The sequence below is a fragment of the Camelus dromedarius genome, chromosome 1, assembly GCF_036321535.1.
Source record: "Camelus dromedarius isolate mCamDro1 chromosome 1, mCamDro1.pat, whole genome shotgun sequence".
NCBI classification, from domain to species: domain Eukaryota; kingdom Metazoa; phylum Chordata; class Mammalia; order Artiodactyla; family Camelidae; genus Camelus; species Camelus dromedarius.
In genome coordinates, this window is record NC_087436.1 from 120493363 (window position 1) to 120632025 (window position 138663).

At 56.5% G+C, this 138663-nt stretch overlaps 3 protein-coding genes across 9 annotated transcripts in view; 2 read left to right on the plus strand and 1 right to left on the minus strand.

Annotated features, from left to right (window-relative positions):
• Positions 1-21485: 21485 nt before the first annotated feature.
• Positions 21486-64289, minus strand: ACOX3 (acyl-CoA oxidase 3, pristanoyl). Of its 4 annotated transcripts, none has more exons than XM_064488490.1 (18): positions 64035-64289; positions 54526-54683; positions 53388-53621; positions 52353-52427; positions 51450-51539; positions 50749-50892; positions 47987-48075; positions 43631-43727; positions 42576-42758; positions 40864-40986; positions 39318-39438; positions 37178-37300; positions 36849-36962; positions 32121-32236; positions 27912-28086; positions 26681-26748; positions 24651-24737; positions 21486-22115 (listed from the first exon to the last, which is right to left on the minus strand). In XM_064488490.1, exons 2-18 carry the CDS (start codon positions 54667-54669, stop codon positions 21996-21998), a joined length of 2103 nt encoding a protein of 700 aa, XP_064344560.1. In that variant the 5' UTR covers positions 54670-54683; positions 64035-64289; the 3' UTR covers positions 21486-21995. The 4 variants fall into 4 exon arrangements, with proteins under 4 accessions (XP_064344560.1, XP_031294094.2, XP_031294106.2 ...); XM_031438234.2 differs by lacking the exon at positions 64035-64289 and adding an exon at positions 60960-61144; XM_031438246.2 differs by lacking the exon at positions 64035-64289 and adding an exon at positions 60777-60916.
• Positions 64290-64324: 35 nt separating this feature from the next.
• TRMT44 (tRNA methyltransferase 44 homolog) lies at positions 64325-87793 on the plus strand. 4 transcript variants are annotated; one of them, XR_010381996.1, is made up of 11 exons: positions 64325-64989; positions 66687-66801; positions 68304-68523; positions 70488-70556; positions 71319-71426; positions 72684-72755; positions 75558-75664; positions 77162-77345; positions 79250-79628; positions 80524-81936; positions 87158-87190. XR_010381996.1 is itself a non-coding variant. In XM_031438214.2 (11 exons), the coding sequence occupies exons 1-11, from the start codon at positions 64365-64367 to the stop codon at positions 87364-87366; spliced, it is 2205 nt and encodes a 734-aa protein (XP_031294074.2). In that variant the 5' UTR covers positions 64328-64364; the 3' UTR covers positions 87367-87793. The 4 variants fall into 4 exon arrangements, 3 of the variants coding, with proteins under 3 accessions (XP_031294079.2, XP_031294074.2, XP_031294088.2); XM_031438214.2 differs by having other exon boundaries at positions 64328-64989; positions 81820-81936; positions 87158-87793; XM_031438228.2 differs by having other exon boundaries at positions 64855-64989; positions 68333-68523; positions 81820-81936; positions 87158-87793.
• A 36330-nt stretch (positions 87794-124123) lies between these two features.
• CPZ (carboxypeptidase Z) overlaps positions 124124-138663 on the plus strand; it is a 20770-nt gene continuing 6230 nt past the window's right edge. Inside the window, exons 1-7 of the mRNA XM_031438259.2 lie at positions 124124-124241; positions 129326-129358; positions 130317-130691; positions 132013-132225; positions 134241-134437; positions 134982-135143; positions 135474-135632. Coding sequence (XP_031294119.1) covers positions 124151-124241; positions 129326-129358; positions 130317-130691; positions 132013-132225; positions 134241-134437; positions 134982-135143; positions 135474-135632 — 1230 coding nt within the window. The 5' untranslated portion in view covers positions 124124-124150. The remainder of the gene's footprint in view (positions 124242-129325; positions 129359-130316; positions 130692-132012; positions 132226-134240; positions 134438-134981; positions 135144-135473; positions 135633-138663) is intronic.

Here is a 138663-nt window from a genome sequence, read left to right on the forward strand (position 1 = left end):
CAAGAAGAATCCTCTCACAAACCGTAAGAGAGAAATATTAACTTTACTGAAGGTTTCTTTGGGAACAAGGTAGGGAAGGCGCATCACAGCCTTACTGGTGGCTCGAAATTGGCCACAGGGGAAGAATTAACACATGGAAAGTGGCAGATACCACAAATCAGAGCCCCCCCCCCCAACAGTACCAGTTGTTAAACATGTCCCAGCACCACCCCTCCCCACCCCCTGGCATCCACCTCCTGTGTTGATACCAGATCCAACTGTCCTTCTTCCCGGCCACCCTGGGAAGCCAGCAGGACAAACCTATGCCCCTCCCTAAGCCTCAGTTTCCCCATCTGTGAAATGAGGCATCTGGGCTTGGACTTTTAGAGTCTAGAAAATGAAGTCTTTCTCAAACTGGGATAATTTTTCTGCCTCAGTTTTTCCTAAGTGTTGTTCTTAAATAGTTCACGTGGAGTCAAGGCCCCAGGTTACCTTCCGCCCTCTTGCCTACAGGGCCCTGGCCCTCAGGGAAGTTGGTTGTCCAGTGACAGGCCTAGGCTGACTTGCCCCTGGCCGTCGGCCACACTGGCTGTGGGTGCCGGCTCCCTGCTCCAGCTCCTGTGGAAGCCTGGCCTTGGAGCCCTGCCTCCCATCATCAGAGCCCCAGGGAGTGTCACTGATGCTTCCCAGAGGGGGGACGTGCTCAGTGCCCAGGCAGGGGTCTGCCCTCAGAGTGGCCTAAAGTCCCCTGTCTGCCTGCCGGGGGACACGGCTGGGCACATCACACAGAGGATGCACAAGTGTCTGCAGGCATGAGGTAAGGGGCCAGTGTCTCTGGGAAAGGGGGATGGAGGGTGACAACCAGAATGGAATGCCATCCTACCGTCACTGGCAGAGCTGCGGGCCCGGTGGGGAGACCGGCTGTGCTCAGACCGTGCACCACGGGCCAGTGAACTTCTTGCAGGACAGTTTGGTCCATCTGTCTACTAGAGGGTTAAATTCACATCCCTCCGACCCAGAAATCCATCCTAGAGAAATACACATTTGTGCAAAACTACAGGCACGCATGGGAGGGGCCGCTCATTCCATAGCTAATGAGACCCTCACAGGGCTGACCCTGGGAAAACTGTTATCACCTCCCTGGATCCTGCCCTAGGCAGGTCCCCTACCCAGATGCTCAGAGAGCATCTCTCGGCCAACAGGTGGTTCTCTCCAAGCCCCTCACCTGGCTGGGGGCCTGCACAGCCCTCTCCTCTCACCCAGCGATGGTGGCGCACAGCTCCTGGCCAGCTCTCCCCAACACATCCTCCCCCCGGTCTCTCAACTACATTCACCAAAAACGGCTCACAGCTAAGGTTGGTATGGCCAGGACCCCTCGATCACACCCTAGTTACCCCTGCAGACAGAGGTCTGGCTCCTTCTCTAGAAGGGGTGGGCATCTAGCCCACTTTGCTGTCAGACACGAAGTCCTGGTCAGGGACGGCCCCATCGCATGACCCGTTAGCACAGCGACACTGTGCTGACCGCTCACCACGGGGAAGGCTCTGCTCTGAGCACTTGATGTCCGGGTGGCACGGAATCCTCTGATGATTCTGTAACCGTTTGTTTCTCACTTTTTCAGACAAGGAGACGTGCTCAGAGAGGTTAAGTGGTGGGTCCAGGCCACGCAGCACGAAGGTGGCAGAGCTGGAATATGAGCCTGGGTCTATCTGATTCCAAAGTCAAGCTGTGAGCTCCCGCACATGCTCCCGGCAGAGCCAGCACCCATCGCACACCTGAGCCTGAGCCTGCCGTCTGGGGACTGAGGGACCCACTTTGACTCAGAGTCTCTGAGCCACTGCCAGCCTCTGGCAGCCTCAGGCTCAGGGCCTCACAGATACCGGGCTGCCGATAAATACCTGTTGAATGTGTGAAAGTTTGTTGCCTTCCTGGGATGGGGCCAGAGCTGGCACAGGCCCTCCTGGCTCTGTTTTCTTCATCAGACCTCCAGAGTACCTGCTCTGGTCCCGAGGAGGGAGGGGCTCAGGGAAGAAGCAGGCGGCCCCCTGGGTCCGCCGCCCAGGCTGTGCACCAAATGCCGCCCCGGGCTAGCCACGGGGGGCACAACCTCGGGGGTCCCGTGGTTGTCCCAGGACATGGAGTAGGTGTGGCGGTGCCCCATCCCCACCCCTAGGCCAGCCCACCTGCTGATGGGCTTGTCACCCCAGCCAAGGGCCGCCTCTGCTGCCTGCCCGCAGTGATCTCAGGCTGCAAGACCGGCCAGCGGGTAACGGCAGCTTCCTCATACCTCAGCGGGGCCCCTTGAGGCGTGCTCCACACAGTCTCTCAGGGACCCCCCATGGGGCAGGTCAAGTACATTAGGATTCTAGGCGAGGGCTCAAGTGCTGTGGCCCAGGAAGTCAGAGGGCTTCCTGGAGGAGGTGGCGCTAGAGAAAGGCCTTGAATGCTGAGCAGAGTTTGAGGAGCAAGCCCTTAACAGTCCTTGGGCCTTTCCGCTATGGCCTCTGGGAACTGGGGACCTAACCATGAGGAACTGCAGTTGGTTTTTTCAACAGTATCTACCCCATCATCTACTTTAAAAGCCTTTTAAAAGAAAGAACCCCAGCTGGAGAAACAATCCCTTCTCGGCCCGTGCACACTGTAGTAAAAGGCTGCCTCCCAGCTGTTCCGTCTCTGCAGATGTAAAACACAGAGAGGCCCAGACCCCAGGCCAGCCTGAGTCGGATTTCTCTGTGGGGCTGTTTCCGCATTAGAGCCCTTGGACGGGGGCTCCCAGACCCCGGGAAGGAGACATTTGACAGCTGGCCCCAGTGACGCCCCTGGGTCTGGTCCAGCTAGCCAACGCCAAAAGGCCCTGCTGCTAAACTCATCTGCCCGGCTCCTCTCTGCTCACTCTTCTTTCTTTCTGCATTTATCCCTTAAAAAATGCATGTATCTTCATTGCTCTGTTCTAGTGAAGCACGTGCTCATCGCAGAAAAATCAGAAAAGCACAAACAAAACAATTAAAATTCCTCATGATGTCAGGATGCAGTGATGATATCTGCTGACGTTGGAGTGTGTGTCTTCCAAGACTTTTACCGACATCCCCAAAATAACGGGCTGAGACTTTGACTGGGTTGCACTGAATCTATAGATGCAGTTATGAAGCTGACATCTTGACAGTCCCGAGGCTTCTCGACCACCAACATGGAGTATCTGTTTATCCCCTGATTTCGTCCTTTTTTCTGTGTCTGAATCTTGTTGCATTGAGCTCACGCTGCAGGTATTTTCAGTCCTGCTTTCCCACTTCATATACAAGGTTAAGCCTTTCTTCAAGCACAGATGGTAATTCCTGCCTAATTTTCAGATAGGTAGAGAGACTCCGTAATGCACTAATCATTCCCTGTCTTTCCAGGCTTGTTTTTAACTGTAATAAAAAGAATGAAGAAATGTTTGTCTTTTGTTCACTAAAGCTTGGAAGCCGCTCAGCAGAAGCTGCTCAGCAGAAGCCTCAGCGAACACCCTGTGTGTGTCCCCCTGGCCATACAAGCTGCACCCACCTCGTGTCATCACGGAGACCTACTGTGTGCCAGGCCCAGGGCGCTCAGAGCCCCGGAATGTCCTAAAAGGGTGGGGTCAGGACAAGAGCCCCACCCACCCCCACCCAGCCAGAGGGCACGGACCCAGCTCCTCCTGGGTGCAGATCGTTGTGTTTCCCAAGCCCCTCAGGTTCATTCCCTGGGGGCTCATGGGGACACTGCACGCTGTGGACACCCTCGAGCTCGCTGGCGATGGAGACCCTGAAACCTGACGTCATGTCCTTCAACCTGTTTTCCCGTGATTCCTTTTTTAATGAACTTTTTCCTGGCTACAATGGACGTGCAGAAAGCAGCTTTGATCATAAGGGGACAGCTGGTGAATTTTCACAAGGTGAACACGCCATGTACCCAGCCCCAGATCCGGAAGAAAATGGTACCAGAGCTGCCCGTTACCACGGTAACCTCTAGTCCAGTGGCTCTCAGCAGGGGCAGTGTAGCCCCAGGGTCACCGGGCAATGAGTGCAGACTTATATGTCGTCACAACCGAGAGCGGACTGCTGGCGTCAGAGGCCAGGGATGTGGCTCAGCATCCCATGCACAGGATGGTCCCCAGACAGAATCACCCGGCCCCAGTGTGCACAGTGCCGAGGCTGGGAAAGCCTGCTCTCGTCTGTGCTGACTTCTAACCACACAGACTGCTTCTGCCTGTCTTTTAACCCAACAGCCAAACCTGGCTCAGTCTGATCTCACCAGAGTCAGGTCACAGCTCCCATCCATTCCTTCCTATCCTCCCCAGTCACTGAGCGGATTCTCACCACACCCTGCTGGCGTGAGGGTCACGCGTCGGCAGCCCAGACTCATAGTGGTGCCTGACTCAGAGGCCGCAAGTGAGCAGATGAAGGTGTGATGCCCGCCACATCGAGATAATGCTCCCTGGGGGCCGGGCCAGGTCACCGGGGTCCAATCTCCGCCCGGGGCCCGGGAGCCATGCAGGCCCCCAAGTCGGGTTCCTAGAGGAGAAGACACAGTGCCCAGCCCCCTGGGAAGAAGAGTGACACCCCATGGGAGAGGGGAGGTGCTGCATCCTGGCAGGGTCTGTCTCATGCTGGGCACCCAGACATGGGCCCAGGGGCCCATGCCCCACGAGGCCCCCAGCGCTGAGCCCGACCAGGAAACAGTCAGGAGGGTTGCGAGACACTGACTGTGGCGGGTGGTTGGGGAGCAGCAGGGGCAAGTGGAGAGGCGGGAGGAGGGTCAGCCTGGGGGGAGGCGGAACTGGGGAGACCTGAAAGGACAGGGAGGCAGATCGCAGGCCTAAATTCTTCGTCCATGACCTCTCAGGAAAGTAAGAGGCTAGCCGATGGCCCCGGGGAAGGAGTACCAGGCCTGGGAGTGCCAGGAACAGGGCCCAGGCAGGCACAAGGGGGCTGGGTGAGGGGAGGGGGCCTGGAGCTGCCCAAGGGCAGGGGGACAGGCCCCCAGTGTTGGGTGACCCTCCATCCACACTCCTGGCAGGTTGGAGACTGCCCGGCAGCCCAGGCCAAATGACTCTGCCCTCTCTGGGCCCCAAAGCACCAGGGCCCACAGCCACCGACCCAGCATCAGGCTGCACCTGCGATGCCCAAGTCACAGCCCTGTGTCTGCGCCCCTGACCCGAGAGCAGGCGCCTCATTAGCCAGTGCCCCGGGCACCCACCTAGTCCAGCCCAGCATGAGCCACTGGGAACAGGGACCCGTTAGCGCCTCCCAAGCTCCGGCCCCAGCAGGACAGTGCCCTGCACAGAGCTGGCACACAAAGGGGCTGTGTGGTCCAGACACCTGCCAGCTGAGGGTGGGGGTGGGAGGAGAGCAGGACCAAGGCCCTGTCTCAGGCAGCCAGGGCCGGCCCGGGGTGGGCAGCGAGCCCGAGGCCGTGGCCCTTCCGGTGAGACGATGTGACTCCTCAGTCAGAAAGAAGGAAATGGCATTTAGCCAAAACTTAAATTAAGCCAAGAGTATTTTCACAGCATGGCCCTCCAGGGAGAGTTACTCCTAGAACCGGGGGGCAGACTCCTCAACGGGAGATCAGACCAACTCTGGAAGGCCGGGCCTGAGTCCTGGACGCCTCGTCCTGCCCTCACGTCCTCAGCAGGCCCGTTGCCCCGGCCACGCCCACCCCAGCCCCCCACCCCTCCACCCCCGACTCCGCAGGGACCAGATAGGGAGATCGAGGCACCGGGAGCGGCGCTGGAGGAGGTGCCTGCTCTCGGGGCTGATGCCAGAGAGGGAGCACAGCCTCCTTAAATGCTGTACCCAGTGCCTCACTCCTCACCCCAACCCTGCGCTGGGCTCGAGCCTCGACCTTGGACTTCTGGACCAGAGAATACAGCGACCTGTCCCCCTCCTCACTGCGTGAAAGGCTCCAGCAGGCTCCACGCGTGATGGCGTTTCAGAAGGTCATTGGGCCTCCTGCCATCAGAAGTGCGTTCTGACTCTTCCACCCACGGCTCTGAGACCCTGAATTAGTCAGTCTACCTCTTGGGCCTCAGTTTTTTCATCTGTCAAGTGGGTATGGGCTCTATCCCTCAGGATCACAGTGAAGAGGCTCTGAGACCACCCTCGGGCTAGAGGTCCAGCACCCCGTGCACTTCCTGCCCCTCCGCCCTCAGGTGCGCACAGCAGGCCATCGTCTAGGCCGAGTCTTGAGACCTGAACGAACCCCACTGCCTGCAGACTCAGGAATTACTGTCCTGTCTCCTAGACTGGCCAGCTGGCCGTGGCCGTGGTCCCGCAGCTGGCAGCCCCGGGCGTGTGAGGTAGTGTCTGTGCTGGGCCCGGCTCTGGTGCCCGCGAGGTGAGGGCCCAGGAGGGGGAGCTGGCAGTGCAGAATGCAGGCCTTTGGGGAGACTGGAGGTGCAGTGAGCCGGCTTCCCAGGTAGGGATCTGGGGTGAGGGCACCAGTCGGCCCTGCCCAGCCCCTTCCCGACTTGGGGCCACAGCCTCAACCTGTGCAGCAGGAGAGAAAACTGAGCTGGCCTCCTGCCAGGGGACTGAGGGAAGCGGGCAGAAAGATGAGGTCACGGGGACAGAGGGCGTCACTGTTTGCAATAAAAATCCTGCAGCTGAGACATTGCATGGAGAGTCGCACACCGGCCTGTGGACGGACAGCCCTGGGCAGAGAGGGCCAGGCAGGTGGGGCCTGGGGAGGCCTCAGCCATCAGCCAGCTGGCACATCTGCAAAAGGTCTGCACACCAAGGATTGGACACATGTCACTTGTGAGCAGCGGGCTGTCAGGGCTTCAGCCGCGTGGCCCCACAAGCCCTGTGAGGAAGCCTCCTTGCTGGGCTCCACGTGAGAGGCCCGGCGCACGGCCAGGCGACCTGCACGGGGAAGGGGCGCAGGCAGGGCGGCCCCAGGCTGCCTGGGACCCACAGACACGGAGAGCCCAGTGGCCTCAGAGGGACCCCAGGCCTCAGTTTCCCCAGGGCTCCCGGGGGACCAGATCACAGCGGCATCAACCCCGCCTGTTTTAAAGCAGGAGCCGCTAAAGCACATCAGGCAGGAGTGAGGGGTGACCTGGAATGGGTCTGGTGGCCTGGGCCCCCCTGCAGCCCTGGGAGAGGGGTGGGGGACAAGTCTAGGAGCAGAAGGGGAGGGCAGTCTGGAGGTCACCAGCAAGTGCAACCACACAGCAAAGATGACGCAGAGGAAAACCACCCTCCTCACAAAATGCACTCGTGGAGCGGGGGTGTGGGGGTGTGGAGGACCGCAGGGGGACCCTGGGAAGAGAGAAACCCAGAGACGGAGACCCGGGAGGTGTGATCTCGGAAAGGGTGCTCAGAGCACCCCAGGCAGGCCTCGGGGACACAGAGGGAGCCCTCCCCCAGCACCTGGCCAGGTACCCAGAGACCTCCTAGACATCTCCACTTGGCAGCCCCGCCTGCTCATCCATCCCAGTTACAGAAACCATTCTGGACACCGCCCGCCACCTCAACCCCGCATCCAGGACATGCGCACTGTCTGGTGGCCCCTGGGACCCTCAGGGTAAGGACTGACTTCTTTTCCCAGGGTTCCAGCCTCTGCCGGTCTCCTCCACAGGGTCCGCCTCTCTAGCCACACTCACCTGCCTGCGAGAGAGGCTTCCTACGCAAACCTCACCCACACCCGGAGGGCCCACGGCCAGCATGGCCCAGCCCAGGCTTGCTCTCGGCCCCCAAGTCCATGTGAGGCCCTTCCGTCTCCTTCCTGGAAGGTGTGGGTCCCTTGGTTTGACCCTGATGAGCTGATGGAACTCGTTGAGCCATGATGGTCCCAAGAGGACTGTGAGGAGTGACACTGCCCAACCGGGAGGGGCGGGGGATGCGGCAGGTCCTAATGAGAACCAGAAGGAGCTGGCAAAAAAGCCCTTCTTGGCAGGAGACCCTGTGTCCCAGAAGGCCGCGTTTCTGGGGCCGGGGCCGAGGGGGCTGCGGTCTGCACCAGGCTCAGGTTCCCTGGAGACAAGCCTGGGGCCTTTCGAGGCAGAGCCTCAAGGTGGGGGTCTGTGTGTCACAAGCATCTGGGCCAGCCAGGGGCCCTGGCTCCTTGGCAGCCAGTCCGACAGTGAGCATGAGGACCCACTGTGTGTCACTAAGTGCTCATCAAACCACATCTAGTTATTGATTTAATTTTCAGAATAGCTCTCTTCTCCCCATTTTACAGCTGTGGAAACTGAGGCCCAAGGGATCAAGCTGGACTATGAGAGGAGCCCTATAATTTTAACCTTCTAGCCTGTGCTCACAGCCAGGGCAATCCCACTCAGACCCAAGGTAGACAGGAGGAGGGCACAGTCGGCCTCCCTCGGAGGGTCACCTGCAACATCAGGGGCCCTGTGTGCCCCCGACTCCACCCCGAGCTGGGAGAGATGCATAGTCAGCTCTCACTCGCTGAAGGGCCCTGGAGACCGAAGAGGGGGCTGATGCGGAGGCAGTCCGGGGCCAGGTGTATGCTGTGGCTGGCAGATGGGAGGATGCCGGTGCCCCACTGGGACAGGGGCTGACAGCACTACCTGCTCAGGACCCATGGGGCGCCAGGCACTCTACGCAGCTCGTTCCACATGCACAGGCCAGCATGAGTGAGAGTCATGGCCATAAAATTCACAATAGCTGTGGCTCCACACTAGATGGAAGACACAGCCATGATTTACTCCTGAGATCACTCTAGGGTGTGAAGTCAGCTTCCACCACCATCAATAAAACTAAGACTTGCTTTTGCTCATTTGAAAGATGCAGGAGTGAGGGTCAAATGAGTCTATTCAAAAACTACTTTATTTTTAAAACTTATTTTTCTTTTTGAGTAAGTAATCCAAGCGGGAAAGATCACACATAAAGCATCAGGAATCAGGATGGCTTTGGACTTGACAATGGCTCTGTTGGCAACTGGAAGATGAGTACTTCCTGCAAAACTGGCCTCCGCCCACCTTTTTCTGTGTCTGAGGGTTGGAGGTTTAAACAAGAGGCAGAGGGTTTGGTGTTATAGTAACAATAAGCACATTAAAGGAAAAAACAGATAAAATAACACAGCGACTAATAACTGTAGGGGGAAAAATGTAAGGCAGACAGGAAAAGTAATTACAGTATATTACCTGGCTCTGCTGTGAGCTCCATTACATACTCATAGCGGATCTTACTCAAACCACACTCTTTGCGGTGCAGGGGCTGTGATGGGGAAGGAGGTGTGTGTGTTTGGGGGTGGGGGTGGGCGGAGGGCAGGGGACAGAGAAACTTACATCTCTCCTCCATAAAGGAAGTCGGTAGATATTGACTAAGCTGAAAAAACAAGAAGGATGAATACAAGAATGTTCTTTAGGAATACAGACATAAATACCAAAAGAATTAGTTTTTTGAAAGAGGAAGTGGTTGCCTCTGGGGAAGAACAACTGCGTGTGGGGGAGGGGATTGTTGTTTTTTATAACAAGCCCTGGGAACTCCTTCACTCCTTAGATTACATGCACGCACAACTTCGATTTAAAAAAGAAAAAAAAAAAGACTTAAAGAAAAAGTTTTTCTGTAAGCCATGGATAAGGAAGCAGCTTGCAGGAAGTCGCCCCGGGATGGGCACGGAGACCCTGCCTCACCTGAGAAGCAGGAGGAAGGGAGGAGGAATGAGGTTTGAGGGCCCTGGATTCCCTGGTGGAGGTGGAGGTCTTAGGGCCCAACAGGCAGTGTGGGGGTACCCGCTCTGTGGGCGTGTCCACCCCCATCACAGCTCTGGAGGAAGACCCTTGCCCGTGGGCCCCGAGGTGCATGGGGAAGAGACGTCGGCAAGGCCAGGCTGGCGTGGGCCCCCGGGCAGGACATCACTCGCACCTGGTCTTGATCTGAACTGGAGACCCTCGGGTCAGGGCCCGTGGACACGAGCCTGGGCGACCCCTGATGCTCCGAGCTGTGAGCTGGCATGGCCCCCTCACACCATGCCGGGGACTCTGTCTTCCCGCTTCCACCAGATGCAAAGCCAGTTTTTCCCATCTGAAGGACGCTCGAGCAAAGGCCAAGACTCATTTGTATTCTGGGAGAAACACGCCTGCCCCTCCGCCCCCAAGTGGGAACAAACAACCCCTTCCCCGACAGGGAGTCGGTGGGGGCAGGGGTGCAGAAGCATGTTCACTGGCCCCAGCTGTCCTCTGGGCTTTTGCTAGTTTCCTCCAAAATACTGGCAAAACCTGTGATTCCAACAACAGCTGTGAACACTTTGCTTCGTCTCTGTGAGCCCTCGGCCGCACAAAGCATTCTGTCTGACCATCCCTAACGTGCCCGCAGCCCTGGGCGTGAGCCGGTTGGTCAGGTGTGGGGTGAGGGTCCAGCTCGGGGGGCTTGCTGTGCTGAGTCCTATCACGGGCCACGTCCCTGCTGCTCAGAGTGTGACTGCATTCAGGCAGTCTGGTGTCACTGGAGAGCTTACTGACAAGGGAATCACCAGCTGCACCCCCTGATCTACCTACTTGGGACCCACATTCAAGCAGACGCCTGGGGAGGTTAAAGTTCAGGGTTCCTTGGTTTATAGGGCTTCGTTCTCACCCCAGTCATGCCAGGTGGGGTGTCACTTTCGGTTAAGAACAGTGAGGCTCAGTGAAGCTGAGAGACTGACCTCCCTCACCCAGCCGTGGCCTTGAGCTGGTCTGGACATGGCCTCTAGGGACATATAAGGGACACCAACTGTCTGGGGCTCAGTTTTCTCACCTGGGAAGTGGGGAGAATCGTATCTAGTCGTGTCCTGTGTTATGAGGCCCCACCCTGCTGTGGGCCAGGCAGACACGGCCCTGCCAGGGGAGCCATGGTGAAGACAGGCAGTGGGCAGGCAAGGACAGAGGCTGCCCCCAGATGCAAGCACCGGGTGCTGGTCTAAATCCCAACTCTGCTTCCTGCCGGCTGTGTGATGCTGAGCAGGTGTCCTGCCCTCTCTGTGCTTCAGGTGTGCTCCTCTGTGAATGGGAGACTAACTGGAGATGAAGTACGTTACTATCTGTAAGGTGTTATAGTGGAGCCTGGCATGACAAGCATTCTAGACTTGTTTTCTAAACAGATATTAAAGAAAAAGAAGGCTAGGCGAAGTTCAGCTGGGAGGCGGCGGGCAGGAGCAGGGGGTCACCTGACAGCCAGAAGGGAGGGCGTATCAGGGGAGGCTTCCCGGAGAAGGAGACCCTAGGCTGAGACCACGTGGGAAAGAAGGAGCAGGGGTGAGGGTCCGGCAGGGAGAGATGGGACCAGGGGACCCTTGGGGATGGGGTGCACCAGGGAGCATGTCTGGTCCCAGTGGGGCAGGGACAGGCTCCAGGGGCAGGTGGGGGGAGATGAGGGAAGGCAGGAGCTGCTGGACCAGCTCCTCTGAGTCTGAAATGGTGCCCAAACTTTGAGATGTCTCCAACGAGCTTCCTTTGTCTTCTAGAAAGGGCCGAATGAAGATGTTGACAGGAGTGAACACCGGGCTTGGGTTTTGGCTGCTGAGGGCTGCATCCCAGGGCTCAGGTCGCGTGAAAGATCCCAGGCCCCTGCGGACACAGGACGTTCCCCCAGCCCAGCCTCCATTTACAGAGAACCCCTCCTCAGACACCCCCAGGTGTGGCAGGTGTGGACCTGCAGACGCCCAGGTGAAGTGTCCCCAGGTCGAGGGATGCAGGATCCAGGAGGTTGTACAGAAACAAGCAGGGCAGTGGTGGCAGAGCTGGGGGACCAGAAAGACCCCTGGGAGCTCCAGGAAGGCATGCCCAGGGACAGATCAGAGGACCAGACTTCAGGGGAACTGCACCAAGACTGGATTCGTACGTGGAAGGCTTCCCACACAGCGGCCGTGCCCAGACCTGCCCAGCAGCATGTGTGTCCCCTGCACCGTCAGGATGCAGACTTGGGACTTGTCACTTGTCCCATGTCGAGAGGTTGTAGATGGCTGGGCTCAGGCCCATCTGAATCTGCCTTCCAGCCTCCTTCAGTCACCCCCGTGGGGTCTGCATCCTGGAGACTGTCACCCCTCCTTCTCCCACCATCTCAAGCATCCGAAGGCACCACCTCCAGCTGATCTACAACCTTCTTGCCACCTCTGTTGCTTGGAGCCACCATCAGCTGGTGGGGCCACAGGGAACCTCCAGCTGTCGCCCTGCCTCTGCCCTCGCCACCTGCAGCCTCGCCCCACCCCGTCTGCACTCAGCCCAGAGCGCGTGGTCGGGCATTGTGTATTTACGTGTTTATGATTTAATCTAACTCTGCCCGCACACAGGGATGTCAGCCACGCAGGAGGCGTGCTCTCTGCTCTCCCGGTGCACCCCCATCCCGAGTGGCCATTAGAGAGAGGACAGGCAGAGTGGCCAGCCCATGGCGGGTTCTGATGGAGGAAAACACGGAGCAGGGTGCTGACCTAGGGGCTCAGGAGGGCTCCCTGGAGGAGGTGTGGCTCCGTCCAGTCGGTTTGGCTGCGCAAACTCAGTGACCCACATTAGCAGGGGCTCAGTAAAGGTGCCTCGCTTCCTTGAGAAGGAGGATGCAGCTTTGAAGCAGCATCTGCAGGGGGCCCGGCCCTGGCCACTCGGCGTTGTGCCTCAGGAAACACAGGCATCCGATACATCAAGGCCTCCAGCCAGCAAAGCAAACATTAACCGGACACCTGCCACCTACGTGCGAGGCTCTAGGGACCGGGAGGGGAAGCCCAGAGCCCCCTTTCACGAGAGGAGCACGGGCAGGCCGTCGGGGGCTCAGGCACGGGGCAGCAGAGCGAAGGCCGGTCTGCGAAGACCTGCTGGGAGGCCGGTGAGGGCGGCAGCGCTGGAAGCAGAGGGAGCAGCCCGTGCAGGGGCCCCGGGCAGGGGGTCCCGGCGGCCCCTCCGTCCTCCGGGGGGCCGGCGGGGTTGTGGGAGGACAGACCTTGGCCGTCCACACAGCAGCTCCAGCCGAGAGGGCCAGGGCTGCTTCAAGCTACCGTTTTCCAGCACGGCTGTTGGTGTCGCTCACGCACCCACCAGCCGCCCAGCGAGCGCACTGCTGAAATCCACGTTGTTGTTTGAGTTTGGATTTGTGTTTTTCTTTTTAAGGAAAAACAGCTGCAAGGCCAGGAGAGAATGGAGGTTTTGGAGAAACTTCTGACACCACAGGCTCAGCTTATAAACTCAGGGCCAGGCCCAGGGCCACCCCCTCCTGCAGGCCTGGCCGCTGCGCTCCCACGCACGGGCTGGGCCACCCCGACCAGCAGGATGACGGCCCGCCCCTCCGGCCTCGGACCCAGGCCAGCTGGACATCCGCCTTCCTTCATCTGCTAAGACAGGCAGAGGGTCTCAGGGCAGCTGCTCAGTGTGTCCGCCTCGGGCTCTCGGGAGCTCTGCTCCGGCAGGGCTGAGCTGGGCCCGTGTGGCAGAGTCACAGCTGCCCCCCCCGGGGGCTGCCGCCCTGGCGCGTGCAGGGCATGGGGCTGTCCTCCGCGCCCCCAGGGCCCAGAAGGCAGCGTCCTCCCCGCTGTGACGTGCAGCCGCGGCGGGTCAGCACTGCCTGAACGTCTCCCGTGAGTCGGGCCCGTCACCCTCGAGTCCTCGCTCCAGCCCTGCCTGCCGGGCAGTGGGCGTTGCCCTATTTCACAGGTGAAGCAACGGAGGCCCCACGAGGACTGGGGGCCAAGGACACCAACACACAAGTTCTCTCCCCTCTGGGTCTCTGGGTCCAGCCTAGAAAAGGGACAGGGAAAGGCCCTGGGCCCGGAAGCCCGAGGCTGGGACTGCAGGCTCGACTCCGATGTCAGCGCAGCCAGGAGAGGCGAGGGTTGGATCTGGCAGCCCCCACCTCCCTCACCCTGCCCCTGCCGTCCCATGCCCAGCGCAGGAAAAGAGGGTTCCCAAGGGCCTCCGCGGCGAAGCAGAGCGAGGGGGTGTTACACCAGGGCCCTGGGGCGGAGGGTTGGGAAGGTCCCAGAGAGGGTCCAAGCTGAGGCTGGTGGAGGGTGAAGTCAGTGGTCTGGGGTGGCTGGGCTGCAGGGCCAGGAGGGGAACAAGGTGGGGAGCCCCGTGAAGGGCCCTGAATGACAGTCCAGGGAGCTCCCACCTGCTCCTGAGGGGTGGGGTGGCTCCCCCAGTGCTGGCTCAGAGGGAGGGGCATGACTGGGGGGTGGAGAGGAGGAGCTCCCACGGGAGGGAGCACCCAGTGCCTCGTCAGGACCAGGTACCTGGGAGCCGAGGGTGACCCACCGCTGCTCCCGTCCCTGGCTCGGGACACAGGGAGCAGAGGGCGGGCGAGATTGGGACCCAGCGCTCTCCTTGTCTGCCAGCCTCTAGATCAGACAGCCCTTCCCTCTAGTCCTGCGGGGGGACTGGACGGGACGAAGGCCAGTCCCTAGAGAGAGCGGAGAGCAAAACCTCTTTTCAGCCAGGCTCCTCTGAGCTGCCGGGGACACAGACACACATTGAAGTCACAGGGCTTCTCTCCACCTATTAAACTTACATGTTCTGAAGCAGCAGTGCCTGTGCCGGGGCGGGGGCAGGGCAGGGCAAGCTGGTGACCGCATTCCCGCGCTTTGCTGTTGACTTCATAAATCAGGAACTCACATGCACCGTTAAATGACAAACACGTGCGTGGACCTCAGCTCGGAAGTTCCCACCTGGGAGTGCATCCTGAAGATGGTTCAAGGCGCATGGAATTGGGGCGGGGGCGGTGGAAAGTTTGCACAAAGGTAGCAAGTTGTGAAACTGATAGAGCACCTGCCACGTGCCCGGCCTGGGGCGGCGCGGGGAGCACGGAGGAGGAAGGTCCCGGTGGGTTCGGGACAAGCGGGAGCTGTTCGAGCGCAGCGGGAAGGGTGTTCCAGGCAGAGGGAACAGCCCACACAGAGGCCGAACGGCCTGCAGAGGGCGGTGGGCGGCAGCGGAGGGGCCAGGGCATTGGGCTTCTGCGTGAGGGCCGGGGGCCTGGGGAGATGGGCTCAGGTCTGCGCTGGTCTAGAGACCTCGACGGTCACGGAGGGGGGGATGAGGTCTGAATGCAGGGCTGTGGCGTGTGGAGGTGCGAAGCTGGGGCAGAGGGACACTGGGTAAGAACCACGAGCAGCTGGAGTGAGAACAGAGCAAGCAGGATATGCCTGGACATCTGGTGTGAGTGGACGTACAGTCAGTTTCGCTTAGTTAAGTTTTTAAAAATTGCTTTACGAGGCCCCAACGTGCCAGCCGAGCAGGGAAACGGTGCTCCTGGCGCCCCTAGTCCTTGTTCTGCCGTGTGTGGCCCTCTGTCTGCCTCTGCCTGCGGGCTCCAGAGGGGCTGCACCTGCCAGCTCACCACCATCCTCCCTGTGCTGGGAGGAGGGGAGACCCCAGTCGCCCTGCCCTGTTCCTGGCTCGGGGCTGAGCACTTGGCGGAGAAGGGGACCCGAGACAGTGGGTCTGATGGGCCCCACAGCCGTGTCACGGGGTGAGTCTCGTGACCTCACTGAGCATACCTCACTGAAATTTGGGGGAGTAGGGTTCAACAGGTCACTCAGAGGAGGGGCTGGGCGCAGCCTCATTGTACGCGCAGAGACCGCATCACCAAGGGGCAGCCCCACCCCCACAGCTCAGCTCAGGCAACAGCTCAGTGGCACCTGAGTGGTTAACGTGCTGCCTGGAGGGAGGCAGGGAATTTGCCAAGAGTATTGTCAGAGTTTGCCAGGAGGCCTCTCTTCCAAGATGCTCGCCCGGGGGTCTGGGCTGTCTCACAAGCCCACCCTGCAGGCTCTCTGGCAGGCCTCCCAGGGTTGGGCCTGACTCACGGTCAGGCCAATAAACAGGACAGCCGTGACCTCACAGGGCAGCTCCTCGCAATGGCCAGGGCTTGGCGGTAAGGGACGGATGGAGCCCCGCATCTGGGTCAGATCAGTCGCCGTGGACAGGTCGCAGGCCTGAGAGCCAGCCTTGCCTGTGGGGATGTAACTGTGACATCCCAGAGCCCCAGGGCTGCCACAGGAGAGTTTAGCAGATGATCCTTCAGAGCTTTGGTGAGAAAAGTGCCTTCCCCGCCCCTCAGGGTGGCGTGTTCCAGGGAGGTCAGAGGCCCAAAGGGGCTGGGGAGGCCCTGGGGCAGCGGGTAGACCTGGCCCCTCACCTGAGGTGCCCGAAGTCCGGTCGAGCCCAGACCGCCTGGGCCAGGGGTCAGGCTGCCGGGGCAGCAGTGCAGGGGGGCACCGCCCATCCGAGGGGAGCCGTGCACGGAGTAGCAGCCTCCCCTGGCCGTCCAGGGCCAAGGGCTGCATCTCTGCTGGATTTGGAGACGCTGGGCCCCAGGGGTGGCAGCCGGTGGCAGTGGCAGATGTGTTCACACCCCTCCATAGCCACTGTTTGGACTTTGTCCCCACAGTCCCTGAGAGCCAGTAGGCGGAGGTGAGGACCTGCAGCAAAGAACACGTACAGCGGGGCAGTTCCAAACAGTGTTAGGCACCCCTATTTACTCACTCGCTCAGAGACCAGCATGAAGCAAATGCTTATTGGGTATTTGCTAGATGGTTGATAGTGCAAGGGTGGGGCTGGGCGGGCGGGGTAGGGGTGGGATGGGGTGGGGCTGGGTGGAGGTGAAGGGTGGGGGTGGGGCTGGGTTGGGGTGGAGGCTCGGGGCTGCTGGGGGATGCTGTGCTGGTGGACGTTGGCTGCCACAGCCCCTCTCCTGCCTCTCGGAGCACATCATCCCAGAGTTTTCAAGGTTGCTTCGGGGAAGCGTGGCACCCTTGTCCAGGGCTGAGATTTGAAACCACTGTGGTCCTGGAGCGCACAGGGAAAGGAAATCTCTCCCTGGTCGCCGGACCACGGAGGGCGCTTCTCCAGCCTGGTTGTGGGGAGACGGCAAGTAAACACAGACCAGACACCGTCTGATGCCAACAGCTGGACAGGATGCCTGCGCCTGCTTCCCTCCGTCCCCACAAAGGGCTCTTGTGTCCCCCGCCTGGGCCCCCGTCACAGCTGTCCGAGCGAAGTGTCCTCTCTGCTGCCGGTGCTCCCTGTGGGCCAGCCGGCAGGGGTGGTTCCCTAGGGATGGGGAAGCACCATCCGCAGAGCTGTCACCGCCATAGAGATGGCAGATGGGGACACTGAGGAGGCGGAGAGGTGAGGGTCCTGCAGAGGTGTGACCAGGCCTGCGGGCCTCCGGCCTCCCCGAGGGCATGCCTGGGAGCAGGGCATCCTTCCTGGAACTGCCTCTCTGGGAGGACGTTGTCCTTCCCGAGCGGCTCTCCGGAAACGTGCCCTTGGGGCGGCCGGATGCTCGCGGTTCCTGGTGGGGACTGACCGTCCCAAGCCCCTCGTGCTTTCTGCTTCTAACATGGTCACGAGTGTGACTCTGGACACCTGCCCACCCAGCATCCAGACAGAACCACCACACTGGTTCTTAGGCCTCTGCTATCTCTGCAGACCTCAGTCTCAGGAAGGTGGCTGGGAGGGACTGGAGGGGGCGGGGGAAGGAAACTTCTGGAAGGACGACTTCACACCAGACCACCCAGACAGAACACAGGCAGCCGGTTCCTCTTCCACGCCCTTTGGCGCTCAGCAGTCCCAGGGCCTCCTTTAGACTCACAGAAGGTTAGCTCCGGAGGAGCTGCAGCCCCAGCCCGGGAGCCCCTCCCCGAGGGGCTGTGGATGCACGCGGGGCTGAAGGCTGGTCACTGGAGCCCTGGAGTACCAGGGTCCCCACCGGAAACTGGGGCGACTCCCACATCTGGAATCAGATGAACGGCGTATGTTGTATGCGGCCTGTACTTCGTCCCTGGCAGGGGCCCCGTGCGCCCTGGAGCTGGGGTGGGGGGATGGGAGGGGACCCTGAGTCTGCAGCCCTGACAGTGGGTGGCCTGACCCTCAGGCCCACCGCCTGGCTCCAGCCCCCACCCCCACGCTGGGGGAAGGGAAAGGCAGAGAGCGGCCCGCCAGCTCCCAGGCCAGCCTCACACAGGTCTCCTCCTGGCTTCCCTTCCGTCGCAAGTCATCCGCATCCACACACCTGGGGTTTCCCCGGACACATACACTGTCCCTACTCCTGTGGCCTTTTCCCTCTAGGCGGTGGGAACACACTGAAATCTCATGCTGGGCGCAGCGTGCCCACCCTCCGAGGGACCCTGGGCCAGCAGCCAAAACGCTCTCTGAAATGGGTGAGCTCATCTGGGGCACATGGCAGCCTGCGCGTTAGCTTCCGTGTCCACAGCCTGGTCAGCTCAGACACAAAGGTCTCCCCCCGCATCCTGAGCCGGGCGTCTGGGCCGCGGTGCGGGCAGGGCTGCTTCCTCCCGAGGCCTCTCTCCTGGGCTTGCAGACAGCCGTCCTCTCCCTGTGTCCTCGTGTGGTCGTCCCTCTGTGTGTGTGCGGGTTCCAATCCCCATTCTTGCAGGGACACCAGTCCTATTGGATCAGGACCCACGAGTGTGACCTCATTTTACCCTAATCACCTCTTTAAACACTCATCTCCAGGAACCATCACCTTCCGAGGTGCTGGGGGTGGGCTTCTGGTGTATGGATTTGGGGGGACAGGATCCAGCCGTAACACCTCAGAAATGCACTTCCTCCCCCACACCCCGCAGTTACCGTGAGCGGAGGCGAGCAGCTCCGGAAGCACGTCTGCCCGTCAACGGGGCTGGGGAGGGGCAGGAGCAGTGGCTCTCGTTGTTGTTGCCCTGCAATGGTTTCTGAAGAATTTCAACTGCAACGGTTTTGCAAGATGAAAAGTGGACCTGTCACCGGCTGGTGAGCCCCGTCTCATCGTACTGTGCTCCAGCATTACTTTCACGGCGGGCCACACGTCCTGTCCTGCCTGCTCCACACGGGGCGCCACAGGTCCTCAGTGTGAAGGACGCAGGACCGATGGCACCCTGGCTCGTACACCAGGTGGACAAGCCAGTCTGCTGCCAGCACTCCATACACGTCCACACAGAGGCTGCGGGTCGGTCAGGGGAGTGGGGATGCCCCAGAGAAGGGTTGAGGGAGCCGGGCTCAGGTGCAGGACCCCAGCAGCTCTCCTGGGGTTGGGAAGCCACACAGGAAGCCAGAAGTGGACAGCACCAGGGACAGAGTAAACTGTCCGTGCAGCCTCAGGCCCTTGACGCCAAGTGTTGAGGGGCGCTCACAGAGACAAAGACCGCGTGACCAGGGCTCTCCCAGAGCGCAGCTCTTCTGTGCAGCCTGGGATTCGCAGAGAAGGGCCAGCCTGGGCCACATGAAGCTCCTCCTGTGGCCACACTGGTCCCTGGTCCCTGGGCAACACCCTCCGCCTAGGCGAGAGGGCTGGAGACTGGGGCAGAGCCAGTCCTGGGCACATGCAGGCAGGTGGCGGGATGGCAGCTGGTTTTCTCCTCCATCTTGGTACAGGATAACCTCTCCCCTGCCCCACTGACCGCCTACCCCCCCGCCACACTCTCCCCAGAACTCAGGCCCATAGCAGAGGCCGTGGTCCTCAGACTCAACATATCAGAACTGCCCAAGGTCCCGGAAGAGGGCAGATTCCCGGGCCCAGCCCGGAGCGTCCAGGTCCGTGGGCCCAGGACTGCATGATACACCCTCTCACTCAGCCCCTACAGCCCTGGAAGATGGCTGTTAGGACTTCCATCAAGGAGGAAAACGACCTCGGGAAGGTTAGGAGATGCGCCCCGGGCCTCACAGCAGGCACCGAGTGGGGCCTGAACCCAGGGCCACTCCAAGGCCTGTCCCCAGCTGCCAGAGAGACACTGGCCAGGGTCTTCGAGGGTGATGGCAATAGGGAGAGTCTCCTGGAAGCTTTGTTTTGCATCGCTCGGAGCGAAGGTAGCGTCAGGAATGTCTGCAAAGCTGAGTTCCTGCATCTAGGAGACACCCCAGGAGCTGCTGGGGTTTTGATTTCCTTCGGCCTTTGTAAGAGGATACAAGCATTTTCTCCCCAAGGCAGACAGTCCTCCTTGCGTGAGGGACTTCCGAAGGGACCCTGTTCAGAGCTCAGGGTCCTCCGGAGGGAGCAAGGCTTCCGGCCCTGTGACAAGTGTGTCAAGGAAACAACTGTGCTCACGTCAGTCTTCCTTCACCCCCCCAGGACCCCTATTCGCCATGGGACCAAGAACCTCCCTCCTCTGGGTGTCACAGAGCAAGATGGGCCACCGCCTGCACGGCCTGGCAGGTGGGGCACCAGCTGAGGTTGGTCGGGGGTCATCCCTGGGAGCCGCGGGAACCCTGGATCCTCACGGAGCCTCACTGAGCGGAATGAGAAAGCAAAAAGCAAATCAGAGGCTGCCGCAGGTCAGCAGGCAGCACCAAGCAGCCAGGAGTCCCCAAACCAGAGACAGACGCTCCCTGTCCCCCTGGAGGGTGGACCTCCCGCACATCCACCCAGGAGCCAGGCGCTGGGCTCTGTGGGTGGGGTCTGCTGGCCCAGCTCACCTGCGGCTCACACGCCTGGAGGCCAGGGCCTCTGCCACCCCCATGGGCTGGCTCTGGCCTCGGGCTCACGTGGCAGCAAAGGTCATCAGCAGGCAGCACGCTGCCCAGAGAAAGCGAGAGACCCCTCCGTCCCAGCACCCAAGTCAGTCCCAGGCTCAGCCCGACAGGCCCCTTGGGCTGAGCCAGCGACTGGGGCAAAGGGTGAGGGGGGGCCAAGGAGCCTGGGCCAGAACTAGCCCAGTCCTGGAGCTGACATGGGACAGAGCTGGGGTTCCATTGGGAGGAGGATGGGGCTCCTGGGGACAGGAAACCCACAGGTCCACCCCATGAAGGGGGACAGGGACCACCAGGGTCAGACCTGAAAACCTGGTCCAGCTCTGCCACTTCCTGGCCGTCTGGCCCCTGGCAGTGGTTTTAGCCCATCAGGGTCAGTTTTCTCCTCTGTAAAATGGGCACGACACATCTCACATCACATAGTCTAACGGTCCCGCGACAGCCAGCAGAAAGGTCCATCAAACACTATGTGCTCCTGAACCGCAGCCCCTGCTGCCCATCCAGATGCGCTGCGGTGGGGGAGGGTGTGCACCCCTTTTCCAGGCGTTAAAACTGAGGCTTGGGAAGCCAAGGAACCACCCACAGAATTAAATTCAGTCTTTAAAAACTGATTCCTGCCCAGGCCCTTCATGTGCTCAGAGGTTCTCTGGGCTATTTTGGAAAACAAGCAGCGGTGCTCCGTGGGGGCCAAGACAGGGTGGGGAGGGCCCCGGGGGCTGCGAGGGCAGAGGCCCCAACCCTCCTGGACCAGTCAGAGGCTGCGGGGAATGGAGAGGGGCCAAGAGTGAGAAGCCCCCACCATCCTGGCCGGGGGCACACAAGTGATGCGCGGAGACACCCACACCCCCTCCACCCCCCAGCTGCCCCCAGGAGCAGCCTGGGCCTACGTCCGGGAGAGTGTGGAGGAGACGCCCCGGGGCACGGGCGGCACTGGGGGATCCACCTCTGGCGAGAGCAACCTGACTCCCAGCGCAGCGCGCACATGGCCGGCAGGCCCGGCCTGAGGGCTGACTGGACACCCAGACCATTACGGCCCTTCCCCCCTTGGAAGCATCTCCTTGATGGAAGCTTCCAGATCCACGCAAGAAAGCAATACAGCTGATTTCCTTTTCCTTAAAAATCTTCAATTATGTCATTTGGATGGTCTGTGGTGCAAACTAGCGAGGTTACAGGTTCCGACACCATTGAATTACACGAGAAAGTCAAACCAGAGTGAACAAAGAATCAGTGTGGCACCCTTTAGGGCCCAGTGAAGCAGAGCCTTGTGAAAAAATCTCAGAGGAACGCAAAACACCACCTGGCCAGCAACTCCCGTTACCTGCCACCGCCTTTACATTCAGCGTGTGAAAACAGAACGCGCAAAGCTCTCATCATCAGAAAGTGCAGAGTCCATCAGAAAGACATGACTGAGCAGCAGATTAGGACGGATCCCCCCAGTCAGTCCTGGTGTGACTCTGGGGGTGCCCAGCTTCGGACTGGCCGTCCCGCCGTGGGCTCAACAGGGGTGAGCGCCACGGTGCGGGTTCAGAGGGGACAGCCGCCTCCGGGACCTTCAGAACTCGAACATGAGGTCCGTGGCCTTATTAGCTTCGTCGGAACCTGGCCAGTGTGACTACAGCTTTGATTTCAAACTTCCTACGACGGGCTTGTTGGCAGAGAATTCCGGCCACCACGACGCTCTCTCCAGCACCCTGCTTCCCTGAAGGACTGCGGTCCAGAGGTTTTTATAGAGCTGCAAAACACACACAACACAGTCACACGGAATGAGATTCCTCCCACGGTCGAGGATGCCAACACAGCCGCCCTCGGAAGTTGCTTTAAAAACACAGGAAGTCCTCCCATCACTTCTCAGAAACCTTTTCAGATGATGTAACTTTAGTTCACACACTTCTTCGTCAGCAGGAAACAGCCGTGAAATGCAGTTATAAGGCACCGTGAAGCACATTTACGACGAAATATCCTGCGTGGCCTTTTCTCTGGAAATTCTCATGGGAAGTGGGTCCTGCAAGTCTGTGTTTGCCGTTGGCTCTGAAATCTGCCCTCCCACCCCTACGTGGCTGCTGGCCGGCAGGTGGCGGTGCAGCCAAGCAGCAGGATGGCCGTCCTGTCTCCGGGCCACCGGGCCTGAGCATACACCGGCCCTCTCTGCCCGCCCTGAAAGACCCCACTGGGCCGGCCGCCTCCCTGGGGCCTCCGGACTGAGCTGCTTTCTGCCTGTTGCTCGACCTGGCATCTTAAAGGAAGGGCATGGGTGTGGCGGGCAGCCGGCGGTGGCTTGCTCCCGGCTCCCAGCACAGCCAGCGTCAAGGCTGAGGTCCTTGGAGACAGGGTGGGTCCTATTTTGTGTCTGGCTGATGTGGACAGACGTTACTGTTAAGAAGCTGTCCGCCCTGCGCCTGCTGAAGGCACTTAGCAACTCCTCCTGCCTTCTGCTCTTCCTGGCTCCCAGAGCCACAGGGCCAGGCTGTCTCCCCACAGGTCACAAGTCAGGGGTTACATTTCACACTGTGGAACACCATGCATCGTGTAATGATGGTGGTACAATAGTGGCACCTGGTTCAAACCTCAGCCCTCGACACTGGGAGAAACGTGCACTCTGTAGACCACCCTGTCCAGCGAGGCCTCGGGCTGGCTCTGGCCTCAGTGTGGGATCTGGGGCCCCCAACTTGGGACAGTACAGGATGACCCTACTTCTCAGTCCCTCGCCCCCACCGTGCGTCAGAGGTGCCTTCTGCAGATCCATTCCAGCTCCTCCTGGATGGAGCTCCCATGTGCTCAGGGGTCCTCAGACAGTGCCACATCCAGGCAGGCCCCCGTGATGGCATTGCTGGCTGCCTGGTGAGCCCTCATCCCAGGGGCTGGCCCCTCTCCCGGGGACTCATGGCACATTTTCCTCATGCTCCCACCAGGGCCCTGGCCACCCCAACGGACTGACTTTCGCTCTCCTGTCTTCCCTCCAAACAGTCCATCTCTACCCAAATCCTGGCCCTGCTGCCTCCTGGCTGGGCAACCAAGGGTAACCCGCCCAGCATCTCGGGATGCTGCTCAACACCCAGCTCTGCAGCCAGAGGACAGCACGCCCCCCTCAGGTGTACTGTTCCTGCCCTCCTGATCCTATGGGCGGCTCTTCTATCCTGCCCACCCCAGTGCCTGCTCCACCTGTCCCAACCCCAGTGTGGCTTGGGCCGGGCAGAAGTCTAGGCTCCTGTTCCCCTGCGCTGACTGCAGTGTCCCCTGTGGACAGATGGGGGAGTCAGCTCCATTTATGCAGAGCCTGGGTCAGCCTGGGTGTCTCAGCAGAAAGAAATGACAGCCGTGAGACCTCAGACACGTGACTTCACTGAAACGTCACATTCCATGGAAACACAGGGACAACCCACAGGTAGTGCGGTGCTGAGAGGCACCGCGCAGACCTGTGGGCATCGTCCAGCATGAGCATCTCCATGTGGCAGAGGACGCACGTGGGCTTGATGACACAGCAGAACAAAGTGGGGGTGGCACTTCAGCTGGAGCCAGGGAAGAGCCCTCTGAAGAAGCAGCATTCTGCTTACAACGAACAAGAGTCCTCCCTGCAGCAAGAACAGCAGGTGCAAAGGCCCTGGGGTGAGGATGAGCCCAATACAAGAAACAGGACAGGGAAGCTGGAGTCCAGAGGGCAGGAGGAACGTGGTGTGAAGTGACCTTGGAGAAGCAGGCAGAGGTCAGGCCGTTAGGGTATGGGGCACAGGAAGGAATCTGGATGTAAGTTCCAGGTATGCGGGACGCAGAGAGGGGGCTCAGAGGAGCTGCTTGACGAGATTGGCTTTTAAAAAAATCACTCTGGAGCACGGGCGACAGGGTGGGTAGGGGAGGAGATCGGGGAGCTGCGTCGGGGGGTGCCAGGGGAGCTCAAGTCGGGGGCTGAGTGGCCCCACTGACGGAGGGGTCAGGACCCTGCACTGTGACATGGTCAGGAGACCTGGGACTGGAATGGCCCCCAGGGGAGGTGAAAAGAGGGAGACACTGCAGGGCCCCCAGCTCCACGCAGGCCCGTGCTAACCTTGGCATCATGGCCCAAGTGGGCAGTAACAACTCCCCATCTCTGGGAGGAAGGCAGGCTGGGTGCTGGCTAACCCGCCCACAATCACCCACCCCAACTTCTCCCAGCCACTCCCTCCCCTGCTGCCCACATGTGAGGAGCGGCACCCCCGCAGCCCCAGAGCAGCCCCTGGCTCATGCTCCGGCACATGGCGTCCCCCTGTAGCCCCGGGAGGGAGGCTGCTTTCACCTCGCCGTCGGCTCTGCCAATCGGGGAGTCCAGGATGAAGTCCGGAGGGGCGATCACGTCCACCAGGGCAACAGCATCATCTTTCAGCTGTTAAGAAACAAAGTCCGTACACTTGGCAACTCCCAGCATCTCCATGGCGACCACCTCGTAACAGAGCCTCCACCCCGCCAGCAGCGGTCGCCCTGGCAGGCCCTCGGCTGGTTGCTAAAGTATCATCCTCTCACTGGCCTGGGGCACAGAGTCCCCCTGCGCGGGTCTGAATGTTTTCACCATGTCGCTATTCACTCAAGACCTCCAATGTGTCATTTTTTTTCAACCAGGTAGGGACTGCTCATGAAAGTGACGTCTCTGCGGCTCATTAATTGGCAACTGTCTTCAGAGATTTGTCTCTAAACCCTGACTTCTCTGGGCAGCTAGTGTTCCAATACAGGAAAGTACGTCCAGAAAAAGAATGTAGTAAGAGAGAAGGCATTTATGAGCACCTGAAAGTCCATCATTCAGATGCGCGTTGGTTCTCAGTAGTTCAATTGCTCTGCTATCCCACCACCCGGATTCTTCTTCAACGTGACAAGTGGAATCTGTATGACAAGACTCCCAAGAATCTTCTTGAAATGCAAGAAAAAATTCTTTTTCTTAAAGTAACTGTGAAATGCCACGGCTGTGCTGAACACAGCTGGAATGGGGACGACTGTAATGGTGTGGATTAAATCAACTGAGCGCAGGGTCACAAAACCACTAAAACAGTGGAAACGCACCCAGCTGCGTGGCTCAGAGCCCCGCACGCATTGGCACCATGGTCAGGGCCGGTGGGCTGAGGGGCACAAGCCTGCCCCACTTCAGGGGGACCCCATCAGCAGAGTAAGGTCCTGGTCTGGACCAGGGGTCTGCCACGGTTTCATGTAAGGGGCCCACAGGACACAGCCAGGCTTTGCAGGCCACGGGGTCTCCGTCTCATGCTGACCTCCGCCGAGACAGCGCGAACACCCCCACAGACGACGCACGAGGGGCCGGCTGGACTGGGCCGGGCGTGCCGCCCTCCACCTGGCCGACCCCGGGCCCCGCACCAGAAGAAGGACCAGGATCTGCCAGGCGGTGTGGGCTGCATTACTGTACAGGGTCCCTGCCACCTTGGCCACAGCCACCAGCTGTGCTGTGAGCCCTGCGTTTGAGAACAAGGGGAAAAGCTGCTGCACGGTTTAGAAAGGCAGCTGAGCACCACGCGGAGCGCGGGGAGGGAACCCCTCCCGCCACTGGCTGTGAAAGTAAGCGTGGCTGGCTGTACACGGTCGCAGATCCACCCCGACCCGGAGCCCGGGTGGAGAGAGATGGGCACGTAGGGAATGAGCCCGGAGGCAGGCTGAGCGCCAGCACAGAGCATCACCTGGAACCACACCAACTTCACGAGCCCTGAGCAGGGAGAAATGAAGTGGCCTGTCACCTGTCACTTGAGACATTTGATAAAATGCTAGGAAGCTTTGGTTCATATCGCAATGCCTCCGTCACCTGCACCGCCCAACACAGTGGCCGCTGCACACGTGGCTGTTTGATGACAATGAAAGAAAACTAAAAATCCTCAGTCACACTCGCTACTCTTCTACCCAGGGGGCTGGTGGTGACCGAACGGGGCAGTGCGGCCCCAGAGCACGTCCACTCCTGCAGGAAGTTCCCGTGGACAGGGCACCACTAAAACATAACATGCGACCAGAGCCAGCTGACACTCCTGGGTGACGGAGGTAAAAGAATGCAATAAAGAAATAAAATACCATGAAATGAAATTGGAGACTAATGTGAAATGCTCGCGAATCACTGATGTCACTGTAAAGATACGAGAGTGAACTGAACGTGTGCAGAGTCTAAGATGGTCCCGAAAAGCTACTCTCCTTGCAATTTCTGACACGAGCACATCCTTCTGTAATTTTCCCGTCGCTGCTCACCATTTTGTGCACACGAGGCCAAGGTCAGTGAATGTTACTATTCAGGTGACCGTGTAATACGTAATCATGCAATAGTGGCAGGTGACGGCAGCTTACCTGGGCGCACAGGGCCAGGATGGTGTTCTCTATCACTTTACCTGCTTGCTCACCAGAAAAGTAGCCACCTGTAAGCAGAGGGTCGGTTACCCTGGGGTCTGGACCCAGATCACCCACAAATAGCAAGCTTCCTTTCCCAAATAGCCCATTTTGTAGGAAAACCTCTCGCTACCACTGCCCGAACCCCGTTGTGACCTCTCTGCAGGATGGCATTGGCTGGGGCCAGGTTCCCGTGTCCCCCTTCCCACTGGTTCACTGAGCACATGCTGGGAGGTCATGGCTGGGAGCTGGGGACACAGAAGCCCAGGGCCTGGGCGAGAGGCTCAGGGAGGCCGGCAGGGCAGGGCCGGTGGGCTGGGCAGGCAGAGCACAGCACTGGTGGTGACTGGGACGCCCGGACGGAGCCTGGGCTGGGGGCCGGCAGGGGCTGCAGGCACAGAGCTGTGCCTGGGGGCACGCGGGCCATCTGGAGCCACCAGGGGATGGGCACGAGCCGCCCCTGCTCTGTCTCGCCTCCCACACTGCGGCGGGCTGTGCTGTGCCGGCCAGCAGGCCCAAGGAAGCGGCCCCACGCGCTGGAGAATGCATGTGCTGCAGGACTGGCTGCTGTCGGATTTTTCCGTGGTGAACTCCACCCACTCACCCAGAGCTGTCATTCCTCAGGGTGCGTGGGCTCTGGTCCCTGCACCCCACTGCTCCCTCTGCCTGGGAGGCCCTGTGCACTGCCTCCAAGGGGCAACTCCCACCTCAAGGGGGAAAACGTGGGTTCTTGGCAAGGGGGAGGGGAAAAAACGTACTCCTGGTGCAGGCCAGACACACACACAGGACACGAACAGCTACACAGAACACATCATGGGGGCGATTAGGAAAAAATATCTGAAGAGGTTTCTTAGGGGGAGAATAATGAAAAAAAAGACTGAGAAACTCAGGTTTACTCTCTTTCCACCCATCTTCCAGGAATCAGCCCATTCATCACCTCCTCCAGGAAGCCCTCCAGGTCCCCAGAGTGGGCACTCCCGGGACTGCCGCCCCAGCAGCTCGGCTCGGCTCTCAAGGCCGTCCTGATGCTGCTCTGCCCCTCGTGCTTTTCTCCCCACGGGCTCCGGGCTCCTTATCTGCCGAAGGCTCACTCAGCATGGGATGAGTGTTCAGTAACCCACAGGGGAGCTAAGTCTCCCAGGCACAGCGGAGGGTGAGGTGGGGGCAGCAGGTGCCCGCGCAGGGGGCTCACCTCGGTAGAGCAGGGCTGTGTGCTGGCTCAGGGACCACAGGGTGTAGAGGGCGCTCATCCGCCAGAGCACGGCCCGCAGCGGAGGCGGCACGTGGGGCTGGTGCGTGTGCTCGTGGAACCTCCGCGCCACCGTGAACTCCAGGAAGGCCAGGGCCAAGGAGCGGCAGTGGTACACCTGCAACGAAGCCCGGCACGGGCGCCAGCCGCCGGTGAGCAGGCGGCCAGCCAGGCACCGTGGGAGGTCTGCGAGCCAGTAGCACCAGGCGCTCCGGGGACAGACGGGGCGGGCGCAGGCGGCCCCCTCGGGAAAGCCCCACGCAGAGGCCTGCATTGTCCCCAGGAGGTGGGCTCCCCGAGGGCACGAGGTCAATTCTCTTTCCCACCTGGGGCCACAGAGAAGGTGCTTGGCACCTGAAAGTGATGTCAGCTTCCCCCTGGCCTTGCCACGCTGCTGGCCTCCCAGACTTGGAAAGAAACAGTCCCTCTCCCACTCTGCCCTCAAGTCAGGTCCAGAAACAAGGGGGACGGCTGAGCGGGGCCAAGTGTTCCTTGCATGTGAGTTCTGACTCTGGCTTTGTTTGTGGAAGCAGGAAGTCACTGCAGATCTTTCGGTCCCAACTTCTTTTTTTAACCGACATCCAAAACATCTGCTGCTAATCATTAGCTTTGCTTGTTAGCTTTTCTTCTCCAGTCTCCAATTTATTCTTTTAACCAGTTTTTACAATCAGGACAATCATACGTGCATTCCTGATTTGTTATGATAAGCACGTGCTGCTTTGGAAATTAAAAAAATAACCTAGCACGGCAGTGCCCGGAGCGGGGCGGGGAGAAGACACCTACTCAGGCTTGCATGACTGACCCAGGCCGTCAGCCAGCATCCCTGGGGAAGGGGTGGGGGAGAGTGGGCTCCGGGAAGCGGGAGGCAGGAGCACCGAGGGGGGTGGGCTCTGACGTAAAGCCTGCTGTAAACTTTCAGAGCAAACACTGGGTTGTCAATTCCAAGGCCAAGCTTCCCCCGGGGCCTGCTGGAGACAGTGAGCTGTCAGGAGAAAATTCCGGGGCAGGGTGCTTCCCCACCTCCTGCCCATCTGGCTGGTCCTGTCCCAAGACCCCACTGGGCCTCTGCATCCCCAGAGGGTACACGTCCTGCTACCCCATTGTCCCTTCTGGAGGGCCAGCCTGGGGCCTCAGAGTGGCTTTAACCCCTTCCCTCTTGCACACACTGTGGTGTGTGTGCTCTTGGCTTTGGAAGGTGAGGGCCGGGGAGGTGGGGTCTCTGCTGGATGCAGGGTGGGGGGCCTCACAGGAGGGGAGATGACAATGACAATGAAGGTGGGCAGGACCGCTCCCCAGGCCAGGCCCTAAGCTGAGCCCCCCCACCCCCCACCCCGCACCAAGGTCACACAGTTGGCAAGGGGCGGAGACACACTTGAACCTAGGCAGGCTGACCCCAGTAACCACCCCTTAACTACTTCACCAGGGCATGTTAGTACATTAAACCCCCCAAACGTGCTCACAGGCTGTGGGTGCCTCTCCGCGTGGGTGCCCCTTTGTGAATCCCAGAGGCCAGGCTCGAACTGAGTCCAAACTCACATGGATTTTCTAGTCTTAGGTCACGTTCTTCTCATCTTATTTTTCTGTAAAGCGGCACACTTTAGTTTCAGCTACGGCATTGGCTGGTGCTGGCCTGGAAAGGTGGCCCCACCTCTGACCATGACACCGTGCGGATGCATCTGAGTCCGGCCGGGCTCTGACTCACCGACACAGTAGCTAAGGGCCTGGGCCTCAGCGTCCAAACCCGCTTGGCTTTTACGAGTGTGCAGTGCGGGCAAGCGGCTTCCGCCCCAAGCCCGAGCTTCTTGGTCTGCGCAGTGGGCATGTGACAGCGCCAGGCTCCGAGCGCTGCCACCAGGAGGGTCAGCCAGAGCCCACGTGCCCCGGAAAGGAATTCGGGGTCAGATATTGCTCTTGGGTACACCCTAAGCTCTGAGCATATCTGCACTTTAACAAGTAACGGAAGCTTTTGGCAAAAAAACAAAATCTGAACTGTTTGAGCTACATTTGGACATCAGCTGTGCAGCCCAGGGGAAGAGTCGGGCTCTGGGGTCAGCAGGCTTGGGGTCAGTGCCGGCTCTCCAGAGTCAAGCCAGTGCCCTGGGCCGTTTCTCTTGGCCTCGACATCCTTACCCATCAGAGACGATGGAGTGGAACGACACACGGAGGGAGAAACAGCACCTCATCCTGCTTCCTGTAAAGACATCGCTGCAGGGAGTCCGGGGGGGGGGCTTCCCCCCCACCTTCTTATATCTTCTCACTTGGAACGTGTGAAGGTGCTGCCCAGCCAAAAAATACAACAAACACGCCTTTGTTTTCTTCTTTTAAGACCCTGCTGTGTGCGCCCAGCCAGCTGTAGGTGAACAGTTGACAGCAGTTTGTTGCCGGCAGGAGTAGAGAAAAGCTAATCAGCTCCGGCGCTGAGTCAAAAGGAGAGCGCATCTTATCTTTCCACAAAACTGCAAGTAACCTCCCCGAAAAGGACAGGGTGTGGAGTGGCCGCTGTCCACCGGACACGGTCCTTCCACCTGCGCGTCCTGGGCCCTGGTCCGCGGGCAGCTGCTGCTGCGGTGGCCACCTCGGGCGGGGGGCAGGTCCCGGGCAAGGCTGACCCTCCGTCTGCAGGAACTCTTTCCTGCAGCCGGTGGTGTTCTGTGCTTCCCCAGCCTGGGATCTGTCTTCTGACGTTGCTTACATCATCTTCTACTATTCAGAATAGTCAGAAAGGGTGAATGTGAATGCAGTCAGAGCCGACAGTGTCTTTCACAGCTTCCGAGTTTTCGTCCTACCAAGGCTGCGCAAACACCGCCTGGACTTTTCTTCTCATGCTTCCTCCTGCCGCTGCCATCACGCTATGGGAAGGGACCGCATCGCCACAGGACCCTGGACATCCAGCCCAGGGCTCTGAGAACGCTCTCTGCTGTAAGGATGACCCCATGCTCCCTCTTAACATGCTCCGTGATGCAGACCAGGTCTGGAAGATGCAGACTCCCTCTGGGGTCACCTCTCCCTCCAGGCCTCGGTGAATTCTTTCTCAACCGACAGCGCCACACCCCGGGCCATCGTGAGACCGGGAGTGCAGGTGTGAGCGGACGGCTCAGACGGCTGCGGTGGCCCTCTGGATGCTCTGTGGGGTTTGGACATGGCGGGAATGGGCGTCCTCTGTGTCCTCCATCGCTCCAGGGTCTTGGGGGGCATCTCCACTTCCATCTCCAGGTCGACACCCCGACATGCAGAGAACGGAGCGACGCGGGACAAGCTGACCCACAGCCGCCCGTGTCCGAGTGACTGAGCCTGTGTGGCCCAGCCCACCTGGAAGGGCGGTGCTCACACCCCCTACTCTGGGTCCCTAGACTGAACTGGAGGCTCACTGCCCTTGCTGTCTGCTAGTTCACTCCTTTGACGACACAGGTGTGGTCTTGGTTTAGGTGCCCTCCGAAGGGGCCTTTCTAATCCAGACCCCTCCTTGTCTGCTCCTCCCTCCCCGGGGCAGGCGCGCCCAGCAAGTCCCTGGGTGCCTGCTCTGCATCTTCTGCTGAGGGGCCCAGGAGCCGGGGCCTTCAGAGGCCACGGGCGGATGTGGCCCCAGGCTCTCCGGGACAGCTCCATCACAGTGTGACCCGGAGCAGATACCAACAAGAGAGGGTACCGCATTTAGAAGCTTCCCGGGCTACGTTCACCTCCGGCCTCCCAGAAAACACCTGTCACTGCAGATGCACCGGGCTATAGACCACAGCAGAACCAGGTGCCACCTAACGAGGGCCGGGACCCCGGACACGAGAGGCAGCCCTGTCCCAGTGTGAGAACCAGCGCGGCCCTTGGACCGATTCCACTCAGGCATCTGGGGGAGGGGGATGACGACTTTGAGAAACCAAATGCGGAGCACTGGCGTGCCCTCACGTGAGTCGACGAGCCACCGCCCTGCTGGTGGGAGGGATCTTGGCTCCCGTCCCAGCTCCACCGTGTGCCTCAGGCCTCCACAGCCCATGGACACTGTCGGGCACCTTAGTATGATGCCCACAGTCTCTTCCATGTCTGGCAAGGGAGGTGCAAAGAGGTCAGGCCAGGTGCCCGAGGTGCATCTCACTGAGGACACAACAGTACAAGAATTAGGAACAAATCACAGAAAGAGCAACTTGTAACACAAACGAATACCTGACAGTTGTTTCTTGCTTCAAAGTCGCTGCTCCCAGACTGCTTCTCTCGATTTAACTTCTGGTAACTCTCCTGGAGCAGATAGCAAACCAGCCACTCGTACGCTGCCAGGGCGGCTTCAAACGAGAAACAGGGAAGAGTGACCGCGGGGCCCCGACCTTTCCAAGTACTTAGTCCTCGTGGAAGCGAGCAGGGTGGGGCCCATTTACAGACGGGGAGGCTGAGGCCCAGGGAGGGCAGCTGCGCTCGGCCGCAGCGGGCGGTGGCCGGGCCGGGACCAGCACGGCTGAGGGTGTTTCCTGGCTCTGCCATGAGGCCGGCCCGAGTTCTACACGGTTCTAGCAACCATGGAGTCCGAGGCGTGATGACCGCCTCATTTATATAAGATGGCTATGCGGTCTGGATGAAACGCGGAGTCGCACGGATGGCAGGACAACTTCCCAGCAGATGGTGGGCAGGTGGTGAGAGGAAGGCGCACTCCAGCCACCTGACCGGGGACCTCACCGCTGCGGTGGGCGGCTCTCCCAAGACCTTGCCACTCGCCCGTCCCTCCCGGGGCTCTGCTGAGCAGAGGAGGGAGGCTGCGGAGCAGGGTGCGCCGTGACAGGGATGCAGGGGGGACGGGCTGGAAAGGGCTGGATGGAGACCCCCGTCCTCCTCTCCTGGCCACGGTGCTGTGCCTGCATCTGTGGGGCCCTGCTCCTTGTCCCGTCACCGCCGGAGACCCTGCCCAGCAGTGTGGTCACCACCCCTTCCGTTGAGCACATGGGGCACAGGGAGGCGCCCGGGCCCATGGTGAGCCAGCAAGGGTCTGACCTGCCTGTGTGGCCCGAGGTCCACACTTTCACTGCTGACCCAGGCAGAGGGCGCAGTGCTGGGGCGTCCAGGCCCCAGGGGACCTGGGAGTTCCTTCAAGTCACTCAGCCCGTTCCCTGGGAAGAAGGTGCATGGTATTTGCTGGGTCCTGCTGCAGACCCCTGCCCGTTTCACACTTTGTATTTGCAAATCCTCACAGCGCAGCTGAGAATCCCATTAAAGAGCACATGAACCACCTCTCAGGGCTGAGGAAACGCAGGCTCAGAGGCAGCAAACAGCCTGCCCAGGCTCACACAGCTGTTCTGAGGGAGCCCCATGCGGCAGGTGGGGAGGCGAGCTGGGATGCGGTCCCCCTCTCAGAGGTCTGCCAGGTGTGCTGGCTTGAATGTGGCCCCCCCCGAAAGACACATCCACGTGTCTCCCCGCACCTGCAAACGTGCCTTTACGTAGGAAAAGGGTCTTCGCAGATGGAATGACATTACAACGTGAGGTCACCCTGGACCATGGTGGCCCTAAATCCAGTGAGTGTCCTTGTACGAGACAGAAGAGAAGATGGAGACACAGAAGGGAGGCCATGCGAAGGCGGAGGCAGAGACCGGGTGATGTGGCCACGAGACCAGGAACGCCCGCGGCCACCAGGGGCTCCACAGACGAGGAAGGACCCTCCCTGGAGCCCCTGGAGGGAGTGCAGCCGGGGGCTCACTTCGCCTGCGGGCTTCTGTCCACAACGTGACTCAGTTCCTGCTGTTCTCGGCACCCAGTTTGTGCACAGGGCGCAGACGCCGCGGCAGCCCCGGGGCACTCCAGAGCCGCCCTTCAGGACGTCCCTGCAAACGCAGGCAGACACTGGGGCCAGCACTGGTGCTGGGGGGCCCATTTTGACACCTGCGTACCCGGGGCAGAGGCCCGACCACCCTACGACGCACCAACCATGCTGTCCGGGCCACACCCAAACGCTGCCCTGGCAGGTGACGGCCTGTAGCGTCACCCACTGTGCCTGGCGTCGGTGACCAGCTCACAGTCTGTGCTCCAAGAGAGAAGCCAGCTTCACGCCTTGGTTGTTTGAACATTTTTCTTTGGAAACTCCACTTTCAGCTCTCAAGTTTTTACTAAGTGCGTCACTCTGCTCCGACGTGTTCACACGGCAGGGCTGAGCCCCTAGCGAACACACGAAGGTACCAGCGGGGCTGGTGTGTGGACCACTTGGAGAAGTCACCTGGACGTGAGGGGTCCGCGGGGACAGAACCGAGTGGGGGAGGCCAGGGGAGCCGGCACAGCCGGGCAGGAACGCTCTCGCTTGGGGGGTGGCGAACGGCCCAGGACAAACACTGCTTCAACTTCAGTCCTCAAGTCCCTCCCAGCTCCTGGGTCAGAAGTGGCCTCTGAGGTGCTGCACCACGGGGTCCCTTGGGGCTCCCCCGGTGCCCCTCTGCACCCCTTAATGGCCGATCAGCATCTGGCCCAGGGCCCACAGCTGACCCACAGCCTGGGCGTGCCACCCACACCACGGGCCCCTCTGAACACAGGGTGCTACGCAACCCCACTGCCCTGCATCTTTCCTTTGGCCAGAGAAGCAAAAGCTCCAATTGTTTAGTATTTTCGAGAGTGAGCTAACTCAAGGAAAGAGAAAGGCCTTATGATATTAAGTGACACGCAGGTCCCCGGTGTTCGGGGCCACTTGTTAAACCCATCCTCAGTGCACACACATCCTCAGTGCGAGGATCAGAGGAGCCGAGGACCCGTGCCTGCCCCTCCCTCCCCAGATACACATCTGAATCCCCAGAGGAAAACCTCCTGACGTCCAAACAGGCCGCGTCCAGTGCTGGGAAGGGCCTGAGTCTCCCATCCTCCAGAGCCCGAGTGTCGTACGTCATCTAGGTCATTTTTGCCCCAGACCCAGCTGAGACAGGCCAGCCCGAGGTCTGGGATTTGATGATCACGTGCCTGGGGCCGAGGGGCTGGCCACGTGCCGCGGGCTCCCTCCTCCGCGTGGGGAGTAACAGCCGTGTTTGATGCCAGGCCCCTGGTGCCAAATGAGTTTTACTTGCGTCCTCTCCTCCAGAAAATGTTTTCGCTTTGTTGGCTCTTGCAAAATTAGAGCGCTCACAGGAAAAACAGATGACGCTGTCCTGGCGTTCTTCCTGACGCCGGCCCACAGTGCAGCTGCGGCTCTAATCGTGTCGGGGAGAGGGCGGGGGCCAGGCAGGGGCCAGGCGGGGGCCAGGCAGGGGCCGGGCGGGCACGGCGGCCTTGTCACAGCGCTGGCAGACCACTTGTTTACTGTCTCATTTTACAACGGGTGATGGTTTTAGGGGAGAAAATCCCGGTTGGGTTGACGTTAGGATGGTTGCGTCACTCCCTGGTGCTTCCTGCACGACACTTAGGGGGCTGTGTGACCAGCAGGAAGGGACCTCCAAGCGGTCCCTGCTTCCTCTTAGCACTTTAAGAAGTGAGATAAAAAAGGCTGCTGATTGTCAGAATTGTCACACAGTGCGGGGAGGGAAATGGAGCTGTTACTAGCAGGTATGCTGCTGGCTGGGGCTGCAGATGGAGGACGGCGGGGAGGCCGGCCCAGCCTGGGTTCTGTGCTCACTCCGGCCGCTGACATGGATTCAGGGGGATGGAGGGGGACTGGACCACGGCCTCCCTTCTGGAAGCTGTGAGCAGCAGTGCAGCCCTGCAGGGCCACCGGGAGATATGTGCCCAGCGCCCGCAGCTTCTCGGATGTGTCATGTGCTCTCTGTCCTCCGAGTAAGGGAGGGGGCGGCTCCTTCACCCACAGGATCTAGGCCCCCCAGGCCCCCAGGGGACACGCACACTTGGGTCTCCTGACAGCAAAGCCAGGTGGTCTCTGATAACGGCGTTCAGGGGGATGTACAGCTATTGACAGTAATTTCTGTGATGAAAACTGTAACTTGGGCCATGTTGTAAATGTCAAGGGCCGTTCCTGAGCCCTCGCATGGTGCCAAGTGCCAACCTGAGTGCACTGCGTCCCTCGCTGGTCCCCACAGACACTGCAGAGGTACAGCTGTCATCACCCCGCAGTGCAGACGGGAGCCCGGCGCAGTAGGGTGGGGGCCCTGCCCTATGTCCCAGGTGCACTCGGTCTCCTGGCAGGGGGGCTGCCTTTCCAGCTCCTTGGGTGACCTGCCAGAGGGTCCGCCTCTGCCCGCCTGCTGGGGGCACACGCCTAGGGGTCAGCCCCGGACCACAGAGGAGCCCTGGGTGGCAGAGGGAGGTGTGCTCATGAAACACGCCCACCGGAGTGACGACCTGGCCACAGTCTGCTGCTATTTCTGATAAGGGATCTGACCGGAAAGCGAGTGGGATCTTGTAGGAGGAAAGCTCATCCTTCAGAAGCCTGGGGGGGGGGGGGTCACCAACCCTGTTCTTCCTGTGACGTCTCCCTCGACCACCCATTACCAAGCGTCTGGGGGCCGTAACAGGAGATCCTGAGCTTTGGATGCAGCAGGCTCAGGTCCAGATCTGAGGTGTGCAGAGAACTGAGGAGGAAGCTGGTCAGGGGGGCAGACAGAAGGGAGGCCAGGACCAGAATGAAAAGCCTGGCATGTGCAAAGGCCCAGAGACAGTGTATGGCATGGACCACGAGCGGGACACCCAACCTCCTGTGATGAGAACCCAGGCACAGGAGTGGCGGGTGGGACCAAGGCTGCCTGGCAAGGCGGATCTGGGACCCGGAGGCCTCTTGCTATACCCTGGAGGGGGGTGGACTCCCTTCACTCCAACCCTGGAGTCAGCACTGACTCAGCGCTGGGCACAGGAGCTGCTCCATGGATGAATTATTGAACAAACAAGGGAATAAATCAGTAGATTGCTTCCAGGGCCCTAGTCGGGCACCATGCACCCGGAGGGGCGGAGTGGGGGCAGAGAGACAGGCAGGCGTGTACTTACCTGAGGAGTCCCAGCAGTCCTCAGGGCTGGGGCCTGTGAACCTCCGGCCAAGGATGTCGGGATAGGATTCCAGAAAGTCCACAGTCTTCAGAGGGCTCTCAACGCGAGGGCCACCTAGGAGCACAGCCAGTGACTCTGGGGAGAGCCAGGACCCCTCCCCCAGCCATCACGCGGGGGCTGGCCCCTCCCCATCTGACCACACGTCTCCTTCCTGTAAACACAGGGGCCATCCTGACTGCAGGGCTGACGGGGCGGCCGGGGCCGTGGGGCGGGCTGTGTGTGGCTGGGGCCGCCCGCCCGCTGCGCCGCCCCCCAGCAGCCGGCCTCACCTGGGCCGCGGCGCTCTAGCAGGCTGAGCAGGTAGTTGCTGGTCTGCTGCAGCAGCACGTTGTTGTCTCCCTCGTATGTGCAGTTGGGGTCGTTGTCGTTCCTGAGCTCGCCCAGACGGTTCACTGCAAGGAGCCGCCGCGCCCTTGTCACTGCCAGGGCACGTGGCCCCGCCCCGCCCCCCACCGGCGGGGCGCCCGCTCATCGTCTCAGCCCAGGTGCTCCCCCTGTAGGGCGTACCCGTGACCACGTGGCACGGTCGCCGCTGGGAAGGGAAGGGGGCGGCTCCCAGGGCCGCGCTCAGCGACACCACCGTCCTCACTGCTGCCACGGCCTCACAGGCTGCCCGGCAGAGCTCCCCGAGTGGGGCCCTGCCAGACCCGGACCGTTTCAGAGGTGCTGACTCCCTGCGAGGGGGACGGCCTTCTTTCTCCCACGATTAAAGGAAACCTTTTTACACAAGAGATTTCAAATACCTGAAGACAAGTCTCATTGTTCTTTTGTTTTCTCTCCTGCCCCTTGAATAACCCAGTTCCTCTTCAGACTTTATAAGCCATGCTACCCAGACCCCCACGTCCTGGGTCTTCACCCTCTAATGGAGAATGTTCTCCAAAAGTGGTGGGGAAGCCAGCAGGGAATCGGATGGGACCCTCACTTCCCACACTCACATACTGCTGTGAGCAGAGCCCGAGGGGGTGTAAGACATTCTGCAGAGACACAAGGCTGTGGTCACCTGTGACACCCTGATCGCTTTCCCCTGACTCGCTGCCGCATCCCCATTCAGTAGGCCACTGAGAGCAACCTCTGGGAAATAACTTTCGATTGATGTTTAAACCTAGATAAAGGGCTTTACATTCATCCCTGCTGAGCTCGGCCTCAATGGCTAAGCCGAGCGTCTGTAAGTGTGATGACACTTGCTTTAGTCATTCGTGTTGTCTGCCGGGCTGCATGATTCAAGTGCCTCATTCTGAACTATTTATAGCATCTCTGTGAGCCCTAACAACAAACAAAACCTACTAAGAGCACTGCGCAGAGGACGAAACACATAAATGAATAAGTGACTTCTGCCGCGCTGCGGTTACCCGCCCGTGAGTAACAGAGAGAGGCGGGGCGTGGAGGAGCCGAGAGGCCACCCTGTCCGCCGCCCCCACGCGAGGGGTGACTGGGACACATCCTCGCCAGAAGCGCAAGATTATCTACAGAGCTGCATCGGAACGCTCAAACGCAGCAAGCGCCTAAAAGGCTTCTGTGGAAACTGTCAATAAGGTTCCTGCCAATTCTGTGACTTGGAAGGTGTGCGTGGCCTTCTTTGAGTAACCAGACTTTACCAACCAGTTATTTAAGATGAGCACGCAGGAAGTCTGGCGGGAAGGCTGCAAATAATGATGACATTAATAATAACACTAACAGTAATAATAAAAGTAACGGGGCACATGCTACGTGCTCGACACTGCTAACACCTGGTGTGCATTAATTCACTCACTCACTGCAGGCACCTGTGCTGTGCACACCCCCCCGTCACAGATAGGGCTGAGGCACAGAGAGGCTGGCAGCTGCCCCGGGGTCACACAGCTAGTGAGCAGCAGGGCCAGGATCTGGTCCCGGGGGGGCGGCTGCCCAATCTCTTAACCACCTACCAGCTGCCCACACGCTGCCAAGGCCAATAAAAGCTCTCTTTTTCTAAGTTTAAGAATTTTTCATCAGAACAAAACTCGATGCCAGGTTACTGCCAAGTCGTTAAACTAAAAGTTTCAGTTCAAATGAACAGATGGGCTCCTTTCTGTTCCGGTTTTCAGCGGCCCCTTTGCACAGCTTCTCCAAGCCCAGTCACGGTCTGCGGATTCTGACCGAGGAGCATCAGGCATCAGAGTGGAGAGACCTGATGAAGGCAGGGGTCGGCTCACTTGTTCGGAAAGGGCCAGACAGTAAACGTGGGAGGCTCTGTCTCAACCACTCAACTCTGTGTCGGAGTGGGAACACCGCCAGGGGAAATGTGTACGCACTGGGCATGGCCAAGGTGCCAATAAAACCTTATGCACAAAACGGGCTCTGGCCCACAGCCTGTAGTCTGCTGACCCCGGGTCATGAGTCCCATGGCAAGGGTAAGGAGAGAAAGCTGCCCCACGTGTCTCCAAAACCTACCGGCCAGATAGCCGTGTCCGCCACACGCCTCCCGGCATTCCTGAATTCCCCGCTGGGCAGTCCACGAGGCCAGGGACTTGCCAGCCGATGCCAAGGCATGGATCTCACGTCCGAGCTCTGCCTTGGGGGAGGGAAGCCAACAGAACAGTGAAAAGAGGCCCCGACACCAGAGGTCGGGGTCAGGTCCACCCAAGCATCAGAGGCCTTCGTCCCCTCCAGGCTAATCCGAGACACTCGGCAACGACAAAAGAAAGAAACCCAATTTTAGCTTAAAAGAAATAGGATTCATCTAAGAATGGACACACGTAATTTCACAGCAATGAAATTAAAGGACCAAGCTCGGCCCGGCAGGCGTGCCCCGGGGGGTAAGGCTGGTCATAGAAGAACCTGTTCTGACTCAGCTCACAGTGTGACCCCAAGTGCCGGGCGTCTTTGCTGAGACCAGGAAGGAACGCGGCGGTTGGGGGGCGGTGCCGGGACGCTGGCCCCCGAGGACCGCAGTCCAGGTCACCCACTGCCCTATCTGCAGGGGGCCTGCCCAGACTCCCCTCCTGACACGTCTGGTAAATATTCTTTTGCTTTGACTCGATGTTTAATAAAAAGGGTTACGAGAGAAACGCACACGTGCCTGCTAACACGATCCACCTCAGCAGTGTTTACAGCTTCCAACGAGGGCTCCTTTAACCTGTGCCTGGGTTAAACCTCTGAGCTTCAGAAAGAACAGGGCACGGTTAACTACACTTCACAACATTACTAACAGAAGGATTCCAATGTCAGCTGGCCAAAGCTTCAATGACTCGCGCTCGGGGAACACGCATAGCCGTGTTCCTGATGGAAAGGTCCTCGCGGACCAGCAAGCCGGCCTGACTTGCTCCGCAGCGCACCCTGCTGGCCTCCCAGCGCCCCCCCCCCCCCACCTCCCGACGCCTGCATGTTTATGCTGAGTTTTCCAAGATGCGCTGATCTGACACAGGCTTTTCAGGGTGCGGCACACCCTCATCTGCAGCATTTCTCATCAGTTTTCAAACGCGTTTATTGTGATTCACACTTCACTTCTGCCCAGGAGGCAGCACGAGGCGGCCGCGGAAAATCAAAACGTGAACCGTCCACACAGAAATGAGCCAAGGACTCCTTTTCACGTCGGGGCTGATCCCAGGGGATTTGCACGCTCATCTCTGGCACAAAGCCTCGCCTGTCAACTCAAATCTAGTCAGCTGGAGCCCAACCTTTGTAGGGTTGTTTACAAAAGGATCAGAACCATGAAATCTACTGAGGGGCCAGCAATGTGGATTGTGCAAAACCATCAAGTTCTCAAGAGGGGAGCAGCAGCTGAACTCACAGACAGGAACTGGGAGTCGCGTCAGCACATCCTTGAGGAACGGGGATGCGGACACGTGCCCAGCGCGTCCAGATGACGGCCAGGACTCTGAGGGTCTGCGTGGGTGCACACAACGGAAGGAATGCGTCCCTGCGAAGCCACACTGTGGACCCCGGCGACATTTAAACGACGATCAGCACTGTGGAGAAGAGCGGGCGCGGCTCTCACCTGCGTGGCACTCTGGTCGTTCCCCAGGAGGCCGTGCTGAAGCTTCTCCATGTCCAGGAAGAGCGACTTGGAAAAGTGGTCCAAGGCGTAGGTGGCCGCCAGGTACGGGAGTAAGCGCCATTGCTGAAATGAACAAAACCGCTGTCGGCACACCGGCAAAGCCTCCTGAGAACCCGTGCCTCCCGGGGTGGCCGTGCAGGACGGGCGCGCCAGGAGCCCCCGTCCACTGTCCCAGGCAAATGCAGAAGGTCCTGCACATCTCTGGCACCCACCGCCATGAAGCCTGGACCCCAAGGCTCTTCCAACCCAGCCAGTGCTCCCCCCTCACCCCAACGACCCCACTCAAGGCACACCTGTGCCACGTTCAACGCCCTGCTCACCCCCCCACCGCTATGTCACCAATGTGGCCACTGGGCCGGACTAAATGCAGCCTACACGGGACCAAGGAAGCCAGGCTGCTGCACCAAGTGTGAGGCCCACCAGGCAATCCCTGTGCTTCCTGAGCGCCCGAGGACTGAAGCAATCGCCCCAGGCCCGACGGGGGAGCTGAGGCTCATGGAGAGCCGGAGGGAGCACGTCTCTTTCACCAGCGCACACCCACTGCTGTGCGGATGGAGGCTAGGGAGCCGGGAAGGACCCGGGCAACCACCACCGCTGCCGGCACCACCATCCTCTACCGTCTGCTGGACGCGGACATGGCGTCAGCTGCTCCTCACGCACTAACGTATCCAACCCTCACAACCACCCATGAAGAGGTACTACAGCCAGTCCCAATTCACAAATGAGGAAAGTGCAGCACAGAGAGGTTCAGTGCCTTGCCTGAGGGCACACAGCAGGGAGAGGGTGGACCTGGGGCTGGGAGCCCAAGCACGTGGCTCTCAGGGGCTCTCGTAACCCCGGGCCTATGCCTGGTGCCCAGCAGTCAGGTGCGCTGTGACCTCACAAAGGCCACGGGTCAGTGGGATGGTGGGTCCTGGGTGTCGCCCAGGTATGAACCAGGGCTTTTCCTTACTTACTTGTATTAAAAGAAGTGTGAAAAGGACCAAATGCGATTCAGTTAAAGTTCCTGAAGTTTCACTTGAATACACCTTGGCCCAAGACCTGGGCCTGATTTAGCTGCTAATTCTTGACAGGGGTCATCAGGGTGGTCACTCCAAACAGCCTGCTGTGAGGACCAGGTGTGCGGGCGGTGTGTGTGGAAGGGCTGGGGACGCAGAGGCATCACTGTGATAAAATGCATCCCCAACCCCATCCAGGCACCTGGGTGATGCTCAGCCGGGGCTGCAGCTCTGCCATCAAAGGACTAGTGTCCCCTCTGCTAAGGATGTCACCATGAACTGGGCGGGACCCTTGGCGGCTGTGACCTGGGGCTGCGTCTCAGGGATGGGGTGAGGGCATGGGAGCGTGGCCTGGATGTGCAGGGTCTTCCCTGTAAGCGGGGAGAGCGTGCACGCCCATCTCCCGCAGTCTTGCCGGGCGCCAACCCAGGTCCCTGACCGAGGCTGCCTGCACACACCCCTTGTTAACTGAAGACCGTGAATGAAGACCACTGGCACCCCAGATGCTCCACTCCTTCCCCGCAGCTGCCTGCGCTCACCCTGCTAACGGCCTGAGTCAGCTCAGCTCCCGGTAACCGAGCTGCAGCTCCCACAGGAGCAGGTCTCTGCTTGCAGGACAGAAGGAAAGGGAAGCCACACTTGTGAAACCCACACCTGCATCTGATACTCCAGCACCGGTACCTCCTCCTCGCCTGTCGGTCCAAACTGGCGCCTGGTGGCTGAGAACCGCAGTGCTATGGACATGGCCAGCTTTAAGTTGGTGACGGCCATACCCACAATGGAGACCCGGCCTGCGGACAGGCTGCCCAGAGATGCTCCGAAGCGCTGCCTGACGTCCTGCGGGGGAATGCAGATTAATGTTGGATCATCAACGGTCACCTGGGGGACAGGCACGGGGACGGGGGGAGCACTCCTTTACTGGTTCAATACTGCCGGCCCCGCACTGGGCACCCAGACACAGACCCCCGGGCCCAGGCGGGCCGAGCCGCAAGGAGGGCTGGTGTCCTGTGAACTGTTCTGGGATGGTGTGGGTGGCACGGGGGACACACAGTGGCATGGGGACCTGCAGGCTGCCACCTGGGGGTCCTGAAGCCCTGCTCTTTGACCCCACCGAGAACCAGACACAGCTCAGGCTGCAGGCAAGGCGGGGACCAGGGACAGAGTGCCCAGCTGCACCCACGTTTGTTTATGAAATGGGCTCCGTTCCCCACCCCCCTGGAACTCCTCTCTCCCCTCAAACAACCACTCTAAGGGGTGTGATAACCATCTGCTGTTCTCTGTGGTCTTTTAAAATGGGTAATTGCCCAGGTGCACCTATTTTTAATGTGTTATAAATCTCAACATGCTTACTGCACGCCGGGGTGCGGTCAGCCCCAGACACCAGAGACTGCTGTTTGTCACTGTGGCTGTGCACGGCCCAGCAGGCGACCCTTCACCTCAAAGCCCCCGGTGGGAAACAGCACTGGTGGGGGCAGCCTCCCTAACCGTGACCCTGGGGGGCTGGCGGAGGCGTGTGAGGGATTGTCACTGTGCCTGGGGCCCTGGGGGCGGCCGACCCCGATCTGCACCTGCATCTGGACAGGCTCGCAAGGGCCGCCAGCGGCTCCCGTGGCCCGTCCCCTTCTCTGAGCACAGGGGGCCGGGGTCTGGTGGGCGTGGTGGGGACGGCTTCGTCACCCACAAACTGCCCTGCCTGGAAGCACCGCTACCTTAAAGGAGGAGACGTAGGCACCCTCAGGGGTGACGTCGCCCGTGCGGTTCAGCAGGTCCTGGCGAGGAATTCTCACCTTGTGGAACAGGGCAAACCTGTGAGGAGAGACAGCGCTTCCGGTTAAACTGGCCCCTGGGTCGATCTCTCGCTCCTGAAAGCCAGTCAGATAAAAGCCCAGGACGGCTCAGAAGGTAGCAGAACCCACAGAAGCCAAAACCAAACCCAACTGGGACAGAAGACACCGGAAATCAGGACATTGCAAGACACCATTCTACCCAAGAGCGCGCGTTTAACAAGAGAGTGTGTGTGAGTGTGTGTGTGTGTGTGTGTGTGAGTGTGAGTGTGTGTGTGTGTATAACACGGTGTGGCAAAATCAGGTCAAACTGAGGTTTTAAATATCTCCCTCACAAAAGCCTAGGGGACAAGGTTATGCCAGGTAACCGGAGGGGCATAGCTTGTGCCAAAAACCCAAACCACCTCAAAACATCAACAGCCCCCGCAGCACCTTATCTGACCACTAAGCATTGTCAGTGTCACACAGAACATTCTTTCACGACCCACAGGAATAGCTTTGGGAAAATGGCAGCGCCCTGCAGAGAAGGGGGGCAGCTCTCCAGCCCCCTCCCTCCCACGCTGCTCCCACTCTGCTCCAAGCCTGTGCCCGGCACCCGAGTCACCATCCAGAGTCACCGCCTGTCCTGCACGGGGGAGCAGAGGCGTCTCTAAACTTCAGCTTGGAATGTCACGTCCAGCATGAGATCGTTGGACCCCTAGGACCTGTAGGATCTAAACCCAGAGTGATGCGGAGAGCCCTCTGACGGGACCCCTGCCTGCTGCCCCATCAACACCTCACTCCTCGCAGCCCGCGGCTGGGTCAATCTGCTCGTGACCTTCAAGCCGGCCAGGCCCTCTCCTGACCTCCAGGCAGGCAGCCCTCAGAGTGCGGCTACCGCCTCCAGGAAGCCCGCCGTGATTCTCCTCCGCGCCCTGCAGTGAGTACCAGGTGGTCTCACTCTGCAGCGACTGCCCGTCGTCCACGCTGCTCGCTGAGCCACCTGCTTGTTGGTGACAGTTCCCAGGGGTCTTCTCACCCTGTCATAATGGGGCCACATGCCTGGAACCTACTGGACACTTCAGAAGGGTCATGGAATGAAGCAACTGCGGGTGAGACATCATCCTTGGGGCACTGGGGTCACCTCCACCAAACCCCGAGTCCTGGGACAGCCTTGGAGGGTGACAGAGCAGCACCTTCCAGCGCAAGAGTGGAAGGGCAGAGCCCTGGGCTGGACGCAGCCGGTCGGGGGGCCCCTCCCACGTTCCTTCACAAGCGACTAGGATTTCTGCACGAGGCCACTAGGCCCCAGCCGGTGTCCAGGTGAGGAGCCAACGTCTGTGGGTTTCCCTCCTACGTGTGAAATGCAGGCCAGCCACACTCCAGCTCCCAGCAGGCCCCGTCGAGACCCTGAAGGCACTGCCTGGGGTGAGCCGCTGCATCACAGCCTTTCTGGGGCCACTCTGACCGGCCCGGAAGGCCCGTGTTCTGAGGCCCACTTTCCAAGGACGCCTGGCCCCGGCGCCGATGCCCCTGGCGGGGTCCAGCTTGCTACTTGCAAGCCAAGGGACGCTCTTCCAAGTGTGAGCCTGAGAACTCAGAGTGCTCTCTTCGCCCTCCTCTGCCCCCCAGAGGTGACACAAGTCAGTGTGTTTATACTTCAGAGAGGATTTGCTTCAGTTTAACTGAAATCAAGACTTCACATGTTCTGTTTTGAGCACTTCTATGTGGCAGGAGCTGCTCCAGAGACAGTCAAATGGTGGCCAGACTGTGGGCCAGCCTGCAAGCCAGACTCCCAGTGTCCCCAGAAAACATGGGGGTGTGTGCATGTGACGTGGAGAGTGAGCGACACGGTGGGGCTGGTGGGGCTCCCAGACCTCATGCCTGGGCCCCCACCCCACGTCCTCCTTGCTCCTCGAGACCCCGCTGTGGTCGCACCCCACCTGGGGCCCAGGGGGCACTGGACATGCTCCCGCCTCCTGGAAGCTGTGGCTCACTGGCTCTCCTGAGGGGTCCCCACCGTTCTGAAGCTAGAGTTATTTGGTAAAAGTCACCCAAGCAATTTGTCTGCCTCTGATTTCCCACCTCCTTGGGAATTTTCGTCAAGTGACTAAAGCTAACCAACAGATCGTTACCACTTTTTTCAAAATAAACGATCTCGGACAACAGTCACTAAATCACAACACTGCCCCTCGAGCAGCAGGCAGAGTGAGCCCCAGGGTCTCCTGTGTCCCTGAAGCCCCCTGCTGGACATGCACACCAAGGCCGGCGGGGACGAGGGGCCAGGCGGGCAACTCGGGCAACATGGGACCTTCAGAGGCTCAGGGATGGAGCATGGCTGCTTCGACACCCTGTCTGCCCCGTAGGTTGGGTGACCTTGGGTTTGGGGAGCCTTTCTTAGATGGCCTGGGCAGGGGGAGGTGGTCCCCATGCCGCCCCCTGGTGGCACCAAGCTGGCACTTCAGAGTTTCCGAGCCCTGTTCACCACGACGTGCAATGCATGTGTTTAGGGGAGTCTTGGCTACGCTGGTGTGACTGTGGGTGGCTCTGCTCAGCGCTCCTCGGGACCATTGGGTAAGACACAAGCATTCAGTCTCGAGGGACAGAAGCTGAGCTGAGGGAACTAAGTGGGGAGCTTTTCACTGATGTCCCAGGACCGTGTTCAAGAATCTAACTTGTCAAACCAAATACGCAGGGACTGGAGATCTGTGACTGCACCCGACGCCGTCCACTGGACAGCAGTGACCTGTCCACCGATGGAATCACCGTACACGTATTTCTGACCCTGGGACGCAGCTCTAACAGACACCAGTTGTCAGAGTCCAGTGTGAGGCAGGGCGTCCCCCAACCTGCACACGGCCGGGACGCCTCCTCAAAACACCGAGTTGGGCGGCTGCCTTGCTCGGAGGGCTCCGGAGCGTCTCCTGCCCTGAGGACCAAAGGCCACCTGGCCCGCCCCCACAGTGATGGAAGGGAATTGACGGCGGGCTCCAGCCTTCACTCACAGGCTCTTCTCACAAGTCAGCGAGAGAGGCGCTCAGAATCCTAAGACGGGCACCTGTGGGCAGGCTCTGCGTGTGTGTGTTTGGTTTTGCTTTTTAACAACACCCTTCCGCTCTCTCCTCCAGCTACACAGAGTGAAAACTGATGGTTCCCAGCCCTCTCTGGCACAGGCTAGGGCGCGCCTGTTCTAAGGGTCCAAGCAGAGATTTGAGACACTCTCTGGGCCCCCAGCGCCCGGACTCCTTGCAGGGGTGGGGGTAGCAGCTGAGAGGTTTCTCCGCGCTCAGGGTGGCGGAGGACCCCCGGCCCAGCTTCAGCTTCAGAGATCACCTGCCCCCGATTCACCCTCTGAAGACCAGATGAGCAGAGGCTCACTACGTGAGGCAGGACCCTCTGGTCGCTGCTGTGCATGAAGAAGTAGGTACGTAAAAAATCCTGGGACAGTGTGAGCTACATGACTAAGGAACCCCCGGCTTTGCTTTCCCCCTGTTAGTAAGCATCTCGGGGGAGCAGGGAGCCCTCTTGGCCAGGCTTCCCAGGAGACGGAGTGTGAGTCCCACTGCACGGGTGAGGAAGCACCGACAGGCAGCAAACGGCCGGGAAGACCACGTCCTTGGTCCCCAGCCGGGAACCACACAAGGGCCCGGCACAGGGCCTACGGTTCTCCTCACAGACAAGGGGACAGGCCGGGTGAACACAAAGAGTCAGAGGTGGACCAAGGATTTGAATCCAAATCTGGCTGATTCCAAAACTCATGCCATTAATAATCCCAGGAATCTGCAGTGAGACCACAGGTTCTCCATGACGCGGTCCCTGCCCTCCTCCCAACACGCTGCAGGGCCTCACAGCGCCCCCATCCCAGAGTCTCATCTCAGACCACACTGCCACCTCTGCCCAGAACACTGCTCTGCCCTCAAAATCACCATGGAACTGCGCTGGATGCCCAAGCTCCGGGGGAGGGAGGCAAAGCCCCAGGCCATGGGCTGAAGCCCCAGGGCCACTAGTGTCTGGCCTGGGCCTGGGTTGAGGGCTGGAGAGGCCGCCTGCCGGGGAGAAAACTGCTTGTCTCGCGCTCGGGGCCATTCACACCTCCTGCAGTTGCGGTTCAAGTGGCCATGGCCCTCCATGGCACGGAGGTGAGGCATGTCCCCACCGTGTTCTGCTTGCCTCCGCGGGGGTCCAGGAAGGCAAGAGGCAGCATGGAGGGACCGGTGAGGTGACAGGTAGAAATACACCGAACACACATCCTCAAGGAACGCCCCCCGAGGACGGACCACCAAGTCCAAGGTGCACACTCACCCGTTGTCCAGACCGTTCTGCCCGAGCTTCTTCCCAATGTTGCCAACCATCACCCCTGGCATGGGAAGAAGGGTCTTTGGGTCTCGAATCTGTACAAACCACAGAAACAGCGACTGTCACGACCACACAAAAATCAGAATGAACACGCTCAAAAACCCCAGTGACTGAGACACAGGCTCCCTCTGCGTAGCTGCAGTGGGTTCAAGTGTCCTCCGGAAACGCGACCTTATTAGGAGGAGGCTCCACCGCAGAGGGAATGAAGGATCTGGAGACGAGCTCGCCCTGGACCACCCAGGTGGGCCCCAGACCCATGGACCAGTGTCCTCTAAAAGGAGGCGATGACATGAAGAGAGGGAGGCCACCTGAAGACGGGGACAGAGATGGGAGAGAGGCAGCCACAGCCCAGGAACAGCTGGTGCCCCCCCTGAAGCCGGAGGAGGCTGGGAGGACCGTCCCCTGGAGCCTCCAGGGAGAGCGTGGCCTTTCTCACGTCTTGATCTAGCCTCTCGGCTCCAGTCTGTGAGACGCTCAGTCTCTGTTGTTCTGGGCCCCTAGTTCGCAGTGCTATTTGGTCATGGTGGCCCCAGGACACTGATGTAGAGGCTGAGCAGTACATGCTGCCTGGAGGACGCTAGGCGTTTCATATTTATGTTCTAGATACGGGACTCTCTGCTGGATTTTAATGAAAAGACAAGATGGCTGTGCACATACGTGCTGTGGGGGAAACAGTGTAAGATTATTTTTGTAAATCTCTGCTCCCCAAAATGAGTTTCCAACAAATATACACACCTAAAAGACACAGAGAGGGGAAGGGCACAGCTCAGCGGTAGAGCGCGTGCTTAGCATGCGCGAGGTCCTGGGTTCAGTCCCCAGTGCCTCCATTTGAAAAAGAAAAAAGAAAATGCAAATCAAAACCACAACCAGATAACTTCTTCACACACACTAGGGCGGTTATGGAAAAAAGGAAAAAAGAAAAATAACACGGGTCGGTGGGGATGTGACGGAACTGGAGCCCTCAGCATCGCTGGTGGGGAGGTAACACGGTGGGAACTATATAGGGCTCTAAACAAGCCCAACACAGAGTCGCCATCATGACCCTGCAACCTCGGTCCTGGGTTCGTGCCCCAGAGAACTGAAAACAGGTGTCCAAGCAGACCCCGCTCTTGAACGTTCACAGCGACGACATTCCCAGGAGCCAAAAGATGAGAAACCACCCAGCGTCCATCAAAGGACAAACGGGTACACACACCGCGGTCCCTCCACGCAGCAGATCGACCGTTCAGCCTTAGAAAGGAAGGGGGTCCTGGCACAGGCTGCAACGGGGATGAACCTCAAAGACGTGTGAAGGGTAAAGCAGCTATGGTATATTTACACAATGGAACACTACTCAGCCAGAAAAGAATGAAATAATGCCACCTGCAACAACACGGATGGACCAGGAGATCATCACACTAAGTGAAGTCAGTCAGAAAGAGAAAGAAAAATACCATACGATGTCACATACGTGGAATCTTAAAAAAGGACACAAACGAACTTATTTACAAAACAGAAACAGACTCACAGACACAGAAAACAAACTTGTGGTTACCAGAGCAGGAAGGAGGGGAGAGGGATAAACTGGGAGTTCAGGATTTGCAGATACTAACTCTATGTACAACACAGATACACAGCAAGGTCCTACTGTACAGCACGGGGGACTCTATTCAAAAGCTTGTAATAACCTATAATGAAAAAGAACATAAAAAGGAACGTACATACAAGTACAACTGAATCACTGTGCTGTACATCAGAAGTAAACACAGCACTGCAAACCAACTATACTTCAATAAAAACAAAACAAAACAAAAAAAGCAGGTGGAGGGAAAGAAGCCGGACACCAAAGCTCACAGAACACGTGATCCTTTTTAGACAAAGCGTCCCAGAGAGGCAGATCCACAGAGGAGACCAGGGGCTGCCAGGGCTGGGGTGGGGGGCGGGGGAGGGGAGTTGGTGCTGAGTCGGGGGGGCGAGCGTCTTCTAGAGATGAAACACTTTGAAGGGGCTGGCTGCACAACACCATGAATGCACTGAAAGCCACTCCATTGTTCCTTTAAAATGGTTAACTGTACGTTACATGAATTTCACCTCAATTTAAAAAAAATGATGGATTTTCTTCTCTCCTGAGAGCTCCCTCTCCCATCCAAAAAGTCCTGGAGACTAAGGATGTTGGAATGAGTCTGGGGGTGGGGGAAGTGGTTCCCTTCAGCACCCAGCCCGCCCAGAGAAAGGGTCCTGGATGAGCTTCTGCAGCTCCGGGCCCGGAGAGGCCGCAACAGCCTCAGGCAGGCAGGAGATGGGCTGGCCGCCCGCCCCAGGCCCCTCTGCTGGCCAAAACTCCACTTGTGACCTAGGAAGAGCCCCAAGTCAACTTCACATCAGAACTCCTGGAGCCCCTCGGGCCTGCTGCCAGAGCCCGGGGTGAGCAGGGGTGGGTGGTGGGCTGGGAGCTGGGGTCTGTGCCGGGTGTCCGTGCGATGCCAGCGTGACCTCTAGGAGGACGGAGAGTCTCTCCCAGATGATCCTCGGCCAGCGCTTCAGAGGTTCTCAACGGTGGCAGCCCTGACATTTGGGGCTGATAATTTTTCCAGGGTGTGTGGGGGGCCGTCCTGGGCACTATGGGGCGTTTAACCGTATCCCTGGTCTGTATCCCTAGAAGCCAGAAGCAGCACTGCCCCGAGCTGCGATGAAAATGTCTCCAGACTTGGGGTACACCCAGCCCCTACCTGCACGACAAAGGGGTGCAGCCCGTGGCACTGGCCCCCCGGTGTGTACAGCTGAGCGAAGAGCACAGTGTGCGTAGCGGTCTTGCCCATGTTGCCGACCCAGAACTTGGCAGCTTCGAAATCAGGGGAGTGTAGGATGAACTCCTGCACAAGGGAAAGAAGTTACAGTTACAGTTAGAGACTGGAGCACACACGGAACGTCTCTACCTCTTTGATACACTCGATTTTCTCTGCTCAAAACCTCTGAGGCAAGAGTAAGGACGGACTGAATATTGTGTCCTGGGTGGCCCAGGCCGTGGCGGGCAGGGAAAAGAAGGCGGGCAGCTGGCCCAGAGAGCCTGGCCGCAGGCAGGGGACGCAGACAGGCAGCTAGAAAGGGAACCTTCTCTAGTCTGTTCATTTTATAAAGCATGAGCAACTGGAACTGTTTACAAACCCAAGGCCAACAGGCTGCCTGGTAAACCAAGAAACAAATGTTACAAAATGATACATAGTGTCTTCACACAAATCCAAACCAGGAGAGATTTCCAGGTGGGAGTGGCTTCTGCCCTTTCTCTGCTGAGCTCCGGGTGACACATCCCTGTGTGCACCTCACAGGGATACACGCGAATAGACGAGCTCTTCACTCCTGACAATGCTGTGTTTCATACGCTTGAGGCCTTGAGGCCCCAAGACCGGATGGATGGGAGGGGACCACCTACCTCAGTAGTAGGGTCGTAGTGAGCAGTCGTCCGGATGGCCTTGGTGTTACTCCCGTGACTCAATTCGGTCAGAGCAAAACAGCCGAAAATCTAACGTGGAAGCACAAAATGCCATGAGGCGAGAAAGGCTCCTTCTGCACCTTCCTGGGGGGATCTGCCACCATCCTTCCTCTGCCGCCGACACCGCAGCTCAAAGGCCCCGATCTCACTGAGCCACTCTGCCGCACTGGGCGCCGCGCCTCCCAGCTGTGAGAGCGGCAGGCTGGACACGCGGACAGCGGCCCCGCCGAGTCAGCACCGCGGCAAGGACAGCTCCCAGGCAGCAGAAGGAAACCGCAGATCTAAGTTTTGATAAGAAAAAGCGAAGGGCAGCAAGGGAGCCATATTCAATATCTTGTAGTAACATGGTGAAAAAGAATATGAAAACGAACACGTGAATGTTCACGTACGACTGAAGTATCGTGCTGTACGCCAGAAACTGACGCAATGTTGTAAACTGATCATACTTCAATAAAAATATGTATTTTAAAAAAAAGACAAAAAAAAAAAAGGAAAAAGTGAGGGGCGCAGCGGGATGGGGGAGGGCACAACTCAGTGGTAGAGCGCGTGCTCAGTATGCACAAGGTCTTGGGTTCAGTCCCCAGCACCTCCATTAAAAAAAAGAAAAACAGAAAAAAAAATAAATGCCCATTTGAAAAAAAAATTAAGAAAAAGATAAATTTCTACCCCACTGGGAATTTGGCATACCCTGGTTGAGTAAAGGACAGCTCTGGCTATCTGGCGAGAACCCTCAGAACACAAAATACCCAGAGCATCTCTCTTGGGGCCCCTCTTCTGCAAACTGCCCTTTCCACGCATCTCTAAGGAGGTGACCGAACAGGAAGCCATGACTCACCAGCTTACCTCCAAACTGAAGATCTTTGGGATATATTTGAAATGCCTTTCAGAACCAGAGCTGTAAATCGTGGATCCAAAAGTCTGGAAATAAAATGCCACCACGAAAACAGGCGGAAGTCAGTAAGTGCTGTCCTGTGACTCCCCGCAGCTGTGCGCTCCACGCCCGCCCCGCGGTGGCTCCTCAGCGTCGTTGCCCCACACGGGCGAGGAACTCGGATTCCGAGGGGCTACCTAAGAGCGCTGGTGCCCAAGGCCCGGCGTCTCCTGAGACACGGCCGCCTGGCCTGGAGCTTACGGAGTGGCAAGACCTGGGTCCTCGTCCCAAGCAGTTTATGTGAGTTAAACAGAACCGAGTGGATCCGTGAACAGCAAGGAGATGGGGGTGGGGTTGGGGGTGAGGTGCAGGAAGGGCAGAGAGCCCACCTCTCCCTCAGACGGCACCAGGACAAGGCTGTCCCCCTGTGTGTCAGAGGGCGGGAACACAGGCCTCACCTTGGCCCTAATTTCCTTTTCTTTTTTTTTTTTTGTCTTTATTTTTTTACTTTTATTTTTTAAAATTTTGTAGGGGGGAGGTAATTAAGTTTATTCATTGATTTATTTTTAGAGGAGGTCCTGGGGATTGAACCCAGGACCTTGTGCATGCTCAGCAAGTGCTCTGCCACTTAAGCTATACCCAGCCCCCACCTCGCTTTCTTTTCTGGGGCATAAGGACTTACGTGTGCGAATGTGCATCCAGAGCTGGGAAGACCTGGACTTCCACTAAGAGTCACAAGGTCTGCCCACTCGGCCTTACCTCTGCTTTTGTTTCCTATAGTTTTTTAGAAATCTCTTTAAACAAACATCACCCAAATGTGTAAATCTCCCAAAACTTTAGAAGCATGGAAATGCTGACAACATCCCAACCACAGAGGAAACCGTCTGCATCTCACAGGCTGAGTGTGTTTGGTATCCTGGTTGTTCTGGTCCCTGGACAGACACTGTCTCGGCCTCGTGGCTCGGGGACAGTGAGGGCCCACACTTCTCTCCCAGGCGCTGACTCACCAGGAGGTGCAGGAAGAATTTGGTGGCCAGGGACCAGTCGTACATGCCGAGGCACTCAACCAGCACCCGGATCCTCCAGGGGCTTCCCAGCACGTCCTCCATGGGGAGGAAGTCATATTCGAAGATCCGCTTGCAGCGCAGGAAGTTCAGCTCCTGGTACTTCTCCACTGAGAGATCACTTCCACGGGGATGCGCGAAGAGGGGGTCGCTCTCCAGAGCCGAGAAGACAGCGTTCTGGGAATGCAGGAGGCGGGGAAGGGCTAATTTGGAGGCAAAGGATGGGCTCTCACTACGCTCTTGCTTACACAGTTTTCTCAAGGCCACCGGCTACCTTGGACACACAGTCTAATGCAGAGATACAGGGACAGAGATGAAAGTCCATCCCAGAGAGGGAGGCAGGGAACCAGGGAATTGAAACCTGGACCTACTATTCAGAGACTCCTGTAAAGTTTAAAAGTAACTTCTAACTGACCTCAGAGAGCAAATGAATAATGGGAGCAGCCCCACTGGAGGAGCAGAAAGCCCTGACCTGACCTAGTCTCTGTGACCACATTGTTCCAGGGTCTTGCCGGCTCACCTAACCTGGGTCCTCATTACCTGATCTTGTTTTTGCGGAGTGTTTGTTCCACAGAGCAGAACAAACTGGAAAGCAAGTAGGAAAAGAGGAGCCGATGGAGGGAGACAAACAGCCAGAGAAGACGGATAAATGGACCCAGCGGGACCCTGAGAGCGGGAGTGCTTATACCCAGCTGCCTGGGCTGACAGCTCCCCGACTTAAGTGTCTTTTCCTCTTCTGAGCAATAAAGCAGCCTTCCACTTTGCTCCTTGGCCTCTGCTGAGAATTCTTTCTCAACCAGCAGGGAAGGGCCCACACTCTCTGTGGGGTTTCTAATCTGGGCTTCTCTCTATCCGCTAACACAGTAGAGAGCAGAGGGCCCTGAGGCGTGGGAGGTCTAATCCATCCGTGTTCATCCATCCAGAGCTCCCAACAATTCCCCGGCACCGTCCAGAGGCTGAAAAGGAGAAAGGCCTGGGCAGGCCTAGGACTCACCCCACCTTTTTGTAGATCCACAAGACGCCCCCCCAGACCCCACCCGCAGAGGTCCCCATGGGCAGCACTGCCCAGTCCCGGCCTCACCTTAAAGCGCAGCACATCCTCGCCCTCCAAGAACAGCGCCAGCTCCTTCCAGCAGAAGGAGGCGCGGGCACGGGCCGCGTGCAGGGGTCCCCGGGGCGGGTCTGGCAGCACCAGGACATCGCTCCCTTCCTCGGGGGGCGCCATCGCTCCACGTCCACCTGCAGAGACACGCTCTGAGTCTGTGTGTGCCGCCCAGTCACACCCTCTGGGGCCACGGCAGAAGCGCAGCGTGGTGCAAAGAAGAGACCAAGAAACCGATAGGCTCTGACTGCGAAGGGACAGTCGGAGGGAATTACCACCCAAGAGCTACCGTCCCCCTTCCCAGGATGGGACGGTGGGGCGAGCGTGCATGTTTTCACTCCTGAACAGAGGTGCCCAGGGCCTGGGCGAGAGCACAGGGCAGTCACGCAGCCGGTGCTGGGAAGCTCCAAGGAACACAGGCCGCAGTGAGCCCGGGCCACTGGGGAAGAGTCCAGGGCTCTGTGTGCTCCAGCCTGGCCTGAGGACACGCTCCTCTTCACTTGGGGCCAGCCAGGCCCACTGCCCAGGGAGCCTCACCCAAGAGTCTGCTCACCGGTCTGCTCTGGCCCCCCCAGAGTCCCCTTGAGCAGGTCTGGATGGGGGATGTCGGCCACAGACCCCATGTGTGACTCCACTTGGTGTAGGGGCATCTGGCTTCCCACTAAAGAGCAACCCAGCTCTCTTGCCCAAAGGATCATTCTGGGATTTTCTGAGCAGACTGGCTCTTTTGTACAGTGCCTGGGCCAGTGGAGGCGTGGACGGGAGAGGCTCGAGAATGCAGACCTGGAGGGACACCAGGAGAGCAGAGTCCTGGGCATGGCCCCAGCTGAACCCTTTAAGGCCCACAGAACCTTTAAATCCTTCTAGTTGATTGTTAGAACAGGATGCCAGGCTCTGAGTACAATGGGTCAGGGCTGCTGACACACCATGGAGAAGTGGTCTCTTTCATGGTGAAGCATTTTTGTGTTCTGTGTGAGAGGGCACGACCGGGCGTCAGCTTATGTGTCAGGGGCCATGCCCTCGACAGACTGCAGTTTATTTCAGCCCCCGAATCGTGAGCCAAGTACTGCCATCCCTCCTGAAAGATGCGAGAGCCCAAGCTCAGAGAGGCTCGCTGTCTTCCTAGAGCGCCCACCACCGAGGAGTGGCAGAGAAGAGACCTGAACCCAGCAGTGTCTGACCTCAGGGCAAGCTCCTCAAAGCACCACTTCAAAGACACTAAGAAAGAAGCACGGACTAAACCAAGAGCCAAGCAGAAGGAAGAAGCTAAAAGGTCAGAGCAAAAAGCATGGAGCAGAAAAGAGACAATCAACAAAAACCAAAGTTGGCTCTTTGAAAAAGACTGACAAAATTGGGAACTTTTAGCTAGATTGACCCAGTTATAAAAAAAAAAAAGAGGGAAAAGGCAAATTACTAACATCAAGAACCAAAAAGGGACTATTACTACCGACCTTAAAGAAATAACAAGGATTCTAAGGGAATATTATCAACCACGGCACACCAGCAAATCAGGAAATCTCCATGAAACGGACAAATGCCTGGAAAGAAACAAGCTACCAAAACTGACTCATGAAGAAACAGAAGATGTGAAGAGATCTACAGTGAGTAATGACATTGAGATCAGTCAGCTACCCACAAAGGAAAGCAGGCGGCTTCAGCTGTGAATTCTACCAAATATTTAAAGACATCAGTAATCTACAAACTCTTCCAAGAAAAACAAGAGGAAGGAACACATCCATAAAGGTTTCCATTAAGCCAGTTTTACCTTGAAATCAAAACCAAAGACATCACAAGAAAACTACAGACCAACATCTCTTGTGAACACATACAGAAAATTCTCAGCAAATCTTGCTGAGTGAATCCAGCAACGTACAAGAAAGATTCTATGCCAGGACCAACTGAGATTTATCCTAGGAATGTAAGGTTGATTCAACATTTGAAAATCAATTCACAGAATAAAGGACAAAAAAGCACATGATCATACCAACAGATGCAGAAAAGCATTTGTCAAAATCAAACACCCTTTCATGATAAAAACTCAACAAACGAGAAATAGTTTAATAAAACTGACCCAATAAAAGGCATCTACAAAAACTCCATAGTTATCATTGTACTTAAGTACGAAAGACTGAATGCCGTGCCCCTGAGATCAGGAACAAGACAAGGATGTCTGTCTCTTCTCTTCAACACTGCTGGAGGTCCCAGCCAGTCAGCTGGGAAAGAAATTAAATAAAAGTTATTCTGATCGGCATCCTATCTCTATTCACAGATACTATGATTTTGCATATAGAAATTCTGAGTAAGTCCACTAAAAAACTGGTAGAATTAATAAATCAGTTCAGCCAGTTTGTGGGGTACAAGATCAGTATGCAAAACTCAACTGACTGCTCTACATCACCCATGAACAACTCAAAAGTGAAATTAAGAAAACAATTCCATTGGCAACAGCATCAAAAATAATAAATTACTTAGAAATAAATTCGACAAAAGAAGTGGAAAACTTATACTCTGACAACTATACAACATTTTTGAAAGAAAGCTAAGACCTAAATAAATGGAAAGACAATCCTTTGTTCATGGCTTGGGAGACGCAGTATTGTTAAAATGCCAGTATTTCCCAACACATCTACAGACCCCATGTTATCCCAGTCAAGGTTCCAGCTGGATTTTTTTTTTTTTGAGGGAATTAAAAAGCTGACCCTAAAAGTCATACAGAAATTCAAGAAACTCAGAATAGACAAAACCACTTAGAAAAAGAACAAAGTTGGAGGATTCAGACTTCTCTATTTCAAAACTTGCTACAAAATGACAGCAATGAAGACACAGTGGTATTGGCATAAAGACAGACATACTTAGATCAGTGGAATAGGATTGAGAGTCCAGCAACCAGCCATCACGTGTAGGGTCAAAGCTTTCTGAGAGGGGTGCCAAGATAATCCGTGGGAGAAAAACAGTCCTTTCTGTTGGTGCCGGCGCAACTGAATACCCATGTGCAGAGGAATGCAGGTGAACTCTTTCCACACACATTCACAAAAATTAACTCAGAATGAATTGCAGATCTAAACGTAAGAGCTACAACTATAAAACTCCTAGAAGAAAATAAGGGAAAAATCTTTAAAATCTTACGCTAGGCAAAGCCTTCTTAGAGATGATCTCAAAAGCAAAAGCAACAGAAGAAAAATAATCAGTACACTGGACTTCATCAAAATTAAAAAAATTTTCAGCAAAGAACACCATCAAGACAGTGAAAAAACCCAGAGGGTGAGGGAAGATATCTGCAAATCATATATTGATAAGGGCCTTGTGCCCAAACTGCATGAAGAATCTTAACACCCAACAATAAAGCCAAATAACCTGATTTAAAAGGTTCAAATAGACATTTCTCCAAAGATATACAAGGGCCAATAAGCACCCAAAAAGATTCTCAACATCATTAGCCATCAGGGAAATGCAAATCAAAACCAGAGTAAGATACGACTTCCCATCCACTAGGATGGCCATGATTGTGAAGATAATTAATAACAAGCTTTGATAAGGATGTGGGGCAACTGGAACCCTTATACGTTACTGGTGGGAATGTAAAATGGTGCAGTGACTTTGGAAAAGTCTGGTAATTCTTCAAAAGCGTAAATACAGTTACCACATGACCCAGCAATTCTGCTCCTAGGTATAAATCCAAGAGAAATGAAAAAAAATATCTGCACAAAAGTTTGTATAAGGATGTTCACAGTAGCATTATTTACAACCCGAAGTAGAAACCGCCCGTACGTCCATCAGCAAAATGTAGTCTCTCCACACAGGGAAATATGATTGGCCACAGAAAGGAATAAACTACTGGCTTGTGCTACACTGTAGAGGAACCTTGCAAACACCATGCCGAGTGAAAGAAGTCAGACTTTTTGGTCACATGGTACATGATCCCGTTTAAGTGAAATGATCAGAAAGGGTAAATAGAGATAGAAAGTAGATTAGCAGCTGCCAGGAGCTGGGTTTGCGGGGTGATGAGAAGTGACTCCTAATGGGTCTAAGCTTCCTCCTGGACTGATGAAAATGCCCTGGGGTTAAGCAGCGGTATTACTGCACAACTCTGTGAGTATCTGAAAACCACTGAACCATACACTTCAGATGGGTAAACTGTGTGATGAGTTATATTTCAATAAAGCAGTTAAATTTTTAAAAAACTTTTAAGTAAGGCACAGCTCTGAGCAGAGACCAAGTGCCCCCAAATGCAAGCTATGAAGTCCAAGGGAAACTGTCTCTTTCTGGACTTCCTGCACGTGGCCCCATCCCTGTTCCTCTCCTGCCCCCTCCCTCTGCTGCTCCTCCTGCGTCCCCCTCAGCCACTCTCGCTCTGCATCATCACGTCCCTTTAAATTGTCTCAGTGCACAGAGGGCTCCCAAATCCATGCTTCCAGACCCATGTGTTCATTGGCAGTTTCCTGAACACCCCTCCCCTCTCACATTCTGGAGGTCCTCAGACTCTGAAAGTTCAGCACTGCTCCCCCTGCCCATACTGTCATCCTGCAGGTCTAGTTCAATGCCACCAGTGACCCAAGGTTAGTCACGCTATAAACCCAAGTGTCACCCTGGAACTCTCTCCTCCCTGGTGCCCCACAACCCAGTTAGTTACCAACACCCCTCACCACTGCACCTCTTTAATGTCGACTGAATCCCTTCATTTCTCGTTGCGCCTATTAAATCTATCCTAATAATCTCCAATCGTTGACCAAACAGTCATTGCGTGTGGTGAATATGTTAATCTCACACATGGCTAATCGAGATCAAGCAACTGACTCATCAGCATGGCAGCCTCAAGCAGCCTCATCTTCCAGGCGAGGAAATGGAGCTTGCCAGTCAAGTAAACTGCCGCCCAAGGTCAAACGGCGGTTATCAGGCACGCCCCGCCCCAAATCCCAGTCCCCAAGCAGTCAAACGCCACCGGAGGTCACCAGCATCCCTGCATGACAGTCCAGCTGTTAAAACAAGGGCTTGAAGGCAGGCACCTGGTGTTGGATCCCAGTTTTAGAGCTAACCTGTTGGGCAAGCGCAGCAAAGTCACTTCACCAATCGGTGCCTCAGGGGAGATGACAACACGGTAATGCTGGTCAGGTATCTAGTTACCAGGCTGTGGCCATTAATTAACAGGGCCGTGCGGAGCAGGTCCCAGCATGGAACGTCCATATCATTACTGTGGTAATTGCCGCTTTCAGACAATTGTAGACGCGGTCCTAACACGCAGAGCCAACGGTTCTCCCTTTAGGTGACAGCTGTCTGGTGATCTCAGGGTGAGACAGGAAGGGGGCAGGGCATAGCCATTCAAGGACTGCCACAGCAATTAACATCAAAATGGTGAAGGATTCAACCCCCAGGAGGCCTTGAGGCTCAGGATGAAGAGATTTAACTTCTAGCAGATCTTGAGCTTCATTATACGCCCCCTGTAATGTAAGCATGGTGAATAGCATGCCCACAGGCGCCAAGGCAGTCCCAGGGCTAGCCATGTGAAGGAAAAACCGGGCTGGTCTGACAAGATAACTCATAAGTCTAGGAATGTGAAGGAGAGGCTGGGCTAGGCTAACAAGTCTAAGTATTGGAGTACTGATCTGAGTTCTGCTGGACTAACTTGTAAATCTAGGTTAATTAGTGTTGGTTTGCTGTTCATGTTTTTTTGCTAGCCAGCTGGATTTTCAAAGATACATATCTGGCTTTGGAATGTTGGTTTGCTGCCTCCCCGCCTCCACTTTTGTGATGCTGCTGCTGCTAAAGCTGTTCCATGCCTATTGGCTGAATACCCCAAGCTTGTACTTTACCCTATAAAACCTCATGTGCACGTCTTGGAGGCGCTCAGAGCTTTGGAGCAGAAGCCCCTCTGAGCCCGCCGGCATAATACATCTGAGTACTCCAACCCTCCGAGTGGTGCTTGTTTCTTGACTGGCCTGTCGTTTCCGTAACAGCCACAGAGGGTCAGAGTGGGAAATGGACAACTTCTTGGGAATCCCAGCCCCTTCCCCAGGCTACTTACACTGGTCCTTCCACTTACTGGCATATGAAGCCACCGAGCCCATAAAAACCGGCAATATGGTGCCTCGAGGGCCACTGCCCCCTCTTTCTCCCTCTTCGGAGACGGCCCACACTGTCTATGGAGTGTGTACTTACTTTTAATCTGAGCACCCAACCCCCACACCTCGTGGCTTTTGTCTTGCCTTTCAATGTATCCCTCTGAATAAACCCACCTTTACTCAACTGTGGCTCGCTCTTGAATTCTTTCCGGCACGAAGCCAAGGACCCACACTTGGCGGAGCACGTCCCAGGGGCTCAACCAAAGCCTGGGACACGGCCCTCCTCATGCCCCACATCCGTTTTTCCTGCATCAAGGGGACAATGTCCAAAGTCCTCAAAAAGTCTCACACATTTACCTGCCCGGCAGCCGGCCCTCCCAGCCTCTGCGCCAGACACGAGTGTGCCCCGGGACCTTTGCACGAGCCGCCCCTGCGCCCCGAGGCAAACGCAGCTGGACCTTCGGACCTCGCAGTGTCGCCCCAGTGCCCAGCACACACAGCAAGTGCTCTACGGAGCTGGTCGGAGCAGCCAAGGCCCCGGGAAGAGGAACGCGCAGGCGCGGACAGGCCGGGTTATCTGCCCCGTCCCACCTCACCGCTGACGTCATCGAGGCGCGCCGCCCGCCACCCCCCCCCCACTCCCCCACACCCCGTCGCCTGGGAAACGCAGGAAGCCTCTGCGCTCAAAGGCCACAGGAGCCTGCGAGCGGGTGGCGGGCAGTGGAGACACGGAACATTCCCACCCTCACGGGAAGTTCTACAGGATAGCACTATCCTGAGACCACTCCCAACCCCAAGCCACGGTTTGGGACCTCAACCTAAGCCTGGATCTTGCCAGCTTTCGCCCAGCAGCGTCTGCTCAGGGCCCTGCTTCTCCCGGGGACAGTCCTGACAGCCCTGCTATCCGCACAGCTCTCTGACACGCTGCCTTCGCCTGGAGACCTGTCCACTCAGAAATTATCATTGGGTGTCTCCTATGTGCCAAATACTAAGCTAGGGCTATGGACATAAACAAGCCAGACAGGGGTCCCGAACTTAGGACATTTATGTTCTAGAGGAAGGAGATAACACACAATGAAGTTTGGATAATTAGAAGAAAGCAAAACAGGGTAATAAGAGATGAAATGTCTGGGGGCTACTTGATTGGGGGGTCGGGAAGTCCTGTCTGAGGAGAGGACATTTAATCTGATTTCTTATTGGAAGAAGATAGGGAATGAGCATTCCAGGCAGAGGAACAGGGCGGGAATGAGAGGAGTGACCTTCCCAGTTCCAAAAACAAGAAGCGCCCTATGGCAGGGGCTTAGTGGGTAAGGGGAAGGAGAATGACCTTGGAAAGGAAGGCATAAACTAGGTTGCGTGGGACACTGGAGGCAGGAGTCAAGAGATTAACTGTGTTCTTAATTTGGTGTGTGAGTTTCTGGCAAGAACTGGCATGATCTTATGCAAGGATACCAGCCCACATTGAACTGGAATTTCCACCTCCCCCCTTAACACTGGCTTCTGAATTTATGATCTCTTACTCCAAAGACCTTGGCCTCTAGAGTTCTGCCCAGTGATCACTCTCCGCTCTGTCCATGTGACATGCAGCAGAGCTGCAGGGACCAAATCAGTCAGGACCAGGACAGGGGAAAATGTCATGGCCCAGAAACAAAAAGGCCCAGAAGTATAAGGGCACAAAGTCTGAGAAGCTAGAGGCTTTTGAGGAATTGAGCTCATAATTAAATAAAACAGCACTCTTTCTATACATGAGAAACCGAGTGGATGGGTAACTTGCCTTGTTGCTGTTTTGATTACAGACATTACAGAACAAGCTGAATGAAAAAACAAAAGTACTTTGCACCCTGAGTTCAATGAAAATAAGCAAGAATGCCCAGTCTAACACCAGCCCACTAAGTCAGTGCCCAGTCCAATACCAACCCCCTAACGCTTTCCTATATTTTGCAATATAGGAATTTTGCTTTCCTATAAATTGCAAACTCCCTAATGAAAAACATTGCTCTTGGCTTTGGTAATACCAAAGATTGTAGCTATGTGATGACCTTTGTAGAGATGAGAATCATGGTGGGGGGGGGGGATTTTCTTCCCCTACAGTGAACAAACTATACCCTTTGAACTATACTATTAGTCCTTTTTTTTTTTTTTTTTTTTTCAATGGAGGTGCTGGGGATTGATCCCAGGACCTCAGTGCATCCTAAGCATGTGCTCCACCACTGAGATATACCCACCACCTGGAACTTTTCTGTTTTGTTCTGTGCTCTTTATTTGGACAGCCAGTTCTTCTGTAGTCAGGACTTCCTTGCAGAATTGTTTTTAGTACGTTGGTTCTTTTAAACTCGGTTGTCACTGTGTCCTTTCCTTCAACACCTTTCCTTCAAGATAGGAGCCATGGAGGGGAAAACTTCCAACCTTCTGCAACCTCTGCACCCCGTATATCTTGACGCTTGTACTTTTCATACTCCATGGTCATTGTCTTACCTGTCTGGCTCTGCCATTGGCCTCAAGGTTTCTCAAGGGCAGGATCTTATTTAGCCCTGCATCCTCAGTGCTTAGCCCAGGTCCTTCCACACATTAGCAACTAGTAACGTTTGAAATTATTCATCTTTTGGCTGCCCCAACCAAGCTAAATATCTTTGGACCATGCTGGGAGTTGAATTAGGCCCCCGACACAAGACATGTCAAAGTCCTAACCCACTGTACCTGTGATCTTATCTGAAAATAGGATCTTTGTGGGAGTAGAGACAAAGAGAAACAAGAATGCCATGTGACCATGGAGGCAGAGGTTAGAGTTATGTGGCCACAAGCCCAGAACACTAAAACTGCTGGCGCCCACCAGAGGCTGAGAGCAAGGCACAAAACAGATTCTCTTAGAGCCTGAAGATCTGTGAGAGAATTAGTTTCTGTTGTTTTACGCTACCTAGTTTATAATAATTTGTTCTGGCGGCCACAGGAAACTAATACAGCGGCATGAAAATCAACTGCATGATCAAAGACTATGAGGTTTATCACTCATCTTTTATTTAATTCCACAGACATTTGGTCTTTGCTCTTCTCGCCGATAAATCACAAGGTTTGAGTTAGTTTCCACTCGTTGATTCTGATTAGGGAATGGCAAAATCCCAACTGAGGGACCAATGTACAAAAAGAATAAAGAATCTTCGAGGTACTTGGAATTCTGGAACTAGATTCCGCAGACTGTGCTGGTGATAATTGGCCTAAACTGGCAGTACCCAGCCTTCCCTGTTCCTCGTGGGGACACGCAGGTGACAGCTGACGTTCGCCTGTCATAAGAAACACCCCAGGGCAGCGCTCAGACGTATTAAGGTACCGGCTATAGCTCTCACCAGAAAGCACACCAGAATGCAAACGGGGAAGCGCGATCTTTCACAAAAGGACTAATCCTGAACATTCACAAACGCGGGCTCCCCGACTTACCAGTAATCAATACTGGAGACAATCAGGTGGATGCAGGGATGATCTTTATGATTCCATAAATACAGCACCTCCAGAAGTCTCCAAACGCAGCTCGGGTCACGTTACTATCCGGCACCGACACCTCTGGATGGATCCCTGGAGAATAAAGTTAAATTCTTCAGCCGAGATCTCCCCGGGAGAACGCTGTCAGGGAAACGAAAGCAGGTAGAGCAGAGGGTCCATCTTCACCTCCTTCGTTTCCGGCCCCAGCGCCCCGCCCCATGACGCAAATACGCCGCTCTGCAGCCTACGTCATCGCGGTGCGCCGCCGGGCGCTGGGTGCAGCAGGCCATGGCTGAGCTGGGTCGGGTTGTCGTGCGCGACCCGGCCTCCCTGCTCCCGGGGGGCTTCTGGGCGGGGGTGGCCGTGTGGCTGGAGAGGCCACAGGTGGCGAACAAGCGGCTGTGTGGCGTCCGCCTGGAGGCCCGGCGGAGCGCCACCCTACCCCGAGCCGAGGCCCGCGGCCCCGGGCCGAACGCAGGCCCCGAGCAGGAGGAGCAGGCCGGGGCGGGATGCCGACCGGAGGAGGGCCCGGGACCCGGCCAGCGTTTCCCCGAGGAGGGGCCGGGCCCCAGGCCGAGCGCAGGGCCCGCGGAGTCCCAGGGCCGGCGGCAGCAAGGGGAGGCCCAGAGGAAAGCAGCCGCAGCGCCTCTGCTCTCAGGGGCCCCTGAGCAGCGCGGCAAGGCTGGAGCCGGGGAGGGCGACTTCGCCGCCTTGCATCTGGATTCTCTCTGGGACGATTTCTCCCAAAGTCTCGCCGGCGGCAACCGAGAGTTGCTAACCTTCCTCTCCGGCTCTGGGGCCGAATCGCAGCCAGAGGCTCAGCACGAGCTCGACGTGGTTCTCAGAACCGTCATCCCGAAAACGAGCCCCCACTGCCCGCTTGGTGGCCCGAGGAAAGAAATAGTCGTGCAAGGTAAGTGTTTCTGATAGTGGCGGGGTCAAAGATAAACAGCCGGAAGCCAGTTAAAGTGGCGAGGGTAGATTTCTATTAGTAATATACTAACAATAGGGAGAGGACCCCAGCGTGAACTGAATTCCACTTGGATTTGTGCAGAGGTGACTGGGCCTTTTAAAGGGAGAAAGAAGGTGTGGGGAGGGGTGGGTGTCTCAGTAGAGGCAAGAAGGTGAAAAATTGACCCAAAAAAGCAGGAAAGGTGCAGGGTTGGGGGGGTTGCTTCATGTAACACTCATCTGGGTTTGCTAACTGGTGCTTATGGAAGTCAGATCCTCCCCTCCCACATAGGCTGCGACACTGGGGCCGGTCTTCAGGTGTGGGCTGGAGCAGTCAGTTCTTCTGTCAACCTTGAGTTTTCTCATGTAGGCACTTTAAGGGGCCCAAGGTCATCTTAGGGATATGGCCTTGAGCTGTTAGGAACTGGACTAGTGTTTGTTCAGGTCTCTGTAGGCCAAAGTTGAAACCTAGTTGAGACCCGGCTCAGAGGAGCCTGGCTAGAGTTTGGTCAAGAGGAGGATCTTTGGTAGAAGATGCCGTTAGATTAAAAAGCAGGCAGTCAGTGAAAAGGTGCTTGAGGCACCAACTATACCAGTTCCCTTGCAATGCCCTGGGGAGGTTGTAGGTTTTTGATTATTTTTGGAGGAGGCACGTAGAAACGTAGAGGATGGAGTCGTTGATGGGGCGGTACCTGGAAGGCCCGAGGGAGAAGGTGAAGGAGTGCTGGACATTAGGTGATAGAGGAGTTAGCAGGTAAAGGCATAAGTGGAAAGGCTGGCTCCTGGGACGCTTGTAGGGGCCTCCCTTTATCTCAGCGGGCAGCCGTGCTGATCCTTCTCCCACTTGGAACCTCATTGACTTCTGCTGCTGCTGCACCTCTCCCGCCTCTAGTTGGAGACAGCTCTCAGCTTTTCCGGGCTCATGTGACTAGATGGAGCCCATCCACGTAACCCAGAGTACATCCTCTTCTGAGGTCTGTAACCCTTACCACGTCTGTAGAGTCCCTTTTTGCCACGTGGCACAGCGTAGTCACCGGTTCTGGGTATTCGGGCGTGGGCATCTTTTGAGGCTCTTCTGTCCACCACAAGCAGCACTGAATTGCTGGTAGGTGTGTACTCTCCGCCCTATTCGTATTGTCTGCTTCTGTGTCCTCACAAGACTATTCCCAGTTGTCCTCTTCTCCGGGAGGCCCTCTCTGACCCTAGTGCCCAGACTAGTTTAGGAGCCCTTCCATCTTTTATCACCTTCTCCATTTCATCCCTACTGGATGGAGGGGTTAGTGCATCAGGGCCCACAAGGCCTTCAGACGTGGACTTCTGTGATCTCACGTTGGCTTCACTGAAGAGGAGAGGCCTGCTAAACCTTTCTCTTGGTGAGGCAGGGCTCCTCCCAACAAGGAGTGCCTCTCCAGGATTGCTTTCTACACTTGTCTCCCACTGAGCATGGCTGCCATGAGCCACGCGGAGCAGGGGTGCAGAGGTGCACGCCTGGGAGGCAGCAATGACTGAGACGATCACTGTTGTAGTTGTAAACTGGGCGGGGAGAAGCCCTGGGGCTGAAAGCAGGATAATGGGTTCATCACTGTTTCTAAGACCACTCCTGATGAGACCCTGAGCTGAGCGCTTTTCATTTATCATCCTTATCCTTCTTCCCCTCAGATGTCCTCAATGGAACAGTAACGTTTTTGCCTCTGGAAGAAGGTGACGAAGGCAACCTGAAGGTTAAGATGAGCAATGTGTATCAAATTCAGCTCAGCCAGAACGAAGGAGAGTGGTAAGGACTAGAAAACTGATTCCTTTCTCTCAGTGTTTCGTGGTTTCAGTTGATTGTTTGCTCGGGCAGCTGTGAGATGCCAGGTCGCTGAGGAGAGACCGGACTCTCTCAGGCATTTTGGCTATGTGCTTTCTAGTTGGTGTTTCCTGGCCTGGGCTTTGTTCCTGCTGGTGGTGCCTGGATGGCCATGGCCTGGCTGGAATCTTCTGCTGTGTGTAGCCTTGATAGTTAGTAGCACTCAGTTCCAGCAGCAAGTTCAAGTAAACTCTATCCCTTTGTTACTTCAGTGTTTCTTACAACTTGTTAATTAAGGGTAAGTGTAAGCTTCCTTTTTTATTTCCTGCTGAGGCTCACGCGGTTTTAGACATGGTAGGAGTTCAGTGATGTGCGTTGTAAAAGTAACAGTGTAATACGTTCCGGAGTTCCACGTGGTGTTTGGGCCTGTCCAGAAAGTGTGAAATTTGGTTTACTTCGATTAGGTATTTTTTCAGTGAAAAAGTCAAAAGGGTAAATTCACTCTTATCTCTGCGGTTGATGCTTTCCAGAGAGCCACATGGGCCTGTGCTTTCAAGAACAGCTGTCAGGATCATGTTTGCTTAACCCACATGGGCGTTGCACACAGTTTCATAAAAAGCCGAGGGGTCCAGTGGGAGAGCTTGCTTTGGGAGTCACACAGGACCTGGGTTCCCCCCCAGCAGTGTGGCCTTGAGTATGTCGTCTCTTTGGCCCTCGGTCTTCTCACCTATGAAATGGGTTTAATAATTTTTGAGCCCCCTGGGTTGGGCTTCATAGGGACCTGTTACAGGCTTGGAAGCTTGATGGGAAAGTCAGCACCTACAGGGTGAAGCTTCTTGACAGTTGACTAAGGTTGCCCAACGACCTTCCCCCGAGGCCTTTGCATCCCACTGCTCTTGTTGGAAAGTGTGGAGTAAGGGCAGACCCTGTGAGAAAGCCGTGTTTGCCTGGGGCAGTCACTGATGGGCGCTGATGCCGGAGCTGGGGGGTGAGCACTGGAGCTGCTGTCCGCTGGGCTGTTAAGGAGGCCCAGCATGGGGCCCGGCCACAGCAGGTGCTCAGTGCATTTGGTGTGGAGTAGTCACGTTCCATTCTACCTGGTGAACCAGCATTCGACATCTGAGTTGCACATGTGAAATGTATAAAACATTGAAAAGTTAGGAAAATCCTTAGACATTTTAGAATCTGGCTAGTTAGTGCGTGGAGCAGAAGGTGAGAAGAATTGTTTGTCCATCCCTCTGTTGGGCTTTGTGAGATGTGTAAATGCATTTTTAACGTTTGCAAGAGAAAAGGAATTTTTCCTGCTTTTTAAATATGTTTTTCTCTAGTAGATGAAAATTCTGCAACTAATTCCAGATGTTTTCTGTTTTGGGTAAAATATTTTATAATTGTAGCTGTCTTCTTTCTTTTTGGTAAATATAAATGTATAATTTAAAAATAAGAAATGAAACCAGCCCTGCTTATTCGTATTTCTCTTATTTTTAAAGGTTCATATCTGTTTTAATTTTCTGTCCAGAAAGATGGCATTCAGATGGAATTGTTTATCCCAAACCCACCTGGCTTGGAGAAGAGCTGCTGGCCAAGCTGGCCAGGTGGTGTGTGGAGGGCAGGCAGAGTGGATTCAAAAGCACCCTGTCCCTCATCTCCATCATGAAGTACAGCAAGGCTTACCAGGAGCTTAAAGAGAAGTATAAAGGCATGGTCAAGGTAACTCTGGAGAAGGATGCCTGTGGCCCCACCCCCATTTAAGTTAGGTGAGGGAGGGGAGGTACCAGACTGCTCCAGGCAACATGTTTTTCCTGTGTTCCTTCTAGCTTCATACTGATGCAGATATAAGTCAAAATACACCCAGCTAAGGTCCCCCGCTGCAGCCTGTACTTTGACGAACTTAGGGATTCAAACCACAAAAGTGCTGGCGGTTGTGTTATGGAAAAGGACTTTTCCCTTCTTTGTCTTGGTCTTTTTTTTTTTCAAGTTACTAATTTTTTTTCAAGAAAACAAAAGAGAAATGTTTAATTTAAAACAACTGAACATTAATTACTAAATTACCATGATTTTTAGAATAAGCTTAAAGATATTTTAATATATGAAAAATTAAAGTACAGAAAATATACTTCCAAAAAGGAGATCTGTTTTGTAAGATGTAAAAAGAAAGTGACGGCAAACACCTGTGTGCCCACACCGGCTCAGAGATGAAGTGCTGCAAGCCTACCTTGCTTTGTTGTCCATTGCAAATACTGCAGTTTTTACAAATTGGAAGTTTGTGACAACCCTGGCTAGCTAGTCTTTTGGCCCCATTGTCCAACAGAATTTTTCTCACTTCATGTCTCTGAGTCACATTTGGTAATTTGCACTCTAGGTCAAACTTTTCCATCATTATTGTGTTTGTTATGGTGATCTGTGATCAGTGACATTTGAACTAACTCCTACAACTCACTGAAGATGAGTGATAGTTAGCATTTTTTAGCAATAAAATATTTTTAAATTGAAGTATGTATTCTTTTTTTTAGATGTAGTGCTATTGCACACTTGGTAGACCACAGTATAGTGTAAACATAAGTCTCATGTGGACTGGGAAACCAGGAGATCTGGGTGACTCGCTTTACCGTGAAATTCACTTTGTTGGGGGTATTCTGGACCCAACCCCGCAGTCCCTCCAAGATTCCTGTGCTAATGTAGTTGGCCCTCATTTCTACTCTTCCTGGTCCATACCTCGCTCCCTTCTCCCAGAATTAGAGATTCATCATCTCCATGTACTTTTTAAATCAGTCCCCTGTGGCTGTTAGCAAAGCATCCCCAAAATCTTAGGCTTGAAACGATCACCACTCATTCCTGCTGGAGTTGGTGTGGGTCCTGGGCTGGCTGGCTGAAGCCGGGCTCCCCTTCTCTCCTGGGTCCTGGCCTAGGTGCTTCATTATCTTACTAACTATTCAGCACCTTCCAGAAGGGACTTCTGTGTTCGTCCACCTGTGTAAGTTGTTCTTGGTGATGTGAGAACTCTTGTCTGAACTGTCTAATCTGCTGTGACAGCAGACAGGGAGCTGAGCATCTAACACTGGCCCTTGGTTTTCCTCTCCTACCAAATACCTGTCCTGCACTTACGGATTTTAATAATGGGCCTCACACTTGCCCAGCCCACGTTGTACAGTCAAAGTACCTGAGGTCATCCTGCATGCTCATTGGTCATGGGCTCTGTCCTGTTTCGCAGACGAGGGGTGGGGACAGAAGAGCTGAGTGACACTCCCCACGAGTGACGGCAAGTCACTGATAGATCAGGGGGTGGAGCGCTGACCTCCCGACCCCTGTCCCTGTGCCGTCCTCGACAGCCCCGCCCCCGCCCGGTGTCCCTGTTCATTATCCTCATCTAGATAAGCGGTGAGGGTGGCCTAGCCAGGCACTCTCCTCTGATGTGCCAATGTCTCACGTACTTTATCGCAGCACCTACTCTGGGTTCCGATGCTCTCGGTGTGTCCTGTTACATACGGATACACTCAAGGCTTTGTGTCTTCATGCAGACCCCTAATTGTAAGGGATTTCTGCCTTAGGAACGGCCTTATTTTATTTTATTGCATGATTAGTCCAGTTTGACTTCTGCCTTATGGGGACACTTTAATGTTATGACATGGTGGGGGCGGGAGAGCAAGTCACATCTGCTCTTGAACGTGTTTTAGGTGTGGCCCGAAGTAACTGATCCTGAGAAGTTTGTATATGAGGATGTGGCGATTGCTGCCTACCTGCTGGTAAGAACGTGTGTGATCTAAGCCTCAGTGGGTGGGAGGCAGCTCCTGGGAGGCGGCAGTGGGCAGCCGTTTATCACGTCCATAGCTTAGGGGTTTGTAGTTCTTTTTGCCCAGGTTGGCTGCACATGTGATTTTTTTTATTCTAACGTTTCGTGGTGCATAGGCGTAGGACAAGTTTGAGTTGTGAAGCTTCACTGCAGGGATTCGAGCTGAACCGGTGCCTTCACGACTCACAGCCGACATGGAACGTGGAGGTGCCGGCTGACGTATCTGTGCCCCGCCCCCCAGTCCTAGCGTTCGGCGTTTCTGGTTCCAGACCTTCCTCTTCCTAGGCAGCTTGCTCACCACCTAGATTTGGGCATGCCCTTTAACTTCATAGTCTTCATTCTCTTATCTATGAAATGTTTAGATAATTTCCGACTTTCTTTCAACTGCAAATATCTGTAGCTTCTTGGAAATGAGATAGTTTGTTTTGTTTATCAAAGTGTCACTTGAAGAGTGTAGAGAAAGCCTGAAGAAGCTAACGGTAAATCTGAAGGGCTCTCGCCCAGAGATGCCCACAGGAGCGTGGGCTCCGGATGGAGGAAGGCGGCTTGGGTGCCCAGGTGGCATCGGACGAGAACAGTGGGCTGGTCCCCACCGCCCTCTGCTCCCCTGCGTGTAGCCTGTTCTGGGAGAGCGATTTGTAGTCCCACCTGGGCTTGAGTCTGAGCTCCTGTGGACTAGAGTGAATCACAAGCTGACTGTTTTTTCTCTTCTTAGATTCTATGGGAAGAAGAGAGAGCTGAGCGCGGACTGACAGCTAAGCAGTCCTTTGTCGACCTCGGCTGCGGGAACGGCCTCCTGGTCCACATCCTGAGCAGTGAGGGGGTAAAGCAGGCTCGTTGCCGTTTCTTGTCCCTTTGCTAGAGTGTCTTCAGGTCCAGCACAAGATCTTTCTCTGCTGGTACGATCTGGCTGTCGGAACAGTGACGGCTAGACTGTGTCATTGGAGAACAGGTGGCTTGTAAAATGGGAGGGCAGAGACGGCAACCTCACTAGACTAGGAGAGGGTTCTTGGGGACACGTGGCCTGTGCCTGTGAAACGGCACGCTTTCAACAGCCGTATGTTTTTGTTGTCAGTGTTTTCCTGGAAAACCCACCATTTCAAGGCATGGGGAGAGGAATAAAGGATAAGGTGGGTTCTGTCTTTGCGAAAATAAACTCTGGCTCAGGACAGTCATATACACATACATGTGAAACTGTCATACTCAGTCTTGCACCCGTCTTTGCATAGGGAAGCGCAGGCAGTGAAGGCTTAGAGCAGCCGCGGCAGGGGAGCCACTCAGGCAGCCTGGCCATCAGCGCCTGTGCCCCCAGCTCTCCGGCGCCGCCGCCCCTATGTCTGGCGGAGTGAGCTGCTGATCAGCAGCTTCACGCTGGAGGGCAACGGCTGGGATTGAAGCCCACTCGTGCTGACCCGGAGGCTGATTTTCTTCCAACCACAGCATCTGTCCTGTGGATGGACAGTCTGTCCTCAGCTGTGGGGCTTTGGAACAGATTTTTTTTTTTCTTTTTTTTAATGGTACTGGGGATTGAACCCAGGACCCTGTGCGTGCTAAGCATGTGCTCTATCATTTGAGCTATATCCTCCCCCGGAACAGGTTACTTTTTGAAGTGTTTTGTAAAAGGATGAGTTTGTGATACCTAAACAGGTTGTCCGTGGGATGCCAGCACATCGGGCGGTGACCTGAGAGTGGTGCGGTGGGGGGGGGGGGCCCTGAGAGCTGAGTGTGATCACAGTGGGGGGATGAGACCCACCCAAGAGGACGGGTCTTGTTTCTGTTGCCCAAAGCAGCAGGTGCGCCTGAGATCTGAACTTAACTGAGAGCAGGTGAGCCGTTCCCTCTCCAGGTATGTTTCCCGGGGCTGGAGGTGCTCCCACCGGCCCGGCTCCTTGTCTCCTTCATGGAGACTCAGTGGTGAGGGCTCTTCTCTGTGCCCTGAGGGCGCGAGTGTCTGCAGGAGCTGAGACGCGCGGGGCCTCTCTCATGTCATACAGGTGGCGACACCTACAGAGCCTGACGCGTTCTCGCTGATCTGTTACAATGCACTGACCTTAACCTTTGATTTCTGAAATTGTTTCAGCACCCAGGCAGAGGGATTGATGTCCGCAGAAGAAACATCTGGGACATGTACGGACCCCAGACACACTTGGAGGTACAGGCTCTGTTGGGTCACGTGCCCGCACACAGTTGTCCCCGCTGGCAGTTGTTTCAAGGAGCGTATGTCTGCGTGTGGGTCAATCAGAACTACTAACTGTAACAGCGCACCTTCATCTCAGTGTGCTGAAGCTTCAAAGGAGGGTGGGCCTTTTGCCTTTCCAAAGCCTGGGGGTTAAACTGAAGAGAAGATGCTGCCCTCTGGAGCCGCAGGTGCTGTGTCCGCCCAGGTCTGGTCCACACCTTGTGTCTCCCGCGGGCGCTCACGTGCTGTCTTTGGGGCAGAGGACAACCCCTCAGCCTTCTCACACGTTCTCTGGGGCCTGAGACGGGCCACGTGTTCCGACACTCACTTGCAGTTGGGTGCCCACCCTGCCGGGACCGGGCCAGGGTAGGGGCGCCAGGGGGGGCCTTTGAGGAGCACACAGGGGGCACACTGCTGAGCCTCAGGTGCAGTGCCGTGGGCCACAGACTCCCTGTGACACGGATGGCACGTTTGCCCTGAGCCCTCCGGTAGCCTGATCTCAGCTGTGACCGCCGGGCTGGAGTGAACCCAGCTGCCCCAGCTGTGGTCGGGAGCAGCTCCGGCGGATCAGAGAGGGGTCTCCCTGGGGAGAAGGTGGGTGGGCATCTCCTTGGCAGCACCCCCCTCAGCAGGTCTGGGGTCAGATGTCCACCCCTGTGGGTCTCTGGCCCAGGTCTTTGAGCCAGCCGGGGGCGCCCAGCCATGGGGGCCACGTCCTTAGCTCTGGGGCACCTGGGGGCCGCCACCCCTCCCGACACAGGGCTTCTGCCACTCAGCTGCCAGCATTGCCTCAAGACCTTTGTCCCTGAGCTAAAATGCGTGCCTGTCACTAGGACGCAGATTCTTGTCTGCCAGAGGGCAGAGTACTGTGTTCTTACACAGCTGATCAATTCAGGCTCCAAGTGCTGGCAAGAGGCCGATCAAAACTAAAGCAGGCGCACAGCTGACCGCAGGCCCCCTGTGCCCCGGGCAGAAAAGCAAAGTAAGTTCTTTGGGTAAAAAGTTCAAACAGCAGTTGAATTGGGTCTCTGTTTGAATCATGGCCCCAGGGAAGAGCTGGCCGGCGTGGTGTGCCCTTGGAGAACAGGCAGAAGAGTCTAGCTCTTTATTTGAGTTTCCCCAGCAGCCTGCTCCAGACTCTCCCACGGGGTCCGGAAAGTCGCTCGGCAAGGCCGGCTGGGAGAGTGCCGTGCCCTCGCCCCGTGCGTCTTGTCCTGCTGCCCCTGGACTCCAGTCGTAGTGCTAGAAGAGTCCGGCGTGTTCCGGGGTCAGGTGAGAGGCTGGACGCCAGCCACACCTCTGGCACGCTTCTGCGTGGCCCGAAACGCGGGGGCCTTTGTTGGCGAGTGCCTGGTGTTCACAGGCTTCTTAGTGAGTGAGTGACCCCTGTGAACAGGCACAGTCTGGACGTTCAGAAGGCCAGGCATGGGGGACGGCTTGTTGTCTTTCAAAACCGTGTTTGATTGTAAGCAAGAGACTGATAAGAAAAACATGTGCTTTTAATAACAGCATGTGGTGATCGCCCTGCCTTAGTTTCGTTAGTGGAGCTATACATGAAATAGAAATACTGCAATTTGCTACATTCAAAATTTCAATTAAAACTTTTTCTAAAATAGGTGGGGCTTTGTTGTCCAGCATACTGTTGGAAGGATAACTGTAAATGTGGTTATTGTAATTACTAAGTGTAATTGTGTTTTTATAAATGTAGGCCATTTAAAGAGATAGGCAAATTTAGATCTAGAATGGGTGGGAATAAAGAATAAACAGTATCAAAAAGTTTGGTTTTCCTGCTTTTAAATTATATATAGACCATTTTCAGTATTTTACTGAAATTATTATTTTTAGCACTTTAATGTATATGCAAACAGAGGCACACATGCTTATTTAAGAGCCAAAAGAAGAATTTAAATTCTATTTTTGTATCCATCAGGTCTGCAAAAGTCTCTTGTGTTGTAGTTTTATTGTTAGAAAGAATGGCTTTGAAAGTGTTAATGTAACGTCTTCCCTGTTTGTTCTGATCGAGGAATAACACATCTACTTACTTCCAGTTTTTACTGGCAGATTCCCTGTTGAGATTTGATTTAAAAATTAATGATGGTCTGCTAATTAGCAGAAAGGATGGGGTGTTCATTTAAAGTTTTTAAATCATAAAGCAAGCTGTTTCTAGGTTAACTGCAGAAATTGTCACAGTGGGTCACATGCTACTCAGTGGGTAAAAACTTGCCGTCTTAGAGTTTACAGAAAGTAACAGTCTAATGGGGAAGATATACACCTGCTTATGTGCATAGATGCTTCCTGTATGGTGTTGAGGTGGTGTCAGTGGGTCATGGGGTGCACTCAGATTATCCCCAGGCCTGGCTGCTCTCCAGGCCCCCACCCTTCAGGCCGTTTCTGGCTTCCATTTTCTGCCACAAGTAGAGTGGTTCACAGGTCCCATATTCCTCTCACTCCCTCTTCTGTTTATGTGAAAAGGATATTTTTAATTATCAGGAGATGAGCACTCAGACGAGTGATGTTGGCTCCTCGGTAATGGTGCTAAAAGCTGCGGAATTCCGTACCCTCGGGCTGGCCTGCACCAGGAGCACTCGCTCTCACGCCTAGTCCAGCCTTGGCCTTTTGCACTTGAAGACCCGGCAGCCCAGAGGGGCTGAGCCGGGGCGGGAGCAGCTGTGGTTCCGCAGAGGGGCTCCAGCCTTCATCCCCTCTGAGTCATGCTGTCTCAGTAGCTCTGCTTTTATTCACTAGATGTTCGGACGTTTTGTGTCTTTCTTTTAGGAAGGTGCAGTCACACCGAATGATAACACCCTTTTTCCTGAAGCTGATTGGTTAATCGGAAACCATTCCGACGAACTGACACCCTGGATACCTGTCATTGCAGCCAGGTGGGTAGGTGGAGATGCTGGCACGGTGGGTGGCTGGGGGTCTTCTGTTGATTGAGCCCACTGACCATGACAGTAGCCACGGGATGCCTGTGGCTGTTGAGCACTTGGAGTGTCGCTTGTTCAGATTGTTTAATGATAATATATTGGAATGTTGGGTTACGTTTAAAATAAACTCCTCCTGTTTTATTTCACTATTTACAATGTAGGTACCAGGAAATATAAAATGATGCATGCGGGTCGCATTCTATTTCTGCTGTGCACTGTGGTTAATTCTGCAGTGTTTTTATCCAGTGTTGAAAGGTGTCTTTTCTGGGAAGTTTTTCTGGTAACAGGAGGATTTGCCTGTTGGTATGAAGACTCTCTGCTGAAATATTTGTCTCTTCAAAGTGGGGGCGCTCTGCATTGGTCAGAGATGGCTCCTGCTTCAGTGTTGGGGAGACTTCATTGAGATGGGGGCACCCTGCTTCCCCTTCATATTTCATTGCCAGGTCTCATCCAAGGTTCTCTTCGACTGACTTAGTGATTGATTTTCCTTAAATTGGGGTCAGGTGATTTACAGTATTACATTAGTTTCATGTGTACAATGTGATTCAAAATTATAGATAATACTCCATTTATAATTACTATAAAATAGTGTCTCTGCTCCCCATGCTGTGCGGTGTTTCCTTGCAGCTCGTTTTACGCAGAGTAGTTTGTGCCTCTTACTGCCCCTCACCCTGTCTCTTCCCCTCCCTCCTGTCCCCCCACTGCTCGCCACGACGTCAGTCTCTATGTCTGAGTCTCTTTTTAGAACCTTCGTCCGTTTTATTTATTTATTTAATGGGGAGGGTGATTAGGTTTACTTGTTTGTTTATTGATTGCCACATTGTGATTGTACTTCAATTAAAAAACAAATCACTCTCCGGTGTACAGGATGGAGGTCCTGGGCACTGCCCCAGGACCTCGCGCACGCTGACTCGCACGCTACCCCTGAGCTGCGCCCTCCTCCCTCGTCTTACTTTTAGATACAACACGTAAGCAACAGCATGCAGCCTTTGTCTTCATCCGAGTTACCTCACCAAACATGACGCCCTCTCGGCCCGTTCTTTTGCACTGGTTTAGAACAACAGGTCAAGGGGCAAGTCTGAATCGTTCTGTGCCTACTTCCGAAATTTTTTATCCACAGCTGAAATCTCAGAGTAGTTCAGGGGGTTTTAGATAGCAGTTGCTGATATACACAATAGAAAATGTAATACAGTTGATGGTGAGTGCAGTAGGAAAACGTTTTTATAAGAGTAATTAGATTCATTTCTGATTGGGAAGATACCATGCTATGTTGTTTCTAGAAATTAAGTCGGGGAAGGCTGTAATTCATTTTTACACCAGCTAACAGAATTAGCCAGCAGCGCGTCAGTGGCGTTCTGTCCTGGTGCACTGCTGCTGAGGCTTTCAGCTGAATTTTCTTTAATGAGTTTATTCAAGACTTTTGGCTTCTGTGGTTGCTGGTTGTCTTTGAAGGTCTTCCTACCACTGCCGTTTCTTTGTCCTTCCCTGCTGCTTCTTTGACTTCATTGGAAAATACCAGCGGCGGCAGAGCACGAAGACCCAGTACCGAGGATACCTGGATTTCCTCACGGAGGTGGGGTCGGCCTGTGGATTTCGCGTAGAGGAGGACTGCCTTAGAATTCCTTCTACCAAAAGGGTACGTCCTGATCGCCTTGGCTGTTCTGGGAGGGTGAGGTGCTGGTGTTTAGATGGGAAACTTGGAGCCTTGCCACAGAACCAGTGACGACACTGTGGTGTTTGGAAGTAAATGTCCCAAAGGTGCCTGTGCTGGTTCCAGCGCCTCCAGCAGGCTGGTCTGGGTCTGTGGGCCCCTCCTTTTCAGGCCTTCGGGCACTTCCTCCCCAGGCCCGTAGCAGCTGTGTGAGAACCCTCACCTCGTCTTCACGGCCTCTCTAGAAGCTGTGAATGGCCGTAGGGGACCTTCCCAGAGAAGCTGTCAGCTTACCTCTTGTACAAATTTCTGGCCTCAGTGTCTGAGGCTGAATGTTCTAACTTCTGATTCGGATTCCCAGATAATTGGCTGAAATTGAAGTTTGCTTCAGAAATACAAAATGATTTTCGAATTTCTCATTAAAAGCCTCACTAATTCAGATTTACCTGAAACGTAATTTTTCCAGGTAGAAATTGACCTTTGCACTGTCTACGACCCTGCTGGGCAGTGAGGGCAAACTTTTTTTTTGAAAAACAAAACACAAAAGCCAGTCATTCAGATCTCAGCTTGGTGGCTTGACAGCGGTGAAAAGGATCGGAGACTTGAGCTTAACTCTTGGCCCTGCCACCCACTTTCTAGCAGTGCCCCCGTGGGCGCATTATGAACGCTCCGTGCCCAAGTCCTCCCCTGGCGCCGGGCCTTCCCCGCAGGCGCTCGCCCGCTGGCAGTGGTTGGGGCCCTCGGTTGGCTTCAGGCACGTCATTGCTGTCACTGCTCAGAGTCATTTTGGAAATTCCCTTTGGGACTCATCTTCAGAGCCTTCATGACTGTCTCCTAAATGTCCTCTGTTTTGGCAAGTCACAGTCTCCTGAGGTTGGAGTTGAATTTTGAAGCTGCGCGAGTTAGGGTCATGCCAGTGGGCACGAGGACCTGCAGTTTTGATGTTTGCCTTTGTTGTTCTGTTACTAGTTGCTGGAGACCATGGACTCAGGCTTAATCTCCTGAGCCTCAGTGTTCATGTAATTGGATGGCTTGGGGGTCAGATGCAAGCGTGGGTGTCCACAACAGCAGTTAACGGAGGACTGGTTACATGCCAGGCACTGTCATTCCCACACAGGAAGTTGTCGCCTGCCCAGGACTGCACAGTCGGCAGGTGCAGAGCTGGAGAGCAGTAAGGGGTGGCTCTGGTGTAATCAGATTCTCTCCCCTCCATCGCCTGTCACCTGGCTTTCTGGTTTGTGCCCAAGGAGGACGTCCTGAGAGCCTGTGTTTGTGGCAGCCTCGCTGGACGGGGTCTCTCTCCCAGGGGCTCCTGAGGACGACCTCCGTCTGGACACACGAAGAGGGAAGAGAACAGTGTGAATTGGGCGTCTACACCCTGCCAAACGCTCTGTTAGGTTCACACACTCTTCCCCGCGCTCTGGCCAGGTTGACAGAGAGACTTCTCATTATTTCACAGCCCCCTCGAGAGCTCCTGACCCCAGCAGGGTCCGCCTGTGGGCTGGGGCAGGGTGCAGGGAGGACTGACACAGGGACTTGTTTAAGATGGGGCACAGCTGACGAGCCCCGTAGATGTGCCCTTGGCCCATGCGTGCACGTCAGGCCCCCGCGGGGTCCGCGCAAGGAGGTGTCGCCTGGGCTCGAGCCGTTGGGCCCGTGCGTGCGCGTCAGGCCCCGCGGGGTCTGCATGAGGAGGTGTTGCCCAGGCTCGAGCCGGCAGTTGTTTCTTCTTTGAATCACTGATTCTGGATTAGTTTCTAGAAGAAGGACTCCTTTCATGGTAGGTGTCTAACCTTCCAAGGGATTTGTGCTCCAGAGCGAGGGGACCCCGTGGAGCACGTCGACGTGCTCCTGGAGCTAAGGCCTAGCTCTGCCCGTTTCTCCTGCAGGTCTGTCTCATCGGGAAATCCAGAACATACCCAGCTGCTGCAGAAGCTTCCATGGATGAGCAGAGGACGCGGTACATTAGTAGCAGGCGGGGCTGCCCCGTGAGCCCACCTGGCGAGGGTCTCGGAGCCCTGGAAGCCGCGGCCGGACATGCTCCGGGGGCGCAGGCCAGCCAGCGAGGGACGGAGGCCCGGCCCGAAGGACTCTGGCTGTCTGGGTTTCACCCTAGAGAAAAGGCCGAGCGCGTGAGGAACTGTGCCACCCTCCCTCGAGACTTTATTGACCAGGTGGTTCTGCGCGTGGCACGTCTGCTCCTGGGCGGGCAGCGGTCAGACGCTGGAAGTGCCCCCCGTGGGGGAGTGGAGGCCTGGAATCGAGGAGGTAACGCCCACCCTGGCTCCTTGCTGGGCTTCAGGCAGCGACTCTGTTCACTTTTCAGAACCAGCTAAGAAGTGTGGTGGTTTTTAATTAAGTATATTTTAAAGAAGCTGTGAGGCCACTGATAAGCGCACTTGGGGGAGGGTACAGGTCAGCGGTAGAGCACGTGCTCAGCATGCACGGGGTCCTGGCTTCAAGCCCCAGCACCTCCATTAAAGCAGGTGTTTCTTCGTAGTTCCTTTTAACATACAGGACTTTGGGTGCCTCAGTGGTGAAGTCTGGGCCCTTTGTTAACCTTTACAGAAATGCCCAAGTTTTAGGGTCCAGGGTTACTCGTTTTCAACCCATAGAAATTATCCAAACAGAAGCAGGTTACTGAAGGCCAGAAAAGTGCACTGGCCACTTGAATATACATAAGAGTTTGGAGATACTATGAAATGGTCATTTAATTCTCTTTGAAATCTTCAAAATGCAGAAGTCAGACAGGAAAGGTAGATGCTTGTGTCTGATTGTTCTCATGGGACAAGCCACGTGCTGAAGCTCAGGCTCTCAGGAGAGCCAGGAATCAAACAGTCTTGATTATTTTCAAAAGTTGTTATGAGCATTTAGAGTCCCCAGGGCTGCTGGAAGGAACTGCTTCTTTCTTGCCTCTGGAGGGCACTGTGGGGCTGCCTGTGCAGCCCAGCCTTGGCCTCTGAGTTTTGGGGTCACTGGGGGAGATTGGGGCCCCACCCTCCACCTGTCAGGGGCCCTGTGGGTGGGACGGGCCAGAGAGGGCTCCGCAGGGGGTCCTTCTCCCCACAGTCTGGTCTTCCGTGGGCATCAGTGGTGTGCTGAGTCTGTCTCTGTCACCCCACCTGTCCCATCTCTGTGTCCTTGTGACGTCCCCCTCCTCCAGGAACCATCTGACTGAGCATCTGATTCGGAGGCTCTCTGGGCGAAAGCCCTGGCCGGCGCCACCCTGGTCCAGGTGGCTGACCACTTGGGTAACTGCTGACAAGGCCGAGGTGCCATGGGGTGTTCTGTGGGTCGGCACCCTGCTTCCTAGGTGCCCCTTCTGAGGCGGGCCAGGTGGAAAGGGAGGCCGGCATGCAGCCCACGGTGAGACCCGCAGGTGAATCTGAAAGTACGGACTTTGACTTTTAATTCCCAGGAGAGCCCTGTTGTCCACAAGATCTTGGGAACAGTGGAGCAGGGGAGGTGCTGGCCTCCTGGAGCGCCTTGTTAGAGGGCACAGACTGGGCTTCTCCCAGGCCCAGGGGAGGTGGCAGTGGCTCTGACTGTTGGGGCTCAGGCCTCCCGCCCCCAGGAGACCTCAGGTGACCGGGTGCCGTCCTCCCCAGGTGGGTACCTGTAAGTCTGGGGATGGTCCAAGATGCTCCCGCTGCCCCACAAGGCGTGAGCGGCCTGCCCCCTGGCGCGGACATGTGCCTTTAGCCTCTGAGCTGCAGGTCTCACCCGCGGTGGTCTTCCCTCCCGCGGTCACTGGAATTAGTGACTCTTCCCCAGCCTGCCCCCAGACTTGGGACCACCAGTGTTTCTCTGCCCTGCCCAACGTATGAGTGAGTCCATCCCTGGGACTCCCTAATCCCAGGCCTGGTATCTCCCCTCTGCAAGGCATGGCTGCCGGGACTCGGGTGGGAGGAGGTGGTCCCTGCCCTCTTGCTGGGGTCAGTATACACATGAGTCAAAGGGAGCAGCGGGCAGTGCAGGGCTGCCAGCTCGAGTCCGCACCATGGAGTTCATGAGGGGCAGGACCCAGGAGGGTGGGGAAGCCTTTCTGGGCCGATCTTTTGTTTTCCCTTAGGTGGCCTGCCTCCTCTCAGAAGGGGTTCAAGGCGGCTGAGAGGTGGGCTCGGTAGATGAGTTACAGCACCTGCCCCAGAGCAGCAGCCTGTGCTGGGGTCTGAGGGCTGGCCCGATGCAGTGCTGACCCTCCGTGTCTGGGAGGTTCCCCTGCGGGTGTGGCCTGCGCGGCCCGGCAGGTGGGAAGCCCTTGGCCCTCAGGTGTGATGACTCTGTGCCCACTTCCACCTGTTGTGAGCTGTGACCTGGGTCTAACAAGATCGTCATGATCCTTCTTGTGCATGAGGATTTAACTTCATAGAACTCGGATTCAGGGCCCCGTTGTTTCTGCCTATGTAACAGGTTTGTAATAGACTTTTTGTTGTTGGGGGATCCCCGTTTTCAACAGGGAGCCTTTCCTTGGCAGAAGTGGCCAGCGAGCTGGACAGGGAGACTCTGCAGAGACTGAAGCGCGAGTGCGGGGGCCTGCAGACGCTGCTGCGGAACAGCCACCAGGTGTTCCAAGGTAGGGGCCGGCCTGTCCCACGCTCATGTCTCACTGCGGGAGGTTGCTCGCCTTCCCTAAGGCTGTGAGGAGTACCCCCTGCAGGCCTCCTTCCCTCTCCCCCTTTCTTATGAAATGAACTTTATTTTCATGGAGTTTTAGAGCTGGAATATAGCCCCCCCTGCGTGCACCTCACGTGGGGGCAGAATGTGGCTCACGCCCCTGCGGCTTTGATTCTCCCAGCCTCTCCCCCGGGCTGGCCCCCCCCAGGGTGTGCTGCCTCCTCACGCAGGAGGAGGAGCCTGCTTGCTGGGGGCCTCCTGTCTCCCAGGGAGCTTTTCTGGGTGGAGCTTCGTTTCTTGCCTTCCTTTGGCCTCTGGCTGCAAATTGGGAGCACGCTGAGCTCCCAGCGAGGCCCTGGGCCCTTAGAGGAGGGAGGCCCCAGTTCCTGCCGGCCCCCCGCTGCGCACCTGCTCTCCCTTCCTCCTGCACCCCAGTCCCCCAGGGCCACGGGAGGGAGAAGGGCCCAGGCGCCTGTGTGTTTTTTCACCACCGCCCCTGCCCTCCCAGAGTGTGTGGTCTGACGGGGAGGGGGTGTCACACATGTTTACATGGGCACCTGGGGTTCAAAAGAAGTTCTGTTAAAGTTACCAGCGTACACACAGCAGGCCGTGTACACGTCAGCCAGACGGTCCGTAACTTGTGTTTGCTTCTTAAAGTTTTTCCCCCACTTTCCTTCATGGAAGTCTGTGAAAGCACATCCCAGCTAGCTTGCTGGTCACCCCTGAGCACTGCAGCGTGTGGCTTGAAAAGTAGTGGGCATCTTCTTGTGTCACCTGAATGTCGTGGGTGACGTTCCCACCCAGGGAGGCCTGGCCTAGTCCCGGGGAGACGTCAGGAAGGCTTCACTTAGGAAGTGACAGCTGAGCTGGGACTGGGTAAAGGGGACGGGAAGAGCGTGTCTGGCAGAGGGAACAGCATGTGTGAAGGGTCTGAGTTGGAGAGGGACCGGGTAGGTAGGGCAAGCAGGCTGCAGGCCCCGAGGCCGCGAGGAGGGTTGGGCCCCTGTGGCTAGTGGGGCATGATGACTCCGTGGGACTGTGGGTCTGGCTGCAGCGTCACTGCCTGTGCCCCCACAAAGGGCCCTGAGCCCGGCAGTCACCGGGCCACCTGCTCTCTGCCTTGCTGGGCACCGCAAGGGCCAGGTGCAGCCCCCACGCCCAGCGCCTGGCCCTGTGCTGCATCAGAGGTGGAAGCAGCTTTGATGCTGTTTCTGTCAGGAAACAGCACATGGAGGCTGGGTGGGGGCTGGTGCCGTTAACCTCGAGCTCGCTCTTCTTTCCAGGAGGCAAGTGGGGGCAGGCACATGGAAGACGCGCAGAATGGTGGGTCTGGGACGGTGGGGTGTGACAGTGTGCTGAGAACATGGGCTCGTAGCCGACCAGGCCGGCCCAGGGCTGTCCTCTCGACCTGGCCCCCCTTGACCTCTGGGCTCCCATGAGGACGCACGCTGCCCGCTGCCTTCCTTTCCCCAGCTCGGCCCGCCCCCACCTGCTTTGCCAGTGGCCTGTGGGCTGGTGTGTCTGTGGGCCCTTGACTCCTGACGTGCTGCTGTTCTGTCCCCGAGGCTCCCTGCTTGCTCCCTGCCCCGCCTGGTGCCTGGCTTTCTCTGATAGTAGGGCCGGAGTGCCGTCTCCTCCACGAAGCCTTCTTCCAGGCAGCTTCCCTCTGCCTCCACCCAGTCCTGCCTCCTCTGGGACCCTGTTCCACACATGCTTCTGTCACACATCCTTCTGCAGAGGTTACATCACTGCCCCAGCTCGGCTGTGAGCTCCCTGCAGGCGGGGCCAGGTCTAGCTCTGCAGCCTGAGAGGCAGCCCAGAGCCCCTTGCATGGGCACTCACCGTTTGCCCAAGGATGGAGGAGTGAGGGTCCCTGTGAGGAGGGTACATCCGCCCGACCCCTCTTCATGGAGGGGCCGACCTCTGTGGGCAGGGCCTCCATGTGCAGCTGTGTGCCGGCAGTTGCTCCCTGAGATGACACCTCCCTGTCCCCAGGACCTGGTGGGGAGGAAGGCACACCAAGCGGAGGCCCAGAGCCTTGGGACAAGTGGCCTAGTTGGGTCTGCGTGGGGAGGAGGCTGCTGGCCAGCTGTGCCCAGGCTCTTGCAGAGGTGAGGGGAGCCATCGTGGCAACACAGAATTGAAGTCTGACCTGGCGCACTGGGGCTGACCCGAGGGCCGTGGGCACGTGCTGGGCCCAGAGGCCTTGTCTGAGCCCCAGGGTGTGGGCTGATCCCCCACCCTGAGCTCTGTGCTCCTTCCAGGCTGGGTGGTTGGACAGTGACTTGGGGGAGCACACCTGTCCACTCCCGCGGCCCGGAGACCTCCTGGGGGGCTGAGTGCCGCCTTCCCTTCCCGGCGGCGCCTTCGGTCGGCTGGTCGGTCGGCTGGTTGTCCTTTCAGAGCCGCGCTGCTCTCACCTCAGCTCAGCTTCACTTGGGTAAAGTCTCCTGCTACGGGGCAGGGAGCCCCACAAATGCAACGGGCGTCTCCGGGCTGGAGGTTGCAGGGGGCAGGCCCCTCGGGGAGCGGAGGGGCAGGGGCAGGGCCGAGCCCTGCTGCGCAGAGCTGTATTCAGCTCAGCGCTCATCACAGCCCAGAGCGGCTGCTCCTTCTGCTGTCCCCAGCACAGGTTTGGTTTGATTTCGTAAAATAGTGTGTTTTTCCATCATAAATATGCGTGTTGGGAATGCTTTTCTCTGCAGTTCACATGGAGGGCACATTTATTTTTGGAAACACTTCTGAGTAGGAGGCTTGGGGACTGAGCTCCAGTAAACATTCGGCTCCCAGTCATGCAAAACCTATGCACTGGAGCTGCGCCTTATCTCCGTGTCAGGTTTTTTTTAAACCAACATGGTTGGTTTCTAGTAATGTTTACACGAATGAGGGGGTAAAACCATTTCAGATGCCTTCAGTTCAGCCTGCACTGAGCACCTGGTGGGCCGGGCGCCCCAGGGCCACCCAGCACAGATGGTCACCGTGCTCATGGCCTTAGGATGTGGACGCAGGTCGGCTAGGTCGGTGACTTGCCCAGGGTCTCCTGTGATCGGAGGGCCTGGGCTGGTGACCCAGGTCCAGATGGACTCCAGAACCCGTGCTGCTGAGCACACTGCACTGTCCTGGTAAATTGTAGTGACATTCTGGAAGAATCTTCAGCTGGTTCCTCGGGACACTTTGGTTAAGGTCACGTCTGTTGTCAGAAATGGCGGAGAATCCGGAACAGGAGGTTCAGCAAGTCCAAGGGAATTCGCACTTAAGGGAGGAAGTGGGTTCAGAACCGTCGGGTGAGACGTGAACTTTGTAGAGCATATTTTGTGCCTGTAGTTCATTTAAAATCAGGAGCACATTTCTACACAGGGAGAGTCCGCTGTCCGGCCTGTGAGCTGGCTGGAGCGCGCCCGCGGAGGCACAGGCCTGCCGGGCTGGAGGCTGGGGGTGTGGGGAGTGTGTGCGTCAGCCGGCCTGGCCACCTCAGGACTCCCTGGCCTCTGCCATCGGCAGGGCCACCTCTTGGCACTAGTGCCCACTCCCCAGGCCCTACAAATACTGCCTGGGCCCCTTCTCCTCAACTCTGCAGGTACTGCTCCAAAAACACGGCTAGGTTTCGTCTTAAACCTCCAGAGCAGGGCCTGCTGCGAGCCAGCCTGTCCTGACGGGAGGGGACCGGGCCCGGCGTCTGGAGGGTGGGGATTGTACCCAGCTTCAGCCCCAGCAAACCGCTCTCCCCCAGATTTCTCCTGACCCCATTCAGGCCATCAGGGGTGCCTTGTCTTTCTGGGGAGCACACTTGAGGAGTCCGGCTCCCTGCCCCTGGCTGGGACGTGTCATTCCCAGCTGTGCCAGGAGGTGCTGCTGTGGGAACATCCAGCTGCAGGTGGTGGCGTCTCCCGACCCCCGCTTTCAGGCTGGCACTCAGCGTCTGCTGTGTAGGGAGAGAAGCCCTGGAGCAGGCCTGTGGAGGGAGGGAGGCAGGACCCCGCCTGGCCCTCAGCAGGCGCTCCTTGGCTGCCCCGGGGGATGAATCCCTGCATTGTGTCCCTCCACGCTGAGCGGCGCCTCTGCGGCTCCTTTTCTGGTTTCAGGGGAAAGTATTTAGTAAATACCAGTCTGCAAAGATGGACAGGCTCATTACTGCGTGGCACGAGGCCATTTGAAAGCGAAATTCAAGCCTTAATCCACAGGTCCAAGGTCTCCTTAGAAGCTGGAGAGCCAGGCGTGTTCAATAAGCCTCCTTTATTTCTCCCAAGTCTTGGCGTCTCCAGGTGGTTTGCAGCTTCCAGGGAAAACCAGCTTGGGTTTGGTTGATTTGGCCACATTTCACGAGGAGATGTTGACTTCTCAAGATGAAACGGCCAAGTGGAAACTCCTGGGGGGCTGTCAGCCAAGTGGGGGTGACCAGCTCAGGAGGCAGTTCTGCAGGGGGTCAGCTGATGGGCCACTGCCCCTGCCCTGACCTTCCCCTGCTCAGCTTCATGGTCACCCTGCCCACACGGGTCTCTCCCGCCACATCTCTCAGGGCGTCTGCTCAGGGCAGGCGTCTGAATCCCTGCACGTGGAGGCCTGCTGCCCCACCCTGCTAACAGGGCCACGTGCCCCCTACCCCTGCTTGCTGTTTACTCTTAGGGGGCTCCCACAGCCTGCCCCTCGTCTTCACCAGCCTGAACCTCTCCCGTCTCACTCCGTTTTCTCTCTGTGTTGCGGAGATGTGTTCTCGAGGACCAATGCCACTGTGCAGACGTCCCGACATTTTTCCTGATTGGGGGGAGGCCATGCATGTGGTCTCCCAGGTCCTTAGTCTTGTTCTACAAGTCAGTCCCCCTTGCTGTCCCAGCCACCCGCTGGGCCCCACCTAGATCTCATCACCACCAGAACTTCAGACGCAGGGCTCCTCCCCCTTCGCCTGGTGTCCAGTAGCTCCTCCCGACACCTCCATCCTGTCCTCGCTCCCTCATCCCCTCCCTCATGCTCCACTTTAGGTGGGGACCAGGAGCCTCAGGGGTGGGTAGGGGGCTGGGGTCCCTGGTCGGGACCCCATTGCGTTGTTTCTCTCCCACTACCAAGGGCACTGGGGACTCTGTCTCATGTCTGTGTCCCCGGCCCTGGCAGCTGCCATCACAGACCCTGGGGAATTGAATTGACAGTTAACTCCTTGGCTGTGTCTTTTCTCTTCCCAACCCCAGTCGTGAACGGGCAAGTTCGCATCCGCGACTGGAGAGAAGAGAAGCTATGGGAGGAGAAGGAACTGGAAGCCCGCAAAACCCGCATCTGTTGGTTCTTCACTCATCACCCTGACGGCTGTGTTCTGCCCTCGGACTGCTGCCCGTTCGCCCACGGGCCCGGGGAGCTGCGGCCGGCCCCAGCCACCAGGAAGAAAAGGCAGCTTCTGTGAGCTCCTTTTCCCCTGCGTGCAGAGGCCAAGCCCCGAGAAACCCGCCGGGCTCCCCGGGCCGCAGCTGTCCCCCGTGCTGTTCCAGGTTGGGTTCCTCAGGGTTCTCGCGGAGCGTAACCCCGCCCACCCCGCAGACACCCCCAGAGCGCGGGGTTGGTTTTCGACACGGTTACTCTTAAACGTGTTCGGCATCTTTATGTCAGAAAGGGAGTGTGACTGTTCTTGTGGCTCAGAAGACGCAGGGGGTGCTTGAACCGTCCCTTCTAGGGGCATGGGTTCAGTGTGTGAGGACATGGGGCGGCCGTCCCCGCCAGCCACTCGCCGCTCCGCGGCCGTTCCCCTCTGCTGCCCTTCTGCCCTGCCTCTTCCCCCCACGGGAACTGGTCCTTCTTTTGATTCCAGAAAAAGAAATCCTCATGTGCTTCCATTTACAGTTGTTTGCAGTTTTACCCAACAGGTCGTGTCGGTGATGCTGTCCTGCCCCGTTTTCTGTGGGGCGTGTCCTGCCGGCCTTGCCCTCGTGTGCTCTCCCCCGTGCGGGGCTCTCGTGGCGGGAACGAGGCCACTCTGAGAGGCGCCTCTGCCCGGTGCAGCAAGGCAGGGCTGTGGCTGCCGCAGGGCACGGGCCCTTCCCTCAGGATGCCGCCTTTGCTGCTCAGAGTGTGGCCTGACGGACAGCGTTCACCCCGTGTGGGGGTCTGTCCTGGGGCCCACCCCAACTGCTGGTCAGGACCCCTGAGGTGGGCCCAGCTGGCGGCTGTGGCTCTCAGAACCGCAGAGGGGCTGCTGCAGTGCACTTGGCACCTGGGAGCCTTTCATGCGCTGCTCCCTCTGGGTGGAAAACACTTCCCCATCTTTCCTGCTTGGCAAGTGCCCGTCCTTCAAAACCCAGACAAACCCAGCCCTCTGGGAAGCCTCTCTCCCCCGGCTCCGTTACTGAGCCTTAGGATGGGCCAGTCCCCATCACACGGTCACCATCCTTCTTTTGGGGGTCCGACCCCAGGAGATTCTCGGGGGTGTGGGGTACCCCTGGGTCCTCTCCTTGACTCCAGGTCCTGACTGGAGTCAGGTCCGTTTCAGGTGCTCAGAACTGTCTGTTGAGCGAAGCTCAGGTGTCTGCCAGCGTGTCAGCCGTTTGCTGCCTTCGGATCGCTTTCTGCCGACACCTGAGTACTGTGCTCTGTAGTGAGTGTTTTAGTCTTTGGAAATCCACATGGCAGTCAGTAGAGTTTAATTCTTGAATGAATTTCAAGAGCTAAGTATTTTCTCACAAGTGTAGATTTTTTTTTTAACAGAAAAAGTCAAGAAATGCAAAACTTCCTGTGAATGATTCAAGAATACCTAAGGCACAAGCCTGTTGAATTCCTCTTAAAAGTGGGGCTCAGGCAGGACCCAGGCGGGCGGGCAGGGCCTGGGCGGTCCCCGTAGGCCCTGACGCCCAGACTCAGATGTGCCTTCTTCCTGCCTTGCAGATGCCCTTCCTGAGAGCTGCTAGGCCTGAGCCCAGGTCGGGGGTCAGGGGTCAGGGCTTGGAATGTGGCCGCTTCAGATCACAGCCTCACAGGTGCTCCAGCCCACGTGCTGCCCCCAGCCCCAGGCTTTCATGAGTCCCATGGGCCTTTGGCCCTCTTACTCAGGGTTCAGGGCCCATTGCAAGGCCCCACCCTCATTCCTGGAACTCAAGCCCAGTGCGCTCAATCCCCGGGCCACACTGGACAGCCACAGCCGATGCACCATCCAGGCAGAGGGACACTGGGGGCAGGGCACGAGGAGACAGCCAGCAGGTGTTGAGAAAAAACAAAACCGGCCCAAACAGACTGGCTTTGAATGTGGCCTCAGCCTCTTGGCTGTGTGACCTTGGGCAGGTTAGGGAGCCTCAGTTTCCCCATCTGTAAAGTGGGAATTCCCACACCTCCCGCGTGAAGCAGAGAGACGCACATGGTCATTCCAGCGCACGTAGGCGGGCAGGCCCCGCCTCCGTCCACCTGGGTCTGTGTTCTCCGTGGTGGAGATGTATTTGATGTATTTCCTGTCATAAATCACAATATCACACCTACCCACCCAGAACCCCTGGAAGGGTGGCCACCAGCACCTAGCCCTGGCCACCACTGATGGGATGAGGCCTGAGGATCTGACCCTAGGGAACCAGCCCAAAGCCAGACTCACTCAGGTGGGAATCTGACCCAAGAGGTGCTGAGCGTGTGGTTAGGTGGAGGGTCCTGAGCAGGAAGGATGGCAGCGCCATGTCCCCATAGGCAGGGTCCGGGAACTGTCTCCTTCCCTGTAGCTTGTAGATCCTGGCAGACATCCTGGGAAATTGGTTGGCGGCTCCTGCAGCCTCGGCTTCTCCACCTGTAAGACTTAAGGGGATGGAGGCCCCCGTGGCCGCCTCTGCGGCCCTGGAGGCGGCAGGGCGCGCGGGCCGAGGCCGAGGGCTGAGATGGAGCTGGCTCAGGAGACCAGCAGGGAGCGCGCCTGCCCTGGCTGCTCATCCTCAACCCAGAGAAGCTGGTTCCCGTCCACACTCTCTATCCCAATGTGAAATCAGACAGAGAGGTTGAGACTGTTGCCTAAGGCCACACGGAAAGTGGCAGCACCAGAGCTGGAACCCAGGGCTGCCTGGCTCTAGTGGGCCTGGGATGCGGGAGGAGAAGGGGCTCTCCCTGCCCCTGTGGGTGCTTCACAAGAAGACACATGCCCTGAGGGACAGCTAGGGGCTTCTCGTGACCCGGAGCCCCGGGGGAGGGGGAGGTCACAGCTCCGGATGGGCCGTGCCCTGACGGCACTGCTGAGAGGACTCTGTGCAGAAGTACTTTCCACAGCAAGGGGTGAAGCAGAAAGAATTTATCTTAAACCCTTGGTGCCACAGAACAGAACTTGGTTGGAATTCCCTATTTCTTACACAGTCCGTTTAATCCTGGGGACCTGACTACTGAAAACAAAGTGGAGCCCTCACCCGACCGCCCGGGCCACGTGGGAGTCACGACCATCCTTCAGAGCCAGCTGAGCCCTGCCCAGCTCCACCCACGATGCTCAGTGCCGACTTCGCCTGACTTAACCTCAGGTCTACACGCTCTGCGCGACCCGGACGGGTCCCTCCCTCCGGGCCCCTCCCTCGGCCGGGGGTCCCTCTGCCCTGGGGATGCAGGCCAAGGGCTGCGTGTACTCCTCCCCCGCGGAGGCACCCGCCTGCCCAGAGGCTCCAGCAGAGGCCCAGCGGTGTTGGGAGCCATTCCTTGGCACAAGTGAAAACCACAACTCAAGCTCCCCCTCCTGCTCCAAATGAAAACCGCTTGGTTAGCCAGGCAGCCCGCCCTCTGTCGGCTCACGGAGGGCCTGGCTGCAGCCGGGGAGCTGGGGGCCTCAGCAGCAGAGCCCCCAAGACCGCCTGCTGGCTTCTCATTGGGCCGACCGAAGGCACTGCCCCATTGGAGCCCACCTGGCACCAGTCATGGGGTCAGCATGTGGCCTGGTAGGTCTGGAGAGCCTGTGACCTCTCCAATTTCCCCAGCCTGGCCTGGGCCACCGAACCCCTCACGACACCCTCCCCACTCCCAGCACTGAACCCTCCCTCCCATCCCCCACAGCTGCAAGGGCGAGCATTTTGGGCTGTGAGAGGCAGGGCGGTGACATTCCAGGCAGTCACCCCAGATGCTAGCCTGCTGCCAGGGGCCGTGAGGGCGGGTGGTGCTGGCGCCCCTGTGGCCGTATACTGCCCATCAGGAGCCCTGGCACCCCCTCCCCAGCCAGAGATGAGGCCTCTGACTCACCTGAAGGCCACTCCGAGTCACCCGTGTGCAGGCAGGCGCTCGGAGGCCCCAGTGGGACTGGATGGAAGGGAAGCCTGTCCCGCGTCCCATCATGGCTGTGGGGTCCATCTGCCCCAACCATGGTCATGCAGTTTCGACCACGTAAACAGTGGCTGTACCGTGAAATGCTGGCTGTGTTCTTTGGACGACATACCCACGTGTGCCAACGGGTCCTGAGGCTGGGTTTTCAAGGTTGGGGTAAGTCCCGTCCCCTTCCCAAGCCTCAGTTTGCCCACCTGTAAGGTGAGCAGATAGCTGCCCCACTCCAAGCCAGTAACTTCATCTGAGTCCTGGGGCTGACTGGCACCTTTGGGGACCCTTCCCTTCCCGGCCGAGGCCTGCCCAGCCTCACACCCCATCCCTGAACGGCCGGCAGCTGGCCAGTCACTCCCCTCCTGAGAAGATGGCAGATAACATTTGGGGTTTCCATGGGAACTAGAAAGCTGAGTACAGGTAAGTCTGAGATTTTGTAATCACAAGTCTAGAGTAACCAAAGCAGCACAATGAAGTCAAATTTCACTCCAGCCCTTAGGAGTTGGGATTTCTCCACGGTCCTGAGGGCCCATACCTCTCATGGAAGGGGAGCCCAGGGTGGCAGGGAGAGAGGTGGGCACCTGCAGTCTGAGCCTGTGCACCTCCACAGATGCCCCCAGGCATTTCCCGACGGGCAAGAGGGCTGAGGGCTGAGGGCCACAGCTGCTAAGCGCTGGACCACCCTGGACAAGTGACACGTGGGAAACACCGGACGGGCTTTGGTTATCTGGGACATCGTACCCAGCCTGTGCGAAGCAGGGGGCCAGCCTGTGGAAGCAGAGTCTGAGATAGGGCTTCTGGTTGTTCAGGACCGGGCAGGGGAAGGAATTATGCCAGAAAGTGGTCTTGGCTGAAGTCCCCCTCGGGACGCTGGGGCAGACCCAGCCAGGGCCCTTTCCTACCTCCATGGGCTCTAGGCTGGGCAGGGGAGCCATCCCCAGCGGAGGCCCTGACCTGTGAGTCACCCTCTGCTGGGGAGGGTGCAGCGGCCAGTGACGGAGCTCTGGTCAGGACACCATTGGCTCTGCGGCGATGGCACATCTGTTCCCATTTCACAGACGAAGACACCACACGGGATAGAGGCAGAGCCCGGGCCTGCTCTGCCCACACCACTGCTCTCATAAGCAGGAGGCTGTGGTACCTGAGGCCACGTGACAGTGTGGAACCTGCAGCCAGGGCCGCTGGGCCCCATGAGGGTCTAACCAGTGAACCAGAGCCTCGGGGTTTGAGACATTCCCCCTACATCAAAGGCCACCCTGGGCAGCTTCCCCCTGGTGTTTGACTCGGGGCTTGCCAGTGGCGTTAAAACACAGTGAAGAGGAAAGCACCCCGAATGCACTGTGCTTTGGCCATAGCGAGTTACAGAGAGGTGCGTCTGTCCTTGGAAACCACACACTCAGAGAAAGCCCGCGAGGGAGCCGGGAAAACATCAAGAGCAGTTAGTCCCCGGGGGGCCGATTACTTCCTCCTGGGTGATGGTCTGTGTTGCAGCTTCACTGACTGTGGCAGTCAGGTGACAGCCCCCCGGAGGTGTCCCCGCTGTGTGGACCCAGAGCCGGCTGCCCTCCCAGCCCACCTCTTGGTGGCTCAGCAGTGCTGAGTACCAGTTTGCTGAGGCAGCCTGAGCCTCTCCTAGCTCATTTTAAACACTGAGCAAAGGACTGGTGTGCGGATGGAGCCTCCTCTTGGTTGCCCTGTCACCATTCATTACTGCCGGGGACGGGAACAAGCATGAAAGGAACAGCAGTGGCCCAGGACTGTCATTACCAGGCAGCCTTCGGGGCGGCTCCAACTGGCTGGGTGGCCCAGAGTTGTAGCAGGGACAGCGTTTGTTCCGAATTAACCAGTGAGTGATTTCCGGAGACTGCAGGAAGCCGTCTGACGGGTGAGACAGGCACAGGCAGTTTTCGAGGTTTCCTGGCACAGTGATTCATCCAGAGATTTATTTTGAAATTCATTTCTATCCGGTGGTGCTCACGGGCCTGGAGAAGTTCTGTCCCCTCCCCCAGTGCCGGGGAAGGAGAGGGAGGGGAGGGAGGGGGCTGAGGAAAGGGCTGGCCACTCAGAAGGGAGGTGCGGGGTCCCAACCCAGTCTCCAGCCTGCCTGGGAATTCCCACCCTCTCTGGGCCTCCGAGTCCCCATCAGAATGTCACACAGGCTGGGTGGCTTTCGGGTCTTTGCAGCTCAGGTGTCCCTGACATTTGTCCTGGGTTCATGCTCCCTCATGGAGTCTGTTTTCAGCCCCAGGAGGCCATGGCCCGGAGGGCACAGGCTCTGCGTCAGACATACCTGGGCTTGCCAAGCATTCTGAGTAGCTTGGGTCAGACTCTCCTGCCCTTACCTGCAGAGGATGGGTGGCCAGGGCTTTGCAGAGAAGGAGGGAGGGTACCATAGGGGTTTCTGGGGGCGGGGCTGGGATGGAGACCCTGCAGGCTCCGTGCACCCCTGGGGCCGAATAGCAGAGGGGGTCCTGTCCACTCCATCTGTCTTCAGCCCCTTTGCCCAGAAAGCCCGCCATAGGCACCCCTGCTAGAAGGCAGTTTGGCTGCCTCCCTCCCCCATGGGCTCCTTGGTTCTCCTGGTGGTGGCCAGGCGCAAGGCCACGTCAGCAGCAGGCCCATGTCAGGGAGGCCACCCCATCCTCTCAGGGTTTTCACGAGGCACAAATTTCTGGCAGGACGTGAGAGGGCGGGTGCCTGGGGAGCAGAGAAGGAAAAAGTGACTTCCAAGAACTGAGTTGCATTCAGGAATCTCTGCCTTGAAAGTACCCTTTCCTTGCACGGGTCCTCACGGGTTTGTCTCTGCCCATCTAGGCTCCAGTTGGGTGTTAAGACAGAAGGGGGTAGGAAGCCCATTGAAGTCCTCCTGACCTGGGAGGGGACAGCAAGGCACTGCATGGTGGGGGGTGGGGGGTGCTCTGGGCAGGGACAGGGAGCATGGGGGCTCGAGTGCCTCCGGGGAGCTAACTTAGGCTCTCCTCTGCGCAATGGAAAAGGGCCTTCCCCTTGCAGGGTGGCTGGGAGAGCTTTGGTGTGGGCTCAGAGCCAGGCTCTGACTCAGGTGGCCTCATCGGCCAGACCCCATGCTTCTGGGACCCTCAGGCTGCCCACCTGTGAATGGGGCAGGGCAGGAGATTGGGGGCAGCTGTAGGATTATCTAATTCTTTTTCCAGTTCTTTTCCAATCCGATCTGAGTGTCGGGTAGGATCGTGCCCATGCCCTGGGGTCATTTGCCCATTTCTGTCCCCACGGTCTCTTAGTTGAGGGGCGGGCAGGGTCAGCAGGGCCCTCCCTCTGGGAGATGGGAGGGGAGTGAGCACATCCCAAAGCACTGTTCTACGAAGACAAAGGGACCCTTTGACGGAGCCCCATGCTCGGCACCACGTCTGGACTGTGCTGGGGGCAGAGTGAACAAGGAGCATGGATGAGGAGGACCATGGCCCCGATTCTGCAGGGCTCTGGGGTGCTTGGTACCCTTGCTGCGAGATGACTCACTGGGTGGTCCTGGATCTTCCAATCAATCTCTTGGAATGTCATCCTCAGAGAACCAGACAGAGGATGCCAGCTGGAGCTCTGGGTGGGAGTAGTGAGGGGGCGAGGTCACCTTGCAGGGTCACCAACATTGAGAGACTCTGATGAGCCCCTTTCCTTGGGGCCTGAGTCTTCCCACCTGTAGAGTGATGAGGAATGAGGACCATCCTCTGAGCCTCTGATGGGAAGGAGATGGGTGCAGAATTCTGGTGTGGAGTTATGCTGGGGAAGAAGTGGGCTTGGTGGGACCCCAAGACCCAGGCCGAAGGGAGGAGCAGGTGAGGTTGGAGCTGCAGGCTTGGCCAGTGAGGTGAAGGTGGAAGCACCCAAGTTGGACTTTAGGAACATTCCTTAAAGGGGGACAGATGGCAAGTGCTTAACCTCTTTAACTCCTGTTCTTCCCTTCTTTTTTGGCTGGGATGCAGATGTGATGGTTGGAGCTGTAGCAGCCAGGTTTTGACCATGAAGATAGCCCTCACACACTGAGTATGTTGAAGCAGAAAAAGAGAAAGCTCTGTGGTCTCACCTCCCGATATCATGAAAGTAAACTGCTGATCCATTTAAGCCATTTCATTCTGCTTCCATTGTATGCAGCTACGCCTGTCCTGCCTTGCTTGGCCACCCTAGGAGCTCGCAGGACCAGATGGTACAAGCAGGAGGGACGGAGGAGGAGAAACGTTAGGGATTCCAGGAAGAATGTGAAGTAGCTACTGGAAAAGCCTGTTCAGCATGTCTGGTCGGAAGGCTTTACAATATTTTGTAGGAGATGCTGTTTGGGCAAAGCCTACCAATGTTACCAACGTCAGGAAGGAGGGAGATGACGTCACTAAAGATTCCACAGATGCTAAAAGGAAAACAGGGAATAGTATGGACAACCTTGTGTCAGTGGACTCAAACTCGGTTATGATGGGCAAATTCCTTGAAAGATGTAAAATACCAAAGCTCATTCAAGAAGAAAAACATTATTTTCAGATTATAGCCCTATATCTACTAGAGAAATTGAATTAGTAGTTGAAACATCCCCATAAAGAAAATTCAGGCTCAGGTGGTTTCCTTGGAAAATTCTACCAAAAATCTAAGAAAGAAATAACACCAACTGTGCCCAGACTTTTCTGGAAAATGGGAGAGGGAGGAGTGTTTCCCCACTCACCCTGTGAAGCCAGCATTATTCTGATACCAAAACCAGAACCAGGCTTACAGAAAGAAAGCTACAAACTAATCTCTCTTAGGAGCATAAGTGAAAAAATTTTAAACAAAATTTTAGAAAATTGAATCCCATCACATATAAATAGAATAATGTTTTATGGCAAAGGCAGATTTATCCCAGGAATGCAAGGTTGGTTTAATATTTAAACAGCAATCAATTTAATTTACCACAACAATAAGCTAAAAATGAAAAACCACATGATCATCTCAATAGAGGCAAAACTTCTTTGATAAAACCCAAAATATATTTTTGATAAAAGCCCTCAACACAGGAGGAATAGGAGGGAGCTTCTATTCCCAGCCTAAGGGCACCTATGAAATGCCTCTCCCCGTTCACGTGCTTAGTGGAGGAAGACAGGCCGCCTCTGAGAACGGGGGCAGGACTACGGTACGTGCTGCCCCGCTTCTGGTCAGCGTTGTGCCGAGGGTTGGCCAACGCAAGGAGGCAACAAAAAGAAATAAAAGGCACGTATAGTGGAAATTAAGAAATTAAACTGTCATTATTCACATACAGCATGGCTGTCTATGTGGAAAATCTGATGGAAACTGATGGAATCTACAAAATAGCTACTGGAATGAATGAGTTTAGCAAGGTGGCAGGATACAACTTCAATATATAAAATCATTTTTAATACACTAGTAAAGAACAACTGGAGATCGAAATTTAACACAACCATTTACAATAACATCAAAAAGCATGAAATACTTATGAATAAATCTGACATAAGAGGTGCAGGACTGGGCACTGAAAACCACCGAGCGTTGCCGAAGGACAGTCAAGCCCTGAGGACGTAGCAAAAGACGTTAAGGTGCCTCTTCTCCTCGGAGCTACCTATAGACTTGACGTAACCCCAGGCAAGCTCTCAGCAGGCTTTTTCGTGGAAGTTGACAGCTGATTCTAAAATTCACATGAAGGAACCTGGTGCTGAACCGTTTGTAGACGACGTGCTTCTGGGTTGGATTTCATACACAGCAGAGCACGTCCCTCACTGCGATCTGTTGAAAGGCAGCCCTTGACACGAGGGTTTGTTTAAAAAGAATTTGTTTTAAAGAAAAAAAGAAATTAATAAAATAACAACAACAAAACAAGAAAACAAACAGAAAGAGCTAAAACAAAGAAAAAAGACAACAAAATAAAAAAGTAAGAATTTTTAAAAGTAAAAATAAGTTTTAAAGAATAAATAAAATTCACATGAAACTGCAAAGGACCCAAAATATCCAAAATACGCTGAAAAGAACGAAGCGGAAGCACCCACTCCTTGAGGAGGAGGCACCGCAGCAGGCGGTCTCGTGGCTTCCTCCCAGTGAGCCCAAGGGGAAGCTGAGGTGTCGGGGGGTGGCCGCCTGGCCCGCATCCCACAGCCGGTGAGGGCCGGTGGGGGCGCGGATGGCAGGACAGCGCTCTGCCCGCTGCCGCAGCCTCAGCCTTTAGCCCCTGCCCGGCACACCGCGGGGGGTGGCAAATAATAGTCAGAATCGTCACAGCCAGTGGTCGCTGTGCACCTTCCCACGCCTGGCGCTGTGCACGCACTTTATGTAAACGTCAGCTGGGTCGAGCAGGGGTGGCAGGAGCATTTTCCCTCACCTAGTGTCCTTTAAGAGGGGTTTTGCTGAACACTCCCGGAAGACGGGGTGCTTCCCTGCTGGGGGAGCAGGCTGTGTGTCCCCTCCAAGCGCACAGTGGGGCCGGTTCCCAGGCAGCCGTGCAGGGAGGCCTGCCAGGCTCGCTCACTGCTGCCTGTGGCCCAGTAGTGGCCTAACCCCGGTGGCCAGCATTAGGAAGTCACCTTTGCTGCACATCCAATCTGGATTCTTCGGAATCTAGCCTTTTTGTTGGTTTTAAATAATGAAGCTGGTATTTTACTCCCAGTCCCATCTTCCTGATTTCTTTGTCCCCAGTCAGCTCCCACCCTGGACAGGCGGAGGACTGTGAGCAGTGAAGGCTGCTCCACTCCCAAAGGGAGTCCACGCGACACCCTGCGATGAGGTGGGCGCTGTCACTACCTTTATTTTGCAGATGAAGAAATGGAAGCACAAAGGGATGAGTGGGTGAACGAATGAGTGTATGCATGAGCGAAAGGACAATTTGCCACCAAAGCCCCGCATTGGCCACGAACTCCCTGCCTTTGGCGTGAAAAGCTGTGTTTGGCAGGAGGAAGCGGGGTGGGGGGGGGCACCTGGCCGGGTTCTGGACATGCTGAGTGGTGCGGACAGACCCTCTGTGGGCTGGACGGGGGCTGCCCTGTGCCCATCGCTGTGACTGGCTGGGCACGGCCCCCAGGGCCCGTCAGCTCCTCTCTCAGCAGTGGGGGTCTCGGCCCAGGGTTTGAGGGGCAGGGGCCGGACCCCGTTCTCTCCTGGCCCTGCTTCTATCACAGGCTGGACACAGAAAGGGCATGGAAGTCTTGTTGAAAGACTGGTGGGTTTTAAACATTTCAACTTTCCCGTTTCAGTTTTAACTTTCAGCGCAGGAGGGGAAGTCGAAGGCCTGGGTCCCCAAGCCGACCCTGCTTGGCTGGGCGCTCCTGGGGTAGGAACTGGGTCTGCCCCATGGGGGTGTTTGCCGAACGAGCTGGGGACAGGAGAGGATGTGACTTCTTCGGCCATCATAAGGGGAGGAGAGTTGTTAAAAGGAGGAGCAGCCTGGGCTTGGCCGGAGACCAGGGCCCTGGTGGGGCGACAGGTGTGGGTGGGAGGCAAGGTGGCAATGAGCAACCCCCCTCTGGGCTGGGCTCAGGGCTGCCCGTGGGCTGGGGAGCCTTCTCAGCGGGAATGCAGCCGGGCCGCTCAGGGCCGCCTGGAGAAGTCCTCCCCAGGGCCAGCCCGGACTGGTGCCTCCCGCGTGTAGGTGGCCAGGGCTCATTTTGCACTGTAACGACGTCTCTGCAAGGGGTGTGGTGGCCGCATGGCCTGGAGCCCTGGTCCCCGGCCAAGCCCAGGCTGCTCTTCCTTTTAACAACTCTCCTCCCCTTACGATGGCCGAAGAAGTCACATCCTCTCCTGTCCCCAGCTCGTTCGGCAAACACCCCCATGGGGCAGACCCAGTTCCTACCCTGGGAGCACTCCATCTACTCGGGAAACGGCCCAGGAAAGAGGTAGGTGTAACACCCACAGTCAGCACGGACAGTAATGATCACGTACGGAGCCCTTCTGAGAGTCCAGGGATCTCAGAAGGGTTACCTTATGCAATGCTTGCAGCAAACTTTAAGGCATATATTGTTACTCTTGTTTTATACCCAAGGAAACTGAACTAAGAGAAGTTAAGGAACTTGTCCGAGGTCACACAGTTACAAAAGGAGCAAGATTTCAACCTTTTATGAATGACCCCCATTTGTCAAACTGGGTTTCTGTGTGTTTTCCGCTGAGGCAGAGGGGAGCAGAGAGACAGTGGAACCCAGAGGAGGCACCAAAACCAGGCCTGGCATCAGAGAAGTCTGCCTGGGAGTAGTGAGCACACAGCTGGGCACTGAGGGATGAATAGGAGTTGGCTAGGGAGAGGAGGTGAGGAAGGACCTTCTAGGTCCCCAGTCAGAGAGCTGGCCTGAGCTTCCCTCTGGCATTCAAGGTAGAAAGGGCAGGCGATTTGACAATTGCGGCTGGAATGATTGCTCCTCTGTGCAGACAATGAAGACATAGAGCCCTATTTTAAACCCCATACAAAACAAACTCTGGGCAGATTAAAGACCTACGCGTGAAATGCAAAACTCCAAAACATCAAGAACATCCCAGGAGAACATTCATATAATCTTGGGTCAGAGAATGATTTCTTAATCAGGACAGGAAAGTCCAAGCCACAAAGGAGAACGGTGACATTCACCCTGTGATGCGGGTGCAGATGGCGCGGTGGGGGGTGTTTGCGCTACACGTGGCCGTGAAGGTCGGGCTCCCGGCGCTCACGGAGCACTTCTGGGAGCAGAGCCCCTCCCTCCTCTTTGTCACTCGCTCCTCCTACTCATTCTTGACCCACGTCCACTCATTTGTTCCTTCCACGTGGCTGTTGCCGAGAGGCCTCCAGCTGGGACGTGGTGCCCATGCTCCCTCAGGGCCTCTCCCTGGGATCCGGACACATGGCAGCTGAGAGGATGCAGCGATTCTGCACAGCCCACACCCTGGGGCTGCCACAAATGCTTGACCTTGGCCCTCGAGAAGTGTTGAGAGACCCCATGGCGGTGCCCTGCAGGTGCTACAAACCCGCCAGTTCACGTGGGGAGCCCCTGCGGCAGGGGCCGCACGCTCACACACAGCGGGACCACTTCGGCCTGGGATGGACTGGTTCCTCCCCACAGACAGCTTGCCCAGGTGCTGTGCCCAGGGTGAGGTGGGGGCGGGAGGGCTTCCTGAGGGAGGTGTTTCCCAAGGTGACACAGGTTCAGAATCCATCTCCCAGCCCCTGGGACCCGTGGAGGTTGAAAATTCACAGCCTCTCATAAAGCCTCCTCCCTGAAACCTCGCTCAAAAGGATGCAGGCCTTCCTGTGAGCCAAGAAATTTCTGGGCCACGGGAGAGGCCAAGGGCGCAGAGAAAGCAGGACAGAAGGAAAACGCATTTCAAAGGAGGCTCAAGAATTTGCTGCTCAGGAAATGGCTCTGGAAAAGTTCAACGGGGCGTTCGGTGGAATCCCAAATATTCCCAGTCAAGAGGAAGGAAGGTTTGTGTTCCCGGGATGAGAGGGCCTGGGGCCTCTGGAGCTCAGCCCGTCCTGGGAGGCGGCTGGCCCGGGGAGGGCTGAGGTCAGCAGTGGAGGAGGCGGGGCGGGCAAGGCCAGTACGCGAGGAAGGCCCAGGGCCGGCGGCTGAGATCAAAGCAGCAGACACTTGGGCAGCTCTGTCTGCCCCTCACTCACCCTCACTCCGATGCGGAACTGCATCGTCCACGTCCCTGGGGCAGGGCTTTATTCCTCAGTGAACCCCCGGCCCGCACAGTGGGTGACACCCTGCAGGCCAGCTGCCGGTGTCCGTCAGCTGCAGGAATAAAGGCTACATCCCACGGACTCCTAGACACAGACCACTGCAAGATGCTCCCTTGCTGACCCGCTATTGAGATAGAAAAGCCGTTGCCAAGGAAATTAGACACAGCACTTCATCTCAGCCCCCAACACTGCCTTGCTGAAGACACGTTTGGTGGCAGTGAACCGAGACTCACATGCTGAGCTGGATCTGGGCCCGCCCGGCCGAGGTCGAGGCGGGTGGGGTTGCCACGGCAAAGTGGGGACCAGCAGTGAGAGTGATGGTCTTATTCCCCAGGCGCTGGGGCCTTGACGCCTTCTGTTTCTGTTTCTTCCTGTGGCTTCTGGGGGAGTCGGGGCTGGCTGCTCTGTGCACCCCAGTCCCTCCTGGACACGGCGTGGTGCCCACATGTCAGTGCCAGGACTCTCCCCTCTAAGGAGCTGGTGTTTGCTCTCCTTCGTGACCCAGATCCACCCGTGATCTCCCCCAGCAGCCAGAGACCTGCTCTCCAGCACCACAGTTGTGTCTTTTCCAGGATGCCTAATGAATGGAGTAACCCCACTGGGGTTATCTGGCAAACGAACACGAAAGAGACCCCAGTCTCGGCTCCCTTCCCCAGCGTGACGCCCTTGGGGCCAGCCCAGGAGTTGCCTGCGTCCGCGGGCCAGTCCTCCTGGCTCTGGGTGGCGGTTCATTGGGTGGATGTAGCCTGGGGCATTCATCTGTTCACCCGCTGGAGGACATTTGCGTTTTAAAGTTTGTGTCTTTTGCCAAATTTGGGAAGTTTTCAGCCATTATTTCTTCAGATGTTTTGTTTCCGCGCCGTCCCTTCCCTCTCTCCTTCTGGGACTCGACGACACAACATTAGACCTTACGTTATTTCCTCACGGGCCTGTGAAGCTTTGTGCATTTTTTTTCTCTTTTTTTAATTGTATTTTTTAATTAGCTAGAATTCACATGACATAAAAGTCACCATTTTAACCATTTTAAAGTGGACAAGTCAGTGGTCTTTACCACATCTACAATGTCGTGCAACCATCATCACCGTGCAATCCTGGAGTGCTTCTGTCATCCCCAGAAGACACCCAGACCTGTTAGCGGTCACCCCCAGTTCCCCCCACCCCTCACCCTGACAGCCCCTACCCTGCTTTCTGTCTCTCTAGATGGGCCTGTTAAGGACATTTATACATGAAATTACGTAATTGTGGCCTTTTGTGTCTGACTCCTTTGTTGAAACATTGACACAGTGTTTTCAAAGACTCATCCATGCGGCCCCCTGTGTCAGCGCGCCATTCCTTTAACGGCTGGATAGTCTTCCGCTGTGCGGAGCCCGCATTAAAAATCTGTCTGCTGACAGACATCGGGGTTGTGTTCCCTTTCTGGCTATCGCGAACAACGCCGTGACGAACAACTTCTGCACCAGTTTTCATGTGGCCCTGTGTTTTTATTTCTCTTGCTCTCTTTTCACTTTTCTTACACCCTGAGGCACAGAGTCTCCGGGTCACACGGGGGTTCCATGTTTCCCTTGTGGGGGCACTAACACACTGGTTTCCACAGTTCGCACCGTCTGACCTTCCCACCGCCCGTGTGCAAGGGCACCAAGGCCGCCACGTCCTCCCCAGCCCTCACTGTTTCTGGTTTGGATGACAGCCGTCCCCGTGGGTGTGCCGTTGTGTCTCCTTGTGGTTTTGATTTGCGTCCCCTGACGACTAACGATGGCGAGCATCTCTCCCTGTGCCTGTTGGCTGTTTGTGCATCTTCTCTGGAGAAACGCCCATTCAGATCCTTTGCTCATTTTTAAGTGGGATTATTTGCTTTTTTATTGTTGTATTCTACCAGTTACCAGATGTATGGTTTGCCAGCATTTCGTCCCATTCTGTGCGTTGTCTTTTTGCCTTCTCGAGAATGTCTTATGCAGCACAATTTTTTCATTTTGATGGAGTCCAGTGTATGTATCTTTTCTTTTATTGATTATGTGTTTCATCTCACATCTAAGAAACTGTTGCCAATTCTGAGGCCACAAAATCTTATACTTATGTTCCCTTCTAAGAGTTTTGTAGTTTTAGCTCTTACATTGAGGTCTTTTAGTTAATTTTTAGTTAGTTTTTGTATATGGTGTGAGGTAAGGGTCCAAATTCATTATCTTTTGTTTGTGGCTATCCAACCATTCCTCCACTGTTTGTTAAAAAGACTATTCTTTCCCCATTGAACGGTCTTGGTATCCTTTTAGAAAGTCAGTTGGCCATCATGTCTGGGTGATTTCTGGGCTCTCAGTTCTGTTCCATCGATTTCTTTGTTCGTCCCCAATCCTGTACCCTGTCTCGACGATGAGCTTGGTAGTAAGTGTTGAAGTCGGGAAGGGTGCATCCTCCAACTTTGCTGTTCTGTTTCAAGGTTGTTTTGGCTATTTGGGCTCGCTTTCGATGAGTTTTAGGATCAAATGTATCCACTTCGGGAAAGCAGGCAGTTGGCATTTTGACGGGGTTCCATTACATCTGTAGACCGTTTGCGGAGCATCGTCTAAAGTATTAAAGCTTCCAGTCCGTGAACACAGACGGCGTCCCATTTACTTAGGTCTTTCATTTCTTTCAGCTCTAATTTGTAGTTTGGTTAAATTTATTCCCAAGTATTTTTGTTCTTTCTGATACTATTGCTGGACTTACATCCTTGGATTGCCCGTGGCTAGTGTGTAAGAATTACAACTCATTTTTGCATGTTGAGCTCATATCCTACAACCTGGCTCAGCTTTTTAATTCACTGTAACAGATGTTTTTGTGGATTCTTAGGGTTTTATATGTGTAAGATTATGTCATATGCGAATCGAGACAGTTTTAGCTCTTTTACAATCTGAGGCCTCTCATCTTTTGCTTGCCTATGGCCCACCTGGAACCTCTGGGGCGGCGCTCCGCGGAGGCGACGCTCTTGCCTTGTTGCTGCCCTTTGGGGAAAGCAGCCAGCCTCCGCCGCTGAGCATGAGGGGGGCTGTGCTTGCTTCACACATGCCCGTGGTCAGGCTGACGAAGTTCCCTTCTGTTCTAGTCTTTTTTCGCCCCTAATTTAAAAAGTTGAAGTACAGTTTCTTTGCAATGCTGCATTAGTTTCCGGTGTACGGCATAGTGATGCAGCTGTATACGTACATGCGTGTTCATGCTCTTTTTCATTACAGGTTACTACAAGCCGCTGAATATAGTTGCCTGTTCTGTAGCGTAGGGCCTTGTTGTTTATCTACTCTGTACATAGTATATGCATCTGCCAACCCCAAACTCCCAGTCTATCTCTCCCTCCCCCTTTACTGCCCTGGTAACCATAAGTTTGTTTTCTTTTAAAAGAATTTTTTTTTGTATTTATTTTTCTTTTTTAAGGAGGGGTAATTCAGTTTTTATGTACTTTTTAAATGGAGGTACTGGGGATTGAACCAGGACCTGTGCATGCTAAGCACACACTCTACCCACCCCCAATACATTTGTTTTCTATTCTGAGGGTCACTTTCTGTTTTGTAAATAAATTCACTTGTGTCATTTTGTATATTCCACATATAAGTGATATCATACGGTATTCGTCTTTCTCTGTCTGGCCTACTTCACTTAATATGATCATCTCCAGGTCCAGCCGTGTTGCTGCCAATGACATTATTTCATTCCTTTTTATTGCTGTGTAGTATTCCATTATATACATATATATCTCACATTTTCTTTATTCAGTCACCTGTTGATGGACATTTAGGTGGCTTCCATGTCTTGGCTGTTGTAAATAGTGCTGCTGTGAACATTGGGGTGCATGTATCTTTTTGAATTATAGCTTTCTTCTGATATATGCCCAGGAGTGGGACTGCAGGATTGTGTATAAGTCTATTTTTAGCTTTTTTAAGGAACCTCCATACTGTTCTCCATAGTGGCTGCACCAATCTACATTCCCACCAGCATTGTAAGAGGGTTCCTTTTTCTCCACACCCTCTCCAGCATTTATTATTTGTAGACCTTTTGATGATGGCCGTTCTGATCGCTGAGAGGTGACACCTCATTGTAGTTTTGTAGCATTTCTCAAATAATTAGTGATGTCGAGCATCTTTTCATGGGCCTGTTGGCCATCTGCATGTCTTCTTTGGAGAAATGTCTATTTAGATCTGCCCAGTTTTTAATTGGGTTGTTTGTTTTTTTGATATTGAGCTGTGTGAGCTGCTTGTATATTTTGGAAATTAAGACTTTGTTGGTCACATTGTTTGCAAATATTTTCTCCCATCCTGTAGGTTGTCTTTTCGTTTTGTTTATGGTTTCCTTTGCTGTGCAAAAGCTTTTAAATTAATTACGTCCCATTTGTTTATCTGTTCTAGTTTTTTTTGGTGTTTTCATCATGAAACGGTGTTGGATTTTGTGATCATTTTTTAACCTCTTTTTTCTCTTTTGTCCTTACTGGGTATTTTTTATTGCTCTGTCTTCAAGTTCACTAACTTATTCTCCCATCATGTCCATTCTGCTACTGAGCCCATACAATGAGTTTTTATTTTAATAATTATACTTTTCAGTTCTAACATTTTCATTTAATTCTTCTTTATATCTTCTACTTCTTAGCCTAGACTTTCAATCTTTTGTTTCAGTCGTGTTCACCTTTCTTCTTGGATTGTTTTCACAATACTTGCACTAAGGTTTTCATCAGACAAGTCTGACAGCTGAATTGCTGTGGCACTGGAACCTGTCAGTGGTCTTTTCCCAGGCAAGTTGAAGTTTTCCTGGTTCTTCGTATGCCAAGTAATTCTGGATTGTATCTTGGACATCTAGAATATTATATGATGAGACTCTGGGTCTTAAATCCTTAAATCATGGAGAATGTTGATATTTTTGTTGTAGCAAGCAATGGATCCAGCCGGGTGCAGCTCACAAGGATCCACCAGCCTTCTGTGGGTCGTGATTTTAACATCCAGTTCTATTTTCAGTCTTTGCAGTGATTTAGCCTGTGTGTGCGCCACCCAGTGGCCAGTCCGGGACCTTCCCCCCACCTGGAAAAGGGCTATTTCTCGCTTTCCCAATGGTTGGTTGCTACTACTACTAACTCCCTCTGTGGCAGAGGGGGACTGTCCTCATTTCCCTCCCCTGCCCACCCTCCCCCCAAGCTACAGCACAGTTTTGGTTAAATCAGTTCTTAGCATCTGTATTGTGATGACCAAACAAATGCTGATGGCTGATGGACACACAGTGCACCATAATTACCTTGTCCTTCTGGTCCAGCTTTTTCTTTTGCCTGGAGTTGATACTTGCCTTGTGTTTTCATTTGCTTAGTTTTTTATATACTTATCACTAACTTGTCCCCTAACTTCCCTTGTGTGGCTGGGTGCATCAGGTCACCTGTAGGTCCTTCTGTAAACCTTGACCCTGGGGTCTCCCACCTACAGCTCCAGCTTGGCTGGGGTGGTTGCCCCCCAGGTCTGCTGCCCTGAAGGCTCCTCTCCTGGGCTGGCTCTGTTTCTCCCCGGTTCCTGTGGCTCCCTTCTCCATGAGAGGCAATGAGGGATAGTAGTTAAGGCACAGGCTTTGGGGCCCGACTGCCTGGGTCGAAGTCCTAGCTTTTCTGGCTCACTCAGTCTTGCCAGCCACTCGCCCCTGGTCCCACCCTCCCCAAGGTGCTGACTGAGACAGCACGATCTCAGGGGTGGACTGAATTTAAAAGGTCCAGACAGAGAAGGTGTTGAGGTGAGAACAGGAAGGGTGTGTCTGGCACAGGATGCACAGGGAGTGTGTGCAGTCAGGTGTATGGAGAGGCGCCTGGCAATGAGGCTTGAGTGTCCAGGTGGGGACAGAACCTGGAGGGCCTGGAGTCCCAGGCTCAGGGGTAGAATCCAATCTGTGGGCAGTGGGGAGCCATTGGAAGTTTGTAAGCTAGAGAGTTACCTGAAACTTGAGATCCAGAAAGGACCTTAGTCCTCTGGGGTCCATCGGGTTCTTCATTTAGAAGCAATGGGATGTCACTCTGGACAACTTCAGCCAAAGAAGAATGTGCTGGAAGCATCTGGATCCATTTACAGAAGCCAAGGAGAGGCTAAGGATTCTGAACATACTATTCCCGCGTCGATTCCTCCTTCTGCAATGAAGCCTTAGCCTCTGTCTTTTTATCTGGTTTCAGAGTTTGTGCGTGCATTTCTGTGTCCCAAGACAAGGAAAAAAAACATGGAAAGTCATGACCAGTTACTGACCGCCAGGAAGAGCGCTCAGTGCCTCCCATGCTTTGTCTCACGCTGTCCCTTCAGCAGCCTTAGGAGAGAGGGTTGTTATTAACCCCATTTCACAGAGGAGGGATATGAGGCACAGAGAGGTTCAGAAAGTTGCCCGCCCCGGCTGGCCCCGCCCGGGGGGCCCAGGCCATTCATCCACGCCACAGACCCCATCTGAAGTTAGCAAACTTGAGCTGAGGTCATCCTGGATTAGGACATGTCTTTTTTTTTTTTTTAATATTTTTTATTGATTTATAATCATTTTACAATGTTGTGTCAAATTCCAGTGCAGAGCACAATTTTTCAGTTATACATGAACATATATATATTCATTGCCACATTTTTCCTCTGTGAGCCACCACAAGATCTTGTGTATATTTCCCTGTGCTGCACAGTACAACCTTGTTCATCTGGTCTAAGGACATGGCTTAGATCCAATGACAAGTATCCCCATGAGAGAAGAAAAGGGGCGAGGTACACAGAGGGGGAGGCCGTGTGATGATGGAGGGAGTGACTAGAGGGGGGTGGCCACAAGCCAGGGGTTACTGGCAGCTACCAGAAGTTCAAAGAGGCAGGAAGGACCCTGCCCCGGATGCAGAGGGAACCAGCCCTGCCGACGCCTTGAATTCAGACTTCCAGCCTCTTAAACTGTGACAGAATAAGTATCTGTTCTTTGAAGCTGCTTTTCTGTGGTTTGTTACTGTGGCCACGGGAAATCCCTGCAGATGCTACCAAGTATGGACTTCTGGACTGCTGTTACTTAGGGACTGGTGTGTGCAAGGACCCAAGGCTAGGAGGAAGAAGTCCTGGAACATTAGAGTAAGGGGCTGAGCTACTTTACAAGTAGTGAGTTCCCCATTCCTGGAGGCAAACAAGTGGAGGCTGATGTCCAAGGAGATTGACAGGACCCGCAACTGGATTGAGGATCAGGAGAAGGGAGTGGGAGGAGTCACAGGTACTCTGAGGATTTAGGCGGGGGTGGGAGGATGGTGATGCCATGGCAGGGAGAGAACCCAGGAGAGCCTGAGGGCTGGGGGGATCTCAGTGGTGGCGGCTGGGAAGGAGCCATGCAGAGGGAGGAGGGAGGCTGGGGGTCAGTGCTCAGCTGGGAAGGGCCACCGATCAGAGTCCTGCCTCTGGCAGGGTCCAAGGCAGCGAGGGTGTGAGAAGTGTCTCTGCTCCCCAAGGAGAGCTGGTCTCCAGGAGTCTCCCAGGATGCAGTCTCCCAGGATGCAGTCTGTCTGGCCTACAGGCAGTAAGGTCTGTCAGGCTGAGGTGCCCTTCACCCTCCCACCCCAGTGGCAGGTGCAGAGAGGCCTCCAAGTGGCCAGTGAAGTCTTGTGCTGCTTGTGGACAAAGCTGCTGCTGGTGGAGGGGCTGGCCCTGACCCTGCAGCCCCTCCCAGCTGTATTGGCATCACTGCCCGAGGTCAGCGAGCACCGTGCATCTGCTCTGTGCCCCCAGCCCAGCCAGGGCCGGCCCAGAGTCAGTGCCTGGGACACGTTTGTTGAATGAATGCAAGTGACACCCATACACTCATCTAGTAACTCACTCGCGGCCTCGGCACTTCACTTCGCCAGCAGAGGCTCTGCTCTCTGGTATTTGAAAGAGGATGAGGCGCCTTTGCTTCCAGGGTGGTTGTGAGGCCTGAATGAGAAACGCACGTAAGTAAGAGACCCTCAGGGCCCCATTTCCCACCCATAAAACAAGTGATGGGACCCGCCAAGTGAAGGGCATGCAGTGGCATCCCAGGACTGAGAGCTGGGGCCTGGCCTAGGTTCCGGGGCTGCAGGCGAGGCTTGAGCCCCACCGCCCGGGGCCAGGCCAGTCTGCCACCTCAGCACCATGCCCAGCGTGGCTGAGCTTCCAGACCAGCTGTTTCCCCCATTAGCTGCCCCTCCCTCCCAGGAGGGCCTCCAGCTCCAGAAAAATGGGAAAGGAGGGCCCCCGGGAACTTTCCAGGCAGCCGGTGTGGTCTCGGGGGTGCAGGTGGCCTGCAGTGAGGGTCCTGGGCCGTGTCCTCCTTGGCTAGGCCTCAGGTGCTAGGTTCGCTGCAAGTGTACCCCTTTCTGACCCTGGGGCCCTGGCCTCCCGGCCCACAGGCTCTGGCAGGCCTGGCTGGGCCAGCTGGGCGCTGGCGGCAGCCGTGTGGAGGCAGGACCGCGGCCAATGCTGCAGGGCTAGGCTGGGCCAGACGAGCCCTGAGACCAGACTGCAGCCTGCTAATCAGGCCTAAAAACTCGGGCAGGCTTCTGCAAGGGCTGTGCCCAGGGCCAGTGCACTTATCCCTGCTAAGTGCTCAGGGTGAGGGATGAGGCCACGTGAGTGGGTGGCATGGAGGGCAGAATTCTGAGATGGCCCCAAGACCCCGCCCCCTGGTATGCACAACTGCATCATTGGCTCCCCTGGAAGAGGGGGTGGACCCGCTGCTCTGATGGGATTTCACTCCTGACTTTAAGAAAGCGGGAGTATCCTGGTGGGCCAGACCTAATCAGGACTCGTCACGGAAAGAGGGCTTTATGTGAGGGGTGTTCTTTGTTGCGAGCTCTGGAGGTGAGAAGCTGCACGGCCAGGGCCTGAGAACAAACCTTAGCCCACACCCTGTGAGCTTGGAAGAGGACCCGGTGCTACAGAGGGACCACAGTCTGCCTGCCTGAAACCGAGACCAGGCCCAGCTGAGCCCTGCATGGACTTCTCGCCTGCTGAAGTGGTGGATGCTGGATGGATGATGGTTGGCTTAAGTGGATAATTTGTTAGGCAGCATAGACAATGGACGTGCAACTAAACTCAGACGACATCAAAAGCTGGCCCTCACCGGGCCCCAAAGCCCCTCGTTTCACCCTGTGAAGTCCCACTCAGCCGTCATCCCAGGAGCCACCCAAGGGCCCATCCCAGGCTCTGCCTTGAGGGTATCCCACAGTGTGGGTTGAATTAAAGAATTTTCAATAGCTCCTCAGAAGTGCCCCAGTTCCTGGAGTCCTCCAAGGGCCGGCCTGCCCCCAGGGGAGCTGCTGGGAGCGGTGTCCCTTGGCAGGGGAGGGGCGCCAGCCTGCCACGGGTGCTCTGGTTCCGCCACGCAGGCCACAGAAGAAGCGATCTCAAGCTGTTCTCCAAGAGCGGAAATCACAGAGCCCGTGTATGTTTCCCCCATGGCTTCTCTGCGGGGGGTTAGTGAGAGAATTGTTCTGAAAAGAGCATTTTTGCTTTTTTATCTGTATCATTAAGAAATCAAAAGAAATACACAGGAGATGAGGAAGAATTTTAAAAAATCAGATCAAGTCCTGTTTCCAGAGAAATCAATGTTGAACCTTTTGGTGAACCTCATGTCAGTTTTTCTGGGTGCACACAAACCTGCCCCCCACATGCACGCATGCTCACTGCACACACACATGTATGCATGCGCAGTCACCTGCACACCCACCTCCACACACATGCACAGGTTCACAGTGACACCCTACTACGTGATGCGTGATTGCGTGTGTTCTGTGTTAACTCAGTGATAATCCTGGACGGATTCCCCAGGCCTATAAACGTAGACGTAAACCACACTCCCCCCCGGCTCCTGGCCTCTCCTCGTGTGGAAGGAATTGTCTGCAGGTCTGTCTGATGAACGGCCCTGGGCCTCTGTGTGTCCACACTTTGCAGCCACAGCAGTGTTTCCTGGTGTTAAAAGCCTGGATTTCTCTGCCGAGGAAGAAACCTCTTTTAATGTCTCGCCAAACAGACAGCACATGCTTCGTCTGTGTTCCCACCCTCCTGGAAGGTGATTTTCCCAACTAAGAGTGAGGAACCTGTCTTTCCTTTCTCTCAGTGTGACTTTGATCATGAGGAAGTTGGAACATTTCGTATAGTTTTGTTACCAGCATTTCTGTATTTGTATCTCTCTTTTTTGCTCTCTCAATCCGGTTCCTTTACTGACAGTTTTTTCTGAGTAATTTTTTTTAATTGAAGAACAGCCAGTTACAATGTGTGCAGCACAATGTCCCAGTCATGTGTATACATACATCTATTCATTTCCATATTTTTTCATTAAAGGTTATTACAAGATATTAAACATAGTTCCCTGTGCAATACAGAAGAAACTTCTTTATTTTTTAATCTATTTTTATATATAACAGCTAACATTTGTAAATCTCAAACTCCCAAATTTATTCCTTCCTACCCCCTTTCCCTGGTAAACATAAGATTGTTCACAGACTGATATATGTCTGTGAGTCTGTTTCTGTTTTGTAGATAAGTTCATAGTGTCTTTTTTTTTTTTTTTTTTAGATTCCACATATGAGTGATATCATATGGTATTTTTCTTTCTATTTCTGGCTTACTTCACTTAGAATGACGATCTCTAGGTCCATCCATGTTGCTGCAAATGGCATTATTTTATTCTTTTTATGGCTGAGTAGTATTCCATTGTCTAAATATACCACAACTTCTTTATCTAGTCCTCTGTTGATGAGCAGTTTGGTTGCTTCCATGCTATTGTAAATAGCACTGCTGTGAACATTGGGGTACATGCATCTTTTCAAATTAGAGTTCCCTCCTTTTTTGTGCCCAGGAGTGGAATTGCTGGGTCATATGGTAGGTTTATTTTTAGTTTTTGAGGAATCTCCATACTGTTTTCCATAATGGCTGCACCAAACTACATTCCCACCAACATTTATCGTTCATGGACTGTTGAATGATGGCCATTCTGACTGGTGTGAGGTGATATCTCATTGTAGTTTTGATTTGTTTTCTGAGTATTTTTCATCCCTTTAAAAACTTCTGAGAGTTCCTCCCTGCTACGCTGGGCATGAGGGTCGGAAGGCAGGACTATGTGAGAAAGGAAGGATGGGCGCTCCCCGCCCCATGTTCTTTCTCATAATTCTACCAACCACAGGTGACTACTACATTTCCACCCAGTCCTTTCCAGATGTTGCTCAGAGTTGAGATCACAGTGTATTTTCAGTGTTTTTTTCAAAATAATACTCCATAAGCATTGTCCTTGGCACACCAGCCTTTCAATGGGGGATGCAATTCTGTATTTGCCACCTTCCTGTTGTTGGGTATGCAGTTCGCTTCTCTTTCAGCCCTCCTGCCTTCCCTCTTCTGCAAGTTTCAGGTTGTTCTTTTGGGATGCTTGTCTGGAAGGAAGCTCACTGGAGTGCGAGGCTGGGGCGTGTTGCTTGATCAGGAGACGTGCCTTTCGCTCTCCCTGAAGCCCCCAGCGATCCTGGTCTCAGATCACAGTAGCCAGGCTGCCCTTCCCACTCTGGGCTGTAGGTGGCGGTTTCAAACCCTGTGGATTTCTCAGAATAATACCATTCAATCTTCTTACCCTCCAATCTCGTTCCTGATGAAACCTTTAACTCCCTTGCAGGGTGACATACAGAGTCTAACCCATGTATCTTTCAACCTCAGAAAAAACTTTATTACAATGTTAAATATTTTCACCCCAACTTAAAATCGGCACTCTAATAAGTTGGAGCCTGCCCGCACTACGCAGTCTTGCCCATTCTTGCTGGGATACACATCTCCATGACAAAGCTCAGCGCAGCCTCCCGAAATCCTCCTCTGCTCAGCGAGAATTAATGGGTCCACATTGCCTGAGACATTCCTTAGTGCCCCTCGGAGCCCTCCAGGATCTGCTGGCTACTTTTGCCGCCGTGACCTCTCACACACACACACCTGTTTTGCCACATCTTCCAGTGCACACTCCGACTTCATCGACAGCATTGCCTTGCCCTGGAGAGCCCTCCCTGCATTCTCCTCCTAAGCCTCTCCCCAGCTGCTGGCTGGGAGAGCCCCAGCTCCTCTGTGTGCCTGCTGACACTTCTCTTTCAGCCCAAATAGAAGACCTGGACTGGAATGATGATGCTTCTGTGACTTAATCAAAGGCTAACTGCTCCAAATTGTTTTCTCATCTGAAAAACTGGGGCAGGAATGCGCATCCCCTAGGGCTGAGGTGAGAATTAAATGAGCTTAATAATAAAATATGCTTAAAATTGAGCAAAATCTCAAAGCCTCGGTTAATGCTTGTTCTTTCTCCTCTTTACTCATTACTTTTCCTTCCCAGTTGCACAAAACAAGCTCTCAGTGCACGTTCCTGGAAATGAGCCGGCTCACAAATGACACACTTCCACTTGACGCAACTGACACAACTCACTTGCCTTAAAAAACAAGATCACTATTTCCCATAGGACGTGGGTGGTTTTGTTTATCAGATCTTATTTTGTCTACATCATCTCTTTGCTCATCGAGGTGTGAGAAGCAAATCTTGTTTAATTTCCTCAGTCCACGTAGTGTCCACAAGGCCCCTTACACATGCTGGGTGCCAATAAATCCTTGTGGAGGAGCGGATGGCTTGTTTTTACATAATACTGATGGTCAGAGCCCTTCTTCCTCATGCTTCATCTTTCCCAAGGGACCTCCCTGGAGTCCGTCTCTCCCTGGAGACACTTAGAGGGCACGGTAGTTACTCTAAGCGGCTGGACCAAAGCTTCCCTGTAAAGCCACCTGACACCTCCACTGATCCACGGAGGCTTCGTGGTCACTCAGGAGCCTTGAAGGGGCTAGGGGAGCCCCCACCTTTGTGCCATCTTGGCTGCCTCCACTGTTCCAGCTGTTCCCTTGTGCCCACAACTGGCGCAGGGGCTGCAGAGCTGCCTGCAGCTTCCTGGGAAAATCCTCGAGGCTCTGACATTGCTGTTCTGGTTTCAGGTGGGGTCTAATCTGGTGACAATTCCTCTTGGATTCAAAAGCCAGTTGACAGGAGGGAAAGGGCAAGAAGAAGTGGCTGTATTTAAAGAATGGAAGCTGGGCTTGGAGCTGTTTGATGGCCTCTCTGTGTGGAGGGATGACAAGAGCATTGGGGTTGGAGCGAGTTTGATTCCCAGAATCCCTGGTTTATAACTGTGTGGCCTTGGGAAAGACATGTAACTCACCTGAGTCTTCCTTTCCCTGACTAGGAAATCAGCAAACTATGGGTACCAAAGGGGAAGTGGGGGAGGATAAATAGCGAGTTTGAGATTAACAGATACATATTACTATATATAACATAGATAAACAACAAGGACCTACTACACAGCACAGGGAACTATATTAAATTTCTTGTAATAAGCTATAATGGAAAAGAATCTGAAAATATATGTGTGTATATATGTATAATTGAATCACTTTGCTGTACAATTGAAAGTAACATTGTAAATCAACTACAATTTAATAAAAAAAATTTTTAAAAGCAGCTAGTTTAGCTCACAACTCAAGTGGGTGCTATTCCTCAAGACAACTACTGTCCTCTGTGCAGAAGCACTTTATGACTACTTCTTATTTCATGTACTCAAGGACTGAGTTTTAACAGAACTAATCATTTGTATTACTTCATCATCAAAAACAAAAGCAAAAACAAAAACAACAGGTGGGAATCATAATAGAGGCAGGCATTGCTCTGAGTGCTCACTGTGGCATCTGGGCATCGTTCTAAGCCCTGGGCCCATATTTGTTAGTTTAATCCTAACAGCAGCCACACAGGGCAGATGCAGTTACTAGCTATTAATGTCCCTGTTATACAGATGAGAAAGGGAGGCCTGGGAGGCTAAGTGACTTACTTGAGGCCACGTGTCAGGGCGATGGGGCCAGTCTGCTCTGTTGCTTCCTCCAGTCACCTGCCTTCTCTCCAGGCCTTACAGCACAGGCACCAGGGAGACTCCCACGAGGGTGAGCCCCCTTCCCACTAGCCACTTTGTCCTTCAGAAAGGGCTAGGCTGGCAGAGCCTTCAGGTGAGGGTAGGTAGGTGGGGATGGGTAGGTAGGGGTGGGGAAAGTTGGGGTGAAAGTCTGTCTTCTGGTTCCTTCTATGTTGGCGTTGCCACTGCAGAGATGCCAAGAAGGTTCCCGGAACAAGCAGTCTCCAAGTGCCTTCTCCTCATTCTTGTCCTGCCAACTGGCCATTGAAAGGATTGGAAGATTCCCACAGGGTGACTAGGTTCAGAAGCTGAGAGGGGTCAGGGGAGGTGGGGAGAGAGACAGCCCCCCTCAGGGGCTCCAGGAGCCACAGAGAGCAGAGAGTCCTATCTCCAAAGGTGTTTCCAGATTGCAGGACGCTGGAAGCCAACCCTCCTTTCTCTTTCTGTCTGCTTTTCTATACCTATTCACCACACCCATCCCCTGACATTCTCGTCTCTTCTTTACTGTTCCTTCCTCATCTCCTTCCTTCTCTCATCCCTCCTCCAACCCTGTTTCCACTTCTTGCCACTCTTCCTGGTTCAACAAGAATGGATCCTGGCCCTGGCCCTGGCCCTGAGCTGGGAGTTGGAGCTGGGAGCTCGACCCAGCCAACGCATGCTTCCTCTCTCTAGATCCCTCCTTGTAACTCCCCCTGCCCACCCTGCACAGCTCCCTCTGCCCCCTCAGTCTCCTGTCTCCAATTCCCCCACAAACCACGGGGACTCCAGTTTGGTGCCAGCCCAGAGGAGGGCAGCGCGCGCGGTGAGGGGCATTGGAGAAGGCTGGCTAGCATTTCAACTGCGCATGAGTCACCCCAGAGCCTCCGGTGGAGGCTTGACCACTGCCAGGACCAACCTGGTCCCGAGCAGAGGGGCCTGAAGCCCCCTCCCTCCAGTCTACGAGAAGGGAAGGAAAGGCAAGACAACAGCAAAGAGACCTCCGTGCGCCCTGCCTCCCGTCCCTTCCCGCCTAGCTTCAGCCACGGGACGGTGCCGAGGGCAGCTCAGGGCTGGGCGCGGGGCGGCGATTGCATTCAGCACCCTGGACAGCGCCGCGGGCGGTGGCCGGTGAGGCTGCGTCCGCTTTCCGCCCGCCCCGGCCGCGCCCAGCTGCGCAGCGCAGCGCGCTTGGCCAGAGCACCGGAACCCTGCGCTTGCCGCCGCCCTGAGTGCCGCTCCGAAACTGCCCGCAGGCTCGGGATCTGCGGATTCCGCGTGCGCACCGGCTCCACGCCGGGCTTTCTTCCGCCCGCGCCCAGTCGGCCCCCCGCTACTGTTGTCCCTCAGGGCGCCGGGCGAACCGCTAGCGCCAAGGGCTGGGGAGAGCGCTGCCGGCGGGGCCGCTCGCTCTGGTGTTGGCCGCGTCGCTGCTGTCCAATGCGCTGGTGCTGCCCTGCGCTTACACAGCCAAGCTGCGCGCGCGCTTCGGGCATCTTCCACCGGTGAACCTGTCCCTGGGCCACTTGCTGCTGGCGGCGACTTGTCCTTCACGTTGCTCGGCGCACTGCCGGGGCGGTCGCCATCGGGGCCTGGAGCGTGTCAGGACATCGGCTTTCTGGACACTTTCTTGGCGTCCAATGTGGCGTCACGCTGAAAGTGGCGGCAATGAGCGCGGACCAGCGGCCTGCGGTCTGTTTCCCGGTGCGCTATGCAGGGCGCCTGCGACCACGCCACGCCCACCTGCTGCCGGCCTACTCAAGAGGGCAGTTGTTGGCCTTCGGGTTCGCGGCGCTCGCCTGCTCCTGGCTCGGCTACCTCGGGGCCTTTGCGTCGGGCTCACTGTGCTTGCTGTCTGAGAGAAGCGCCGGAGCTCCACCACCTTGGCTTCCGCGCTCCACGCAGGCGGCTTCGCCTGTGGCTGGCGGTGCTCAGCCTCGCTAGCTCAAGGTGCTGGGGGTGGCGCGTGACCACTCTTGACACAACGACTTCATCACCATTCAGGTAGTTGGCTCGTGCACCCCCGCCCAGCCCCGAAGGCTGCACCCGGGCTCCTGTATTCCCCTGGTAGCTGGCTCAGAGGCGCTTGCTGGCACCAACAACTTCCCCTGCACGCAGCTCACAAGTTTCCACTTTGGCTTGTTTGTAACTTCTCTGTGCTTCTGCTGCTTCTCAGCGTTGGCATTAGCCCTGTGGGATAGGTGCGGCAGTGGACAGGAGCTTTGGGGCCAAGCTTGGGAGGTCTGAGCTTCTGGGAAGGGTTGCCCCCACCCTGCAGTGTGTGTGGGGGTCAGCCGTGCCCTGGTCTTCCTGACCTCTGCCCTGCTGACCCAGTGGCTTTATCTGACCTGAGACCCAGGTTCTGTCTGCTCACTGCGTGGCATGCACTTGCCCATTGAGTCTCCAGCTGGGGTCATGGCTGGGTTTGCCTCCTCTGACCTGCGCACCGAGCCCCTGCAGCTCTCTTGCTCCAGGCCACGCTCCTTCCCATGCCAGGCAGGTCCAGGTGGCTCTTCTCTCACTGAGGGTCCATCCTGCTCTTCCCTCAGGGATCTTAGTTCCCTACCCACAGAGCGGAAGCGGGGAACTTAGAGAAGGAAAGGGGGGAAAGATTGTCCCCTCCATCCTGCCCTCTGTGCCTCCACTTCTTTCACTTTTACAGAGGAAACCCACGTCTTTCTGTGGCTCTCTCTCTTGTCCTGTCCCTCTGTATTCCTTGGATTATCCAGCAGGACCATCCCTCAAGAACCTGCCTGGGCTCGCCTCTGTCCCCTGACCCCCCAGGCACCCTGTCTGCTGAACTCTCCTCTCCCTGCAGCGTCCAGCAGGGCTGCCTCAGTGAGCAGAAGCTGTGCTTCGGAAAGATCAGCCTCTTCAGTGGGTCCTTCATCATCCACTTTGCCCCGAATGTTGTGACTAGGTGGGTGGGTCCTGACTCTTAGGCCCCTCTCCTGGGAGCTGCTGGGGAGTGGACTCCGGCTCAGTGCAGACCACTGAGATCTTCCAGCCCTGGACCTGAAGGGAAGCTGACATCCACAGGCCCCCTCCACCACACCTGAGCCACCAGAAGGCTCACTGTGGTCAAAGGTCCTGGAGCTGAGATGTCACCAGCTCCTCTTCCTGCGCTTTAAATGAAGAGACTGCCCGGTCCATGGAGACCGACCCAGGCACAGGCAGGGCAGGCTCTGTCTGAGCAAACAGCTGGCTCCTTCTCATCCCGCAAAGATTTCAAAATCAGTTGGGCAAACTGGGAGCAATCCAGGCCTGAGACTCAGCGTCCCCTGGGCATGGGTGGAGGGGATCCTGGGTGGAAGGCCAGGCTGGGGCCTCAGGACTGTCACAGCTGCTCCTCCCACTGTCTGTTTCCCTGGAGACCCTGGCCTGGAGCTTGCAGGAGACTGGGGAGGAGCCTGTGTAAAGGGCCTGCCGGCACCACTGTCACAGTCCTGTGATGAGGGCGGTGTGTGTCTGTGTTCCTGCCTACAGGGTTCTTGAGGTTCTCATTCTGTGGCCAGGCCCCTGCAGTGGTCAGGCTCCCTGGATGATCCTTACTGCCCCCTAGGAGGTGCTGATGGTCCTCAACGTCACGGGGCTGGGTCGCCTATGGCCCAGGCCACCACCCCAGGGGAGGGAGCAGGCCTGGGGCACAGGTCCAGCCTCCTGGCTCTGCTCGTGCGAGGATGTCCTAGGATGCCCTAGGATGCCCTGTGAGGTCACCCTGTCTGCTCAGGTTGTCTGTCTCAGGTCATTCGGCTTGTAGGGTGTCGCAGGGAGAGGATATACATCCCCCACAGGCTAAGGCTAGGGGAGAGGGGCTCCTGAGCGCCCGTGCCGGGGGAGGGGCGGAGGGGGCTCTCTCCTCCCTGTCAGGCTCCCGCTGAGAACCAGAGCGCAGGATGCATCACGTGGTTTGGCCACCAGTCCTGCCCGGCTCAGGGATGTGGAGGGGTCTTCCCCTGAGTCACAGCACGAGCTGGGCCACGCTTTCCGGACACTAACCCACCGCACTGCTCCCAGACTCAGTCTCTCAAGGCCCCTCACTGGAGACCTGTGGCTCAGAGGCTCGGAGAGCCTGCCCAGAGCCACTTGGCAAGTAAGCGTCGGGGCTGCCATTTGTGCTCATCTGTGGTTCTAGAACTTTCCAAACCTCTGGAGCACGGGTGTGTGTGCATGAGCTGGTCACTGCTGTGGAACCACCTGCCCACCTACTCAGCAGGCTGGTGGAGCCTGAGCCTTTTGTCGCCGTCAGGACTTTTGGGGTGTGGGTTGGAGATCGTTTCTGCTCCAGGCTCAGCCTCACGGCTGCAGGGTGGCCCTGGGACAGTGGCTTGCTCTCTCTGAGCCTCAGTTTCCCCTCCTCCATTCTGGAGTTTTTGTGATGCTTCAAGGTGGTGGGTCGGCAGGCACCCTGTGTAGTGCCTGGTGCCCAATGGGTCTCCTGTGGGTAACAGCTGTCATTATGGGTAAGGTGACCATGCATGCTTGGGGACAGGTTAACACATGTTGTTCCAGACTTATTATTAATATTGTCAGAATCATCCAGGTTGAAAGCTAAATTCTGTGGAGAGTCTGGTTTATGTCTCCCAGACCTCACAGCTGACAATCTGTGCTCAGAGTGAGACACCCCAGTGCAGGCGGGCAGAGGGTCCCATCTCTGAGAAACCTTGCAGTCAGCTCCCTCTGCTCCACTTTAAAAAAATAAAGATGTTTAATTTTTTTAATGTTTCTTTTATAATTTATTTTTTAGAAGGGGGAGGTAATTAGGTTTTTTTTTTATGGAGGTGCTGGGGATTGAACCTAGGACCTCGTGATGCTAAGCATGCCCTCTACCACTGAACTATACCCTCCCCCCACCACTTTTGTTCATCTTGATGCTCAGGGTCTGGGCTCACTGGTCGCACCTGCATCCTGTCTGCCTTTATTCGGTCCATGTACTAGGAAGGGTCAGAATCTCGACTGTGGAAGGACGTACAGAATTCCTGTGTCACAGCCTTTTGTGATGACGACGTCAGAGCACGTGGAGCCTGTTCCCATCTCCCACAGCCACCATCGGGCCTCTTGATGCCCATCATGAGACAGTCAAGAAAGGAAGAGCAGCAGGTAGAGCCCAGGTGTCCAGGGGTGCAGCAGCCGGGGGGCATGGGCCTCCCTCCCCAGCTGCAGCCACTCTGCCCTGCCCTGGAGCCCGGGGAGGGTGTGGCACCCCTTGAGTGGTGGCACTGTCTTCAGTCTAGTGGCCAAGGGGGCCACCTGCTGTCATTGTTCCCAAATGGACCGTGGCTTGCATGCACACCTGTCGCGTTTCACAGCTCAAAGAAAGAATGGCGCCCAGCATAGCAGTCGGCCCTCCGCAGAGAGGTGTGAGTGGGGGAGTGAATGAATAAGCAGACATTACTCCCTCATCAACCCTGTTCATCACTCTCCCCTTCCTCCTGGCCCCAGGCCACACCCTGCAGAATGAGGGGTGAGTGGCGTGACTGGGGGGCCACGTCGTAAGATAAGGCCTCACCGCAGGGATCCTGCAAAGCCGTAGCATTGGCCTCCACCCAGGTCCGGGGAGAGACTGGTCCTGAGTTCCTTCCCTCCAGACACATGTGGCAGTCAGCTCTTCTGTCCTCTCGAGGTGTTAGTAACAGCTTACAGCCTGGTAGAGCCGGCCTTACAAATTCTTTTCCAACTAACTGGGTGTCGCTGGCTGCTTTTGCTGGTTCTCCAGCGCCTCCCTCAGCAGTGCATATTTAAGTGCTTATAAATTACAAGGTGCGAGTCAAATAAAACAAATTATTTGGGCAAATAATAACTATAGATCGGTGATCAGGAAGCAGTTAAAAGCATAAACCACCCAGAGAGTTCAGTGAAAGCCATCCTTCCAGCCCTGGATGGTGGGCGGCAGGTGAGAGGCTCACAGGCCTAGAGCCCCCAGGCCCCCCGGGTGCCCCCAGTGCTTGTCTGTAACTCCAGAGCCAGGCCGTGAACACGCAGGAGGAACCCTCTCCCTCCCTGGGAACTTCTCCGGGGTGGCAGGAGCCTGCACACTAGCTGGGCTGCACCCCATGTTACCCCGGGTGCAGATTTGCTGCGTTAAAATCCACACATAAAGCCGTCAGTCCATTTGAGGACATGTGTGTATCCTGACCTGTGGGCAACGCCATGGTGGGAAAGAGACGACACTTACTAGAGGTGGTGGCTGTTCCTCCCCCTGTGCCGCCTTCTCTGAAGCCCCAGCGGAGTCTTCTGGAAGACGTGCTCAGGCCCCTCCCGAGGGGTGCTGTTCGTTGTATCCAAGCCAAGCATTCTAGAACATTCTCTCTGTCAGCTGATGTGGCTCACTCATTGTGCTGTCTTTCACCTCGGACTTGTGGTCTTTTTTTTTTTTAATTTTAAAGATACGTTTCATGTGCACTTAAATGTATTGCAAAATGGTGTTGTGTCCCCAAGAACCTGGTGAACACCTTATTCAAAGGGTCTCTCATTTCTCTGGAAAGGAGTGAATGCTGCCTTTGCGTTAGCCCAGAGCCAATTGTCCGTTACCCCCAAAGTGGATCCCTCGCTGGGCTTCCAGGATCACCTGGCTGAGACCCTGCACCACGTGTGTGGGGGCGGGGGAGGGGTGCTCAACCCTGCAAACCTCGTGCTTTCCCAGTGCACGAACCAGCAGCACCCAGCACAGCACGTGCTCTTCTCTGGAGGGTCCTTGGCTCCTATGTGATGCTCGGAGAACCTGAGACCCACGGGGCGGGGACCACTTGCCTCTGCACACGGGGTGGCTGCCAGCTTCCTTGGCAACTCCAAGCAAAGGCTGTGTGAGATGAGGACCTCTCTCCAGTGCCCAGCAGGGGGATACTGAACCTGTGGGTGGACAGCCCTCACGGTTGAATTAAACATGCTAAGTTTACTGAATCAAGCGCTGTCGCAGAGGAAGCATGGGAGGGGGTTTCCGCTGGGGTAAGGGCATGGGAGTGGCCCCCGGAAATCTGGATGCTTCAGCCCGGCACCGAAGGAGGGGCGCACAGGAAACCATCTACAGGCCGGCGGAGGGGACTTCCAGCCCTCTTTGGGCTCCCGGCTGCCGAACCACCCCCACACAGTCATTGAGAGCCCCTGGCTGAGGCCAGGGTCTGGCCGAGGGTCCTTCGACTGTTGAAGTGATGGGTAGGGGACGGCAGTGCCTCTGCTCTCTCTGAGATACTGTGTGGCTTCTCGCTTAGTATTCTTATTCCATGAGCAGCTACCGCGGGCTGGTCCACCGGCCCTGGCATTTGAGTTCTTGCAGACTCAGACTCCAGCTGCGTCTGCTGCTCCACCTGGCCCCTAATGTGCAGGTCTGGCTGCATGCTGTCCCCGCCCCTCCTGGCCCATTATTTGGTGGACTGGCTTGACTGGCTGGGATGCAGTGAATGGGGAGGGTTTGGCCCTTGCAAAGGGTTAACCTTGCCTGTGACTTGCCCCTGACAATTTGGTGGGTCATGTTCTCTTGACTAAAAAGCTTTGTGCAAGAGGTTGTTTCTTCCAACTTCACTGGGGAGAAAGGAGGGTGGCCGTGGAGGGGATTACCAAATTCCCCCTGAGTCTTTAAACACAGCAGTGAACGCTGACCTTTCTGTCCGATCAAAAGTGCTGCTCGTTTCAAGCTCTGTCGTTATTTTAGGCACCGCTCAGAAAGAAAACCTAACCTGACGAGTGGGCTGCAGTCGGAGGCACAGGCCTGGCCACCGAAGGGCCACAGGCTCAGAATGGAGCCCACCCCAGGAGAGGACAGCACGAGGGTCACCTGCGCTCACGCTGGCACACCACGGTGGTGGAGGGGAAGTGAAGATGCCTCCCCAAGAACGTGTACCACCAGCTGGCACTCGGGAAGCCTGGGACCTGCACTCACCCTCCCAGCGTGAGCAGAAACCTCAGAGGGGAAGTCAAAGGAGAGTGCCTGGGAGACGGGCTGGAGCAAGGGGCTTCTGGAAGGACGAAGCCGCAGTCCAGGTGGACAGAGGGCAGCGTGGAGCACCAGCGCCCCAGACTCAGAGGTTCTGCGGTGGCTGGAGTGAGTGGCTCCTTCTCTGAGCCAGGGATGGATTGAAGCCTTCTTCCTATGTGTCCACATAGGAGGTACTGTCACTGTCACCCCACCCTCTGGGCTAAGTGGCTCATCCCAAGTCTTAGGGCTGAGTGGCATCTGGCTCCAGGATCTGGCCTCCCCGCTGCCCAGCACAGCTGGTGAAGGAAATCCATAAAGGCACCTGGCTCTACAGAGCGGCTGGGCCAACAGCCCAGTGTTGGAGGGGCCTGGCCCAGGTGACAATGCTGGGCTGTGGACCCCATGTCTGGCCCGCATTGTCCCCAGTGCTCAGGGCATGAGCATACCAGTGTTCACGCTGGCTGGACTGCAGCTGGGGGACTGTGAGAAGTGGCTGGCAGGCAGATGTGTGCACATCTGGATGGCAGAGTGAGCCCCTGTTCAGCTCTGGGGCAGGGGGAGCTTCAAAGGCGCTGGCTAAACACCAAAGCAGTCCTGATCCTGGGCGGAGAGAAGGGCTCTGGGCAGAGAGCAAGGTCCACCTTTCTCTCACCTTGGGTCTGAGGGTCCTGGGCCTCCCTCCTCCCAGGCCCTTCAGGCCACCTGCCCAGATGGCTCCAGGTGATGCAGGTGGGACATGGGGGAGGGGAGGGAAGTGAGGGGGCTCTCTCACTCCCACAGGTGCAGATAGTGGAGCTGGGGTGTCTGCACTGGGCTCTCTGGCCCCTCCACATTGCTTTTGCCTCTCATTTGGTGTGGGGGGAGAAGGGAAGAGGCACCCCAGGGAGCTTTTATGCCAACCCCAGGATGGTCTGTGCTGAGTCAGTGGACTGACACCCTTAGTTTCCAGGCTTTCTGAGAGCACAGCAGGGAGCTTCTCCCTGGGGTGTAGGCTCAAAGGTGAGCAGTCGCTCAAGGCAACAGAGCTCCTCGCCCTTTCTGGTACCTAAACACCCCCTAGAGACCCTCCAGGTGCTTCCATGGCGGAGGACAGGGTGGGGAGGTGGGGACACTCCCTCACGCCTCTCATGGGACCTGGGCCCAGAGCTGAGGGGTGTTTGGCCTGGCTCACAGCCAGTTGGGTCCAGTGCTGGGCGAGGACCCCGCCTCGCCCCCGAGCCGGCCCCGTCCAGGAATCAGGGTTTGTAGGCAGGGTCAGCAGAGGATCCAGAGGTCAGGTGGGAGGTGGAAGCCGAGCCCCAAGGGGGGCGCTCACCCTGGGGGCGGAGCACCGGCCCGGAAGCGGGCTGGGCGCTGCCCTGTCCCTCCCGCCGCATCGCTCTGCGCGGTTCCTGGCGCCTCGCTGTAACCCGACTCCGCGCTCGCTCGTGGGGGGCGGGAGCCCGAGCGGCGCTGCGCCCCGGCCCGAGTGCCACATCACTCGCCCGCCGCCCTGCCCGCCGCCCACCATGCTGCCCCCGCCGCCACCGCTGCTGCTTCTCGCGGTGCTGGTCGCCGCCGCCGCCCGGCCGGGGTGCGAGCCCACCAGGGGCCCCGCGGGTAAGGCCGGACAGCCCGCGCCCTGGGGTGGAACGCGGCGCCCCGGAACCGGGAACTTTCCCCCTCGTGACCCATGGCCCTGGAGAACGTCCCCAAGTGGGCGCCCTATGCCCTGGGACCTGGGGGTCTGCCCAGGAGGGTAACCCGCCTCTCTGAGCACATCAGGGCTGGGACCCCTCCCACCCACCGCCAGCAGAGCGCACAGGCGACTTGGGAGCAGCGGAGGTACCCAGCGTCTCGCCCGGGTTCTTGGTCTGGGCACAGCCGGCCGGGGCACCGTGCAGGTGGGATCTGAGGGAGCAGGTGCTAGGACCTTGAAGGAGGAGAGGTCCTCTAAGGCCCCGGTCCTTCCAGGAAGAGGGCGGCCTCTGGGCCGTGCAAACTCTTGACGCCTCCTTTTCAACCCTGTGATGTGGACAACAGCGACTCCGGAAGTGGGCCCAAAGGACCTGGGAGGGGGTTGGGGCTCTGTGAGGGGTGGGGGTGTGGGGGCTCAGAGAGTGGGCACTCTTGGAAGATTCTGGGGCAGGGAGAGGGGCAGAGCGGCAGGACCCAAGGACCCTCCAGGGGCTATGTGCCTGGGAATGTGGTCACACCTGACAGTGCAGGGTGTGGAGCGGGGGCAGGGGGCCAGCGGGGAGCCTGGACTCTGGGCCTGGTCACACTTCCCCTTCTGGCACTGGATCTCAGTTTCCCTTCACATTTAAAGGTGAGGGTGCATCTAGTCTACTGCCCTCAGGGTCCTTATCAGCAGCAGACAACTGTACCCCTGGGGGGGTGGGGGTCCCCTCGGGCACGGGGGTCTGGGCGCATAAGAATTGGAGTCTGTCAATTACTAGAGGTTTGTGGATACCTGAGAACGTGCTGGCACCAGCCAAGTGAACCTGCCAGGAGCAGAATGCCTCTCTCAAACGTGCCGAGGTCCACCTTTTCCTTTTCTTCTCTCTCCACCCAAATTGAATTTTCTCTCCACCTCTGCTCCCCCCACCCCCACCCCACCCATCTTTCCTCCCCCATTTTCTACAGAAAGGCCTGGGCCACCAGAGTGTGTGTGTGTGTGTGTGTGTGCACATGAGTGCCTGTATGTGCACAGGTGCACAGTGGGATGCAGATGGAACTCTCATGGTGTCATGGATAGACCCCCCCCCCCGAATCCCTGAGGCCCCAGGAAATGTCTAGAATTATAGGCTTGTCAGGATTACAGTCCCCTCCTCCAGGAAGCTCTCCCTCACTTGCCCTTTTCCCAGGGAGAAACGCAACCCTCTCTTTGGACGCAGGCTGTCCCTTCCCCACCTGGAGGGATGGGCAGGGTGGCTCTCTGTCCTCGGTTCCACAGTGACCTCAGTGCCTGTTTCTAGAATAAGTCCTTTCTCCCGTTGGACCGCCTCCTTGCAGACGAGCATGTGCGGTCAGTCCACAGAAGCCCAGTGGCTTTTCCAGACTACAGACTGACGTGGGCGGGGCCGCGCAGCTTGAGGCCAGGCTGCGATGTCCAGGGCCACGTCCACATCCTGTCTTACTGCCTGAGGACTCAGAGCAGGCCCAGCCCTTCCTCACCTGCCTGTCCTGTTCCTCCTTCCAGGTCTTCACCCAGAGCCTAGGGTTTGAGGCACCTTTCGTGCTTCTCGGGGCCAGGTGGGTCAGGGTTCAAATCCTGAGTCATATACACTGCTGTGTAGCCTTGGGCAGATGGCCTGACCTCTCTGACCTCATTCAGGTTTTTCTCATCTGTTATTGTCCCCGGTCTTTAAGATGACCAGCCCCAGGTCAATCTTGGTCTCTTGGCTGAAGACATGCTGACACCTTGTGGCCAAGAGGTGTAAGGGCCACGTGTGAACTGCTGGAAAGCAGCCTTTGGACCAGCGCTGTCCAACAGCACGGGGCCGGCCACAGACACCACCTGACACCTCCCAGAAGCCACCCAACAGAGACAGTAAGACGCAGGTGAAGTTGACTTGAATAACGGGTTTTATGTGACCCAGTATATCCAAGATATTGTTTCAGTATTTTGTCATCAATATAAACATTACGAATGAACTATTTTACAATTTATTTTTAGTGCCAGGTCTGAAATTCGGTATTTTACACTTAAAACACATGTCGATTCGGACTCGGAGCATTTCAAGGGCTCAATAGCCCCACATGGCTAGTGGCTACCATGCTGGACTGCGTGGCGAGGACAGCGCATTCCTGTCTTGACCCGACCTCCAGCCCGACCCCGGAGGCACACACCAGGGCTTGTTTATTGTTCTTAGTTGAATGGTATCCCCCAAAGATATGTTGAAGTCCCAGCCCCTGCCCCTACCCCTGTACCTGGGACTGGGGCTTTTTTGGGAAACAAGGCTTTTGCTGATGTGGTCAGGTCAGGCTGAGGTCGTCCTGGCTTAGGGTAGGCCCTGAATCCAATAACTGTTGTCCTTAGAAGAAGATGGAAATTTGGACACAGACACAGCAGAAAGGAGGTAGAGGTTGGGCTGATGTGGCCACAGCCAAGGATTGCTGGGAGCCCAGAAGCTGGAGGAGGCAGGAGACCCCTCCCTCAGATGCTGCAGAAGGGGGCGGCCTGCCGGCAGCTGGGTTTCAGGCTTCTGGCTTCCTGAACTGTGAGACAATCAGTGCCTGCTGTACCAATTTGTGCTACTTTGTTACGGGGGCCCCACATCCACCTGTCTCGCTGTCTTGGTCCTCGTGGCCACCTTGGACTCAGCAGGCGCTGACCAGGTCAGCAGATGCCAACCCCTTGTCCATCCCACTGAGCACTGAGGTCTGGTGGGAGCGTCCCAGTGGGCCGTCCCTCCTGCTCCCTGTGCCACCTGAGCTACTGTTCAGTGAGCCCTTACTGGGCCCGGGCCCTTCCCTCAGCACCGCCTCATTGGACCCTCCAACAGCCATGGGCACTACTATTATCCCTATTTTACAGATAAGGAGCCTGAGGCACAGAGAGGGACTTAACCTCTGAGCTTCAGCTTTCTCATCTAGGAGTTAATAGGGAGACTTGAAGCCACAGGACACCAGGAGGGCTCCACCTGCCAAACCCACTCAAGTCCACCCAGTCCTGTGGCATCTGATGGCTTTGAAGGCACGGGTGTGGGGGTAACTGCTGCCCTGTCTCCTCACTCAGTGTTTCCCTAAGGCCGGCAGAGGCCCCAGGGCCATAGGGAGTTCTGCTCACTGAGCACCTGCTGAGGGTCTGAATGAATCTTCAGGTCCGTCCACTCTCAGCTCAGGGCCAGGCGCTCAGCAGGCACACACTCCGCAGGGGGGATGCAGGTTGGGGGGGGGTGCTGGCATCTGTGCCTGGAGCTGTTTGTCTGGGGGTGGTGCTGAGCTGACTGAAACATGGCATCTGCCTGGGTCCCAGCTCGCACAGGCTGTGACGGAGGGCACGTTGGCTGAGTGTGAATCCTCAGCGTGAGCGCCGGGCGTGGATGCCCCCACGGGGCCCTGCTCCGGCTGGACCCTTTCATCTGTTCTCCCGACATCCGTGTAGACAAGCAGGTAACAGCGCGGTGTTCCAAGCAGAGTCCTGGCCAGTTTCTCGGTTGTGTCTCATTTCTCCTGATGCCGGCTCTCCCTCAGGCCCCCTCGCCCCGCAGAGGGCAGCGGGCGCAGGTCTGGGGACACTTTAGACCGTAATGGCTTGGAGTCGGGGGTGGAGTCGGCCGCGTGCTTGGGAGCTCCCAGGCCTTGTGCTGAGAGCAGGTGGCTCACGTCACCTGCCGTCCCCAAGCTCGCTCACCACCAGCCTCACCCCAGCGCGCTTCGCCGGGCATGGAGGGCGCAGGTGGGGACCCGCTGCAGCCCTCTCTGCTGCTTTAGGGGCTGGCGTCCCGTGTCCTGGGTACCTTAGGGAAGTGATATTCTCACCTGTGACTTTGCCCAAGGGGCTCAGTGGGTTAGGACAGCCCGGGATCCTCGGCTCACCTGCTGGTGAGAGGCTGCCTTGAATGTCTCCATCTCACGAGAACTTCCAGGTCCGACAGGTCAGAGCCTGTAGCTGCCCAGTCCACGGTGGGGGATCCGTGGTTCCTAGTCCATGTTGGGGGAACCACGTGTAGAGGTTCCTGCGAAGGGCTGCCTGGCCAGCCCAGCATCCCTGCCACGTGTGCTTAGCCAAGTTTCCACGACCCCCAGATCGTAAGGCGAATCCCTAAGTGGCTCCCACGCTTGCCCGACTGTGGCCCAGGCCTGGGTTTTACATGAGGTTGTGGGGTTAAACAGGCCCTTCCCTCCAGTCTAGTCTCCTCCCCTGGCTCCTCCTGGGCTTCCCCCCCTTTCTTCGTTCCCGCTGTCCTGCCGCCCCGCCTGCACTCCTCCCGGACTCCTGCTCCAGCTGAGCTTTAAGCCCGACATCGGCTCCCGTCCCTTGGAGCCAGCTTTTCCCTCTTGGCGCTCGCAGGGCACTGGGACCAGCCTCTGACGGGGAACTTGACAAGTGGCAGGAGTGAAGATTGGTTTCAGTGGCCTTCCCAGGGTCTCACTGTTGGGCCCATGTGTCTGGGCCTCGGGGAGGTTGCTTGAAACCCACGATTCCAAGGACAGTTTGTGTTGGTCCTCTTCACACTGCACTGCAGCCTGTTCTGGAGGGGAGTGGGCTGGCGCCTGCAGGACGCCGGGGGGAGCTTAAAATAACGTGGTGTCAGAGTCAGTGGTGGGGCGGGGCCCCCAGTACAGGCTCTGTCCAAGGAGGCTCGCTAAGTACTTGGGAATTTGGTGACAGCTAGTTGTCTGATTGCTGGAAGGTTGAAACTGGCCGCAGTGGAAGTGTTTACAGCACAGCGATCGGCCAGCACCCTGACTCAGGGCTCTCTCATTTTGGCTGTCTCTCCGTAGGCGAGTCCCATGACCTCCCTGGGACTTGGGCTCCGCACCTGTGGGAGGAGGGAGAAGGGCCACGTCGACTTCAGAGGGTGGCTGTGAGGGCTGAATCAGATGATGCTTGGGGGGCAGGCATGGGCTGGGGGCCCAGCGGGCACTCGGTGAGTAGGGGGCTGCCACGAGAAGCAGCAGCCCCCATGGTGAACACGGGGGACGACGGACGGGCCGGGCTCAGTGCCCCTGACAGGCTGCCTTTCCCTTCCCAGGCGGATGCCCCAGGCCATCAGCTGCGGACAGCGGTACGGTCCACGGACTTCCCGTGCTTGTTTCACTGGAGCCACGCGGACCCTCCACCCTATCAGAGTGTTTTAGAGGGCGGAATCCAGGGTTCTGAAGGGGGTGATTAATAGGACGGCCCATTAATTGATCCAAACCCTTTCTTAAACAACTGGAAGTTAGGCAAAATGGAAAAGGAGGCCCTTCCCTCTGTGCAGCCTGGACTCCCAACCCTGGCTCTGCCCCAGGCTCCTGCAGAGGGTCCTCTCTGCCTCCTGACCCCAGCCGCCCCTAAGGTGGGCTCTCAGTGGGCTGGGGTCCGACCTTGAAGTGTGTGCACTGTGTTCGGCCCTTTATCCTGGGAGTGCCTGGCTCTCAGCCCCATGCGCGGCGCCTGCTGAGTCCAGAGCTGGGGCAGGCCCCTTCCCTCTTTGGCCCCGGTTCCTCCTCTGTAAAGTGAGGACTGGGGTACTGATCTCAGGGGATGGCTTTGAAGAGGGTGTGGATCTGGTGTAGCGGAGGGGCTCAGAAGCAGACGTTCCTCCAAGTCTCCTCCTGCCGGGTTTGGGCACCTGGTTTATTCTGAGTGGAGGGAATAGATTTTTTTTTAAAGTAGGGAAATATTTCCCCAATACAAAGCCAGTGATGTGCCCTAACATGGCAGAGCCTTGGCAAGGCTGGCTTTCCTGTGCCCATTTTGCAGACGTGGAACCTGAGACCCAGATCAGCCTTCCTGGCTCACTATTGCTGAGTGGTTGGGTCCAGTGACATTAGGAGACGTCCCTGGTCCTCCCAGAGCCCCTGACGTCCTCCACAGTGGGCCTTGTCCTGGCCTTTCCCTGCCAGGTGGTGGGTGCCCGTCCCCGCAGGCCCTGAGTGACGTCTGAGTGGGCAGAGCAGGCCCTTAGTAAGTGTCTGCCGCACGTCAGCAGGCAGGGGTCAGCGGGGGAGGGAGTGACCTGGTGTCCCGCCTCCCCCCAGCCATGTGTGTGGACCTGCAGCTCAGGACCTGCAGCGACGTGGCCTACAACCGGACGGTCTTCCCCACGCTGCTGAACCACCGGTCCCGGGAGGCGGTGGAGTCCAGCTCCGAGTACATCCTGCTGAGCGTCCTGCACCACCTCCTGGAGGGCCAGTGCAACCCGGACCTGCGTCTGCTGGGCTGCGCCGTGCTGGCCCCCCGGTGCGAGGGCGGCCACGTGCGCAGGCCCTGCCGGCATGTCTGTGAGGGGCTGCGGGAGGCCTGCCAGCCCGCCTTCGACGCCATCGACATGGCCTGGCCCTACTTCCTCGACTGCAACCACTACTTCTCAGGCCAGGAGGAAGGCTGCTACAACCCTCTGGAGGAGCTTCGGGGTGAGTGGGGGCCTATGGGGCTCCGGGGTTCCGCGGTGTCGGGCAACCAGGTGTCTGGTTGAGTGAATAAGACAAGTATCAGATGGGGAAGGTGCTTCCAGATAGTCCTGGGGCTGCACCTGGGGTGGGGCGGGGGCTCCCGTGCGGTGCAGTGGCCGACAGACAGCCGTCTGCGTACGAGCAGGCAGGAGGCGGGGGCAGCGGAGGCGGCGGGGCAGGGCCCTGGACAGAGGAAAGCAGCCAGCCGCCTCTGTGGGGCCGAGCCCGTCCGGCCTGGGAAAGCCCGCGGAGCGGGCTGGGGAGAGATTATTTTGGGCGATTCCGCCACCAAATTGCCAGTTCCATCTGCTTGCTTCTCCCTCAAAAACCATTTTGAGCAGAAACAAAACCACGGGGCAAGTGAGACACTTGGGAAAAGCTTAACTATTAGTGGTTCCCAGGGCCAGCCTGCAGGGACCTGCGCCTTTTAGCGCAGAGTCCCTGGGGTGGGGGTGGGGGGAGCCACCAGGGTGGTCCGTGGGCGCTTGTGTGAGCAGGATGACAGGACAGCCAGCTGGCCTGAGGACTGCGCTGAGAAACAGCCTTTCTTAGACCTGGAAGCCCAGGAATTTCTCCTAAGGAAACTTTTTAAATTTGGGAAAAGACTTCCCTCTTTCCCTCCCACCCCCTCTGTCTTTCTCTCCGTCTCTCTCTGCCTCCCCCGACCCTGCACGGACCCCGACCCTGCGCAAATGTGCTCGGTGTTGTATTGGTAATGACAGCAAACACTGGCCTCATCACCTACTGGCCTGTGAAGAATCTTTCAGAGCCTTGTTGCCTGACTGGCAGGATGTGGAAACTGTTTCCATCAATGCTGAGTAAACAAAGCAGAGCAGGAACCGGCATCTGCCCCCTGATTACAGCTCGATGCCACGGGACACGGGAACACCTGGAAAGTCACGGTGGCAGCCGCACCCTGGTTCTGTCCGTGTGCCTTTCCCTTCCCGTCCTGGACTCTGTAAAAGCTCCACACTAACTACACATTACTATTGTTCCTAGTAAGCTTGGGAACTGTGTTGCTTTATACACCTGTCGTTATTAGCTGTCGATATGAAGTATTTTAGAGAACTTTAATTACAAACCCAAATGCAGAATGTCCAGGGAGCTGTCGGCTGGCCCCACATGGGGTCCCACCCGCACAGGGTGGTGGGGGTGGGGGTGGGGGCGCCAGGAGCGGTCAGAGTCCCTCGTGGGGCAGGTAGATGGGGGCCGACAGCCTCATCCATGGTGGGGGCGGCAGGCAGGCCCGAGCTGGCCCCCAGCTCCCCCATTCCTCCCCCAGGAGGCCTGGACTTCGAGGAAGCGCTGCCCTCGGGCCACCCGCCAACCTCCATTCGCTTCACCCACCACTCCTACGCCCAGATGGTGCGCGTGCTGAAGCGGACGGCGGCCCACTGCTCCCACATCGCCAAGACCTACAGCATTGGGCGCAGCTTCGATGGCCGGGACCTGCTGGTCATCGAGTTCTCCAGCCGCCCTGGCCAGCACGAGCTGAGTAAGTCACAGTCGCCGTCAGGGGCCAGGAAAAGGCTCTGGCCTGCTTGGTCTTGGGCTGCACAAGCTGGGTCCAGGATCTTAATCAAAGCCCCTGATGTTTAGGGGACAGGGTGTGGGCGGGGCCTTCGGGATGTGCTTGTGTGCGCACCGCGTCCCACGGGGCCTGTGCGACCACTGTCATGGCCCCGTCGCTGAGGGTTGGTGGGGGCAGGAAGGAGGGGCACAGTCACAGGGGAGGAAGCGAGGGGTGGACAGTCGCTGCAGGCACGTCGGGCCTTGTGCGTCCATTGTGAAAGCTAACCGTGCTTTGTGCATTTCGTTGTTTTTGCAAACGTGCCCTGGCTCACCCGGACCCCAGGCAGGTACGTGGGGCGCTGGGTCCTGGCCCTTGACGTCTGCCCCCCCGAGCTGCTGGGCACACCCAATCTTGCAGAGTGATGTGGATACAGCCGTTCTTCCATTTATTTAAAAGCCAAGTCCATTTCAGCCCACATCAGGCTCAGGCCCTGTGTTGAGATGGGGGCCACGTGGGGGTGCTGGGTCTCACTGTCCACGGGGCTGCGTCCTTACAGGGCTGAGGAGGGTCAGACTCCCCCACGGTCGCAGTTCACCTGCCACCGTCACTGAGGAGGTCACCCAGCCGTGGTGCGGGTGTGGGAAAAAATTACCGTGAAACTGAATTTCAGGGGCAGGTTGAGGAAATGGCAGCGGGCCCAGGGAATGGGGCTCGGGGTCTGGCCCAAGAGCCCAGACAGCCTAGCAGAGACTCAGCGCCCTGGCAAGGCGAGCATCACCACGAGGCCCGCTCCGGGCCCAGGGGCTCGCTTCTGGCCTCTGCCGCGGAGTCAGTGAGCGGGGTTCCCAGTGCTTCCTTGCCTGGTGCCTCAGCTGTCTGTGCCTGTGACCGCCTGAGTCAGAGAGAACCAACCTAAAAGCAGTCCCACCTGACCCTGGTCTTCATAAAGTACTGAGACATACACCTCATCCTGGTTAAGCATCTCCGGCTCTCTCTACTGGGCTGTCCATGTGCATCCCAGTTTCCATCCTGGAGGCTTGGGGCAGCGTGGACCACATGAGCCCCAAACCCTGTCTCCTGCGGGGGTTAGAGGTCATCTAGCCCCACCCCAGCCTCCAAGGCCCACCCACCCTGCCTCCCAGCCCTCTAGCTTGTGGTACGTGCTCTGCGTCCTGCCGTCAGATTGGCCCGTAGCTTTGGAACCTGTGGGAGATGGGTGTCCCCTGTGAGAAGGCCAAGGGATGTGACTATCGTGGACAGCCTCAGGGTCGTTAATACCCTTGGAATCAGGGCGGCATGGGCACATGTTTCCACCGCTGGAGGTCCCTGAGCTGTGCACAGCCGGGGAAAGAGGTGCCACTTTCCAGATGAGCGCTGTGAAGCACAGAGCAGAGAGGCGACCTGTCCAAGGTCACACAGTTAGTAAGGCTGCCAGGCCCCTGTGTGCTCTTCCTCCCATTCACTCACCATCCACCCATCCTTCCATGCACTCAGCCACCCATCCACCTATACATCCTTCCATCTGTCTGTCCACCCATCTTCCATCCATCTCCTTTCCTTCCTTCCTCCATTCCATCCACCCACTTATCCACCCATCCTTCCCTTCATCTTCCATCCATATCCTTTCTCCCTTCCTTTCTTTCCTTCCATCCATCCATCCAAGGACCAGCTGCCTTCCCATCTAAGCACCAGTGTACACCTTAATTTATTGCACAAACATGATGAACGGCTATGAATGAAATTCACATGGACCAATGCTAACATACATTATTATTAGTCAATATCCTTGTTCTGTCCTGCTGGTAATTACGGCTGATAACAAATGTGCTCCGCGAAAGTGATGACCCTCAAGAGACCTCGTTAGTCACAGAGACGCTTGGGCCAAAACAAGCATAAATAGTTTCCAAAACAACTGGCTACACTTGCCCTGGGGGCCCTCAAGTCTCCAGGGACCCAGGGCTTTGAGACGGCCCCCCGGGCACTGTGTCTCCCCTCAGTGGAGCCCGAGGTGAAGCTGATAGGCAATATCCATGGCAACGAGGTGGCGGGACGGGAGATGCTCATCTACCTGGCCCAGTACCTGTGCTCCGAGTACCTGCTGGGCAGCCCCCGCGTCCAGCGCCTGCTCAACACCACCCGCGTCCACCTGCTGCCCTCCATGAACCCTGACGGCTACGAGGTAGCGGCTGCTGAGGTGAGCGCCCCGCCGTGAGCTGGTCCCACACGACCCCGCGCGTCCACTGCTGTCAGGGCTCTCTGTGCCCGCCGTCCGGGTGCTGACAGCTCAGCAGGCATCAGCACCGGGTCCTGCTCGGAGGAGGGACGGACGCTGATAGTGCTGTGGTGTGTTAAAGAGGATGCTCGTGGTGGAAACACAATGAGAAGGGCGGGGAGGGGAGGGGTGGGAGTGTGCGTGAGCCAGGGGAGCGGGCTCCGGGAGGCGGTGCCCTGAGCAGGGTCCTGCCGGAGGTGCGGAGCGGGCAGTGCCTCCCTGGCGTGGGGCCCTCCAGGCGGGGCACAGCCAGGGCAAGCTCTGTGGTCGGAGGACCCACCAGGAGGCCCGAGAGATGGCAGAGGGGGTCCAGGGCAGCTCGGTGGACGTGCTCCCAGGTTCATCCCATGAAGCCAGAGAGAAACTCCAGTCCCGCCTCTGGCTCTCCGCCCAGCCCTGTGGTCTCCCTCCAGAAGGATCAGGGTGGGCGTGCTGAGCCCTGTTGGGGGGTGGCCTGTGTGTCCAGGGTGCCGGCTACAATGGGTGGACGAGTGGGAGGCAGAACGCCCAGAATCTGGACCTGAACCGTAACTTCCCGGACCTGACGTCGGAGTACTACCGCCTGGCCTCAGCCCGCGGAGCGCGCAGCGACCACATCGCCATCCCACAGCACTACTGGTGGGGTAAGGTAGGAGCCATGCCAGTGCCCAGCTGGCACGTCTGAGGGGCTCCAGCTACTCCCCTAGGGCAGGAGAGCCTTACGCTCTGAGCCTCGGTTCCTCCTGTGAAATGGGGCTAATTCTCACTGGGTCGTTGGGGGGATTCAGGGAGCATGCACTGAAAGCGTCCGGAGTCTGGCAGGTGCTCAGTGACGGGGGCCCAGGAGGGCTGCCTGGAGGGGATGGCGCCCCCAGGAGGTGGGGAAGAGAGTTGCAGGCCTGAGGATGAGGCCTGACAGAATCCTAAAGCTCGGGCATCGGGTTGAGTGGTCCTGAGGCCGCCTCCCCCACCTGGGCAGGTGGCCCCCGAGACCAAGGCGATAATGAAGTGGATGAGGTCCACCCCCTTCGTGCTCTCGGCCAGCCTCCATGGGGGCGACCTGGTGGTTTCCTACCCCTTCGACTTCTCCAAGCACCCCCAGGAGGAGAAGATGTTTTCTCCCACGCCCGACGAGAAGGTGAGAGGCCGTGGCGGGGCGGGCGTGCTGGGGGTGGTGCCCTCGGGGCTGACCCCGAGTCCTTCCTGTTCCGAGGTCAGTGAAGCCCAGGAGTTCTAAGCCATTTGGAGCCTTCCAGGCTCAGCTCCAAATCCCCTCCTCCCAGAAGCCTTCCAGCCAGCTGGAAGCAGCCCCTCCGTCCTCTGACCACACCCCCTTCCATCTAGGTCCCGGTCTAGGAGCTCCTGGGGTGGGGACCCTGGTGGAGTGCCCTCCCACCAGGCCGCCCAGTGTTTTCGGTCCAGGGAGGGTGGGATTCCGGGCGACGCCGGCAGAGGGCAGTGCTGCCTGGCGCATGGCCCCTGACCGGCTCCCGGCATCTCCCTCCTTCTTGTGGGCCTTGCTGGTTTGTTCCGGGTCAGACTCCCTGGGAGTCTGGGGTGCAGTGGGATGGAGCAGGAATCCTGGTCCTGGCGTCCACTTGGGCTCTGAGGAGGCGCCTCCCCTTCCCAGGCCTGTTTCCCTCACTGGTCAGACCAGCAGGGATGACACATGTGACGGTGGCCGTGGTGGCTGGACCTGTCTCCAACCCCATTCTTCCCTGAAGCAGAATTGGCTCCCTGGGGGCACCAGGTGAGGGAGGGGGCGATCGCTGATGGGGCACAGCCAAGGCCACTGGAGCTCAGCCGCCCAGACTGTCCCTGCTGAGCCCAGCCCCTGAGGCCAGCGCCTGCCCTCTGGGGAAGACAAAGCCTGAGGCCCTTTCTGTGACCAGCCAGGGCGGGGGCGGTTTGGAAGGGTCTGCGCTGTCCGCTTGGTCACTCAGCAGGCCCCCTGCTGGACTGGACTCCGGGTGGAGAGCCAGGCCTGCCCTCTGCCGCCTGCCCCCACTCTCCACCTGGTGCTGGGGGCAGGGCAGGGAGGGGGCTGGTCCTGGACGGACAAGTGCCTCACCCAGCCCCTCCCTGTGTGTGGCGGGTCCCGTAGCCGCCGCGGCCAACAGGACTGGGCCCTGCACTGAGGGTCTTAGTCTAGGGTGGGAGGCGAAGGCAGAAACGGGCAAGGATGAGCAGGTGCAGCCTGGGCCCAGACAGACAGCTGCCCAAGAGGCCAGGGGCACGCGGGGCGAGGTGTGTGGGTGTGCGCATGTGTATATGGGGTGGGCTCCCAGCGTTAAGGTGGGCCTAAGGGGAGTGTTCCCGAGGGACAGCTACCCCAGTGGAACCTGAAGAATCAGGTGGAGACTTTCCACACCCCCTTCACCCCAGGAGTGAGGACTCAGGGGACCCTGAGCAGTGGGAGCTGGGGGACCCAGCAGGGAAGCACCGAACCCCCACCTCCTCCTCCAGGGCTGGGGAAGCAGCACCTGTGTCCCCTCCCCGCATCGTTCCTGCACTCATTCTGGCTCTCACTCCCTCATTCACTCACTCAGTCATTGACTCCTGTAACCAGCACATGCCTAGAGCCTGGCGGGGGCCAGGTTCTACGCTTGGAGCTCAGTCTGAGCCCCGGGGGTGGCTGGGTGTTCTCTGCTCTGCCTGATCTGGGCCCTGCTGTGCTGTGGGAGAGCAGGGCCAGCAACCGGCCGAGGCCTGTGTCCTCTGGGCAGCAGGGGCCCCTGGGGCGCCGGGCCCAGCGTCTCTGAACCCCAGAGGCAGATGCGTGATGATACCTCTAGTGGGGAGGCCGGCCTCAACGAGTCCCCGCAGAGTCAGAAAGCGGAGAGTCCTCCCACCAGCCATCAATCACTGATCGATAACCCTTCAGCCCTGCAGCCAGTGGTGGGCTCTGTGGAAACCAGGGTCCCGGGAGAGGCTCAGGGAGTGGAGGAGTGTGAGGAGGGGCTGGCCAGCGTGCCCCCCCAGAAGTCACGCCCCCAAACTTCCATGGTGCCCCGTGGATGAGGGCCAGAGCCTCCGGGCAGCTTTCAAGGCCCCAGGCTGGCTAGGGCTGCCTGCCCCACCTCCTTTGTCCCCCGCCTGCCCCTCTGGCCAAGATCCTGCTCCTCAGCTCGACTCGAGCCCTGTGCTGCTCTCCAGGCACCCCCGACCCAGCCCCCAGCCCCAGTGGAAAGGGCTGAGGTTCATCCAGATCTTGGGCAGGCTGGGCCTTCTCCCGGCCTTGACCCCTGTTTCTGGGCCCTGGGCCAGCACAGGCCTGCCCCTCCCAGAAGTCCACCGCACCACACCTTATTTTGTTTGGAGTTCTCTGTGTATCTCTGTGTGTTCCCTCCCCACTTTGCCCATTCATGCCTGGCCTCTGGGCAGAGCTGCTCCCCAAGACCCTGTTCTGTGTCCGCCACCCCCTACCCCTTCCCAGGGCAGGCCAGTTCCCAGCTGGCCCTGGGGCTGTGGGGACTGGTGGTGACTTTTCCTGCTCTCCTGAGGGGGCTAACAGGTGACAGGTGACAGGTGACAGGAGAAGGCCCCAGGGCAGGATGAGGAGAGACACTGGGCGGGAGGATGGGAGGGGAGCAGAGGGCTGGGTCCAGCCTCCCGCCTCCAGCCTGTGTCCCGCTTTGCAGACAGATGGTGGAGGCTGGAGAGGTGGGGCTCCGGGGAGATTTATTTAAACAACCCCATTGGGTTGACGCCTGGCTGAAGATGGTGGAAGCTGACCACAGCCTGGGGGTGGCAGGGGCTGCTGGCAGGAGGGCAGCCCCTCACCGCCGACCTCTGGGATGGAATGACGTGGTGGGCTTGTTTTGGTTGCTTGGTTTGTGTCTGGGGGACCAAGTGGAAACTGCCATCTTTTCCCTGAGAAACTGAACCCTCCTTCCCCAAACCCCAGGTCTTGGGGTTGGAATCACCAGGAGAGACCCCCACTCTGGCCTGGAGCAACTCCCTATTACTGACCCCACCTGTCCACCTCCCCCTTTTTAAGGAGAGATCCCTTCCCAGGACAGACTTCTCCCAGGGCCAGGGGGCCTGACAGGCCCAGGGCGGGCGAGCCCCTTTTCCACCTGACCCCTGCTTGGGGGTCTCCACCCTGGATCAGACAGTGTCTGGCACTGGGATGTTCCGATGACTGAGTCCTGCCTGGGAGGGGGACT

What these genes read in the sequence shown, in the direction of transcription:
- ACOX3 (XM_064488490.1), bottom strand. Translation starts at nt 54,669, where the DNA reads ATGGCGCCCCCCGAGGAAGGGAGCGATGTCCTGGTGCTGCCAGACCCG. An exon ending in GCTAGAGCGCCGCGGCCCAG is followed by an intron (nt 36,963 to 37,177) that starts GTGAGGCCGGCT and finishes CTGTGCTCCTAG; the next exon opens with GTGGCCCTCGCGTTGAGAGC. An exon ending in CACAGCCCTGCTCTACCGAG is followed by an intron (nt 26,749 to 27,911) that starts GTGAGCCCCCTG and finishes CTCTGCTTACAG; the next exon opens with GTGGCTACTTTTCTGGTGAG.
- TRMT44 (XM_031438214.2), top strand. Translation starts at nt 64,365, where the DNA reads ATGGCTGAGCTGGGTCGGGTTGTCGTGCGCGACCCGGCCTCCCTGCTC. An exon ending in AGTATAAAGGCATGGTCAAG is followed by an intron (nt 68,524 to 70,487) that starts GTAACTCTGGAG and finishes AACGTGTTTTAG; the next exon opens with GTGTGGCCCGAAGTAACTGA. An exon ending in ATACCTGTCATTGCAGCCAG is followed by an intron (nt 75,665 to 77,161) that starts GTGGGTAGGTGG and finishes TTGTCTTTGAAG; the next exon opens with GTCTTCCTACCACTGCCGTT.